The 135,861-nt window shown below is 36.6% G+C and overlaps 4 protein-coding genes across 5 annotated transcripts; 3 read left to right on the forward strand and 1 right to left on the reverse strand.

Moving 5' to 3' along the window:
- Positions 1-24,014: 24,014 nt before the first annotated feature.
- On the reverse strand, positions 24,015-49,627 carry LOC140144827 (uncharacterized). 2 transcript variants are annotated; one of them, XM_072166635.1, is made up of 3 exons: positions 49,467-49,627; positions 28,861-29,003; positions 24,015-25,292 (listed from the first exon to the last, which is right to left on the reverse strand). In XM_072166635.1, the coding sequence occupies exons 2-3, from the start codon at positions 28,977-28,979 to the stop codon at positions 24,257-24,259; spliced, it is 1,155 nt and encodes a 384-aa protein (XP_072022736.1). In that variant the 5' UTR covers positions 28,980-29,003; positions 49,467-49,627; the 3' UTR covers positions 24,015-24,256. The 2 variants fall into 2 exon arrangements, with proteins under 2 accessions (XP_072022736.1, XP_072022735.1); XM_072166634.1 differs by having other exon boundaries at positions 28,861-29,008.
- Positions 42,647-74,197, forward strand: LOC140144828 (carbohydrate sulfotransferase 13-like). Its single transcript, XM_072166636.1, is given in 4 exon segments — positions 42,647-43,049; positions 71,297-71,379; positions 72,283-72,902; positions 72,905-74,197. Coding segments are annotated over 4 exon segments (1,257 nt in total). The 5' UTR covers positions 42,647-42,871; the 3' UTR covers positions 73,281-74,197.
- Positions 74,198-75,056: 859 nt separating this feature from the next.
- On the forward strand, positions 75,057-79,637 carry LOC140144823 (carbohydrate sulfotransferase 13-like). The gene is made up of 3 exons (XM_072166630.1): positions 75,057-75,174; positions 77,406-77,503; positions 78,549-79,637. The coding sequence occupies exons 1-3, from the start codon at positions 75,057-75,059 to the stop codon at positions 79,482-79,484; spliced, it is 1,152 nt and encodes a 383-aa protein (XP_072022731.1). The 3' UTR covers positions 79,485-79,637.
- A 2,643-nt stretch (positions 79,638-82,280) lies between these two features.
- On the forward strand, positions 82,281-120,827 carry LOC140144824 (equilibrative nucleoside transporter 4-like). The gene is made up of 7 exons (XM_072166631.1): positions 82,281-82,914; positions 113,213-113,287; positions 115,018-115,244; positions 115,608-115,760; positions 116,230-116,418; positions 118,420-118,660; positions 120,663-120,827. The coding sequence occupies exons 1-7, from the start codon at positions 82,380-82,382 to the stop codon at positions 120,776-120,778; spliced, it is 1,536 nt and encodes a 511-aa protein (XP_072022732.1). The 5' UTR covers positions 82,281-82,379; the 3' UTR covers positions 120,779-120,827.
- Positions 120,828-135,861: the final 15,034 nt, after the last annotated feature.

A 135,861-nucleotide genomic window follows, 5' to 3' on the forward strand; every position in this document is an offset into this window, starting at 1 on the left:
AATTTCTCCCCCAAATCGTGCCATATCTAATTATATTTCGAATGTGATAGAAATCCTCACGTATCTCATCACAAAATAATTTAAAAAAATGAATGAAAAATTGGCGTCGTAATGAACAACTTTTTTCATCACAAAATAATAAGAAATATAACAAATGAAAACATTCCAAAGTGATAAAAAATCCTCACTTTTTCCTCACAAAATAATAAGAAACGTTAAACATAACAAATGAGAAGTTGGCGAAATGATGAAAATAATTCTCACTGTTGTCATCACAAAACATGATGATAACAAGTGAAAAATTTCCAAAGTAATAAAAAAATTCCTTACTTTTCCTCACAAAGTAATAAGAAACATAACAAACGAGAAATTTCTAAAGTGTTAAAATATCCTTACTTTTATCATCACAAAATAATAAGAAACATAAAAACTGCAAAGTGAGGATTCTTTCTCATTTTAACTTTCCTTATAGTACTACACCTGGTTAATTTAATGCCTTTTTGTTGCATTTTTCTCCAAATTATAGCGCATTGGTGACAAGTAAGATATGTATATTACAGGGGCAAGGACTACAACTACTGCACTGGAAATTTTATTTCAGCACAGACAACAGTTGTGGAGTTACAGTCAAAAATGAGGGAACCCCAATATTTGATCAATAAATCAATAACTACTTGGCTTGAGTTGCTGAATTTTCAGTGCAGTAGTTGTAATCCTTGCCCCTATAATATACATGTCTTACTTTTCACCAATACGCTATAATTTTTGAGAAAATGCAAAAATAGGCACAAAATTGGCCAGGGGTGTAGTACCCTTAAATCGGGCCTCAATTGTCTGAAATTGATAACATTTTATTTTTAAAGAGGGACTATGAATTTAATTCCAATATCATATTATTGAAATTCTCATCAATATTAACTGTATAGTTACTACTAGCTAAAACTACTGTTCTTTGAATGGTACAAAATGCAGATGTTCAATCGAAATACATATTATGCAATATAGGACTGTCCGCATTTTTTTAGGTGGGTAATGTGTATAAAACAAATGAATATCTATTCATTATCATTTGTTTCCCAATTTTAAAACAAGATGTTTTAGAAAAGGAAAACAAATCATACATACAAAAAAAAAATCACATTTTGACCAAAAACACCTTCCAACCCAAAAATCACATTAATTTTGACCAAAAGTCACATTTTTGATTTTTGACCAACAAAAAATCAAATTATTGATCAAAAGCACATTTTAGACCAAAACTAATTTTTGATCAAAAATCACATTTTAAACCAAAATATCACAATGTAAACCAAAATCACATTATAAACCAAACATCACATGAATTGAGTAAAATTACCCGGTGTTGAGTAAGGGGAAAGATTTTACTCTGCTGTTTAGTAAAATTTTGCACAATACCGTACCTGGGCAAATAATAGCATTTTTTGCAAATCATTTATTAGACGAGTGGATTCTATAGTCATTTTGGCTGCTGAAACCGAATCCGGAAAGCTTTTTTGCCGGTTTTTTTGCATAAAATGTATCTACATTGGTTCAGTGGACTTTTTCAAAATGGCCGGCAGTATATTGTGGTAGGGTTAGGGTTAGGGTTAACCGGCCAATATTAAAAGTACATGACCTAAAATTACAGCTATAGGTTAGATGTTCAGAAATTTGGTACTTTGGTAAAATAGTGAGTGAGGGCAAGGCATAGCTAGCCAACTCCCGTGTTAATTGAATGGAGATTTGACCGAAAATTTTGGTAAACGGACCGCTCACTTCTGAAGAATGCCACACGAAAACGGTACAAGCTACATTTAAAGTACTCTCTGTTCGATCATCATGATGAGTTTCTTATATAGTATGCCGAAATGGGGTACTGAAGGTGATTGACAAAGGGTCGTACTTCGCTGATGAGTAAGTGACAGTGAACATGAAAATCAGCGCCCATAACCCAAGTTAGTAGCTAGTTAGCGGAGACCGTCGCGGGATTGATTATTGAAGTGCCTTATTTTATAGATATACGCACGATTTAGGGCAAGAAAAAAAACCCGGGACACTTTTGGAGACATTATCATCATCATCATCATCATCATCATCATCATCATCATCATCATCATCACTTTCTACATTTTTTTTAAACAACATACTGTTTTAATAAGATTTTTTTCAGAAAATGCATGTAACTATAATTATTGTTTAGAGCGTGATGAAATAAAACATCACGATTTTCATCACAAAACAAATATAATGCATAAGAAATCGTTTGTTTTAGAGCGTGATGATGAAATAAAACATCACGGTTTTCATCACGAAACAAAGTAATACATAAGAAATCAATTTTTCGTGAGTGATGAAATAAAACATCACGATTTTCATCACGAAACAAAGTAATACATAAGAAATCGTTTGTTTTAGAGCGTGATGAAATGAAAATTGAAAGTGTTATACAACTCCCGGATACATCTTAAAAAACAAATTTCCATCTCATGATTGAATAGGAAGTTTGGTCAAACAGAGTATAAGGCATGATATTGATAATAAATTCATAGTCTTAGGAAGCAAAAACATTTAAAATTTCAACCATTTACTAGAAACATTTTACCTTCATTTGTAAATATTTATAAAAACGAAATATTTGGAGCAAACATATATGAATAGAAATTTACAGATCTGAAACATACTTATGAGACCTACCTAGAAACAAAAATTCAGCTTTGGTACTCAACTCCATCATAGTTAGATGGCTCTTGAAAATAGGGAGAAAAACCTGTAATTTCTTGTTTAAGGGTGTTGAATTCGGCAACCATGGCAACAAAATATGCAAAATTTTACTTAGTATATGTGCATATTTTTGGGTCGTACATTACAGACCACTCTAGATGTGTTTATTAGCCTCTAAAACACACCCAGAACAAATTTCATATGACACTTGTGAAAAAACTTGTTGTCATGGTTGCTGAATTCAACACCCTTAGACAAGAAATAGTAGGTTTTCCACCCTATTTTCAAGCTGCCATCTAACTATGATGGAGTTGAGTACCAAAGCTGATTTTTTGTTTCTAGGTAGGTCTCATAAGTATGTTTCAGGGCTGTAAATTTCAATTCATGTTTCAACTGTCAACATGGTCAACCATTGGTCTGAAAGAGGGGGGGTCTCCAGCAAATTTTCACCCGAAGACAACTTCGTATACCGCCCATTCCTCCATTAATGGTTTGATTTGCTCAAACTTGCTTGTGGGCTTAGATATGTACCTATAGACAATGTATGTATGACATTTGAGTCATATGACCACATACTTTTGACACCAGGGGACCCCCAAAATGACAAAATCACACTTGCGGTTGAATAAATGACCAACTTTGGGTGCTCATAACTTAAAAAGGAAAGCAGATATCTGAAATTTAGAGCCAGATTCTCAAAATATGACATAAGGTTAGCTAGAATCCAAGATTGCAGCTTTATATCTGTTCAGAACAAGAAGTTATGAGCCACCAAAGTTGGTAAAAATCACCAATGACACTCGCGAGTGCCAAAAAGGGGGGGGGGTCCGGACCAAAATTCAAAGGGCCATTTCTCAAAAACGACATGGCCTATGAAGCCAAATTTTTGTATGGGTTCATTGTGGCCACAAAAGAATATTCTGATGGAATTTCATCAAAATCTGAGAGGGTCACCTGGGAACTTTTCAGAAATTGGTTGATTTGATATGGACTGACCCTGTTTAAAATTTCAACCATTTACTAGAAACATTTTACCTTCATTTGTAAATATTTATAAAAACGAAATATTTGGAGCAAACATCGTTTTCAAAATATTTTTTCAACTCCAAAATAACATTATGTTTAGAATGATTTGTACAAAGTTTTCAAAATGTTTTTGGAATGTTATAAGAACGTAAAACATTTTAATAACATTTCAATGTCGCATTATATAAAGGTCGTGAAAACATTTTAAAAACGTGATTGTAAATACTTCGACAAACATTTTTTTTCAAAATATTTTTTCAACTCCAAAATAACATTCTGTTTAGAATGATTTGTACCAAGTTTTCAAAAATGTTTTTGGAATGTTATAAAACGTAAAACATTTTAATAACCTTTAAATGTCGCGTTATATAAAGGTCGTGAAAACATTTTAAAAACGTGATTGTAAATACTTGGACAAACATGTTTTTCAAAATATTTTTGCAACTCCAAAATAACATTCTGTTTAGAATGATTTGTACCAAGTTTTCAAAAATGTTTTAGGAATGTTACAAAAACGTTTTTACATTGTTGAGCAACGATAATGCTGTAGGATGTAAAACATATAGCCCTTAAGTTAGGCCAAATAAACAAAATTAACATGTTTCACGTCTTCTTTGTTTCCTTTGTTGAGGTTTCTTCAATTAAATTTGTATTTTGTGAAAGTCAGTTATTTTAACAAAACAAATATTCTTCCTATAGCCTTGCTAATAAACTAGAAACACTTTAGGAATGTTTTGAGATAAATAAGGGGGTCCTATATGTCAGTATAACATATAAAAAGATTTCTCCTCTTTGTGCAGACATAGTGTATGCTAGAATAACTATAATTATGGGTATTCACGATTCTGCTCTAAAAATAAAATGCCCTTTCCTCCACCTTGTTTTGAATAAGTCGGATGTAAAACATGTTGTTTATTATTGAACTTGGCCTTCACTATATAATACATTAAAACATATTAGAAACACTTTGACCAAGTTTCAGGGCAAATTTATGCAAAATAAAAGTACCCCGAACATTTATGCATGGATTTTTAGCAAAATATTGGCAAAAATTATATGTTAATGAGCTTCTCCAGTCATTTTAGCTTATTGACTTGATTGATTATTGATAAAGACAATACGATACAAAGAAAATATAAATTGATGTATTTTGAAAACCGTAGGCCTATGTCCGATTGATTCCAAAGAAAAGGCATATTGATCAGTGTACTTTGGTCTACTCAATTAATCTGTTTAGAGCACTTTTATAATGCCTGCATAACCACCTTAAACAGCTCAAGACACAAAATGTTAGGCAGTAGTCCAGTTTAAATATTATTTTCTTCATGTATTAATTTGTAAGTATTTAGTGGTGGAGGGTTTTATGTAATGTTATTCTTCTATTTTGTACAGAGCGCAGTAAACATACGAACACATTGTTCACCCAATTGTAATTAGGTAATGTAAAACAAAGCTTTAACATAGAACTTATTATGTGTTACAATCAACAATATCATTCGGAATCCGGCAATCGTACTTTCGTTTAATATAAGACATCAAGAATGTAGCAATGGAAACAGGCCTTCCTGTTGAATTGTCAAAATGACAATGGGCTGAGATTGAACGTACCAGCCCAGAGGATGATTTAAGGAAGCCCCATCATGCACTGTAAAAGTGTTATCACTAGAGTTTCAACCAGAGGATGATTTAAGGAAGCCCCATGATGCATTGTAAAAGTGTTATCACTAGAGTTTCAACTGCCACTTTACTTTTCAAATCCCATTGAACTCTGTGCAAAAGATGTTGTTTTAGAATTGCCCGTGTGTCATTATTACTTGGTCGATTTCAGATCTAAAGTGATGTATGCATGAAGGATAATTCACACCTTCTGTAGATAACATAAAATGTGAAATCGACCAACTTTTTGAAGGTGTTTTTATTGTAAATATATCTGTCCAAATTCAAATTTAACCATGCACATGTGTATGCAGTGGGCGGGCAGTGGTGTCATGTTCACTCACACAGCTGTGCTAACCGCAAGACTTGCTGGGAAGTGCTTTTAAAATCATCCTCTGAGTTTCAACTGCCACTATATTTTTCAAATCCCATTGAACTCTGTGCAAAAGATGTTGTTTAAGAATTGTCCGTGTGTCATTATTACTTGGTCGATTTCAGATGTAAAGTGATGTATGCACGAAGGATAAATCACACCTTCTGTAGATAAGATAACATAAAATGTGAAATCGGCCAACTTTTTGAAGGTGTTTTTATTGTAAATATATCTGTCCAAATTCAAATTTAACCATGCACGTGTACGTGTGTATGCAGTGGGCGGGCAGTGGTGTCATGTTCACCCCCACAGCTATGCTAACCGCAAGACTTGCTGGGAAGTGCTTAAATCATCCTCTGGTATACCAGCCGTGGGACGTGCAATATACAGCCTCCCCGTTTTGGGCCCGTGCTCCATAGCCAAAAAAAAAAAAAAAGTATCATTATCACCTTCAAAACATGCGGAATCTTCAATTACATGCTTATGAAGCTTGCATATTTTCAAAAGAATGACACATAGCCATGATTACCATTATCAACTCTATTGTACACCTTTCTGTATTTCTAAAGGGGTGGGGTATGAACGTTTGGACAGTATTTATTGTGGGACATTAGAGCACATAGGAATAGGAAGAATGTCCTTCTGATATCAAATAATTTTGATTTTTTGAAATTCGCAATGTAATACACATTTTATGGCAAATCATTAAAAATTGATATTTGTGATATTTAACAGTACTTGAAGTAAACTTTATAAATCTGATGATTTATACTTAAAGTGTATGTAGGTGGGATGAAAAGCCGACGATCAATCGAAAATTTTGACATTTCGTATTGAAGATATGGATTTTTTTTCCCAAAACACCAAAAAAAATAGGTCTTTTTGGGGAAAAATCCATATCTTCAATATGAAAGGTCAAAATTTTCAATTGACCGTCGGCTTTTCCTCCCTGCTACATACACTTTAAGAATATATCATTACATTTATAAAATTTATTTCGAGGACTGTTATATATCAAAAATTTGAAAAATATCAAATTTTAATAATTTGTCATAAAAATTGTATTATATCGTGAATTTCAAAAAATGAAAATTATTTGATATCAGAAAGACATGCTTCGTATTCAGAATGCAATTCGATATGTCTGAGGTGATCTCATGTCCCACAAAAAATACTATCGAAACGCCATAAACGCTCATTCTAGATCCCTTAATAAGGCAAACAAATTCGTGTACATTCTAATCTTGTTATAACTGTATGACTACAATCATCTCACTTATATTTGCATCCAATTTTGTAAGTATATTTTGTTATTACTATCAATAAACCATCAAGAATTAAACAATAATTGTGTATATGGTATATCTCTGTCTTTGAGTCACATTTGTATACCATATCCAACTTGAACCTCGGGGAGGGGGGGCACTCAATTTTGGAAGTGACGGGTATGTGCCTACCGGAGTCGCGAAGTAGGGGCATATCGGGTACAAAGCGTTATTTTTAAAACTACGGGGGTCATTGGGTACAAACAAAATAAAAAAGGGGGTCATCGAGTATAAGATTTAAAGAAAGGGTCATCGGGTAGAAAATTGTGACAAAATGTAGCAAAATTTTGAAACTTTCGGCATAATTGTGAAAAAATGAAGCAAAATTGGCCAGTTTCTGCATTGTTTAGTTGCATTTAGATGATGCTATTATAGAAAAAAGGGGGTTATGGGTAGCCGCAACCAAAGAAAGGGGTTCATTGGGTAGCCGCAACTAAAAAAAAAAAAAAAAAGGGGGGGGGGTCATCGGGTATGGATTGTAAAGTCCATTTTATCACGTTAAAATTGGGAAAATTCTCCCGCGAATTGATGGCTGAACTACATTCTAAAAATAATAGAATCCAAATTTTATGACTTTGGTCTTGTTGCGATGCATTGCACTTACTATTACATATTTTCTTATGATACCAACAAACAGCAAAATACATAAAAATTAATGAGACTGATTGAGACTCTTTTTATGGTTTTTACAACTCAAGTAAAAATTTGATACGATTGATTCTAAATATACTACAAAAAATAAGGTCTCTCGTCCCAACGCGCAGTCGGGCTTTCTTGTTAGAACGAGGCATTCCCTCATACATTATGTTTAGTCGTGCATTGTGTTTACGCAAGTGTGTCTATGTCCTGTTAAGAAGCATGCTGTTTTCAAAGCCCCATATCGAATTCAGAACTACGTCTACGCCGACTGCGCCAACATAAAACCAAGACCTATAAGCCCTCTATCGAATTGAAAACTACGTCTGCGCCGACTGCGCCAACATAAAACCAAGACCTACACGCAAGTGTGTCTATGTCCTGTTAAGAAGCATGCTGTGTTAGAACGAGGCATTCCCTCATACATTATGTTTAGTCGTGCATTGTGTTTACGCAAGTGTGTCTATGTCCTGTTAAGAAGCATGCTGTTTTCAAAGCCCCATATCGAATTCAGAACTACGTCTACGCCGACTGCGCCAACATAAAACCAAGACCTATAAGCCCTCTATCGAATTCAGAACTACGTCTGCGCCGACTGCGCCAACATAAAACCAAGAATTGCGTGCATATCCTATTTGGACATGGACGCACTTGGTTAATGGCTCATGGTGTGGAACCTTGGACGTACTCAAATAATGAGTTTTCAACTGAACCAACACGCCCTCTCTGTCTGAAATTATTTGTCCAAATACCAGAATCCAAAAAGCCATGTCGTGACTGTAGGGGGATTATTTGTCCAACTACTAGATAGATGGCGCTTCGTTGAAGACACTGCGTCTACGCCGACCAACACCGTCGGGCTGTTTTCAACCAACACACCCTCTCTGTCTGAAATTATTTGTCCAAATACCAAAATCCCAAAAGCCATGTCGTGACTGTAGGGGATTATTTGTCCAACTACTAGATAGATGGCGCTTCGTTGAAGACATTTGTCCAAGAACCAAAATGTAAAAGAAATTATGATGTGACTATAGGGGATTATTTGTCAAAATACAAGAAAATATCAAATTGAGGGGGTTATTCCCTTTGAAGCAGCTCAGGGCTGTGCCCATGGTGTGGTGGGTATTGTGTAGTTATGCCTGAAATCCTCCTGGCCCCCCTCCCCTATAAATAATGAACGGTCCCTAAATGTCGGGTCATATAAAGGGTATAAAAACGGTTTAATAACATTCCAAACATTTTTTTGAAAACTTGATATAAAACACTCTAAACAGAATGTTATTTTGAGGTTGAAAAAATATTTTGCGAAAAAATGTTTGCCCAAAACATTTCCAATAACGTTTTAAAAACGTTATCATAACCTTTATATAACCCGACATTTAAATGTTATTAAAAAAAAAAAAAAAAAACATTTTAAGAACATTTCTTGATTAATTATTTAACATATTCATTATTGTTTAGATTTATACATGGATCGGGTTAAACGGAATCAAGTCAGATGATTGATTTAGTGTCCGTAATTGATTGAAGAGTGAAGACTTGATTGAATGATTGATTGATTCGATTGATTGATAGATAGATTGATTGATAGATAGATTGACTGATTGATTGAATTGTTGTTATTTGGGATGGAAGTACAGTGACATTCAAACATGGTTCATGATGGTTGTATTCGGCGAAATACATCTGTAGACTTGGCAAATACGTCACCTGCTTAATTATCCATATAGGTACATTGAATGGCTGAAATACATGGACTACCTAATTTCAGCGCAAAATGGCAGTGATGCAAAGATGTTGCTGCTGTGGGGTGAGGCAAGGATCTATCGCAAGTGCTATATATAGCATGGTAAGTGGACAAATACAAATTATAAATAATGATTTATGTTATATTATCATAATTATGACACCCTAGATATAATAAAGTATATACGAGATAATAGAATATGCCGCGTGTGTAAATTAAAACAGATTAAGGGGTGGTGCAACTTTAGGACCTAATTATGTGTACCTCCGATGAATTATGGGAGGGGGGGCAAAGAATTTTGGCAGGCCAAAAGGGTGGGGAAAACATTTTTGGCAAGTCAAAAAAGGGGGGCAAGCGATTTTTGTGCACATATTTTGGCCACCGTTACTATATTAGGCCTACGCCTGTGCACCCCCACAGGACCAAACTAAACCAAATTTTTTAGGTTCCTAAGATGACCTAAAACATAATCAGGATGTTCCCAAAAATATAAACTGGCCCTAAGGGGGGTAAAAGGTCATCGAACTTTGCATAGGGTCAAAATTTCAAACTTGCTCAAATTGTTCATAGCAAAATAGGTCAAGGTCAATAGGCCTCAATGGTAGGGCCTACTTGACCTATTTTGCTGTGTTACCTAGGTAACTAGGTATAACGAAGCAAGATATTATAATCCTATCCTTATTTGATTTGTTTAACTAAAACGAACAATTTGACACCTCTTTTGGCAAAATCGGAGCACTTTGTTGTTTTCGACCCCCTATAGAGGCAAACATGTGACCTTTGACCTTTTTGGTTATAACTCAAGAACAATACGTCCTAGATAGGTCAAACTATACATTTTCTGAATCCTTGTGACTAGGGGAATACATTTTGACCCTATGCAAAGTTCGATGACCTTTTACCCCGGGGCCAGTTTATATTTTTGGGAACATCCTGATTATGTTTTGGGGTCATCTCAGGAACCTAAAAAAGTTGGTTTGGTTTGGTCCTGTAGGGGTGCACAGAAAGTGGTCCTAGCTCCCCGAGTATTAGGAACACGTTCATATTTATGCAAAATGTCCTGTTCGCTGCGCTTGCACTATAATGATAAGACAATTTAAGGTTTTAAATTCGGGTTCACCGAAATCTTGCATGTGTAAAGGGGCCGGGGGTGGGGGGGGCAAAGATTTTTGGCACGTCAAAGGGGGGGGGCAAAGGCCTTGGCATGTCGGGGGGGGGGGTGGGGGCAAGCGATTTTGGCAGACCATATTGAGAATTCACTACCCTGGGGTACATAGTTATTGCACAGCCCCTAATGTTATGTTATGTTATGTTATGTTATGTTATGTTATGTTATGTTATGTTATGTTATGTTATGTTATGTTATGTTATGTTATGTTATGTTATGTTATGTTATGTTATGTTATGTTATGTTATGTTATGTTATGTTATGTTATGTTATGTTAGGGGCCGGCTCTCATTGTCCCAGAGAACATTATATCCGTTTGTCTCCTCCATCTGGAATTATCTCCCTGAGGCTATAATTGTCAACGCTTCTTCCCTGCAGGCCTTCAAATTGACCATTCAGTCCCACCTCCTCTAACCAGTTCGCCGTATTTTATTTTTTGTTTTATTTTATTCTGTCTTGATTATATGTATTTTCTAGTAATGTTCTGATTTTAATGTAAGGGCAATCGTTCAATTTATTATTAATCAATATTGGATCTGCCTGACCTTGTGCCAAATTAAATAAATGAATAAATAAATAAATAAATAAATAAATAAATAAATAAATAAATAAATAAATAAATAAATAAATAAATAAATAAATAAATAAATAAATAAATAAATAAATAAATAAATAAATAAATAAATAAATAAATAAATAAATAAATATTACACGTATATCAATACAGTATAAATTGAACTCGCTACACTGTGTTTCACTTTGCTAACGATCATCAGGCGAATGACTACAAACTACGGAGGTTTTTTCTTCTTCCTGGCAGTGTTGCCATGTCGACATTTGCTTATGAATTCAGTCCGTTTGTTTAACGATCTGTTTGGATCGGCTTTTTTATTATTAAGGATTAAATAAATAAATAAATAAATAAATAAATTAAATAAATAAATAAATAAATAAATAAATAAATAAATAAATAAATAAATAAATAAATAAATAAATAAATAAATAAATAAATAAATAACGGCATAACAATTAAAATGGCAGGACAAATTGGTGGACAGATTCGATATGGTCTATACCCTAAGTTGAGAATGGACCGTCCCACTCGATTTGTGAAAAGGTCGCGAACCCTTTTAGTGGACCCAAGTAACTGCCTAAAATGAGGCAAAATTGAAAAGAAATGGGGATTTAAATTGAACTTTGGAATTTGAAAAGTATAAATCACATTGGGTCTAAGGCTGTGCTAACACTTTACTTTGATCATATCACAATTTTTATTTTTTCTTTTTTTTTTAAAATACAAGAATCTATAAAGCTAATTGAACAGACAGTAACCCTAACCCTAAGGATTTTGCGTCCTAGACTGGCCCCCAGTCTCGGTTCGGTTCCATCTCTGGATAATGTAACAATAAATAATTACATAATGCCCTATGAAAAAAAAAAAAGCCAAAGTCCTGTAACCCCCCCCCCCCTTATTTTCTTCAATGCCAAAACCCATTCCTCTTCATCCACAAATCGACGCCACTATTGTCTGTCCAATTAACTGAAAAAATATCCACTTTCAAAGAAAGTCATGAAAGAAAAGTGTTAACATTCGCTGAGACCTAACGGGATTTTTGTGTTTCCAAAGCATTGAGTGAGAGTGTACCAGAAATTCTATTGAAATTGGAAGGTTTTTCTCAACACCTTAAAAATAACCCGGTAGAAGTACGTTGGGTACCACTATTTTGGAAGGTCTCATTATACAGATTTGTAGGTATTGTGATTTTGGATAGTGAATGGATGAATAGTAAATTAATTATACTCCACAACAAAACATTTTATAAAAATGAAAAATATAATTCAGTTCATAAAATGCAGACACACACCGTCATCATCACTATATCTTCGTGTCAAAATTGCCGTGATAGTACGATGAATCCTCACGTTTTCAACAGCTACGCATGGTGATTTTATTCGAGATAGGCCGAGCGACTTAGGCTAAGCATACAATTTGAGATTTTGAGAGCCTGCCACACTGTTTCTATTCTATGTTTTTACGATTTTCGCATGATCAGTATATGGCTGGCCGTAACCGCCACAACGTACCCATGGTACTGATACTGTCATACTATCACGGTGATCATATTGTTGAATCATGATGCAGTCATGTCTACAGTAGAATTCATCTCGACCTTTGCAGGACTTAACCCCATTAAAAGCTATTAAACCAAGATAACACTCATTGAAACAGCTCAACTGATTAAATCGTATCTTCTCTGGCTGTGCACATGTGACTGTTTTCATGTGCGATATCGCAATAAAGTTTGTATTATAGCTTCAGTTGGGTAACCGATTATAAAGGAAACGAAAGGAAACAATGGTATGTGTACTTTTGTTCACGAAATGAGACAATGGCGTGCTTTTTGTAAACCAGCATTCTTGAAAATGAGCAACATAATGATTGTTGACTTAACACGGTTTGGAAATAATTTCTTCATATTTTTGGTGTTATCTGTCGTTTACATATCCTTCCTTAAACACAAAAGTACGACCCTCTCCAAACACCTAAATTAGCTAAAAATTTAGGACATGTTACAAAACTATATTGTCTAGAATTTTAGAAGAGTACTTTTAATATTGGCCGGTTATTTTTCACACAGCGACGTTAACTAGGCAATGTACTATTACCTATAACATTAACTAAAACACCAAAGTACGAATATTTCCAAACATCTAAATTAGCTAAAATTTAGGACATGTTAAAAACTATATTTTCTAGAACTCTAGAAGAGTACTTTTAATATTGGCCGGTTATTTTTCACACAGCGACGTTAACTAGTCATATCCCCATACTTTTAACGTAGGGCTATTTGTAGAGGTCACGCGTCAATGGGAAAGAGCACTGTGTATTGTGTATAGGAAAACGGACAGTAACTGCAGTATGTATGGCCACTACTAGTATATAAAGTAAATCCGAACTGGTTTGCAGTTTGCTGAAGGTCGAATTCCGCAAGGACACCGCGCAAGTTATACAAATTAGCTCCCGGCGATACACTGCAGATCGCAGAACTGTGTGCATAGTTTATCTAGCTATATAGTTATGTACAATACTGTATGAGTTTCTTATGAGTGCATGTCCATGTTGACTTTAAAATAATCATGATGCAGTCATGTCTACAGTAGAATTCACCACGACCTTTGGAGGACTTAAACCCCATTAAAAGCTATTAAACCAAGATAACACTCAATGAAAACAGCTCAACTATGTTACATCAGATCTTCTCTGGTTAAATACACACTGCATTTGTGTCTGTTTTACCTATGCAATGAGCAATGAGCTGGTATTAGAGTTTCAGTTGGGTGAACGATTATAAAGCGAACGCAAGGTAACAATACTGTGGGCTTTTGTTTACGAAATGAGACAATAGTCTGCTTATTGTTAACCAGCGTTCTTGAAAATGAGAAGCTTAATGACTTAACACGGTTTAGAAATAATTTCTTCATATTTGTTGGTGTTATCTGTCGTTTACATATCCTTCCTAAAACACTAAAGTACCAATATTTCCAAACACCTAAATTAGCTAAAAATTTAGGACATGTTACAAAACTATATTTTCTAGAATTTCAGAGAATACTTTAAATATTGGCCGGTTATTTTTACACAGTGACGTCAACTAGGCAATGGCCTATACTTCTAACATACACTATTTGTAGAGGTCACGCGTCAATGGTGATCGCACTGAGTATTGTGTATAGGAAAACGGACAGTAACTACAGTATGTATGGCCACTACTAGTATATAAAGTAAATCCGAACTGGTTTGCAGTTTGCTGAAGGTCGAATTCCGCAAGGACACCGCGCAAGTTATACAAATTAGCTCCCGGCGATACACTGCAGATCGCAGAACTGTGTGCATAGTTTATCTAGCTATATAGTTATGTACAATACTGTATGAGTTTCTTATGAGTGCATGTCCATCTTAATAATAAGTCAGTTCGTACTTTTCATAAACTACTTTTTGAATCATAACTTTCGTGACCGAGGATATCTTGCAACTACGTGACGCTCGTCTGGCAAATTCTTAATGAATAAATTCGCTTCACGTAATGAGTAAGTCGTACTTAATTGGTCAGTTTTACCTCCGAGTAATGAAAAACTCTAACATGATCATGATTGGTCAATTTGGCTCCACGGAGCAAAAAGTCAGCTACGCGTAGCAGCTCCACGTTGTGGCGGTTGCGGCCTACCATATCAGTATCCAATATGATATTTCTATTGCAAGAAAATTTTATTTGTTGTCAGGTTTTATCTTAAATACACTAACTGGAAATTAAATACACTAATTAGTGAGGACCGGTATTTTGCTGTGGATATATTTAACTGCAATTTGCGGGTAAAAAATTTGAAATCCTGGGTAAAAATTGTGATCATATTTAACTCTTTGAGAAAATAATAATATAATAAAGGAATGCATGTAAAATCCAGCTGCGATACAATGTACATTATTGACACACTATCACTCTCTTTATCTACGGCAATAATAGAATATCGATTTCAATCGAATTGAACACATTGCTCAGTTTTGAGTTTGTAGTTGACTACTAAGCGACCTAAGCGATCGATTGCTAGCCAATCAGATAGAACTCCTTTTCTTGCGTTCGGTGAAATACCACTCGCCCGTCGCTCACCAACGGAGTATTAAATTTATATTTATCGTATAGGACGTCTGTGAAGGCCGTAAACGCAAACTGGACGGGAACGCAAACTCTATACAAAATTCCCACTCCAAAGAGTATACTGCCCTCTTTCTTAGGCAGTTCGTTTTAAGTTCAATAGAAGGCATTGTTATGAGAATTCACTGCATGATCAGCAGGTCAATACACCATCTTGTGGTTTGTGCAGTATTGTGTGCTCGGATGGTGTGTTTTTTACGGTTAGGTGGTGCAATAATTATGTGTACCCTGAGGGGGCCAAAAACGCTTGCCCCCCCTTGGCCATGCCAAAAATCTTTGCCCCCCCTTTCGACGTGCCAAAAACCTTTTGCCCCCCCTTTTTGACGTGCCAAAAATCTTTGCCCCCCTAACACATGCAAGATTTTGGGGAACCCGAATTTAAAACCTTAAATTGTTTTATCATATAATGCGAGTGCAGCGAGCAGGAAATTTTGCATATTTGAATGTGTTCCTAACGTTTTCCTATGCCTTTTTAGGGCGTAATGTAGAAACGGTACCCAAAATATCTGTGCCAAAAATTGCTTGCCCCCCCTTTCGACCTGCCAAAATCGCTTGACCCCCTTTGACCTGCCAAAAATGCTTGTCCCCCTTCTGGCCTGCCAAAAATCTTTGCCCCCTATAATTCACCCCGGGGTACACATAATTATTGCACCACCCTTAGATCGTTACGAGACGAATATACCTCGTCTCAGGATCGTTACATCAAGACTTTCAGGTGTCGTATTCAGCACAGATCTTCTGAAAATAGGGAAGTCTCGCAAATTGGCCCCAGTATGGCTCATATACCCAGTGGCGGCGCCAAGGGGGAAGGGTCCTTTGTCGTCAGTCCCCCCCCCCCCGGCAAAAAACACAGAAAACACACTATTTTGCCCCTAAATTCGCCGAAGTTTAAGATAAGATTCCGATTTTGCCCTAAGAAATAATACCCCGCCCCATACACATCCACCAATTTCTGCTTAATTATATTAACCCGGAACTCGTATTGCAATAATACATAGTGATTTGGTGTACGGCGCCCTTCATAATACGACCTTAACTGAATAATATCCATCATGTCCATTAAATCAGTATGATTGCATCTTATATTCTCTTTACCCGATAAAGTTTGCGTTTCCGTCGTCAAAGACCGAACTCGCAAACTGGTTTGCGAGTTCGTGCTGTTTGCGAAGGCAGCCGTAACAGACGTCGACACTGTGAGACAGTGAATTGGCATATTTATTCTTAGGGTCTTTTTATCTTTTCAGTTTCCGTAACTCTATTGTTCAGATACGAAAACGCAAGGGATTCAGTAAGTTTACTGTGATCTGATTTCATTGTTAACTCTGAAGTACCAATCAGCTTATTTCAATAGAGATGATTGCCTGTGTCAATATTAAAAGGCTGGAGTGGAGATAAAAGAGTATGGAAAACCGATGTCTGACCGGTGTTTTAATGGTCTAGCGCCCTCTCGTGTTTCACACTGTTTATCAATTTAAAAATTGATTCACATTATTATCATGATTATGACACGTTGAAAATCACAAAAGATCCGCTTATAAGCATGTCGCACCCCAGTGCACCTGTGCAGGGCCGCAGTTTCGCCCTGCCCTCGTATCAATGTCTATCTCCCTATTTTGCTTCATCCCCCCGCTCTCCGAATGATCAGTCTCCCCACTCTCTACCCGTTTCCTTCTCTCTCCTCTCGAGTTCTTCTCTTTCTTGTCTTTCCGTCTATCCCTCTCCTTTCTTTCTTCCTCACCCCTCCTACTCTCACTTGTTCAGTCTCAAGTATCCCCTCCCTCCCCCCCCCTTCCTTGCGAAATTTATCAGTATGATCCATGACTGAAAATAAGCTCTGCAAAAATAAACATTTAAAATAAACCCGAGCCTTGCATATAGACCCAACCGATTAGCTTGCCATTGGTACGAATGAATAGAATACATTATCTTTGCTCCAATGCATATTTTTTGTATTGCATTTCAATATCAAACATGATTACCAAATCACCACTTGTACGCGCCTCATTGGGAGATATTTGAGTATTTTAGACGCTCGTTTCATCGCCAATTTGCTTATAACTTGGCAACATGGTCAGTATATATTTCACTGCAAAACTATTTTAAAGAGCCACTTACGTCTAGGCGTAAGTGCATATACACCAAACACAAGTCAATTGAAGACGTACAATTCCCGCGAATTTAGGACCGTAAAATTTAGACTCTTCTTTTGTCTAGATTAGCACCCAACCGCACATCTCAAGGATTTATGTAAAAAATCGATATAACTTACCAAAACGAAAACTGAAATTCACGAGCTTCAAATTTTCAGTAACTAACAAAAGGCTAGAATAAAAGACTGGTCACACCTGGGAGACTACCACTTCAGAATAACAATGACTTACAAAAACTATTACGGTTACGGAAACAGAAACTGAAAAGATAAAACGACGGAAACTACACATTTATGTATTCTCTCAGTCAGGGTTGTTCCATCTAGTTCACTTACCCATTTCTCACATCTGTCAAAGGGGACACCCTCACGACATCCCTATTGGATTGTGGGCCTTTGATTCCCAGTCAATTTTCTCCGCGTAGAACACATCAATTTGCATTAATTTTCCTTTTGTAATTTATTGGGAGCGTATTCCCTGATAAGAAATCAAACTTTCTAAATTGTTTCACAAAGAGGTATATTTATCATATGACATGTTTTGTGATAGCCCCTGTGTCTGAGGGCACAAGATGGAACAGCCGAATCTATCGCGAGAGACCGACAGAATGTAAAATACCTTATGTAATAACCATACCCATACATGTATGTAAGGAGGAGCACAAAGTTACCATTAGAGAATGAATTTGATAATTACAAACACTCGCTGAGCAGCAAGACCTTCCCTCTAAGCTTTTAATCCGATAAGCTGATTATCTATTTGTTTTCATGAATTGGAAGACATTCTTTGATGTATTTCTGAGCTCAATCATCTGAAATAACTGGAGCGTGAACCGCCCAGGCTGGTGGCTCAGCATAGTATTTTATTAAGGGCGTACTACACCCATGTATTGGTTTGATTGGTCTAAAAAAATATTTTTTCATTTATAGCTAGGCAATATATGCACGGATCATGTGAAATAAAGAAAAAAATAAAATAATAATAAAAAAAGGTGCCTTTAAACCATTGTATAGTAAGTCATTTTAGCCCTATATATTTTTTGTTTACATGTATCCTGGTAACTCAGATGCGTGTTTCATAACAAACCATAAATTGTCCATAATTTATTCTTTTCAACATGTTCAAGAGCTTTCAAGTAGGGGGCATGAATAGAATACATTAAATCCTTTGTTATACCATCTATAGAAATGTACTCACTGATTATAACACTGAATAAATTAAATGAGGCCTAATCTCTTCCACATAGACAATTTAATAGTACACCATGTATTTATCTTCTATAAATGTGGTGTTAGGAAAAGAGATTAAAAAGGCTATAAGGTCATCAAAGGTCAGGTTATAGGTCAATTGGTTCAGGTCAAATTCAGGCATCAACATGTGGTAGTCTGTGATATTATACATGTCATAATGAGGCATCAATTTTGATATTTTGTCTGTTACTGGATATATAATGGAAATATGTGAGGTGGATATACTAAAATACCTTGGGATGTAAATGGTGAGTACAATTTAGATTGCCTAGTTGAGATGAATTGGGCAAATAAATATAAAATAGTTACCAAAATCACAAAAATTAAGCTTACGGGAAATTACCTAATATGGTGGTATGGGTGACAAAAAATACATTTTTTTTTCAATATTGCTGTAGTGTGGTTGTGGTAACCTGTTACCTATGGCTTAATTAAGTTTCAGTGAAATAGTGTCGCAAGTTCAAAATACAAAATATAGCTCAACATTGAAAATAGAAGCATTTTCACCGGTTCGTTTTTTGATAGTTGTGGAGCACCAAGTTCATGAAGTCATAAAAGAGATCAGGGACCGCTTATTCCCATTTTACATATCAACATTATTTCCCTAATGTGTTAGCAACACATATCCAAAATTTTAACGAAATCCGTTGATAGTAAGCTTTCCAAAATGAAGTGAATTTAAAACATCAGTGATGTACCACCTTTTGGCTTATATCATTAGAAGCATGTACGCTTCATTGATACTGATGCCACCAATTGAACGAGAAGATTTGCCCCTTCATTTTGCATACCACTTTGTCCAATTTCTTTTTCTCATTTCTTCACAAAATGCAAAAAAATGCAAAAAAAAATGCATGGGTGTAGTACCCCCTTAACAGAAGGATTTCTCCAAATTCATTTCCTAATGCTATACACTATAGGATGAGCTGCAATGCATATTGCATACTGCATGGTCCAGTGTGCACTTTGTATCTTTTTCACTGAGTTTCATGAATTAGAAAGTTCCATGAAAGATGTTTTAGATATTTTTATACAGTATTTATTAAAATTATGCATAATTAATTATCAAGACCTAACCTGTTTATTTCATCAATGCTAACAATAATATGATTATGCTAATCATTTCACCTAAATAATAATTATGGTGGATATGTAGGATACATAACAGATGACTTATCTGACAGCCCAATTTTAGAAAGGCAAGAAAGTGACGTCAACCAATTTCAAATCAAATTTTAGATCTATTTTGACATTTTTAGGTATAATCAGTTCACATTTAACATGGATTTAATTACATGGACTCGGACCGGACTCGGCTTGGAGTCTGAGTCCTTTGTGTCCGAGTCCGAGCCGAGCCGCGTCTTTTTATGTCCGAGTCCGAGCCGAGTCAGAGTCCGATAAAACATGAAAAAGTGGACTCGAGTCCGAGTCCGGACTCGAACGATACATCACTGATACAAGTTATAAGTTGCCAGCATTAAATATCATCCACTTTTGTTGAAGAAAACTGCCGAAATCTACTTCTCTAAGCTAAGGAGTAGAAATTAAACAGGATTAGTTAGGGAACAAACCAAAAGATCGATGACGTCCTATAAACTAGTTTCGTTTCTCAACCGAACCCCTACCTCCCTGCCAGAAACGTAATAAAGAAATGTTGAAAATTTTGACATACTAATAATAATGACACATTCTTCAGACCGATGTTTTTGTACAAACGTAATCGAGTATTTTTACCCCCTCCCCCCTAAACGAAACTAGTTTCGTTTATAGGACGTCATCGATCTTTTGGTTTGTTCCCTTAATGTGTTTACATAGTATGTCATTGCATTTGCAATTTCTAGTATCTGTGAGCAACCTGCATTTTGTATTTTACACTAGGATATTTTTCAATAAAGCATCAATCCGGGGCATCAATATCTGCTGACAAGTTTGATTCGCACGAAAATGTCATCATCTTGAATCTACCGTCGACTTTCATTCGTTGCATCTGGGGAATATCTGGGGCTACTGTAACCCTGAGATAGTCAATTTCACTAAGTAGTTCTTTTTTCTTCCAAAATGATAAAATAGTTATTGCAATCATTATAAGCTATTATATTATATTTCTGCTCCTTTTTAGTTGAGCACTTTATCTGTAGTGATGGTTTCATCTAAGTTTACTCTTGTTGTATTGCAATAATTGTGAAAAGTTCCCAATACATTTGGACGCGAAAAACACTGGAAATTTGCAAAGAAATAACGTACATCATAAACTTCACTTCTATCACTCGAAATATCTCGCACTTTTGGATCAGGACAGGAGTTCGGCCTCAAGAGTTAGTCTCCTACGCAGTCAGGTTGGTTACGCTCCTTGTGCACAGGTAGTTTAGCGTGAGAATGAAAGAGCATCAAAAGGAATCGGATAAGTTAGCGACAAGAAAATTTACCCGAGAGGTAAGGAAGGACTCAGTTGATTGAGGAAATAGGCATAGTCAGCAATTACAGACCATGTTTCACAACAAAACCATGTCATTATTGGGGAAGGGCAAAAGTCGTGGATAAAGACTCATGTAAACAAACGCGATGGATCAGAGAGGCCATGTGCATCAGAAAGCGGGGGGGGGGGCAACGTCATCAATCGCGATGAAGGAACTTATTCTCTGAGTCATCTATACGATCAGCTACTGCAAACAACTACACCGTTAGAACACTGTTTAAAATTTTGCTGTTTAAAAGAATGTTGTTCAGAAAAGTAAACAGAGTTGTTCAAAATCAAAAAATTGGAGCTTGATTGTTTTAAACAACAACAAATGAAAAGGCAAAATAATCAATTTAAACAGAGTTGTTTAAAAAATGCTAATTTACCGCCACATCGGCATTTTAAACATCGAGTTGTTTAATATTATTTGCATAATCCAAGATGGCCGTTTTGACAAGCATGCATGTGTGGAGAGAAGCGAAGGAATTTTATTGAACTTTATACAGCAAGTGTACAAGTTTTAGGCCTGTATCGCTCTCTATTTATGTAAATGTTTGCTGTGCACAAACTGGAAGCAATTTTGTGATCCACATGTGGTTAAAAAATTGATACTATGCCTGTAAGCTTACTGTGTTGTAAGATACAGTATGCTTGTACAGGTAAGCTTATAGTTAACATCAGCAATATTATGCTCAGTTTTTTTTTTTTTTTTATCACAAAATCACATTCAGTTTTAGCAGCAGCATGTATACATAGAATAGCGAACGATTTCAATGTAAAACGTGTACACATACAAGTAAAATGTTTGATAAAACGTAAACAACATTCAGTGAATAAAAACATATTTTTAAACAACCTTCTTTAAACAACTGTTTACAATTTAAACACTGTTGTTTAATCTAGGCTTACACAACTAAGTTGTTTAATTATACCACTAAACAACAGTTGTTTAAATCTTGGTCAACATTTTAAACAACAAACTGTTTAATAATTAAACAATTTTGAGTTGTTTAATTTTTAAACAACTATTGAGCGATTCACCTGGTAACTTGTGGTTGTTTAAAATTTTAAACAACTTGTTTAATTTTATTTTAACAGTGTACACACCCTGAGGATGAGAGTAGGAGGACCAGGGGTGGTGCAGCGACTGTATCGGCGTATCACTGATGAAATCTTCCGCACGGAAGATGAAACGTCTAAAACGTGAGTTAATTTCTGGACTTGAATTGCGTAATCTGATATTTAATACATAAAGGCACAATAAATATAATAATTAATAAATAACATTAACAAAACATACAAAATATACATAAAGGCACAATTTCAAACAGATATTGATTGCATGAGGCAAAATTCCACACGCACACCCCTACTCATAGAGCACGCACCCCTACATATCCCCCCCACCTCACATGCACACCCCCACCAACACACCCCACACACCGCACAAAGGCACTCATAAATACATTTAATAAAACAGTAATTCATAAATAACATTAATAAAATAATGCGCATAAACATGATCAGCAAAATTATCAGGGACAAATTGGTTACATTGAAAGACGAAAAAAGGGCCAAATTTAATAATATATATACATATATTCATCGTGTTTTCCATTTTTAATTTATTCACCTGAAGATCGCTTTGGCGTGAAACACAGTGTTGTGAAATGTATTAATATCCGTGTCTATGTTTTTTATATACATATATATATATGTATAATATATATAGTTAATCAAAACAGCTGAAAATAGTGCTCGATACTATTAGATAGTAGAGCGTGTAATAAAATACATAAAACAGCGTAATTATGTTATAACAGCATGATTTATTACTCGGAGTTTCACACCTAAAACGGCGATCATCAGATAAATAGCTGAACACTAAACTGTTACAGTTCAGTGTTCAGCTATTTATCTGATGATCGCCGTTTTAGGTGTGAAACTCCGAGTAATAAATCATGCTGTTATAACATAATTACGCTGTTTTATGTATTTTATATATATATATTATTAAATTTGGCCCTTTTTTCGAGTCATGTATACGATCACGATATATATATATACTATACAATAATTATCGTATAGATGAGTTGACCTCAATGCTTATCAACAAAGGCAAGGGACTGGTATATCTTTATGCTTGAGTGAACTCCATGCAACCACTACACTGTTCAACAGTCTTTTTGTGAAGTGGCGGGACGTTTAAAAACACGAGCCCTGAAACAAAATATGATAAAAACAATGGTAATTGTGATGATGCGTGCGCATACTGTCAGTCATTGGAAGTCAGAAGTCAACTCATCTGTACGGTCTACTCAAAATGCGGTATATTCACTATAAACACGTTCTTAGTCACAATTCGCCGTAAAAGTGGTGTAATAATCCAATTAACTACCATAGCAATAGATGAATACAGTTTTTGAATAGATCGCCCTGCACTACAAGCAGGCTGCACTCTAACAGTAACAGGTGCGAGTGACCAGCATAATAAGCATATTCTATAGAATTACGATACAGGTTTTTATCCCTGTTCTTTGACCTCTTACTGAGTGAACGTTGTAGTGTGGGGCGATATATTCAGAATAATATTGTATTCATATATTGCTATGGTAGTTAATCCGATTATTACGTCACTCCTACTGCGTATTGGCACATACAAAAGAGTTTGACCATTTATGTTGTGTTTTCCTACATATAAGCTGTATGTGCTACATCTTCACTGTCAGTGAAGATTTTGGGTGTTACACATTTGGTATGTCTGATCTGGCTTTTGACCATATTTATTTTAAAAATAATTGTAGTGATAATTTACCCTGCTTTTTGTAACAATTTATATAAGTTGCTGGCTGATTGTACTTGATTTCATTTTTTAGATGCAGGCTTTTCATTTAATCACACATCAATTCTTCCGGTAGGTCATTCATTTCAATTCCAACCCATTCTGGTAGTTTGGGATATTTCTCTTCATCAATAATCCCAGATAATTTGTAACCTTCTATCTTTACATTCCTAACTTTTAACAGAGTCAAAACTACATCAAATATGGCGCTAAGCCAACTTTCTTTTTTATATGATTCCTGTGAATATAATCTTTATAAATCCACACTATCTCCAAAGCAGGATGACATTGTAAATATTGTAAACATTCGTCATCGTATGAACCATTTCCTAATTCAAGATATCTTAGTTTCTTTATACGCTTTCCAATCAGCTCCACAGCGGTGCTCGATATCGTTGCTCCCTCCAGTTCCAAGGATTCCAAATTCAGCAGTCCTGGCAGCATTAATTCGAACATCTCTTTCGAACATTGAATACCTTTTAATGCTAATGTTTTCAGATTTTCAAACTGACCAATGCAATGTGGAAAATGACATAACTGACTTACAAATCGCTTAGATGTAGAAGTGCAGTCAACTCGTAAGCATTTTAATGTTACTATGTTTCCAACAGAGGCTGTTAGAACTTCATCAAGATATTCTTTGGAACCAAAATGTTCCCCGGAAACTATCGGATTAATAATCTGGAATTCTCGCAAAGGCTTGTCTTTACTTGCCAAAGAAATCATGGCTGATTTTGACAGCCAAAACCTGTCCAGTTTTACATATTGTAGCTTTGCTTGCTGCGAAAGCAATCCTAAGATTTGCTCATCGCGATATTGTAGTCCTTCAATATATTCATCATCATCTGGGTCGACCATATGTCCAAATGTTGGAGGAGATTCTAATTCGCATCTTGTAATATTCGCTGGAAAATAAAAGACGTCCTTCTTATTTAAGAGTAACTGACCTCCACGAATTGTGCGTAAATTGGGGCACTTTTGACTAAGACAATCGACGATGGTTTTTGTGAGAAACCCAATACGGATCTCCTTCAGGCACCTGCCACCATAATGTCTTAAGAACATTAGTATGTCACTATCCTCAGATGGGAAACGCCACTGCACATTGTACCGTAGTTTTCTTCCCCCAGCCTGTACGACCTTTTCAACGATAGGTCCCTTTTCAGTGAAATCAACACGGAGCCAAGAAGATTTCTCTCTTAATATAGAATACCATGTTTTAGAGACTCTGTAAGATACGGATAAATAACAAAACGGTTAATTGATTTAAAAATAAACAGTTTGCGCAGTCTCATAAATAAAATCCTTTAGGTTCCTCAGGAGGATGAAGCCTTATCCTTTAATTTGCAACGTTCCGCTGTATGTATTGCCTTATGCTTGCTACCTCATGTTTATTTTCTTACATTGCCAAGTACTACACCCATCGAATGTGTGTCATCAGCCCTCAGATCGGCCCTCAGACACACACACACAGGCATAGAGTTGTGCAGTAGCATGTTTTGTTGACATTTTTTGTCAATGTTTACATCAATGACAGAAGTACTCCCATAATTGAAAACTCAAATACAAAGGACATATCAGTTGGCAATCTTAATGTTATGCAATCAAGTTTACAACACATTCTTACACTGGGCAGATAGTCACTGAGTCAAGCCATTCAAGTGCCAATATTGATTAATTCAAGTGGCCTAGTGGAGTGACCAGATATAACCCTGCAGTGATTTCCATGTTATTTTGCAATAACAAAACCATGTTTTCCTTGATTTTGGTATGAAATTGAGCAAATAGAATTCAATGTCATGTCAATTTGGAGTTATTAAGGGCAACTAAAACTGATGTGAGGTAAGTTTTATCTGTTTGGAATCTGTATTGACTATTCTGAAGGAATTACTGCAATGTAAACAAACGAACTCATGGCCCATAAGAACATTGTGTACTGGTTTTCAGTACCCTGTTTTCCATGGGTGACTGTAGGAACCCATGGATTCGATCCATGTAGCCAAGTACCGGTATTTACGTATTTACTTTGTTGTGGTGTCTCCTTTTTGTCTTTCCCATCGATGTCTGAGGTGAGTTCATGTACATGGTGTACATGACTCTTTTACGGAGTTATTTTGCATTTTCATGTTAGATATGTCAAGACTTAGAAAAAGTTTGGGTAAGAAATTCAGATCATGCAAATTTTCAAGATGGCGCCCAACATTGCCGCCTTTAAAACACATATAACTAAAGACGGAGATAAAAACAATTTATCGCGTCTGATGTCACTGTCAATTACGATCCTTGATTGGTTTACACAGGTTAAGTAGCGCGTAAAAGGAAGACCGATCTATCTGGTGCTGATCGGAGAAAAGGAATAGCAGCAAATGGCGAAAAATTACGTACTTTTAGTACAAGGCAAAAAGCAGCTTTTCTAGGCATTGTCGACATGGTGCCTTCACAAAAGAAAGTTTCCTGCTATAAAGACCTAACTTTTGAGATGGTTTGCATGTCGAAAGGTCAAAGGTGCAAAATTAACAATAAGGCGCCCGGTTACAAATCCGCGTTCAGCAAGTCATCATCACGACACTTGTAAACAAACCGTGGTCGAGTTTGATTGACAGGTGACGTCAGACGCGATAAATTGTCTTTATCTTTGTCTTTCATTATAGCAACATATAAATGATCTAATGATAATCAATTATCAATAGAATGAATGTTTCTAATTAACAGAAATAAATATGATACATGCCAATTTTGTCCTTAACATCTTTTTAACTGAAGATGGCGTCCATAATGATAATGGTCGCCAAAATATGCTATTTCCACTGAAACACATATCAATATAAAAGTGATATAATAATAATAAGTGATATTATCAATGGAATGTTTCTGACCAACAGGTCTACATGAAGAAAGCTGAAAAATCATTCATACAAAATTTTAGTGACAGTAAAAGTTTAATAAACCTATGTCTATGTTATTGAATGCAACATATCTTGGCATAATTATACTGGCTCACTTCAATACTGAACAACTCTGATTTTGGAACCTACCAGTTTATTAATCGCAAGAGCCCGAGTAAAAAATTCGACTATGTACTTTGCATTTTAGCAAGATTTTACCCCGGACTTTTTCCCTAATGCACTGTCAATCATACTTGCTTAACGATCCAATTTAACAGCAAGCACAAAGCATGGAAGTACAAGACGCGCTAGACGTTACGTCCATGCACCAAGTGAGAGTTTAACTTTCGCGCCAGCACAATGCGCCACAAATTCCACAGATTCTTGTGTACGATGCAGTTAATGGTAATGACACGTACCAGGAGGATTTAAACCGAGATCTGGGCGACCAATCACAAGCCAGATCCATTTAAAGATGTATTGCATCACGGCCAGTTTTAGTAGGCAAGAAATCCGACAATCACATTCATAGACAGGCGTGTTAAATGTGTAAACCGCAATCCAAAGTCAGTAGTCCACTTGGGAAGCTAACAAACAGAGGGAGTAGGTGACGGATATGAAAATCTATCAACTGTACACAAATTAATACAAATCAGATTTTTATGCTCAATGTAATAGCAAGAGTATGCACAAAGGGCAAGTGGACTACGGAGAAGTCTAATATGAACAACGTCCGGTTTCGAAATTGAGTGATTTTTGGAGGTTAAATTTACACTATAGCAATAAAAGAATAATATTCTTTCCTGTGTATTTCGATGGCTCTTTGGTGGTGCGATCCCTTATCATGCTTATCAGAGGCTTTGAATGCGTCTTGTTAGTATGCGCTTCTATATCTGTACCTAACAGATATAGAATAAGGGCGGAAGTTTTAATAAATAGTTTAATTCATTCGCAAATGTTTTAAATAATTTTTGCGATTAATTTTTTAGCACAACATTTTTTATTTATCCAAAAATTCTCTGGCGTCAAGAAAAGTATCAAAAATATCTTTCGTGCGCGCTTTTGCAATAGATATATACCAAATCTGAATAACGTATAAAAACATGATATTTTTGCTTAAATTTTCTAAATCTAGTTTTGAAGTGAGAGAGAGAAATGTAGGGGGGAGGGGTACACTGGCTTAAGTATGCATAATGTGTCTATATTTTAAGATTTTCAAAACATGAATAGACACATTTTGCACGTTTCAAAATTCAAATATTAAAATTAAAATGTATCTTTTTGCATAAAACATTAAATTTTCTGTCCATCCTCTGCAAAATCGGCATGTTTAAAATAAAATGCGGGTCTTTTGGTGATTCCGAGCTGATTTTCAGAGCATCATTTCTTCCGAACAGAAAGTCGCAGAGGGATGAAATCTTTTGAGATGACTATATTTGACCAAACTAGAGCTCTGACAGACCCTTGATTTTGATAATTTCAGCTTTAAGACACCAAATTTCTCATTCCTCATATTTCTTTTTTTTTTTTTTCAGGCAATTTTCTACCAGAAAGCCAAGAACATTGAAGAAAGCCCCTTGATTTTGACTGTTCGCAGCTCCAAAAGTCCCCCATTTTACTTGTTCGCAGCTCCGAAAGACCCCCTTTTACCGGTACGACGTCAGCTCCCAAAGACCCACCACCGCGAAAAACAAACTCACCAAAACTCTTTGGTGTGCCCCCCCTGGCATAAGATATGAGCGCTGATCAATTGATCAGAGTTGCAGTATCGTAGGGTTTCATCAGATTATATGGTTTCATAGCGTGGCCCATACTTTTGAATAACGTTTTATATCTAGGCCTATACCATTGAATTTGAAGATGAAGTAAATAAATTAATATTATTTTGGTATAGTAGTATAACTAACTTACCTCATAGCAATAAGTCTCTCATACAGAGTGAGTAAATGAAAGATGAACACTAGCTCGTCAACGCCTAACATATTTATTCCAGTACAATCCAATTCGTGGTTGCTTTGCTGTTCCAACATTATTATCGTCAACCTTGGAATCGTCTTCTCTGAAGAAAATATAAATATAATTATTATTAAAATGAATATGCTGCAGTAGCCTGAACAGTATTGGCTTCTATATGGCTTCTATTTTCAACGTTTTGCCATTATGTAAGCTTACGTTAACCTCGTCCTAGCCCTTAATGTAACGGTGTTCATCCGCCCTAGCCCTCAGACTCGCACCTGCTCTAATGATGTTCATCCGTTTACTTTTTTTGCCTGGTTTGGAGGGCGTCAAGCTCAAGTCCAAACTGCATATTGACATAAAATTGTCTATATTACAGCCTGGGAAACTGCATTATAACAAATGAATCACCGGGGTGCATGTGTAGGAGTATAACATGGTACCATGGTAACTGCTTGTGCATTCGACGCTCAGGCCCGGCCACTTTTACGAGGGTCATTCAATAAGTTCTACCTTTGCCCTTATAGCTGTGCTTCTGTAAATGGAAGCTTCTTTAAACTTAGCATGGTTTTATATTGTAATTACGAGAATCTATTATTTATTATTATCTTTTCTTTACTATAAAGTAATGTTTTTTGTTTGCAGTCAATCAGCTTTTCTCTATTATAAATGCAACAAATATGCAGAAGCTGAGATATGCATGAGGGTGGGGGTAGAACTTTTTGAATGACCCCCTAGTTTATTTTGGTTTGTTATCATGGTTATGATGGATGCACTTCTGTTTGTTTTCACAAATGAATAGCTTCACACTTTAAATGAGTCATACTGTTTGTTAACAAAAATCAGCACTAATAATGATATGTTAATAATTTTCCGTGCTGAAACATATAGGCCTACCAACGTTGTTTCAAAACCATCGTGCTATCTACTGATGATAGTTATGGGGGCACACCACTAAATCAATGCGCCATTTGTGCAACCCTACTAAGTTCCGGTAAAATACGGAAAATTTTTGAGGTATTTTGGGCTGGTCTTTAGACTAATTAATCAGAAAGAGTGGCGAATTATAGCTTAAATAAAAGTGTGAAGCCTATACATAAATTTGAGTCGCCAAAAAAGTCGCATTTTTATAATTATTGAGAAAATAGGTCCGCGAATTAAAAAATGGCAGAGTCGGGTTTGCAGTCTTGAGAGCATGTCAAAAACAGTGAGGGCGCTGTTCGCGGGAAAACGAGGTGGAAGAACCCCTATACATTGAAACATATGTTAAACTTTCATCGATTTGCAATCGACTGATCATCATAAAATATTTTAAAACGAGCCCAAAAGGCCTCAAAATGAGCAAAGAAAACCGGTGTTTTACACGTATTTCAATGGGAAGATTATTTAGTGGTGTGCGCCCTTATCGCGGTTCCCTGTCATGGTTATGCGATACATTTTCTAGACACAAACTGTGTGATGATGTGCAATAGGCTGTATTATTAAATTACATTATATCAGATATTTTTTGTAATCTATTCTGACTCATGTGTACCACTCATAATTGTGATCTCAAATGAACAGATGTTTTTCATAGACCTATCGAGTGAGCTCTGCCTATAGGCCTACTGAAGAAATCCTCTTTGTCATTTTTCCTCGCTTTGTATGCGCATTTCCTGGTTACTTCCTCGCTTAAGGCAAGACTGGACAGGTGTGTATAACTATGCTGCATATATTCTTGTGTTTTTAAAAATGTATTAATATGTATTATGCTTGTATTATGTATATCTGTGATCGCTAGAAATGGCGCTTAATAAATGCCTTTGTAATAATAATATAGCCAAATAACATCATTTTGAATTATTTGCAGCTTAAGATATTTTTTAGAAATAAAGCTATAATTTGTTTTTTTATTTGAGCTCAATCACCCATTTGGTTATCAAGCAACAGCAAATCAAAGCGAGATAGACGACGATAAAAAACATTTTACCTATGCAACGTGTTTCTTTTGTTTTTTATTGTTCTTAAAGGGCGATTTTAAACAAAATTCAAAGAAAAATGTTAATTTTAATTAAGTGAACAACTATTTTCAATAAGAATGTTGTCTAATTGTTGAAATTATTGGTTAATACTGATGTTAAGTGTTTTTTTTTTTTTTATAATTTTAAAATAAATCCACAATTTCCGCACATTTCTACCGTATTAGTAATACGCACATTACGTTTCTTTTTGTATTTTATTGTTTTTCAAGGGCAATTTTTAAACAAATTCAAAGATAAATGCCAATTTGACATTAATTTGGCATTAATTTGTAATGCAAATGTTGATTTTAATTGTTAAAATTATTATCATAGCTAACAGCATGTTTTTAGAATAGAAAATGTGCATAATTAGCAATCGTTTTGCATATTTAGTGTTTCTAGACTTAAAATGATGTTTTCTGCCAATTGCGATTTTACGAAGGTTGAGAGGTTTTACTCTGGTAAAAGTGATGATAATTCATAAATAATATGTTTTCATTGATTGTTTTTTAAATAGTCATTCATTAGGTCAAGTAAAATAAATAACATGTATATCATCAGGACTTTCTTAAACTTATTATTTGTTACAGAGTTATTCATTTCTGTGTAAAATTGCAATTGCAAAGTCTTTGTCAACACATCATAAAAACGGAGAGGCCCCAAATATTTTTGTTATTTTCCCAAAACCCCTAGCTTGAAGAAAGTGTTTGCACTGTCTTTGAAAATTATAACAAAGAACTTCTTAACAGATCTTTTCTTATAACAACAATGTTAGAAACAAAGTAAGGGAGCAAATGTGAAAAATAAGAAAAGTATTTGAACAACTCCAAAAATCAGCAAGTGTGGGAAGATATACATGTTATTTATAGTTGTTAGGTTTTTTGTTTACAACATGTTATTTACCAGGGCAACCGAATCATGGAATCAGCAGAAATGCCGGGCAAAAATGTTGTTCTGGGCATACATTACCATATACCGGCCCTGCTTCATGTTTGTATACAAATATAAAATATTTATGAGTACAATTATAAGAATAATTTCATGAGGTGAAATATGGACTGTTCCATTCAACGGTTTTTTGTAAAAAAAAATAAAAAAATGTTTGCCCAAAATATTTCACATTAACGTTTTAGAAACGTTTTCATGACCTTTATATACTCAGATATTTACTTTTGGTAAATATTATTAAAACGTTTTGAATAAAGATTTTAAAAACATTTTTGTGCTTGTTGGGAGGTGTAGGGCCTACGCCCCAGTGGCGGAAGTAAGCTGTCAGCAAGTCAGCAGTTTTTTTTTTGTTTTTTTGACATAGTATGTCAGGCAAAATGCCTTACTATAAATATTATAACAACAAAAATTATTGCACTGCACATAATCCATATATAGTAGATTTACGTACATGTATATAATAAGAAAATCAAACAAATAATTTAAGCAAAATGACAAAGCCAAGAACAGACACGGAAGTCATCCAAGTAACTGTTCATCTGCGATCAACTAGCTAAAGTCATCGCATACCAAACCTCTCATACGAAGTTCCTGCCAAGGAACAGCTTAAGACAAGGATGATCCCCGTATCTGAATTTGCCAATGCATATTTTGCCAACACATATAACATAATTGATATATTTTGAACGATCACTGGTAATGTCATTATGATAATTAAATAAAACATTTGCAACTGAAAGCCTAAAGTTCTTACCAAGCCTTTGTGTAATAACCCTGTTAGCAAATTCCCAAATAGGAGTGGTCTTATTACAATGAAAAAAGAAGTGCTCTGGATGATCAACAGCATTACAATAATTGCACAAATTTGTATCTTCTTTCCCCATTTTACATAATAAAACTTTTGTAGGATAAATGTTATGAATAATTTTCCAATTAAGTGAAATAAGCCTGGCCTGTACAACATGGTATTGAACCCCAAATCTTTTCCCAATCAAAATTGTAATTGGGGAATCTTCTACACCAATAGTTCATACAAATTGGTGGAACATAAGTCTTATTAACCATGGCATGTCTAAAAAACTTTGAAGAACATGCTTCTATAGGGACTGCATTAAAGACAATTGATTCAGTCCTAATTTGGTCAAGAATTGGTGCATTCTTCCAATCATTCGGCAGAGCATTGCAAAGAGCGAAGTACCGTGGGTACTGAAAAAGAATGTTGCCAGTGCGCTGAATGCGGTGCCTAAAATACTCAAGTGAGTAGATTGAACCATCATCATCAAAGAGATCTTTTATAAAAAATAAAGCCAGCATCAATCCAGTCTCTATAGAAAAGTGTTTTATTGTTAGCAGTTACAGCATCATTGTTCCAAATGATTTGATTGTAGTAATCAGATATGTCAGCTTTATTTGAAGTACATTTAGTATTGAACCAGACTTTAAACATGTTGTTATAAAAAAAACAGGAAAGGTGTCAATAACATTCTTGCATGCAGTGTTGATTTGGTTGAAACTATAATTACAATTCAACACATTCATACCCATACCAAACTTGTTGACATAGTAAAGTGGAATGTTTTTCCAGCAAGCAGGACTAGAATTGTTTAATTTTTTGATCCAAGACATCTTTAAAGCATTGAAAAACATCTCAACCTGAAATATGTTTATACCACCTCTTTCATAATCTGCAATAATGGTGTTCCGCTTCACCGCTTCCACTCTATTCCAAATAAATTTAAACTAGAGCGATAACCGCACCATAGCTGAACCATGTGGCTTCGGCAGTATATTGTGGTAGGCCTATAGTACCACTGTCACTCGGAGTCTGTAGTGGACATAATCTCGAAATGCTACGAAGGTATGACCGGCCGAGTGGTGTTAATGAAAGAGGAAAAGTAAAGAATATAAAATAAACTAGAGCAACTGTGCACTTTGCCCTTTGACTATGACGATCTGATCAAGCAGCAATACTGTGCTGGATAGTATCAATTTTAATAAGACTGTTTCATTAATTGCCGTTTTAATATACCTTGATCGTGGAAAGCTGGCATTTTGAAAACTTGACTTTTGACCTCTGTATGACGCCCTTAATGACCTTAAATGAATTTTAAAATATTTAAAACATGTTAAGAATGTCATAAGGATCATTGCATTTAAATTTCAGCTCAATTGAAGCATTTTAAAAAACTTGACCTTAAGGGTTGGGGTATGAGCGACCTTGAAGTACAGGTATCTGGAGAAGGGAAGCAACGATCGAGTTACCCCAAATCACAGCGACAGGTAGTGACTGGGCCGCCGAGTGCTAATATATATTTATTTTGGAAGGTTCGTGTTTGTTTTAAATTTTGGGGCGTTTTTCCAAAATTTCATATTTTTAGCGATATTTCAAAAAGCGACATGCCAAAGACAAATCTTTTTGCACATACTTTGTTATTGCTAATACAACTCTTTTCTGCATACCTACGTTACAATTCGTTGTGGTGATTTAGTAATTATTTAAAATTTTGTGATTGCATTTTGTCGTTTTCGATGCGATTTTAGGCTTACCGTGATTTAACGTTGATATCTGGTCTTGCTCCTTTTATAATTTTACTTTGACCGTCGGCTTTTGTAAATAACAGAATGTAGATTGGCTCTGAATAAGTATCGTAGTCCTCTTGGTGGGTTTTCATGATATAATTAGTTTGTATTTTCATGTAACAACCCAAAATCGACCTCTGAATTCGGGGTTGAAGGCTGTTTCCGGAATACCTGTGGACTCAAACAAGTGCACGAGTGGCGACCATGGTTTTATACTTCCCGCATTCATGATTGCGTCAACGCCTAATAATATACTTCTTTGTATGTGACCGTACCGCGCCGCCCGAAATTTTTTCTTGTAACTGTTGCTAACTAAAAAAACAGGTCCTACTCGTCAGACTATGTGTGCATGGTGCAGAGCTAAAATTTTGGTATTGAAAGCCATAGACCTACCGAATAACTTCATGTTAATAAAACAAATGTTTTCATCTCCTCCAATGTCTTTACTTTTGAAGATTCATCACTAGCTGTAGTGACGTAGCTAGGAGTTTTGGCGCCCAGAGGACAATACCAGTGGTGCGGGCGCGCAAAAATGTGCATACACATTTGGTATAGCCTAATCAAGTTGAATTTTGGTCTTATGACAATATTAATGTGCAATTTGTGTTGAAGGGGGCACCCAAAATGAAGAGTATAATTATTGTTTCCTATAACAAAGTATTATCGTGTCGAAAGGGTATCCGGTCTGCTGAAGGGGTGCCCCCTTAGCCCGGGTGCCCGGGGCGCGGCGCCCACAGAGCCCATAGGAGTTACGCCACTGCTCAAAAACCGGAACGTGTCGACGGTCTGTACTATTTGAGATAAAAGCCGGGGATGCACACCATGAAAACATTGTTTTTTAAAAATAAAACTCAATTTCAGATATTTAAACTTATATCAGAAATTGAGTTTTTAGTGTGTTTGGATGTGATAGCCATAATAATGGGCTATTCTATAGATACACATAGTGTTCGGATTTGCGCACTTTTTGCCCAGTGACTGTATTTGGAAATCAGTGTCCAAAGTTAAAAAAAAGCCGGCAGAAAAATAGTTCAAAATCAGAAATCCTCATTTTGAGAATTTATTTTGGACATTTCCGTGATTTTTGTTTCATTTAATTGGATTTCCAAGCTTTTTCCAGTAACATTGGCAGGTGGAATTCCAGTTGTTTTCAGGAAGCAAACCTGGAAATCCAGATATTTCTTTGATTGAAAATTTACTCCTCTGTAGAGGGTGTGCACTTCATTTCTTGAATAGCCCGAGAGCCCAATATACGTTCAAAATACGCAAGTATTTTAGGCCTAATATTGCCTGCAGAACCAAATACCACGCCCTGTTGATGTTTGGCAAAATTCATTATCATATTCTCATAATTAGAGCTGTTACAGCGTAGGCCTATTCAATAATGCCTGGAAAAAGGAGAAGACCTCATTTTATTTGTTGTTCTGAGAGGTAGCCCCCCCCTGGGGAGGCACTCCCTATCAAAATGGCAGGGATGTGCCTCGGCCATGTTAAAAGTAGGGGGCTTTCAGGTCAAATGTACAATTACAAAAATATGGGGTCCTTCAGTACACAACCTGAATAAAAATGGGGTCATTCGGTAATTAAACTTTAAATAAAGGGGCCATTGGGGTAACAAACTTTAAAAAATTGGGGTCATTGGGTAGGCTACACTCTAAATGACAGGGATTTAAATTCAAATCCAAAAGACTTACTTTCAAAACTTTCAGAGACTGTAGTTAGGGACCAATCAATATAGGATTAAAATAAGTATTTACAAAGTTTTATAAATTTCAGTCCCACAGGGATTTAAAAATGCAAGTCCATTGGACACAATGTTTGATTTAATATTCAATTCCTTTAAGATTTACTTTTAGCATATCTGGGATTTATTTCAAAATTATATAAATCTTTATGGGGATTTAAATATCAATATTAAATACAAGTCTGTGTGACTTCTTATCAAGCAATACGTCTATTCACGGCAGTAATACCAAGTCAGGACTACTTCTTTCATAAAGTTCAAGCAATAGTCTGCAGTGCCAGTGATAATTCCAGTGTCACTGCAGTGGCCGAGTGTGATCCTTCATGGAAATAAGCTTACCCATTTATAAATTACTAGTATATTATGTGTATAGGTAAGCTTATACAGCAGAAGCACAGACTACTACCTCGGTGATTGAAGATAATGTTCACATTGGCCCTTCGTGCACAACAATGTAAGCTTTTTCATGGAAGTTATAGTCACTGACATTGGCAATTACAGCATCTGGGATGCCATTCTGCAAAACAAATTCGAACATATCACTTCATTCATTCGCTCGCCACCACACAAAATCGCAAAAGAACGATGGCGGCTGAGCAGTCCAGGAAAACGTTTCGATTTGATCACGTGCACGCACCATCGCGTTGTGATTGGTTTAATGTTTAAGTCTTTCGATAGATTTTCTTTTTCCCGATCCCAAAGAAAATTTAAATCAAACCCCGCGTAACTTGAATAAATCTTAAAGAATTTTTAAAAAAATTTACAAGTCTCAACTAAGATTTACATTTTAAGTCTTTCTAATTTAGAGTGTACAAGATTGCCAAAATGGTGTCATTGAATACACATAAATATGTGCCAAAACTGCGAAAAAGAAACTTGGCCACCTTGGGAACTTGAATCAATTAACTGGATGATTGAATTTGAAAAAATCCCATTATTTCTCGAGGAGAACACAAATACCACCTAACTTTGGGAATAAAAAGGGGGTCATTGGGTAGCAGGAAATAGAAAAAGGGGGTCATTGAGTACCTGAATTTTTTTAAAGGGGGTCATTGGGTATTAGGTAGGACAGTAACACAAAAAAGGGGGTCATTGGGTACAAGCCGGTATGAAATAGGGGGTCTATCCCAAGGCACATGATGCATATCCGTTATGGAAGTGCCCCCGGCCCCCAGCCCCCCCTTATCACAAAACCTTCCAAAAGTGTTTCTTGTATATTAGCAAGGCTAGAAAGCATCTCTACTTCCTAGACATATTTTTTGAAAAGTTATAACCATGATAACTGAATTTTAAAAAAAAAAAAAATAGAAGAAACCTCAAAAAAGGAAGCGTGAGGGGACGTGAAACATGTTTATTTTTTTTATTTGGCCTAATTTATATACTGACAGTAGGCCTATATGAATTAGCTACATGTATAAAATTTGAATAGGGCTTCATCTTAATCAATACTGTCGTTTTCTTCGTTTTTTTACCAAATTTTGCATTTCAAAAATACCAAATGACATTATTTGAATGACTTACTTTTTAGTATCTTTCACTTTATAGCCCGGGCTTAAAGAGGAAGCCCAAAGAGGTGATCCAAACCTGCCTAGTTATCAAATTAATCAGTGACAAGCTCTGAATTTGACAGGTGCTAGTTGATATTTTAATGTTATTGCATCAATCAGCACCTGTAAAATTCAGAGATAATCTTGTCACTGATTAATTTGATAACCAGGTAGGTTTGGTTCACCCCAGAAGAACTGCTCTGGCGGGGCTTCCTCTTTAATGTACCCGGCTTTATAGCAATCTATAAATAATTTTATATATAGTTATACATATCAGATTACAAAATGATTGAAATTCACTGTCATGGGTCAAGAAAGAGTAGATTTATTTATTTTCATTACCAGTAGCGCTAGGCCATTAGCGGAACTTTGTCCTTTTTAGGGCATCCGCTATGGCGGGGCTCCTTATTTGGCATGACTTTGTAAAAACCTTCTATAAATTTCGGTCTTGCTAGATTTACTTCGTAACGGTTTTGCTTAAAAGTATGCCCAGCTTAGAAATAAAAAACACAACTTGCTTGGTTTTGATTTTATTATTGTTTACTAATATGCACGGGATGAAATTTTGTGCATTTTGAACTCATAAAACACAAAATACACCGAGACATTTGTATTGTTTAAACCAGTTTACCGCCTCTTAGAACACGATATACGGTGACATTATTTACTTAAATCAATAACGAGCAGTAAACTGCCTTTTAAACAAATATATGGTGCATGACCTTCGTTTGTTAATTAGGGGCTGCAAGCAATTTTTGGCGGGCCGAGAGGGGGGGGCAAGCAATTTTTGGCGAGCCGTTTGGAAATTTTACCCCCGGGGGGGCTCATAATTATTGCACAGCCCCTTACCATGATGATATAGTGGTTATGCAATATGGTGGCACAATTGGGCGACAAACTGTATGCAAACAACACTAACATACCGTATAGGCTACATGTTCTCCATTGTCGTATTTTACAATTTGCATACAATTTGAACTCTTTACACTTGACAAAATGTATACTTCGATTGCAAATAGGTTTAGAAAGTATTATGTAGTAGCCTATGTTGTTTGTATATTGGTGATGAAACTGTAATTATGTAATCCTTGTCATTCTTAATTTCGCACTAAATTTCACCTATTCACATTGATTACTACGCCACTACGCAAAACATTATATCATGTATATTACATTTAGCAACCTGGACAACCGATTCTTGTGTTATGCAAGGCTCACTCAGTCATTTAATGAGGCAATACAAACGATCGAATTTGGTGTTGAAATGAGCTAAATTTTGAGTTACACCTTTTCAATGTAAAATTAATTTTCTCGGCCAAATGAAAAGCAATCATTTTCATTTTTTCAGTAAATGTCAGGTCAAATTGCAGTGCTTAATACTGTATAATTTTTCAAATCCTAGTGTTAAACTTAGGCGTGAAATTCAGTCATTTCGTGTAAGATTTTCGATTTTGATAGGCTTAAACTCTGCCCGCGAGCCTTTTTTTGGATCAACCTTTTAGCTTTTCAAAGTAATATAGTTCGCTAATGAAGGATTTTTCCCAACTTTCTAACGCACATCACCGTGAGCGATATATCATAGTTTTGTCAGAATTTCCGTTTTGATTTCACCATTTTTTACTGCCGGCTGAAAATTTTTCAAAATCAACGCGTGAAATCTAAAGCTAATACTAGCATTGTGGATCGATATCCCTGGGTTTAATAGGAATACCGGCATGGCTACAGTGTTGCCAGAACTTCAATATAGCAACGAAATTCCCAGGCCTAATAGCGCTCCTACTGATCATGTTTATAGCACGATGAGGATCTTTCATCACGTGATCATCGGACCAATGTGTTGAAATTTGCTTCCCCTCAAAACAACTTTGCCCAACAATCTTACATGCAATTGGGCAATATTTTAAACAAAACTTTCTTTAACAAAACATAATATTACGCTGTATGTTTTATGATCAAGCAAACTGTTTGGAACACACTTCCAAATAACCTTCGTAACGCCCCCAGACTATCGTTATTTAAACACCAGCTTAAAACCAATCTTTATAAATTGATTGTTTTTATGTTTGTTTGTAAATTTCGTGCTTTACGCGCTTTGAGTTCCTCATCAGAGGTTGTGCCTTATAAGAACCATTCATTATCATTGTTAACTTAAACAGGTTTTTGTTTTTAAACGAAAACTAGACCTGTTCAAGCAATTATTTAAAATTGCTTGCCTAAAAACAGAATAACTTGGATGTTAATACTTGACGTAGTGTTTCAATTGTCATGAAGGTGACTGGGTATGATGCCTTTTGTTTGTGTTTGTGTTTGTTTGAAACTGCTTTTGGAAACCCACCGAAAGTCATAGGCCCTAATGAAGCAGCCAAAACAATACCAGGTTAAACATGGAAGTTTATAAAAACCTATTAAATAACCTTAAGGAAAAAAAACCATTTGTGGCAACAATAAGCCTTGCATTGAAAGTCATGGTTAAAGTGTGTTGAGTACCACCCCAAAGTTTCCCTACATACACCCCCACTACCCACCTCACACACCTCTGCACCCACCCCACCCCATAGGCCTACATGTACATGATATTACATAATAATATATAGCATAGCTATACATTTAGGTATAGCGCTTAATTATGACAAATATGGTTAGGCCTATAATAGGCCTACATGTCAAATTAAAAACAAACACGAACACAAGTCTGAAGGGTGTAATGAAAATGGCAACCCGCGATGGGGGGCGGGGGGGGGGTAGGTCATACAAAATTCACCTGGAGATAGGAGGGACAGAAGATTATAATCCCCTATAATAACACGCTAATTTTTCTAGGTTTGGACCGTGGATTTTCCCATGGACCTCAAGCGCGCGTCTCTTAATACGGACTAACCTAGGTAAACAAACAAATAGACAGACAAAATGGTTTTCATAATCATGGAATCCATATAAATTGAAATTGCAGGCTATCACGGGAGCAAATTTTTAAAATTCACCTCATTTACCAGAAAACCCAATTGGGGATTTGGGCTACCAAATCGCTGGTCGGGCAATCTTTGCTTTTCAATGGAAAATTGCCCTGGATGACAACAATGAAAATATCGACTATTTCTGCTGGTTGCTCACGAGATAAAAGTACTGAGTTTGACGTCATTTTCGGAGCATGAAGGGGAAAAGGGTAAAATAAAAACGGAAATTCTGACAAAACTATAATATATAGACCCACACGATTTGCCTTAGGCCTACAGAGGTGGGAAATATCTTTCTTTAGCAAACTATATTAGTTTGAGACGCTAAAAAATCAATTCCGTAAAAAGCTCGCGGGCGAACTCAAGGCCTATAAAAATCAAAAATATCACACTAAAAGACACAATTTGATGCTTAATTTTAACACCAGGATTTAAAAAAAATGTATATCCAAGCACCAAGTTTTTAACTGACATTACTGAAGAAAAAAAAATATTGCTTCATATTTGACCGAGAAAATTAATTTCATAGCAAAAAGGTGTATCTCTGAATTGTGCTGATTTTAACATATATCGATCGACTTTTAGCGCGACTAAGCATTTCTAAAGAATCGGTTGTCCAGGTTGCTGACTGATTATATAATAGACCTACATTTGTATATAAACAGTGAAACCTCCTAGCATAATAAAAACGTCATAAGTTCAACTCACATTTGATATATATAGGCCTACTTAACACTTCTTATAACATATATAAGATGTCTTGCCGTAAAATGAGTATGTTATGTTTATGTCTATATTTTTCAAGTGTTCAATAAAAAAATACATAACACGTCTACAAATTTCTTATTTCTGTCTTCATCCGATGCAATCGATCACAGCAATACACACCCCTCCATAATATTCGTCAATAATCAATGTCCTCAATACAAAATACAACCCCCCCCCCAGATTATACCACTTCCCAACTTAGGGGCTGTGCAATAATTATGAGCCCTGGGGGGAGGGTAAAATTGGGGGGCGGGGGGCAAGAAATTTTGGCGAGCCGAAAGGGTGGGGGGAAGCAATTTTGGCAAGCCGAGAGGGGAGGCAAGTGATTTTTGGCACACATTCATGGGGCGCCTTTTAAATAAAACGCGCTAAACAGGCTTAGGAAAACGCTACAGAAACGCTTAAATATGCAAATTTTCCTGCTCGCGCTTGCAACATGTATATAGACCATTTAAGATTTGGAAATTGGGATCCCAAAATTTGGCATGTGCAAGGGGGGGGGGGGCAAAGATTTTTTGGCGGGCTGAGAGGGGGGCAATCAATTTTTGGCTGGCGGAGAGGGGGGGGATTTTTGGTGAGCCATTTGGAAATTTTGCCCCTTCGGGGGCTCATAATTATTGCACAGCCCTTACACCTAAAATCAAAAACAATTTCATTTTCAAACCAAACTTGTTAAATCCCATGCGTCCTCTTACACATCGCCTACTCCAATACATATCCTTTAAATTTAATATTCTTCCCTTCGTGACTGATTAAATTCTTTGAACCAATCAAACCCCTTGCATTTCCTCACATCACATCAAGCTCACATTGGGCGCCCCATTCCTTTTTTAAAGGAATTTTTATTTACACTTTCGCTGGGATCACTGAATGTTAAATTTGACCCCTATCCTTGGAATGACCCGACTTTGCCACGCATGGCACTGTTGGTAGCCATCATTAAATTACTAAATAAATTGCTATTTATTTTCAGGTTACCGGTACTTTTACACAGTGTCTTTTGTCATAACATAAAGTTTTGGTGTACAGAACAGGTCTATTTAATTCTAAACCTACAAAAAAGGGAATGTATATTAATATTGATATTAAAATTAGTATATCGCAAAGAGTGAAAATTATAGGCCTACTAATTGCTCCTCCACCATGTACCATGTACAGGGCCTTGGCCACTATCCTACCATCCTACCAGGAAGTGCCACTGAGGTACGTACCTAGGCACTCGCGCTGACACATACCCGAATTACCGCTTTTACAATGACCAACAAGTATCGGCAACATTTAAGAATAAAAAGTTGTACGTTTTCATTTAAATGTGAGAGTTCTAAATTTCACCAAAGTTACTACGTTCTAATGATACATGAATAATGTCATGCTCTGGTACCATCAGATGTCGTTCTGCAAGTATTAATACAACCAAATCCAATCATGGGTAGACGGAAGCAAGCGATACTTCTTCTCATCGCCATAGTCACGATCATCTGTTGTGTGATTGTTGAATTCAGCATGGTTACACCATTCTTCCGTTCTCTTTTGCCACCTGAATTTATTGGTATCAACGATATGTTAATCTCACATGTTGTCGATGAACCACTTGTACAAAAAGGTGAGTTGGAGAGTCCGGGGGGGTCTTCGAAAAATTTTGTACGGGGGTGTGCCACGCAGACTTTCGGATGCTGACTTTCTCTATACCTACTTTTTGCTGTTTTTGCAACCCATCAGTATACCAATTTTCAAGAAAAAGCACCCACATTTGCCATAATTGGGCACTTTAAGGGCATATTTGCCCAAATGCGCCCAATTGTGCGCATTGGTCTCCACTGAAAACCCACCCATCGATATACCACAATCGCTGAAAAGGTACCCCAATACCGTGGCACATCCCCGGGGCACATCCCCGTACACCTTCAACCAGGAAGAACCCCTCCGGGTGGAGAGTAGAGAAAAAAAATTCATTATCCTGATCCTGGGGGAAGAGGATCTACTATTAGCCTTTCACATGACATCACGTACGCGTAGCATAGCCATGCAGACATGCTGTTTTAGGGACCATTCACAAACACTTGTAGGCCTAAGGTGGGGGGCTGATGCAAAATGGGGTCCCTTAAAAGTTTTGACCCTCCAAAAGGGGGCAGAAAAAATTGACCACAAATTTTCCCGGGATAATTTTTCACGGGAAAATTTGAGTTTATTATGCTGATATGAGGTTGGCCCTGAAATTTTTGAGATCTGAAAAGTGGGGTGGGGGTGGGGATTTTCGAGATGATTTTTTTGCATCAGTCCCCCCCCTAACAGGTGTTTGTGAACGGTGACTTAAGGTGGCTGTGTACTCTCAGATACGCATGTAGTAAAAGTGCCATAACTTTGTAATTATTCATGCAAGACATGTAAAAGTATACATTTTTATAAAGGCAAGACATCAATGAATCTCAATATAAGTACAGTTTTGGTGTAAAAACAACAATTATGAAGAAAATCACAAAAAAGTGAATTTTTGGCAATTTTTGTTCGGTACATCATAACAAAAAAACACTCTTTCCAAAAAATTTGTTTTACTTTTTTCTTAATCTTGAGGCACCATTCCAAAAACGGTTTTTTTAGTTTTTTGATATTGGCCTTATTTTTTGAGATATTGACCATATAAGGCATCAAAATGAACTTTTTAAAATTCATAACCGCCTATTTGCACACAATGATGCCTAAAATTGGAAATAGACCAAAATATAAAAAAAATGAGAAAACCGTTTCTTAAGTCAATCATGCTTTTTATGATGAGCATAATTGCTTACCTATAGATGCTGTATTTATTGAGTTATCGTGTACCTAAATCGTCATTTTATTGAGAAAATGAACATTGAAATAAAGGCCGTTGAAGTTTAAAGTGGTAACATTTTGCACTTTGATCGAAGCTTACCGGAGAATGCGGCAGTTCTCGTTTTTCTATCTTACATTACGTGAACATCGGGTAAATCCACAGCCCCTTGAGAAGTTTGGGCGAAATCTATTCATATCTTGATGTTTAAATCGGGGGAAAGAACTTGAAAAAATCACATTTTATCAGCTAAAACGGAGCCATTTGACCGCTAGGTTTTTGTGAAATCACTGCTTCCGTGGTGTTTCCATAAGATGCGCCACGCATGCAGATAAGCGTCGCGTATACGGAGCGTATCTGTGCGTTACCAAATTGCGCGATACGCAACGCGATGCGCTGTTGCGCGCGTGTACCCTGCTGGTACAACAAAGATTTTCTTTCCTTTTAAATTTCAAACACGAGTGGAATAGTGAAATAAAATCCTTCAAATATTGCAGTTGGAGTTTATTAATCTGGATTTTCATTCCTTGTATTTATAAAAACATAACAAAGTACAAACATATCAAAAAAACTCAATTTTGCGAAAGAAACAATGTCTAGAGTACACAGCCGCGTTAATAGTGTAATGGATTTTAGGTCTACAAATTGATAGGGCCTATAGAATACTATAGTAAGAATTCCAATTGAATGAACGCAGCTTTCAACAGCTGCACTTGATCCAACCGCGATCGTATATCGCGTATTTCAAACTACAACGCGAACGCACGACCTTGGATACAATGCTAACCAATCATGAGTGCGTTGGCATGGTTAGATTCACTTTCGCGTTACTCACGCACAGTCGCACACGCTGGCGTCACGCTATTAAAAGCTGCGTTCATTCAATTGGAATTCCCACTACAGTACCCTCCACACACAAACAGGTCACACCCGTTCCCTAATCCATGCTACCCGGCCTGGCTCTGAGATGCCCCTCAGCCGGTAGATCTCATGCTTACCTAATTAATTAATTAATTAATTAATTAAATAAATAATTAATACTATCCACATTAATGATTTGACCTAATTCTCAAATTGCAAAGACTAAAGGCCCATTGATTTGCTCTCATCCAGACGATCGTAAAAATCATCAAAATTCAGATTTTGGTACCTTTGTCATTGTCATAGATGTGCAAACATAGCCTGCGAGTCAGCCGAAAGACGGGTCAGTCCATATCAAAACAGATTGAGTGTACACCCACCCTCTTGGATTTTGCTCTCCTTTGGCTCAGGGGTACCTTTCATGGATCCCTAGGTGAGGTCACAAGAAAAAATTCAAATTCCATTTCGTTTGCGAATGGCGGGCAATCAAAGTTTGGCGACCTCGACCAAAATTGGGAATTTAAGGGTCCAAATGACAAAGTGCTCTCTTTGAGGGGCACTTTCTTCTTAATTGAATCAGTTGTGATCCTCTTTTTGAATGTGGTCACTCACTGGCTGTGTCTGAAATACCTAATGCCAAAAAAGATAGATTTCGGAATTTCGTTGGGATTTCAGAGCGGGTCAAAATCAGCACTTCGTACTGTTCAATCAAATTATCTTGATTTTGAAGGACCCATGATAATGTCACAGTGCACTTATAGGTCCTAATTATGTTCAGAATGAATTAACCATGTGCCAATGTCTATGAGCAATTCAAAAAAGAGAAATTTCTAGACCCCTACAGAATTTTAGGCCCCCTAAAGTGGTTCAGCCACAAATGGCGCTTAAAATCGGCAAATTTTGACACCTAATAACTTTAGGTCGCCAAACTTTGATTGCCCGCCATTCGCAAACGAAATGGAATTTGAATTTTTTTCTTGTGACCTCACCTAGGGATCCAAGAAAGGTACCCCTGAGCCAAAGGAGAGCAAAATCCAAGAGGGTGGGTGTACACTCAATCTGTTTTGATATGGACTGACCCAGACGTGTATTTAAGACAAAATAAGACATTTTACGAATCTGTAATTTAGATACTGACAGTATCTAAATTACCTACATGTATTTGAATGGGGCTTCAACTTCGTCAGTACTGTTGTTTTCTTTGTTTTTTTGCCAAATTTGTCATTTCAAAAATACCAAATGACAATTTGAATGACTTATCCTTCATTTTTAAGCAATTTATTAACAATTTTATTGTTTACACTGGTGCTGGGATCACAAAGGGGGCCCTGACATTTTTGAGATCTGAAAGGGGGAGTGAAAAATTTTGCGATGATTTTTTTTTACTTCAGGCCCCCCTAACAAGTGTTTGCGAACGGTCCCTTAGTGTAATGCATTTTAGGTCTATAAATTGATAGGGCCTATAGAATACCCTCCACACACAAACAGTTCACACCCGTTCCCTAATCCATGCAACCCGGCTCTGAGATGCCCCTCAGCCGGTACGGTAGATCTCATGTATGCCTAATTAATTAATTAATATCTAAATTAATGATTTGACCTAATTGACAAATTACAAAGACTTAAGAAAATAGCTGCTGCATGCATGCAGCATTGAAATTCAAACGCGCAAGAAAAAAAATAAAAGTTGTCGATCAGTAGTTGCAAAATTCTTTGAAAGGTTTTCCTTTATTTGTAACAAATTGCAGCTTTGGGTATTAACATTGACTCTGTCAAATGGTTGAAATCATTCTTAACCGATACACAACAGATTATAGAAATCTAAACCCATGAATATATCATGTGGCGTGCCACAGGGTAGCATATTAGGGCCACTGTACTTCTTGTGTTACGATGTCATCAATCGTTAACTGTAATCTTTAGTTTAATATGCTGACGACAGCACTTGTCTTGAAAAAAGCTTGAAGGAGCAAAGTTTAACAAACTATAACCCCGCTTCTGGGTATCGTTTGAAGTCAAATGATATACCATTTTAAAGCTTATGATGTATATTTGTTAAACATGAAATAAAACAAAATTGACCGGGGAGGAATTTACGGCTCATTCGCCGTGAACGGTCACATATAATGAAAAAAAAAATCTTTTTGGCTCTAAAATCAGACTGAACAGGATGGACAAATTTGAAGTTTCCTGTGATGGTAAAATTATTAATCCCACCAACTTATGTACCTTGGGAATACTCTTGATGAAGATCTAATGGTTGCTACAGACTCCGTCATATTTCCAGTAATGTTTAAAGCCATATTATGACATTTGCTGAGAAGAACGCCCTAAAAAAATTAAATTCAGGTTTTTACACGATTGTAATGTACTTTAGTAAACAAAGATTCTCTGCAAAAATCAAGACTTTAGGTGCAGTAGTTTTGTCAAAATCCGTGATTTTGAATAAACCGCCGGTAAAAATGTCTTTTGCCAATAGTATGTTTAAGGGATCTAAAATGAGCGTTTATTGCGTTTCGACAGTATTTTTTGTGGGACATGAGAGCACCCCAGACCTATCGAATTGCATTCTGAATACGAAGCATGTCTTTCTGATATCAAATAATTTTCATTTTTTGAAAATCACAATATAATACAAATTTTATGACAAATTATAAAAATTTGATATTTTTCAAATTTTGATATATAACAGTCCTCGAAGTAAATTATATAAATCTAATGATATATTTTAAAGTGTATGTAGCAGGAGGAAAAGCCGACGGTCAATTGAAAATTTTGACCTTTCATATTGAAGATATGGATTTTTCCCAAAAGACCTAATTTTTTTTGGTGTTTTGGGAAAAAAATCCATATCTTCAATACGAAAGGTCAACATTTTCAATTGATCGTCGGCTTTTCATCCCACCTACATACACTTTAAGTATAAATCATCAGATTTATAAAGTTTACTTCAAGTACTGTAAAATATCAAAAATATCAATTTTAATGATTTGCCATAAAATGTGTATTAAATTGCGAATTTCAAAAATCAAAATTATTTGATATCAGAATGACATTCTTCGTATTCAGAATGCAATTCGATATGTCTGATGTGCTCTAATGTCCCAAAATAAATACTGTCCAAACGTTCATACCCCAGCCCTTAAAGTTGTAATTTTGTGTTTTTGATCGCAAAGATGGGATATTTTCGTTCCCGATTCGAATTCTGAACCCTTCGCAAGGGTGCCGATTTCGGCAGAACTTTGACGATAATTTTGCCTTTTTCGACCCTAAAACGCTTTCGATACTTTATTTTGTTTCAACCGAGTCTTAAATTAGCAAGCACGATAAGGTTGGTACCACTTTTATATACATTGATAAAATTTTTAAGATTTTTTTTCAAGTTTCTAACCGGCGCAAATCGTTAAGTGTGTATTTCCCATTGACATCCAAAATGGCGTAAGCCAGTCCTTAATATACATATGTACGGCGTATATAGGACTGGCAAGCAAGTCTATAGCCGGAACCGTTTTATTATAACGATAGAAATATTAGTCGAACGCGTATGTGTTGTTCATAACACAGTACTACGTACACGGCGTGCGGGACACACACACGCGCCAGAGGATCGTACTGTAATACAACCGCCGGAGTAACATGTATTGGCGCTATTAAGTATTATAGTGGGAATTCCAATTGAATGAACGCAGCTTTTAATAGCGTGACGAGTTTTTGCGTACACTGCGTGATGTACGCCAGCGTGTGCGACTGTGCGTGAGTAACGCGAAAGTGAATCCAACCATGCCAACGCACTCATGATTGGTTAGCATTGTATCCAAGGTCGTGCGTTCGCGTTGTAGTTTGAAATACGCGATATACGATCGCGGTTGGATCGAGTGCAGCTGTTGAAAGCTGCGTTCATTCAATTGGAATCCTTACTATAGTAAATTCCAATTTTCTTTGCTTTACCTCACTTGTTCGGCTCAAAATTAAAAGGGGACATATCTGACAGTAAAAGCTAACATTTTATGGAAAATAAATACTAATCTATTTTTAAAGAAATGTTATAATATGGCTTTAAGTTCTAACGAATGTTTGACGATGTAAAAAAGATAATGTTACGATATATTGGGCGCGATATTTCCATTTCGACTGCTCAGTGCCTGAAGTGGGTTTAGTGCAGTAGCTACCCTGTGAACATTTGTAAATTTATACACAGTATCTACACATGGCAGCTACGCATGACAGCTATTGCACTTACCCACTTATGGCACTGAGCAGTTGATTTGAGGTTTTATCTATCGAAAATGTACATGTATGTTTTACTATAGCAACAAATAGGCCTAGTTATTGAAATGACGGCTATCTTACCTTGTAAAATTGTTGAATTTGTTATAATTATCTTGGGTGAGTAAGATATGAAACCGCCAGTAGTGTAATCCTGAAACACACATACGCAATGTCCTATGGATACAAGCCTTAGAAGGTGGAAGTTATCGTGTATCCCAGCTCATCTTACTGAAAGTGATTGACATTACTAGTCATCCAATCACAAGCCAATATCCAAAATTGATTTTACTTTAAATTCAGTATGACTTGACCATGTTCAAGATGTTAGCACGCTATTGTTATGCTGGATTGATCAATACACTTGATCCTGTGCTTAACAATGAGCATGGCTATAAACATGAATAGACAATATTGATTTAGTATAGGCCCTATACTTTTGTACAGAGGTGTGTACCCATAATAAGTTACCAGTGTGACATGCAAAATAATTTAATTTTTTACTTGATTTTAGCTATTTAATGCAATTTGAAAACTATTTAGAACAATTTTGGTTACATTTAGACAAGGTGAAGATAGTATAATAGTTCCATGTGTATGACAAAATTACTGAAACTAATTTCAGACTAAAACTAAGTACTTTTATGTCATTATCTAAGTCAAGCTCAAACTTGAGTCAGAACCTTTTCTGGGAGCCTGGTTATGTTACAAAAGTTATAAACCCATTTTTCATAAATTACCTACCAAAATGATCCTAAGATATTGGGCAAGTCCGATATGTAAAAATCCATATAGGGTTAGTATATGAATTTAAAAGTTATTAGGGTTTAAACTCATGTAATATGTGACCAACAACTTTGGATGACTTTCATTTCCTCACATGGCATTGTACACCTTCCAAAACTAGATATTGTACAAGTTCCATGCTTGTAGAGTACAGTTATATTATAAAACAAAATTTTCCATTGGTCAATTTTCTATACTACACAGGCTCAGATTGCATGTTTTGACCAATAAATGAGGCTGTTATAAGCAAGTTTAAGGTGGTTATGGAGGCATTATAAAAGTGCTCTAAACATGTTTTAAACAGATTAATTGAGTAGAGCAAAGTACACTGATCAATATACCTTTTGTTTGGAGTCAATCGGACATACGGTTTTCAAAATATATCAATTTATATTTTCTTTGTATCTTATTGTTTTTATCAATAATCAATCAAGTTAATGAGCTAAAATGACTGGAGAAGCTCATTTACATATAATTTTGCCAATATTTTGCTAAATCCATGCATAAATGTTCAGGTACTTTTATTTTGCATAATTTTGCCTGAAACTTGGTCAAAGTGTTTCTAATATGTTCTAATGTATTATATAGTGAAGCCGCCCCTAATTTGCATATTTGCATAATTAATTAGCATTTATGCAAATTAGCTCATTAATTATGCACATATGCAAATTAGGGGCGGCTTCACTATATAATACATTAGAACATATTAGAAACACTTTGACCAAGTTTCAGGGCAAAAGTATGCAAAATAAAAGTACCCTGAACATTTATGCATGGATTTTTAGCAAAATATTGGCAAAAATTACATATTAATGAGCCTTTCCAGTCCATTTAGCTCATTAACTATATTGATTATTGACAAAAACAATAGGATACAAAGAAAATATAAATTGATGTATTTTGGAAACCGTTTGTCCGATTTGCTCCAAACAAAAGGCATATTGATCTTTCAGCTACTTTTGGGGGCGGAGCTTGGTATCCAGTCAAGTGAGTTTGAACAATAGAATTTGTGGGTGGTTCTCACTTGCTTGTGCACTTGGCAGTTAGTATTTTTTTGCAATGGTAAATGAGCCTGAAAAATGTGGAGGATTTGTCCTGTTAAAGGCCGCTCCAACTATCTGGAAAACACATTAAGTTGGGAGCTGTGTAAAGTTTAGTGGTATAGAGGTGAACATTGACTTGATTATATTTTAAGCCTACTTAATTGGGTTGCCCTTGAAAGTTTGCCTGGTCAACTGGATGGGTCTTTAACTTCCACTGATCTGTGTTCTCTAAGGCTTGTGGGAATATGGAGGTTATGCATATGACGCGACGTATCATCCCGTAAATATGGTGTGTTGCTAATCTTCGAGTATCGAGTTTCGAGTTCGAGTATCGAGTTTCGAGTTGCAATTGTCGAGTATCGAGTTGAAATTTTCGAGTATCGAGTTGAAATTTACGAGTATCGAGTTGAAATTTTCGAGTATCGAGTTGAAATTTTCGAGTATCGAGTTGAAATTTTCGAGTATCGAGTTGCAATTTTCGAGTATCGAGTTGAAATCTTCGAGTATCGAGTTGAAATTTTCGAGTATCGAGTTGAAATTTTCGAGTATCGAGTTGAAATTTTCGAGTATCGAGTTGAAATTTTCGAGTATCGAGTTGAAATCTTCGAGTATCGAGTTGAAATTTTCGAGTATCGAGTTGAAATTTTCGAGTATCGAGTTGAAATTTTCGAGTATCGAGTTGAAATTTTCGAGTATCGAGTTGAAATTTTCGAGTATCGAGTTGCAATTTTTGAGTATCGAGTTGAAATCTTCGAGTATCGAGTTGAAATTTTCGAGTATCGAGTTGAAATTTTCGAGTATCGAGTTGAAATTTTCGAGTATCGAGTTGCAATTTTCGAGTATCGAGTTGAAATTTTCGAGTATCGAGTTGAAATTTTCGAGTATCGAGTTGAAATTTTCGAGTATCGAGTTGAAATTTTCGAGTATCGAGTTGAAATTTTCGAGTATCGAGTTGCAATTTTCGAGTATCGAGTTGAAATCTTCGAGTATCGAGTTCAATTTTCGAGTATCGAGTTGCAATTTTAATTTTCAATCTGCTTTTGAAGTAGGCTATAGGATGTCCCTCTCCGACATGAAGAGAAAGCACAAATGTTTAACCCTTCTCTATCCAATTTGTTATTACGTTCTCCACGGAATTCGTAAAAGCCCCGGTAAAAGCACACTAGTTGTTCATAAAAGGGGTAGGCCTACTAGTGGATAGGTATTAACCTCGGGGGTATTACCCTCCCGAGTAGGCCTACATTGATACCAGAATGACTAAAATTAGACTAGGGTTAACTTATATATATACCGGGATATATGCACGTTACCATTATATTAAGGGCTCGTGGATAACGAGAAAAAAGGAAAATCTGCATCAGAAAATTCAAACTAGAAAATCGTTCATTTTAGCATACTTCAAGTTTCAAACTCGAAAACCTGCAAAATGAGCCTACTTCGAGTTTCTATACTCGAAAATCTGTAAAATGTTTAATTTTAGAGTTTCATTTATACCTATTATAATGAAAAGCAAACTACTTCACATCATATTAGATTAACCCTACTCTAACGCAGGGGGTGCATGGTACCGTGGTATCCAACTCCCCTTACGGATGACTTTAACGTAACCCTAAAACGCTTTTATTTAGTTTTAGCACCCTCTACTTTTTATATAGCTCGAAAATCGTTCATTTTGGCATACGTCGAGTTTCAAACTCGAAAACCTTTAACATGAGCCTACTTCGAGTTTTAAATTCGAGAATCTGCAAAATTTTAAATGTTCGAGTTTCATTCATACCTCATAATGTAAGGTAAACTAAATTTACTTCAGATCATTAGATTAACCATATAGTCCAACGAAGGGGTTAGTAGAGTAAAGTTACCACATGACCCCAAAAAAATTGCAACAGAAGGTTTTTGATATTTTCTTGCAGTATAAGGTCTAATAAATAACATATCAAAAGTTTAGAAAAATTGAACTTGGGCAAGGGGTCCAACAGTGGCATAATCAAAATGGCCACCAAAAGCTGGAAAAATACCCATTAATCTACTAATTTTATCCATTTTTCACTCGTTATTATGGGTTCCATTGGTGACAACCGTGTTCAGAAGTACATTACTATTTGTAGTAATGAATCTTAATATTGTGGTATTCAGATGGATCAATTTGACAGCCATAATTAATTTCAAAATGGCCGCCATTTTGGTATTTTGGCTTATGAAGTCAAATCATGCACGTAATTGTAAGGCAAAACTTAAGGCATTGGATTTTCTAAAATAGCCAATATCTTTTGCACCCACATTCCCATTCAAATTTATATAGAGGTAGGCATACAAACCAAATTGGCAGCAAAAGTGAATTTCAAAATGGCCGCCATTTTGGTATGTCAGCTTATTGAGTTAAATTATGCACGTATTGTAACTTGAAACTTAAAGCGACAGAAATTATAAAATAACCTACATCCTTTGCATCCATAGCACCATTAATATTATACTTTCATGTAGGCATATGTACCAATTTGGCAGCCATATTTACATTTCAAAATGGCTGTCAGCCATAATCACCATTATATAAATCAATATGTTGCTTGTAGTATATTCTTGAAGTAACACAAAATTCTTCTTGCTATACCACGATGCGATTCCTTTGTTTGCAGTAGTATACATCGACTACGTTGTATTGTACATTATGTTGGAATTAGTTATCATCATCATCATCATCTGAGAATAGTTCTTGATCCATATTCTCACATATAGCCTATGTGTTCACATGCTTCATTATAATTGAGGCCATTCTTTCTGCAGCTACATTTCATTGTGATGCATCCTGTAGATTAATTGCATCGAATCATCTTCAGCAATGATTCTGGTGCTGGACTTCTTTTCGTCATGAGTGGAACAAATTTGCCACCTTAAACAATCCAGCCCCAGTCAGATGGATTCATACCATCACGTTTACGCATCAATTGCATGGCCAGTAGATACGTTCTCCTGGAGTAATGCTTTGCAGCAGAAGCTGTGGGTGGAAGTCTTTCAGGTTTAACAAAGTTCTCTGCTGGGCAAATTTTTTTGGAAAGAAACCTGTAGCATAAGGATTCCAAAGACTCTGATTGCTGACCATCAAACAAGGATATCATTGCTTTGCAGCCTTCACTTTCTACATATTTTTGATCCATACTGCGAGTGCAAAATACCTTGGAACAAGCTTGTAATACAGGATCACCATTGATAATGCTCTGCAATACAGTACAGACTTCATGCCTACCCCAAATATTCTTGAAGTAGTGTCGCAACCTGAAAACGCATGGGCAAACAACAAGTCCGAACAAATGTCATCACTGAGTATTATAAAGCCTTTCTGAACATCTGCATCTCCTTCAGTGTGTATCACATGGCATCCTTTCTGTTTAATGAGTGTCTGTTTGTTCAGATCATTTGAGAAAAAGGCTTCTTTCTTGCCAGCAAATTGCCAGCATCTATATGTCTACCTTATTTGCAACCTGACTTTTGCGGCACTGATTCGTGTTATCCTTTGTGTTTGGTCCACCAGTGTATCTATCAAAGACAACCGTTGCCTTGCCATAGTGAACAAATGTGAAAGAATTTGCATAATTATCAGCGAGGGAACTATAGGTGCTTCCTTCTGTCCACTTCAAGCGATGTAGAAGAGAACTTCCATCAAGAACAGAGTGATCAGTCCTTAGAACTGTCTCAGGGGCTTCAGCCTCTAATGAGGCTTCATGATCCTGTATGGCTTGTATTAGTGGTGCTTTATCTGGCTTCCTCAAACAAAGATGGTGGATATGGTGATAGTTCATGATAAAGCACCTTATCTTAGCACAGATCTCCAGATTGTGATACAACCAGGAATCTCTGAAACAACATCTGGATGAATGGTTTGGTCATCATGTGACTCTAGCCTTCTGTTTGTAGCTATATGAAAAGACAGCATGTCCTTCCATTTTGTTTGACTGTATTTTTACCTACTTTGAACCAGTTTGCACATTAACATCCTCATCAGCATTTATCCCCTGCCACTGCTTGGACTGTCAAGGACACTGATGACCAAACCATTGCACCACTATGTTCTTGATGGAGTTCTCTTCTGATAATTATGCATCTTTCACATTTGATCACTATGGCAAGGCCACGATTGTCTTTGATTGATACATTGGGGACCGTATGCAACAGAAAGGATGCCATGTGATCCATGCTGAAGGAGATGCAGATATTGATACAGTGAAAGCAGCAGTCGCAATGGCATCATTTAAGTCAACAACCCTATTTGGAGAGTCGAGAAGACACACCTGTTGGTATTACTTCTTCATTATGCAAAAAAGGACAGTAAGGATTTGTACTTTCGGTCTGACAATGATAAACCATATGTGTATGATATCAAGGTGCAGAAGCACTTACTCAGTTATGACATTTGTTCGGATTTGTTGTTTGCCCATGCGTTTTCAGGTTGTGACACTACTTCAAGAATATTTGTGGTAGGTACGTCTGTATTCAACAAAATCATCAATGGTGATCCTGTATTAGAAGTTTGTTCTAAGGCATTTTGCACTCAAGAATGAAGAATATGGGTCAAGAATATGTATAAAGTGAAGGCTGCAAAGCAATGGTGTCCCTGTTTAATGGTCAGCAATCAGAGTCTTTGGAATCCTTATGCTACAGGTTTCTTTCCAAACAAATGCACAGCAAAGAGCTTTGTTAAACCAGAAAGACTTCCACCCACAATCTCTGCTGCAAAGCTTCACTCCAGGAGAACATATCTACAGGTCATGCAGTGGATGTGTAAAAGTGATGGTATGCATCCAATTGACTGGGGATGGATTGTCCAAGGTGACATTAATTTGTTATTTGTTCCATTCATGATGAAAAGAAGTCCAGCGCCAGAATCATTGCTGAAGATGATTCAATGCAATTGTTCTGCAGGATGCATCATAATGAAATGTAGCTACAGAAAGAATGGACTCAATTGCACTGGAGCATGTGGACACAAAGGCTAATGTGAGAACATGGATCAGGAACTATTCTCAGATGATGATGATGACAACTAATTTTAACATAATGTACTCGTATAATACAAAGTGGTCGATGTATACTACTGTAAACAAAGGCATCGCATCGTGGAATAGCCAGATGAATTTTTGTTTATTTCAAGAATATACTGTAAGCAACATACATGTATTGATTTTCATAATAGTGATTATAGCTGATTTTGAAATGCTATATGGCTACCAAATTGGTACATATGCCTACTTAAAAGTATAATTTTAATGGTACTATTGGTGCATAGGATGTTGGTCATTTTATAATTTCTGTCATTTTAAGTTTCAATACGTGCATAATTTAAGTCAATAAGCCAACATACCAAATTGGCGGTCATTTTGAAATTCACTGTTGCTGCTAATTTGGTTCGTATGCCTACCTCTATATAAATTTTAATTTGAATATGGGTGCAAAGGATATTGGCTATTTTAGGAAATCCAACGCTTTTACTTTCGCCTTACAATTACGTGCATGATTTGATTTCATATGCCAAAATACCAAATTGGCGGCCATTTTGAAATCCATTATGGCTGTCAAATCGATCAATCTGAATACCACAATTTAAAGATTCATTACTACATCCAGTAATGTACTTCTGCACAAGGTTGTCACCAGTGAAACCCACAATAACGAGTGAAAAATGGATGAAATCAGTAGATTATGGGTATTTTTCCAGCTTTTGGCGGCCATTTTGATTACGTCACAGTTGGACCCCTGGCCAAAGTTCAATTTTTCTAAACTTTTGATATGTTATTTATGAGACCTTAAACTGCAAGAAAATACCAAAAAACCTTCTGTTGCAATTTTTTTGGGGTTATGGGTAGCTGTGTCGTATTTTGATCCTACTAGGTGGTATCGTGGTATCCAGCCCGGGATCCAACACCCCAACAGATAAGTTTACCGTAACCCAAAACGCTTTTATTTAAGCTTTAGCACACATTTCTTTTGTGCATGCGCATGTGCGAAAAATGTATCATTTGTAACAGGAAAGTTTAACTCGAACTTCGTTCATTTGAGCGCATTTCGAGTTACAAACTCGAAAACCTGCAAAAAGAGCGTAGTTCGAGTTAGAAACTCGAAAACCTACAAAATGATCAATATTCGAGTGAAATCCATATTTACTATATATGAAAGGCAAAATACTTCAGATCAATCTAGATTAACCTTTGGCCTAATAATATGTGTTTACCACTTTGATTAAGGGTCGCATGTGCGACTAATGTATCATTTGCAACAGGAAAGTTTAACTCGAACTTCGTTCATTTGAGCGCATTTCGAGTAACAAACTCGAAAACCTGCAAAAGAGCGTAGATCGAGTTAAAAACTCGAAAACCTACAAAATGATCAATATTCGAGTGAAATCTATATTTATTATATACAGTATATGAAAGGCAAAATACTTCAGATCAATCTAGATTAACCTTTGGCCTAATAATATGTGTTTACCACTTTGATTAAGGGCCGCGTGTGCGAAAAAAATGTATCATTTGCAACAGGAAAGTTAAACTCGAACTTCGTTCATTTGAACGCATTTCGAGTAACAAACTCGAAAACCTGCAAAATGAGCGTACATCGAGTTAAAAACTCGAAAACCTGCAAAATGATCAATATTCGAGTGAAATCCATATTTACTGTATACAGTATATGAAAGGCAAAATACTTCAGATCAATCTAGATTAACCTTTGGCCTAATAATATGTGTTTACCACTTTGATTAAGGACGGCATGTGCGAAAAATGTATCATTTGCAAAAGGAAAGTTACTCGAACTTCGTTCATTTGAGCGCATTTTGAGTTTCAAACTCGAAAACCTGCAAAATGAGCGTACTTCGAGTTTCAAACTCGAAAACCTGCAAAATGTTCAATGTTCGAGTATCATTATACCCATCATAATGTAAGGCAAACTACTTCAGATCATTTTAGATTAACCCTAGTCCAAAGCAGGGGTGGTATCGTGGTATCCAACCCCATGACGGATGATTTTACCGTAACCCAAAAACGCTTTTAGTAAGCTTTAGCACCCTTTACTTTTTATATAGCTGTGGGGTTTGAGGACATCCTTTGCGCTCATTTTGATACCAAACGTGTTGGCCTATACAAAACCTTCCTCTCGGTAAAGGGATGGATGCCACTCACGACGACCTCCATAGACATTTCAAATTTGAGGGTGGATGCCCCCCCCCATCGTGAGTGTTACAAATAATGGCTAAATTAGACTAGGGTTAACTTATATTATATATGTTACCATTAAAAAGGGCACGTCGATAACGAGAAAAGCGGAAAATCTACATCAGAAAACTCAAACTCGAAAATCGTTCATTTTAGCATACTTCGAGTTTCAAACTCGAAAACATGCAAAATGAGCCTACTTCGAGTTTTAAACTCGAAAACCTGCAGAATTTTCAATTTTCGAGTTTCATTTATACCTACTATACTTCACATCATTTTACATTAACACTATAACGCAGGGGGTGGTATCGTGGTATCCAACCCCCCTAACGGATGATTTCACCGTAACCCAAAACGCTTTTATTTAGCTTTAGCACCCATTACCTTTTTATTTGGGGCCTGGGGACATCCTTTGCGCTCATTTTTTTGCAAAAACAAAAACGGGGTAGGCCTAATCTCCCCCCTCGGGTAAATGGGGTGGATGCCACTCATGACGATTTCAATAGACATTCTGAGGGCGGGTGGCAAACACCCATCCCCTTAGTTATGTTCGTGAGAGTTACAACTAATGGATAAATTATACTAGGGCTAACTTATGTTACCATTATATTAAGGGCACGTCGATAACGAGAAAAGAAGCAAATCTGCATCAGAAAACTCCAACTCGAAAATCGTTCATTTTGGCATACTCGAGTTTCAAACTCGAAAACCTTTAAAATGAGATTACTTCGAGTTTTAAACTCGAACATCTGCAAATGTACAATTTTCGAGTTTCATTCATGCCTATCATAATGCAAGGCAAACTACTTCAGATCAGTTTTACATTAACCCTTGGCAAACGAATGGGAGGTATCATGGTATCCGACCCCCCTAACGGATGATTTTACCGTAACCCCAAAACGCTTTTATTAAGCTTTATCACCCTTAATCAAAGTGGTAAACACATTTTATTAGGCCAAAGGTTGATCTAGATTGATCTGAAGTATTTTGCCTTTCATATATAGTAAATATGGATTTCACTCGAATATTGATCATTTTGCAGGTTTTCGAGTTTTGAACTCGAAGTACGCTCATTTTGCAAGTTTTCGAGTTTGTTACTCGAAATGCGCTCAAATGAACGAAGTTCGAGTTAAACGTTTCTGTTGCAAATGATGCATTTGTCGCACATGCGGCCCTTAATCAAAGTGGTAAACACATATTATTAGGCCAAAGGTTAATCTAGATTGATCTGAAGTATTTTGCCTTTCATATATAGTAAATATGGACGAGACTCGAATATTAATCATTTTGCAGGTTTTCGAATTTTTAACTCGAAGAACGCTCATTTTGCAGGTTTTCGAGTTTGTAACTCGAAATGCGCTCAAATGAACGAAGTTCGAGTTAAACTTTCCTGTTACAAATGATACATTTTTCGCACATGCGCATGCACAAAAGAAATGTGTGCTAAAGCTTAAATAAAAGCGTTTTGGGTTACGGTAAACTTATCTGTTGGGGTGTTGGATCCCGGGCTGGATACCACGATACCACCCCTTCGTTGGACTATATGGTTAATCTAATGATCTGAAGTAAATTTAGTTTACCTTACATTATGAGGTATGAATGAAACTCGAACATTCAAAATTTTGCAGATTCTCGAATTTAAAACTCGAAGTAGGCTCATGTTAAAGGTTTTCGAGTTTGAAACTCGACGTATGCCAAAATGAACGATTTTCGAGTTATATAAAAAGTAGAGGGTGCTAAAACTAAATAAAAGCGTTTTAGGGTTACGTTAAAGTCATCCGTAAGGGGAGTTGGATACCACGGTACCATGCACCCCCTGCGTTAGAGTAGGGTTAATCTAATATGATGTGAAGTAGTTTGCTTTTCATTATAATAGGTATAAATGAAACTCTAAAATTAAACATTTTACAGATTTTCGAGTATAAAACTCGAAGTAGGCTCATTTTGCAGGTTTTCGAGTTTGAAACTTGAAGTATGCTAAAATGAACGATTTTCTAGTTTGAATTTTCTGATGCAGATTTTTCTTTTTTCTCGTTATCCACGAGCCCTTAATATAATGGTAACGTGTATATATCCCGGTATATATATAAGTTAACCCTAGTCTAATTTTAGTCATTCTGGTATCAATGTAGGCCTACTCGGGAGGGTAATACCCCGAGGTTAATACCTATCCACTAGTAGGCCTACCCTTTTTATGAACAACTAGTGTGCTTTTACCGGGGCTTTTACGAATTCCGTGGAGAACGTAATAACAAAGTGGATAGAGAAGGGTTAAACATTTGTGCTTTCTCTTCATGTCGGAGAGGGTACATCCTATAGCCTACTTCAAAAGCAGATTGAAAATTAAAATTGCAACTCGATACTCGAAAATTTCAACTCGATACTCGAAAATTTCAACTCGATACTCGAAAATTTCAACTCGATACTCGAAAATTTCAACTCGATACTCGAAAATTTCAACTCGATACTCGAAAATTTCAACTCGATACTCGAAAATTTCAACTCGATACTCGAAGATTTCAACTCGATACTCGAAAATTTCAACTCGATACTCGAAAATTTCAACTCGATACTCGAAAATTTCAACTCGATACTCGAAGATTTCAACTCGATACTCGAAAATTTCAACTCGATACTCGAAAATTTCAACTCGATACTCGAAAATTTCAACTCGATACTCGAAAATTTCAACTCGATACTCGAAAATTTCAACTCGATACTCGAAGATTTCAACTCGATACTCGAAAATTGCAACTCGATACTCGAAAATTTCAACTCGATACTCGAAAATTTCAACTCGATACTCGAAAATTGCAACTCGATACTCGAAAATTTCAACTCGATACTCGAAAATTTCAACTCGATACTCGTAAATTTCAACTCGATACTCGACAATTGCAACTCGATACTCGAAAATTGCAACTCGAAACTTAACTCGATACTCGAACTCGAAACTCGATACTCGAAGATTAGCAACACACGTAAATATGGCCATGATATGGCGGACTTCTCAAATGCATTCAACAAAAGCATGATTGAAATCTACCGCGACTAGTTCGTCTCACACACATAACAAAAGCATGACAACATTTGATTGAATCATGGAAGAAAGAGATGAGAAGGAACCACAACGACTTCGATCGGCCAAGTTTTAATCCGCTTATCTATTGACGCATGAAAAGAAAAGCTATCAATGGTACTTCCTTTCATGTATGATCCATTTACCGCGGTCGATGCTTGTCGAAATCATTACTGGAAAAAATTGATAACAAACCCATCCACGAACAAACAAACGCTACCCAGAAGTAAGATTATGGAATTTCACTGATGCTCTGAACATGTATAGTAGCTTTGTTTTGGGATCTACAGTCAAACTGTTTTCTTGATCGTGTTGTGTAGAAAATGTCCTATAAAACATCGAAAAGGTCATCAAAATTTTGCTGAGTTTCATCTTTAGCAAATAAGGTAAGATTTTGGTGACTTTTTCGATGGAAAATAGATGTAAAATGTTCTTAAATAATACACAATGTTCCGGTTGAGTCCGGTACATGAAACCTGTTTAATTTAATAGTTTATATGTGTATAATCGTAACTAGCTAACTCGTTTCAGTGCCAAAGACTCTGAGAAAAAAAGTCATCAAAGTTCGGGAAAATTGGGCAAAATGGAAGAAAAAGATGTAGGCTATAACAATGACCGATGATCACGTCACCAGAGAAAATCCTTGCACGGAAGGTCATTAGTTCAAATCATGCTTCAGACACGCTCTAGAAGACATGCAAATACATGGAATACAATACCAATCACCTATTTAACGCGGGGTATTGACAGGTATTGATCAAAGTAAATCCTCATGAATAACAATGTCAATTAAATGTCGGTAAAGGAGTGGACAAAGTGAATGCGTTCGTTGTGGTTCCTTCTTATCTCTTTCTTCCATGATTGAATGGACTGCACTGCGCCATGAATCCGGTGAAGGACACCGGTTCAAATCCTTTGTTCGCAGACAATCGATAAAAGCATCAGGGCCTCTATCGTAGGCGTGTTGATCATGCCATTTTTGACAACTTCTAATTTTCTGTAATGAATTAAATAAGCCCAAATGAATAAATACTTGTGTATAAAATCGCATATGATATATATTGGGCGTGATGACAACAATTATTTAGAACATAATTGGCCACTTCTGGAGTGTACCCGGTATGTCGATATTTTCGCCATGGAGCTATTAAAGATGGAAAAGCAATAGATTATGTAACGCATTGTTCACTTGTGCCGATTTGAAATCTGACAAGCTATTCATCGAAAGGTACCTTTTGTTTGGGACAAAGGGCTTCCGCCATTAAATCGGTAAGCTGACCCGACAGTGTATTAATAACGCTTTACCTAGCAGGCTACTGTCAATAAGTGATCAAACGAAAGTCGCGTGAAAGCGCCTATTGGAACGAAAAGTACCTATTGTTACCATAAAACCCAAGGGTGTGATTGAGTAGCCGTAAGCACAAAAGGCACACATTAGCCGCTGATGTACAGTTCGTTGTCACCCCACTGACTTTAGGAGCTTCATTTAAATAAATTGAATGCGCTTGCTGAATGATTACACATCAAGGCTGCCATGTCTGCATGTCTATAGTACTGTATAATGGTAATAGCTACGTATACATGTAACATATAATAAGTATACCGGTATAGGCCTATATAAAAGTTGTTTCACAAATTGACATTTTATTTTATTTTATTTTAAGAAGGATAATGTCATAAACAGTGGCGTACTGAAGGGGGCAGCTCTTCTGTGAGAGGTCTTGGCAGGGGATGAGGGAGGAAGAGGTGGAGGAGGGATATGAAGAATGAGAGGGGACTGGAGGAAGAGAGAAAGAGGAAGAAATGAAGAGAAATAAATAAATAGAAGTAAATAAATAGAAAGGTAAGGAAAATGATAGGAATGAGAGGGGACAAAAAGTAAGAGAAGGGAAGGGAGATAAGAAGAGGGAGTGTTACTTTAGCAAGGAAAGAATAAGTACAGAGAAAGGAAAAGAAAGGAATGACAAATAAATGTAGGCCTTATAATAATTATTATAGAAACTAAACACAGCCCCCCCCCCCCACATAGGCCTAACGCTAACAGCACTATAGGCAGCCATTCGATGATGTCAATGCCTTTATGCGTTACGTAATTAAAACGCCCAGTCAGATGTATTTTACACCTGCCAAGCACAAGTCACCCAATTTCAAAAATTGGACGTTGAATCAAGGGGGTGACACTAAATTCACGGTTGTTCTATTAGCAACGCAAAACCTATGAAAAATTCCGCTGGTTTACTAGCTAGAAAGTGAGGCCAGTTATCGATCCGTTATGAATAATTCATGTTCGACCCCTTGGATCATGTTAATTGATATTGGCAAATAACAACGTTGTTAGTTTTGCGAACTTTGCCTGTTCAATGAGAGTATATAGCGCCCCAATACATCTGGGCACAAACCAGGCGAAAACGATCCAGTTTAATGAAATGGCGGACGGGTATTCCCATCAGGCACCAGTGGTATGTTTTTTCAAAGAAAGTCTACTAATGTGATATGAAATGACATTTTGCAATAACTAAGTCAAAATTAGGACTTAAGGTCAATAATATGAAGGAAATACGTGACAGAGGCAAGGTGTGAAACACAAGTAGTATTTGAAGTTAAAATAACCTTTGATACAAACCCTGACCTTATATCTTTCCATCATGGCGCCTTATTCGTCTTTATGTATTTCTATTATGCTCTCAAGTAAAATAAAATACCAATCTGCACTAGCATACAGAATGTTACTTGGCTCCCAGCATGAATTATTGATTTTATACGGAGGTAAATAAATACACAGTTGCCTGCAAGCCGTGCACCATACACCAAATACTTACGGTAAATCTGAATAATGGTCACATGTTGACATATCATGTGTTCGGGAATTCACGTGGCAACATTTTAAGATTTCAGACTTGTTTACTAGTTAAATTGTCATTAGTATTATTGATTATTTATCTTTGTTAATTAATATATCTTTTAAATGCTGATAAATCGTGGTTGGCTGCCCATATTATATGTTAAATTCAATGTTTTATGAATATAATTCTACCACGCCGAGGGGGTCACACAGCATAATTTTACACTACACGATTTAACTAGATTTGGAGCTCTGCACTTCAAATTCACGTCAATTTCAAAGTTTATACACTTAATATATTTAATATAATACTTATTTTTTTTTTTATAACAAACTGGAACACGAAATATACTAGCTTATTACCTATACAGAAAGGGGATTTATACACATTCACTCAGCAATTTGACATGCCTGGCGCATCAAGACATTCTCTGTCTGGATAACATGACTGTCGCCCTCAATACGTCTGGGCACAAATTTCAATAACAATACGCTATTTACATATGAAAGCGGCCTCATGCTAATTTCTATTGACGCTTCCAGGTATTGTTCTATGGTTGAATGTACACTCTCATGAATATTGATTGGCAACATTTTCCAATAGAGGTTATCCACTTTACTCATGTGTGACTTCTAACAAAAGGTGCTGATTCCCGTAGTATTCCTCATTCAAACCAATTCAATGCACGACCTTGGACTGGCTCGGAGTTACCTGCATGACTCTTGGCGGGCTATTTTGAAACAGTCATGGTTGCACATGCAGGTACTTGTTTTGAAAGTCCTAAACAAGGTATAGCAGTCGTTGATAGGATATGCAGCTTATAGAACACGGATAACCTCTATACAGCGCTCAAATCGGACACAATAGAACAATAGACCATTCAGTGCGTTGATTTTCGCAATTACACTCAGTACGCCAGTGACCCTCCTCTATTGTTATGCATATAGTCGCGCTAAAAGTCGATCAATACATGTTGAAATCAGCATATTTCAGAAATACACCTTTTTGCTTTTAAATTAATTTTCTCGGTCAAATAAAAAACAATAATTTTATTTTTTTCAGTAATGTCGGATAAAAACATGGCACTTGGATATACCTTTAAAAAGATTTTGTTATTTGAATTAAGTTCGCTATTCAAACTAATATCTGAATATAGTTCGCCGACTCTATAGAGGCCCACACCACTCTTCGCCATACATACATTATCCCAGCCACATTTCCCTAACATAATATGAAATATAAAAACAATTAAGAAATTTATTTTGGCAGAGGCGCCGGCGGGGTTCGAACCTACGCTGCACTGAGCAGTACTATAATACACCAGCGCCTTAGACCGTTCGGCCGTTAGGGCTTGATTGCATCATGATGAAAAATTTAAACATATAATCCCAACTTTATTACTTCAACATACCACGTGACAAGCAAAGACAGAAAACGTACCATATTTCTGAATTTTATTTGTTTAAAAACATTAATGTTTATTAATAGCGCTCAATTGTTGACAACTGCGTGTTCTATATACAATAAATGAGCCTACGCACAATAGTTTTTTCATACATTATATCGATTTTGACTCGCACGTGCTCGCCGTATACCAAAAGTATGTCGGTGTGGCGTGGCCTACCATTTTTCTTGTAGCTTCTTGTATACACGTCGATGTTTTCATCATTTATACAATAAATCCACATTAGACCCCTAATTTTATTTCAATAGATTAGATTACCATAAAAACGAAACAGTAATCATTGGTAGGGTCTAATGTCATTTTTACATGGAATTTTCAAGGTTTTTTCCATCGCCATTCTCGCTCAATTAAAAAAATATTTTGGCGTATATAAAATTGAAATAAAATTCTCTGCCTCATAAACGACATCAAATGTGCCACAATCGGGTATCACGAATCGTTATATATGATGTGCAGTTAATATTCATATTTTCTTTTATACAGAGGATGCTTCATTTTGACAGGAAAATATTTTCTTGAAAACCCTCTCGGTTATTTCAAAACAGTAACCACGCTTCCCTAGAATGTGCAATAAATTGGCATTAAAAATTTTCTTATTCTAACAGCAAGCGTTTCTAAAATGCAGTATGGCGAAATGTGGTGTAATAGAGGCCCTGCATGAAATTATCGATTGGCTCCAAACAAAGGATTTGAGCCGGTGTCCTTCACCGTAGTTATGGCGGAGTGCAGTCCATTCAATCATATGTCGTCATCAACTTATTGTAGTGTTATGTGTGTGAGACGAACTGTCACGGTAGATTGCAATCATGCTTTTGTTGAATGCATTTGAGTAGTCCGCCATATTTACGGGATGATAGTCACATGCAAGGCCTCTATAAGGCACAGCGTGTGGGTCCACACCACTCTTCGCCATACATACATTCTCCCAGCCACATTTCCCTAACATAATATGAAATTTAAAAAAAAATGAAATTTATTTTGGCAGAGGTGCCGGCGGGGTTCGAAACCACGCTGCACTGAGCCGCTATAATGTATTCCTATACAGTATTGACATAACACCAGCGCCTTAGACCGCTCGACCATAAAGGCTTGATGATGTCATGATGAAAATTTAAAAATATAATCGCAACTTCATTACTTCAACATTTGCTTGCTTCTTCTTCTTTCGTGTCCTTACATCAAACTGTTCTTATCCACTGAGAAACACACTTTTGTGCCCGTTGAGAAAATTGCGCCAGATCGTCTGTCGTCACAGGATCTTCCAAAAGCGGGCATTCCAGCAGATGCTGCATCGTCTGTGGCTCTTGTCCACAATCACACATGGTCGGGCCACTGATGTATCCCCATTTGTGAAGGGTATCCTTGCAACGCCCAACACCGGTTCGGAGGCGGTTAAGGCATCTCAAGTTTGCCCAGACTTCGTTTGCTCCTGGAGGTAGTGATTCTGTGGGTTAAATCCCCATCTCAGTGGTGACTGCTTCAGATGAAAGCCTTTCTTTCCACATCTGGGTGCGAGCCTCTGATGATGTTGTTTGCAGAGGGAGGGGGCTTGTGATGAAGCTTTTCCTTGACTTCAACCGTCTGGTTGGTGGTGTGTGGTTGGGGAGGGGGTGTCTTACGTCCGTGGTCTGTTTACGGCGTTCCTCTTTGCTTGCCACAGCTCTCCGGATGTCAGGTGGTGCGATACCTGCCAAGAGGTAGACCTTGTCCATGTTGGTAGGCCTTAGACATCCTGTGATGGAGCGGCAGCTTGCGTTGAGTGCAGAGTCTGGCTTCCTAGCATGTGATGATCTCTCCCAAGCAGGGCATGCTTGCTTACTTGCTATTGTCGACTCTTGTAGTCGGACTCCCATAATGGCTCTCCAAACTGCTCTGTCTAGCATACAATTTTTGATGTCTGGGCCTGTTAATCCCGTATCATCTGCCAACATCTTGATATAATCCTTCTTGGGTGGACCTCTTGTTCGCTTTCCATGTTTGGGCTGCCACATAAGAACAATTGAAGCTGCTTCCTCTTCGCTTCTTGCACAGTGCCCTGCAAACTTTAACCTTCTAATCCTGAGCCTCTCAGAGATTGGTCACATATTCCCATATAGTTCTTTGTTGGTGGTGTGAGTTTGCCATGAGATATCTAGTGCCTTCCGCAAGAGACGGGTATAGCAGCCATCCATAGCTTTTCTCATTTTGGTTGTTATTGTCCATGTTTCAGCGCCATATGTTAGTACCGATTCTACAGTGGTGTTAATAACTTGATCTTTAGAGCTCTTGGCAGATTACTTTTCCAGATCTTGTCCATGCTGTTGCATGCTTTCCAAGCAAGTGCCTTTCTGATGTTGAAGTCCTTCTCACTACTGGCAGTCCATGCACCTAGATATTTGAAGTCATGCACTATCTCCAATTCGCTTCCGTCCAGTGTTTTTATTGAAGATGGAGTTTCCTTGTACAGCATTGCCTTGGTCTTCTTGGCATTCATTCCTAGTCCTACTTTCTGTGCAGCAGCTTCAACAAGATGTAACAGTTCTTGTGCGTCCTTGAGGTTGTCAGCTATAAGAGCAATATCGTCTGCAAAATCCAGGTCTGTGATTGTGCGCGGGCTTATTCGCCTACTTTTCCTGGGCTCCAGAGTAAAGCCAAGTCGCTCTTCATTGCCTTCCATAGCCTTCCTTAAAATATAATCAAGGACTACGATACAGAGGAATGGTGCCAGAGTGTCTCCCTGCAGGACTCCTGCTTGGATCTCAAAATCCTTAGTGACCCCATCAGGTGATGTGACATGAGCTATAGTATGATGGTACATGCATCCTATGGCAGCCACTAGCCTCTCTGGGACTCCATATGCTCTCATTATGTCAAGCATTTTCCCACGGTGGATGGTATCAAATGTAGGTATCACAGGAAACCTCCTGCTTGGATCTCAAAATCCTTAGTGACCCCATCAGGTGATGTGACATGAGCTATAGTATGATGGTACATGCATCCTATGGCAGCCACTAGCCTCTCTGGGACTCCATATGCTCTCATTATGTCAAGCATTTTCCCACGGTGGATGGTATCAAATGTAGGTATCACAGGGAAACCTCAGTTAACACATTTGTTAGTCAGTCAAAATGGCCTAAACCGGCAATACAAATTTACATTGAAATTTAAAAGAAGCTTTTTAAGAAGGAAACCTTCATAAATATGTTGTCTATACTTCACTTGACCCAAATATATGATTTTTTTTGGTGATGAGAGACTCGCACATGGAATTTCAGAGAGATTTTGATAGCAGTTCCATTAAAAAAGGTGCTATCGTCATGAGACTAAGATCTAGAAACACCCCGTAATGCTGTTTTGGGGAATTTTGCTAGCAGAATCTTTTTGATGAAAGTCAATCTTTGACAAGATGTAACTTTGCTACGGAAAGTGCTATGACAAAAGGTTTTCAGTGTTGGCTTTCTTTACTCAAGGGCTTTAATTTGATATATAAAATGATGCAGTTTGATGGCAAATTTGAATTCACCTGGCATACCTATCAAATGCTTTCTTGAAATCGATGAATATTACTGCTGCATTCAGATTGTTGTTCTTGACTTCCTCAATTATCCTCCTTAGAGCAAGAATTTGTGACACCGTAGATCTCCCAGGTCGAAAACCATTCTGGTTGAATCTCAGGACCGGGTCAAGGTAAGGGCGAATCCTATTGAGTAGCAGCCTATTTTGGAATTTTATTTGTTTAAAAACATTAATGTGTATTAATAGCGCTCAATTGTTGATAACTGCGTGTTCTATATACAATAAATGAGCCTACCCACAATGGTTTTTTCATACATTATATCGATTTTGACTCGCACGTGCTCACCGTATACTACAAGTATGTCAGTGTGGCGTGGCCTACCATTTTTCTTGTAGCTTCTTGTATACACGTCGATGTTTTCATCATTTATACAATAAATCCACATTAGACCCCTAATTTTATTTCAGGAAATAAAAGATTAGATTTCCATAAAAACGAAACAGTAATCATTGGCGGTGTCTAATGTCATTTTTACATGGAATTTTCAACGTTTTTTCTATCGCCATTCTCGCTCAAATATTTTGGCGTATATAAAATTGAAATAAAATTCTCTGCCTCATAAACGACATCAAATGTGCCACAATTGGGTATCACGAATCGTTATATATGATGTCCAGAGGATGCTTCAGTTTTGACAGGAAAAATATTTTCTTGAAAACCCTCTCACTCGGTTATTTCAAAACGGTAACCACGCTTCCCTAGAATGTGCAATAAATTAGCATTAAAAATTTCTTATTTTAACAGCATTCTAGAAACTCTTGCAGTATGGCGAAATGTGGTGTAGTGTGGGTCTATATAGTTTTGTCAGAATATCTGTTTTGAATTCATCTTTTTTCTCTTGCTGACAAAATGTCCAACTCAGTACTTCATTTCTAATATCCAGCAGAACCAATCTTTATTTTATTGTGGCTGGCAAAATCATCCATCCATGGGTACATTTGCGAGTTGATTTTGACAAAATTGGTAGTCGGAATCAGTGTCCGAATTAAGAAAATATTAAAGGGGTTGTCCCACGGACAACCAGGTTGTAATGTCTAGTTGTCCACCAAAGTTTTTGGTTGTCAGTAACTACATGTGACCAATAAAGTGGAGTGAGTGTGGTCAATTTATGAGCAATTACTCTTAAATATTTAACAAGTTATCAGTTGTGTCAGGTTTGAGCAAACTAACATGCTGAAAAAGTTACTTTTGGCTGTAGATCTTTGGTTGTCCGCCGGACAACTAGAGCATTATTTTCGGTTGTCCGGTGTATGTTTTGGTTGTCCCGGGCGAACGGACAACCAACATTTCGAACACTGGTCGGAATTGAAAAATGGTGCAATCAAAACCGCAATTTATATGATATATACTATATAGCCATATATGATGTGCTTTAGAAAGTTTGGAAATATCTTTCATTAGCTAATTATGTTACTTTGAAAGCAAAAATGTTGACCCCGAAAAATGCTCATGAGGCAAGTTGAAGCCCGAAAATCTTACACTACGTGCTCGTAGAAGCCTAAATTTCAGACATAAGTTTAACATGTGGGTTTGAAAAAAAATATACAGTACCAAACATTATAGATTTTTCCTGACATTTACTGAAAAATTTGGCCGAGAAAATTCAGTTTATAGTGTAAAGGTGTAACTCAAAATGTTGCTCATTTCCATAGGGGGATATCCGGGGGATCCCCTCCTCAATATTCATTTTTCTAATGATGTTTTCTATGAATACAATGGTTTTAATAATTTATTCTTTTGAATTTCCATGCAGATATGTTTATGTATATTTTTGTTGTTGAAATTGGTAATATTACCTTTTTTATATAAGGCTTTTTCAGTGCCTTGACCTGACCGATAGCCAGTTGGATGGAGAGGGCAAATTTTACTGCAAATTCTGTCACATTTGAATTCAGTGCATTCATGATCATTTGATCTACTGATTTATTTATTTATTACAGATATGTCTTCAACATCTGCTGCAAGTGTTATTTCCGACTCGCCAAGGTCACTGTCCATGGCTCCTGCATCTTCCAACGATCAGGTAAAAATTTTATATATTATTAATCGCAGGCTGTGCCCCATCCCCATTCACACAGAATCGGAAATATATAAAATAGAAAAAAAAGATATTGCTGTTTTAACTTAGTAAATAAGCTTTAAAATGGCATCAAGTTTGTTTTGTATCATGATAATCTTTGTGGAAGACTCTGGGGTGAGCGGCCGACAGTGAGAGCGAAGCCCAAATTTGCACCGTAATGCTAGCACCTCAAGGGGCATTTCTTAGTACATGAAAGGGACATAAAAAAAAAAATATATAATTAATAATACTATACGGGATACATCACTCATACAGAATACACAATTACACACTGAAATGGGATTGATAACACGAACAGGATCTAGGAAATTGGTGATTGCCTTGATGAAAAACTTCAGCACTTTTACTCTTTGATTTTCTTCAACACTTTTTTTGCTCTTTGGTTAAGTAGCCTACTACTGGTATTACGACCTAAAAGAGTTAGGTCCGTATGCACAAAAGAGTTAGACCGGGTCTAAAGTTAGACCTGGTCTAAGTGGAATTTAGTCCCAGGAAAAGGGACGTTTTCCTTTACATTTGCTTACGATATTTTGCATTATTTTTGAACTCTGCATTTAAATCTTTAGAATTTGCTAGCTACTTTTAGGAAGGAAATAGGAGTAAAGGACCATTCCTGATGGAACTAAAATCCACTTAGACCAGGTCTAACTTTAGACCCGGTCTAACTCTTTTGTGCATACGGACCATAAGGTCTATCCGTTTTCATAGCAGATTTGAAGGGAAAAATTCACTAATAATGATACATAGCCTAGTGCTCATTTGAAATATGGTAGAAAGTTTGCAGAGCTAGTAGAGAAATTACATTATAATTCCTTTGCTAATAATACCGATTTTGTATCTCGACAGAAAAGACCTGCTGTCGCATTTCTCAATGACGAGGACTTTATGGAAAAGCAAAAAATGATCCAGGAACATAGACGAACGCACTTACAACAAATGTGCCAGACCTATCAAAGAGAAACACGTGACATCAAAGAAATGCTTTCTGACTACGAAAAATATCACGGGACCCTGCTAGTGGATGATAAGCATAAAATATTACACTGTAACACCCCGAAAGTAGCCGGAACCAGTTGGAAGAGGGTTCTTAATGTTTTAACTGGGCAGACGAATTCAACGTCGCAGGGAACTGGATATGAAAATGTCAACATTGCCAGAAATATAAGACGACTGGCGAGTTACACGCCTTCAGAAATCGACCATATTCTAAAAACTTACACCAAATTTATGTTTGCGCGTCATCCTTTTAGCAGACTACTCTCAGCGTTTAATAATAAATTGGCGCCAAATTCAACGGACACACGAAATAGACAAATATTCAGGGATGCCGTTGGTGAAGTCATTCAAATGGCCTTCCATCCGTGCACAAATCAACGCGCACGTAGACGAAAAATTACTTGTGAATATAACATTACATTTCACGATTTTGTACGGTTTCTAATTGATCCTCGTATGGAACCATTTCAGGAAATGTCCACTGGAAGTCTAACTATGAATTATGCAAGCCTTGTGATATCAAGTATGACATCATTGGCAAATATGAAAGTTTAGTAGAAGATGCCAATTATGTGTTAAAAGTGACCAACGTAGACCATCTAGTGAGCTTCCCATCAGGAGAAGGCAACGCAGACACAAGCACTCATAGTTCAAATCAGCAAAAACTAGTGGCTGCCTACAAGCAAATGTCGTTGCATGATATTGAATCACTTGTTCGGTTTTTCAAAATGGATTTTCTATTGTTTGATTATCCTGTGGCTACCTCAGAAGAATTTTACAGGATATTGAATGTGAAAAAGCACTCGGATAGTGACCTGAACGCATTGAAAGGCATCAAGATATTTTGATGTCTCAGATTGGCGCGAGCGCTCTGTTGATGAAGGACATACGCGGAGCTTTGTGTTCACTTCAATGGCGCCTATCTGTTGCTATGACAGACGATTGATTCAGCTAAATCAGAACCCAACTTCCGTGTTTACGCTCTGCACACTCACGAAATGTAAACAAGTGCCGTTCTTCTCTGACAAAAACTTTAAATAGTGGATGCCACTAAAGGCCGGCCACTGGTGTATACTGTTATAACTCAAATGCAGAATATTGCATGGAAACCCGGTACTTAAAAGACAATGACAAGACAAAATGTCTGCAATGGGTGCGTCGTCAAATTGACAAGGCTTTCGAGATTTTGTCTGTACGTAGGCCTACGTGTGACTCCGCGGACCTATGGACGGTTAAGCAACATTTAGCTGTTAAAGATATGGTCGTCAGTGCCGTAGCCAGGTTTTCTGATATCAAATGATTTAGATTTTTTGAAATTCGCGATTTCTTTGAGACGAAATTGCAGATCTGCTGGTTTCATACTTTCTGCTGCTTGCCGCTCAGCGGCGTGACGCTTTATCATGCCGCTTGCATTTTTTTGCAAGCGGAGCGGCAGCGGTATGACCATGATGACTATGAAAGACAATATTGCTGCTCAGCACCGCCAAAAATCGTTTCATTAAGCGGCACCGCTCCCGAGTTGAATTGAATTCAACTACTAGCGATCTGCTGCTTGGGCAAAGAGCTGCAAAGCGGTGGAGTGATCAATATACAATTACCGTTGGTCGCCGCTAGTGTTTCTGGTGCGACTGCGCAGTGCAGTAGAATCGTCGTCAAAGCGGCAAGCGGTAGAAAGTTTGAATTTAACCAGCTTAAGGGGTGGGGTATGAACGTTTGGACAGTATTTATTGTGGGACATTAGAGCACATCAGATATATCGAATCGCATTCTGAATACGAAGAATGTCCTTCTGATTAAATAATTTAGATTTTTTGAAATTCGCAATTTAATACACATTTTATGGCAAATCATTAAAAATGGATATTTTTGATATTTAACAGTACTCAAAGTAAACTTTATAAATCTGATGATTTATACTTAAAGTGTATGTAGGTGGGATGAAAAGCCGACGATCAATTGAAAATTTTGACCTTTCGTATTGAAGATATGGTGTTTTTCCCAAAACACAAAAAAATTAGGTCTTTTAGGGAAAAATCCATATCTTCGATATGAAAGGTCAAAATTTTCAATTGATCGTCGGATTTTCCTCTCAGCTACATGCACTTTTAAGAATATGTCATTAGATTTATAAAATTTACTTCGAGGACTGTTATATATCAAAAATGTGAAAAATATCAATTTTTTATAATTTGTCATAAAATTTGTAGGCCTACTATATCGTGAATTTCAAAAAAATTTAAACTATTTGATATCAGAAAGACATTCTTCGTATTCAGAATGCAATTCGATATGTCTGATGTGCTCTCATGTCCCACAAATAATACTGTCGAAACGCTCAAAACGCTTATTCCAGATCCCTTAACCAAGTCAATCTGGTGAAATTAATTTATGTTAATTTCAAATAAAATTAAATGGACATCATTTATCTTTTGTTCGAGTTAATAATTATGCCATGCAAGCTGTGAACTGCAGTGAATAGATGTGCTAAAAGGCTACGGTATATGTTGTAAAATTGTATTCATGACTAATTTCAAACTTTCTTTGGGATTGTACTGTGGTAAATGCCGCTCAAAATATTATTTCTTCGTGCCTCGCTGTTTTTTGTCATCTGAACTTGTAACACTATGCCAAAGATTAAGGTGATATTTTTCGTATGTGCTGTGTTTGCGTCGATTGAGATATTCAGAGTTACGCTGAAGAGTATGACACATTGCTATAAAAATCATAATGGCGAGACATTTGGTAAGTTCTCTTGGCGTATAACATTGTATAATGAGCTTCAATATAATTATGAACATGATGAACGTACGTTAAAATTTCAAAAAGTGGATTGTGTTCTTGTAATTTAAAAATCGCGATTTAAATCAGACAACCCTGATCGGCTAAATGGGCTATTCCAGAAAATAGATGCACACCCCTATAGAGGAGTTCGGATATCCGGACTTTTTGTCCAGTCGTGACTGTTGGAAATACAGACTTTTAAAGTGCCCAAAGGCAAAAAAATCCGGCAGAAAAATAGTTCAAAATCAGAAATCCTCAATTTGAGAGCTAATTTTCAACATTTCCGTGATTTTTCCTTCATTTGATTGGATTTCCAAGCTTTTTCTAGTAACATTGGCAACTGGAATTCCAGTCGTTTTCAGAAAGCAGACTTGGAAATCCGGACATTTCTTTGATTGAAAATGTACTCCTCTATAGGGGGTGTGCACCTATTTTTTGGAATAGCCCAATATAATTCACGTTATGGGAAAGCTTAAATATCATACTGGACAATACACTTCAAACTTACGTGCTCCAGATACTCAAAGTTGATAAAAAATAATAAATAAGTTCTTATCAAAAATGAATAGGTTTTCATTATTAAAAATTACCCACAAAATGAAAATTGAATAGTTTGTCTTCTCCGAGGGGGATATAACAGAACCTTTTGAAATTGAAATGGATAATCTTGTCAAATAATGAGTTGGAAATCTTTTCAAATTAAGCATTTGTTAAATAGTTACTTGTTAAAATTAAATGGGAACTATTCATTTTGATCAGATTCATACCTAATCAAAATGTACAATATATCTCTTCAAACAGTTACAGGATCAAAAATTAGTAGGGATTCTATTCAGAAAAATGAATAGTGTGAAATTAGAATGCACTGCATAGTGCATATATCACGTAAGTTGCACATTTATTTCAAGACCTCAAGTATGCGATATAAGGTTAGCAACTATTTTAAATTGTTGCAATTTGGTAGTTCACAGCATCTTGCGAATGGTAGTGAGCTTTGGCAAAAATTACATTGATCATTATTTTCATTTCGAGCGTGTACACGAAATCAAATATCACAGACATACTTTCGTAGGTCCCGTGGTTCTCGAGTTATGTTGTAAACATGGTAAAGAGGGCTGAAACAACAACACTTTCGTACAACGTACATAACTCATTAACTCATTAATAAATCAAGCAAGTTTTCAAAGTATATGATTTGTAGAATGAACTTTTGCAAAACATCAAAGTGTTATTTTTCAAAAATATATTGATTTAAATAATGAAAATCCATTTGTTTGGCTGCTTCAACCAATAATACCTAGTCTACCCTTAACCTACCCTGTTGTGTAAAATCTATTCGATATCAAGGTTAGGATATGAAAATGCATCAAACAGCGTGTTTATAGTGTCAGCAGATGTGCGGTATCTTTACACATGGTACATGGGCGTATAATTTCTATCCGGTCAGAAATTATCCGGAAACTTGCTTACTTTAAACACTAGCCGTACATCGATATCCTTCTCAACCGAAGGATATTGGCGCGAGATATTTGCACTATAAACACACGAGGATAAATTGTGTGCTATAGTACCGGAAGAAGCAGCTTCTTCATGATGCGTTGGATGCGAGCAGGACTCGGAACGCTTCTCATCTCACCCCAAAGAGTTATCAAAACAGAAGTTTTACACATTCACCGCCATAATCACACTGTTGAACGGGCTGTTTATAGCTCGCGCCACAATATTTACACATTCCCCGTGTGACCTCGGGGTCATTGCAAATGTACAGTAACGCTAATACGCGGATTTAGGGTTTCTCTACCGTAAGTCAATTTGTGCCGATATTCCTTCCCACAATGCTATAAGCGTTTTGCTTAACAATATATACAGTTCGGAGGTTAATCAATATTCTTTGTTATGCAATACGCATATTGCATTGTGGGGAGGAATTTCGGCACAAATTGACTTCCGGTAGAGAAACCCTAAATCCGCGTATTGGTACATAATTTGTGCGGTAATCGTGTCTCACTATTACCATGATCACTATAAACAGCAAGAGTTTCGGTATACATACAAGGACTATTGTACACGATGTACTCAAAACTCAGTATATACTATTCACTACAATCACGCTGTGAGAATTTAGGGAAATCATTTAGAGGTATACCGGTAATATTAGTAAAACATATTTTGTTGATGTTGGATGGTTTCAGTTTTCAGAGATGGCAGTCTGTATGACATGAACACAACGGATGTTGATGAACATCAAGTACCAAACTTGACACCGTCACGGACGCTAGATGTAAGCAAAGTAAGTACCTATTTTTTATATCAAACAACGTGTTTATAGTGACTATATACCGAGTTTTGAGTATATACATCGTATACGACAGTCCCCGTTTATAGGCCCTACCGAAACTCATGCTGTTTATAGTGAGTCATAGTTACCGCCCAAATCATGTACCGGTACCATCCAACATTACCGTACATCTGCAATGACCCCGAGGTCAAACTTGCAAAGCACAGGGAATGTGTAAATGGGGTGAGCTATAAACAGGTAGCTTCTGGTTTGATGACTCTTGGGGTTGAAAAGAGTTTTGCATGTCCTGTGCACATCCAAGGCATCATGAATAGGCTGCTACTTCCTGTAATACAGTACACACTCCTCGTGTGTTTATAAGCTTTTATAATGCAAATATCTCCCGCCAATATCCTTCGATTGAGAAGATATCATAATACGGTACATACCCAATACGGCTAGTGTTTAAAGTGGGCAAGTTTCCGAACAATTTCCGACCGGATAGAATTTATACGTCAATATACCGTGCATCTGCTCCCACTATAAACACGCTGATTGAAAACATGCGACTGACAATAACAAGTGCAGGACCGAGAGAAGACAGGGAGCGAGAGAGACTTTAAAGAGGGGATTATTAAAGTTAAACATGATTACTAATTTGTGTAGGTGTATCTTCTTAGACAGATCATTGGCAAAATTTGTGCCTATTTTTGCATTTTTCTCAAAAATAATTATTATAGCGTATTGGTGACAAGTAAGATATGTATAGGGGCAAGGACTACAACTACTACACTAGAAATTTTATTTCAGCACAGAAAACAATTGTGGAGTTACAGTCAAAAATGAGGAAAAACCAATATTTCATCAATATATCAATAACTACTTGCCTTGAGTTGCTGAATTTCCAGTGCAGTAGTTGTAGTCCTTGCTCCTATAATATACATATCTTACTTGTCACCAACGCGCTATAATTTTTGAGAAAATGCAAAAATAGGCCACACATTTGCCAGGGGTGTAGTACCACCTTAAGTCGTTTAAATATTTTTGTGTTTTCCAGGATCTTTTGGAACTATCCGATGAAGAATTCATGATAGCACAAGAAATTGTCCAAACTAAGAGAAAACAACATTTGCAGAAGATATGTAAACAATATCATCATGAAACACCCAATCCTCTGGTTGTTTTGAACTCATCCACAGATATGATGATAGATCACAGACACAGATTGGTTATGTGCTGCACTGCTAAGATAGCGGGTACAAGCTGGAAACGAGTCTTCAATGTTTTAACCGGTTTAATGAAATCCACAATGAGTAAACAGGGATTTGGAAGTAACCGATTAGCGCGTAAGATAAGCCGGATACAGTATTATAAGCCTAAAATTGCAAGCTACATCTTACAAAATTACACAACATTTATGTTTGCGAGAAACCCACTAACAAGAATGCTGTCAGCTTTTAACAATAAATTGGCGCCAAATGCAACTGATAAACTGAACAAAATGAATTGGAGAAACTATGGCTACAATATGATAATGAGGTACCGTCCGTGGTCGTCTGCGCTCGACAGACTCGAAGGTGAAAGTACACGTGATCCAGACAAATATGACTTAACTTTTCATGATTTTATCAAATTTCTTGCTGATGATGATAATTGGCAATCTCATTGGAACAATCATTGGATAGAAAACCACCGCTTTTGTCATCCTTGTGACATACAGTATGATGTAATAGGAAAATACGAAACTCTATTACAAGATGCTAAATACATTCTAAAGCTTACGAAAGTGGATAATATCGTAAGCTTCCCCGAATCAGAAGGCAACGCAAACACCAGCACGCATAGCTCTGATCAAGAAAAAGTTATAGCTGCTTTTAAAGATGTCCCTATCGTAGATATTGAGAGGGTGTTGCAACGATATAAATTGGATTTTTTCCTCTTTAACTATACCTTTCCCACAGAAATTGATTATATATCAAAATGGTTTAATTAATGATTTGCTGCCTTCTTGGAGACAATATGTTATGTCTGTGCTGTAACTGCTGTTGGACGCACAATATTATAGCACCGATTCTCGCGAACAGAATCGTTTTCTTACAGTATAATCGTGAGCTTTCCAGAATCGCAAAACCAGTACGCAGCTCAGATCAGGGAAATTCATAGCCTAAATCCCAATTGCAGATTTTAAGAAGGTGCTGCAAATGATGATATTGGATTTTTACCCTGGTTTTATTTATTATACCTTTCCTGCGGGAGTTCATGATATATTAAAATTGTTCAGGCATTTACACCGAGCATAAAAACCTAGGTATTTTTTGAACCTCCAAATAATGAAATTTTAAAATAAGCTTTTTACATTAGAGAATGAATTTGGAGAAAACCTGATAATTACAAACACTCGTTGAGCAGCAAGACCTTCCCTCTAAGCTTTTAATCCGATAAGCTGATTATCTATTTGTTTTCATTAATTGGAAGACATTCTTTGATGTATTACTGACCTCAATCATCTGAAATTACTGGAGTGTGAGCCACCCAGGCTGGTGGCTCAGCATATTATTTTATTAACAGAAGGTTTTCTCCAAATTCGTTTCCTAATCGAATGATGATGTAAATTATTATGCCACCTTTTGATTAGCTTTTTCTTATTCTCTACTGTATCTATAATCGGAGCCACATATAAAAAATACTAGTTCGGGTCTGACGGTCAACTCGCCAAACACCGTGATTGGTTTAGTAGTATAAAAGGTTGTGCTTTCATCGGAGAAAGGAATCACAGAAAATGGCTAAAAATGACGGTATTTACAAGGCAAAAAGCATCTTTTCTAGGTATTGGTGACACGGTACATTTAGAAAAGAAACTTTCCTATTTATACTTATAGACCTAACATTCACGGTTTGTATGTTTGAAGGTGCAAAATTAACCACAGGGCACTGCCACCGTGTTCAGAAATGTCAATCATCCCGACCAATCGTAAATAAATCGTTTCTGAATTTGATTGACAGATTGTTTCTGAATTTGATTGACAGATGACGTCAGACACAAGTTAATCTTTAATTCAGGCTAGAATTATACAGAAACGATTTTCGAGAGCTCCCCTGCCTCTCGATAATATAAAAGAGTGAAGAAACCATCCACTGTTTCAATGGATGAGGACCTTTATGAACGCGTTTAGATTTTTTCAAACCTTTTGAAAATATTTAAAAAAAACATTTTAAAAATGTTGTCACAATGTTATTGATCAAATATTTTGAGCAGACAATATTTTGTCAACACTTAATAACATAATGATTTGCGTCAAACATGTTGTCAAAGTTTTAAAAATCTTTTCTGAATGCTATTAAAACTTTTTAACCCGACAGTTAACGTTTTCTGTAAAACATTTTGTGTTTGCTGGGTATTGTGGTATTTTGTGGTATTCCACTCTTTTGATAGTGGGCAATTCAGCTGGCACATGCCTCATAGAGTGAAATTGTCCCACTCCAAAACGAGTTGTCCACTGATTTTCATTTAATTTTAAAATCAAAGGGCATATATATTGCTCGGACAACATCATAATTATATTGGTAAGCTAATATTATTTATGATGGCAATGAACGAGACATATTGACCTAGAGACTACAGTGACGTCATGATATGAACATGGCCATCTTTGAGAGAATGGACTGCCAACACTGTCATTGCATACTGTTGTTTCTATCAGAAAAAAATCAGGTATTACAAATTTAATGTTTTTATACATATGGATCAAATCAGGCCGCTTTCTTTATTATATATTAGTAAAATGTTATATTAAAATTCAGATGTATATCAACTTGATACTTGCACTGGTGTGTAATTTATGTATTTTACATTTCCATTAAGTTTACTTGCTTTCATTTTGTGTGATTGCCGTGTGTTTTGCATCTTACGTGAAATATGCATCCTATGGTATTATGCTATTATCTATTTCTCTTTCTTTTTCTTTTCTTTTTCTTTTTCTTTTTCTTTTCTATTCTTTTCTTCTTTTTTTTCCCCAACAAGGTAATATCCGTACACGGCCCCCTCTCCTTTCACACCAACCCCGCGAATTATAAAACAGTAATATAGTACGTCACAACCACATTTTATCGCTCATTAAAACATCACATCATTGTGTTTGATCAGTCTTTTTCCCGATCGCGGCAGATGTTTTCAGATGATGATTACCCATGTCAATTCATTAAAGCATTTGTTCCCAAAATGTGATTATACGAGAATTTGTTTTTTTTAAGAAAGGAAAGAGTCGTACGTTTTCATGTATTTTTCCAAATTAAAGAAACACTACAATTTTATTATAGTCCTGTCTTTGGGTATGAAGAAATTGCATATTTTTATAACCCTTGCATCCGTGCATGTCTTAGCGCCCACTCGCATCCAAAATACAGCTGACACTATTCAACGTAAGAAGATGCGAGCGCAGGCCAGGTCATGATTATCTCTATGCCATAGAAAGGCAAATTCTTACATAGCAAGAGAACTATACTGCCATCCTCACATATTGCCAGCATTATTCTGTGCATCTTAATGCATCGGTACCACCATCAGCACGCACGCTCACATTAGTTCCTCATTGATTTTGGTTGTCAATCTCACAGCAGCTCACATCGATAATGTACAGTGTTTTTTGTGAAAAACACGGTGTGCATTTTTACACTTAAGATGACATCTCTATAATTACCACGATTGCGTAGGGTTACCAGCTGTCAAGATGTATACACCATCTATTCTTTATCACGCACTTGATATTTTAAAATACATTTAAAATGTCTTTAATCTGCAAGCGTTTAACACACAATTCTAACCACTTGTCTGTTGGAGACGTTACATCGTTATAAACACACAGGGATTGTTACAATTGGTCTGCATGCAATGGAGGAAGTCTGCTTAAATTCACCAACACAGGAAAATATACCGTATGCTTCATTAAAGAATGGCACGGACCTGGATTTGAACCCGCAACCTACTGCAAGATCGAGGGGACCAACACCACGAGATGATTCCCCATCTAGTTCATCGCCACATTCTCGCATACTGGTAGAACAACCAAAAGATCAGTATAACATCATCTATATTTGTCTGCTTCTTGCAGGCATAGGGTTTCTTCTTCCATACAATAGCTTCATCACTGCCGTGGACTATTTTTTAGCAAAATATGGCCAAGGTAGCACTATTGTTTTTGATATGTCACTAACCTATATAGTGGTTGGTTTTGTAGCAGTAATATTAAATAATGCCTTAGTGGAAAGCTTCAGTCTACATGTTCGTATTACCTTTGGGTATGTCGTGTCATTCGTCTCCCTGTTGTTGGTTGCAATCTTTGAGGTCGGACTGGAATCCTTCTCCGAACATACAAGCTACGTAGTTATTCTCCTTGCAGTTGCAACGGTTTCATTAGGATGTACAGGTAATTAACATTATTGCTAATGTATCAATTTAAAAGGGCATTTCGTGATCCACAGCATCACCACCCCCCCCCCCCCTCCACTTTTTCTGAGAGCTGAGAGGTTTTTTTTACAACTGCAAAGCTGTGGCGACATAATGTTTATGTACAAAAAATTTCTTGCAGATTAATTCGTTCAGCAAAAATATCGTGAAATTTGAATTACTTTCTGACGAAATTACAACACATTGTCTATTGATAAATGTAATACACATAATCATGCATAACTCCCAAACGCTAAATCGGAATCAACTGAAATTTTGGGAATAAGCTATCTAACTGACAATTATCATAAAAAAAAAGGATGCTAGGATCACGAAATACTCCTTTAATTAGAGTTTCGTGGTTTGCAAGTTTTGAATACATTTTTAACACACGTGGGTCATTAACGCCACACAAATCGAATATGTGGTAAATGGATTGCCTCGCGGCTTGGCCACGAGCTTCAAATAGCATGACCTGTATCATATCATATCATTTAAGAATATTGAGTACCAGAGATATGAAATGATTATATTTACCACAAAATTATTTTTATAATTAAAATAAACAAGCTTTGGACATCGTCAACATAGAGTGCAAGCAGTGCCGTACTATTACGCTGACTTTCGTATTCGGCGAGGAGGACGATTTCGACCTCCTGGTTTGTTTACAAACAGAGAGGTAGACAAAAACCGTTCCGCTTGTCCAAACACTCAAGTATCAGAAGGATGGTCCACAATAGCGTGATTCACGTAACCTGAATAGGGATTAAAAAGCTGTCACGTAGAACCATGTGCTTTTATTGTCCAATTTGCCATCAAGATTTCATATGGAAACAGTTCAGACCCAGTACACGATCATGTCAGAAATTAATATTTTGTTCTGGGTCTGATTATTCGGACTAGAGTGCAAGTTGGTCTAGAGCTTCTTTATAATGAAGATGATCCAATACACCTTTTGTGCACATTTATGCTCGTTCTCATTTGTTTGTTCGTTAACAAAACAGCTGCTTACTCTCTTTTTGTTGATCTATAAAGATATGTTTGGTTTTTTTCTCTTGGATAATTTATATTTAACTTGTAATTCTTGAATTTATGTTAATCCAGGACCACAATATAATTGTATTGCACGAGAAGGTTCCCACGTCCGTAATACATTATACTAGTAGTAGTAGGTATAGGCATAGATGTGATTGAATTTGCTTCAAAGAATAATACGTTTCTGTAACGGAAGTGATTTATTTTTCGACTGCTTTTAATGGTAGAGTGCAATCAGTTTACAAAATTGATATGTTCCTATTACCTAGGGACCTGAACCCTCTTTTTAGGGGGTACCTCAATTCGCGAGTTATAAAAGGTTGTTGGGTATGGGGGTGACCAATTGGGTCCCCTCAACACCCTCCAGGTGCACAACCAAAAATATATAGGTAACTTTTTATTTTACGGGGGGTCATAGAAGGGAGGCCTTAATGTTTGCTAATTTTTGTTCAAACTATATCGACATTGGACTCAAATTAAAGGAAATTTTGTGTAGATCATTTCATATGCCATTTATTTTGTCATACAACCTTCCTGAAAGAAGATAATTTGACAAATGTAAACCAGTGTGCGTTTGTAGTTGAAAATGTGTGTTAAAGTGAAGGAGTGAGTAGGGGTATCGAAACAGACAAGTTCATCACAGTTACTGAATGACTTACTATCAAAATGGTATCAAGCTTTATATCTTATTTATCTGTGGTATAAATTAGTTTATACCTTATCTGTAATGCCCTCAAGTTGTTAATGTTAATGTCCCTAAATATTGTTAACACTTAATAATTAATAACATTTGAACTTGCAAGAGCAATCAGAGACAAGAATCAAGATCATATGTTTGATAAGGTTATTCTACTTATTGGAGGATTCCACCTGGCATGTAACTTCTTTAAAGCAATTTGCAAAGTTATGAGAGACAGCGGTGCTGAAGACATCCTGACAACTAGTGGGCTGTGTCAAGAAGGAACAGCCAGAAAGATAATAAAGCTGACTATTACCAAACGCTTCATGCTGTGCAGATTTTGAATGAAGCGATGTGGCGCTTCTTCTACAGGAGCATTACTAATGGACAGATTGCCAACAAGTATGTAAAATCTGATCTGACCATCACCGTGAACGATATAGGTGTAAAAGCCCTGCAAGAAACAATACAAAGTAACAAGACTAAGAAGACTGTTGTAAAACTGAACACATTCCATACCTAGAACTACAAAGGCAAGAAGCCTAAGAGCCAAGTTCCTGGTAAGAGTATGAAAGTTGAAGCTCTCATGAGAATAAACACAGATTATGGTAAGTGGTGGTGAGGTAGATCTAACTACATTCATTGGCGAACATGAATGTGCTAACAAGCCACCATCCCTGTTTGACAAAAACGGTGAAATGAGAGCACTCAGGACAAAGGCCGACCTTGTCAGGGTTCTGAAAGAAGGCACACAGGTGACACCAGAACAGAACTCCCACCGACCAACTTCAAAACATGTCTCATTATTGATGACATGCATGCCATTAGGACCATGACCATGTTTCTCCACACCCCTGTGTGGTATAGGTCATCTCATAAGGAGTGAAAGAATGGTCTTTCAGAAAGAAGAGCCATTTCCGACTGTTTCCACCAGGTAGAAATTTGATGCTTGACGATGTCCCTTCCGGCACTGGAGAAGTTGACAGAGGGTAGCTCACGCGACATTCCAGATTTGGAGTCCTCGCAGGTACACGAATAATGTTACATGCCATGTATGCCACCACAGAGAATGCAGTCGAACGAGTGGTTGTATATATGCAAATGACACTGACGTTGTTGTTCTCATCAGTATCTACTACAATGAAGCATACCTAAGAGATCTCGGCCTTGAAGAGCTATGGATAAGAACGTAGCATTACTGTTACTTGCCGATCCACAAGCTTGTCGATTGCCTTGGTGATGAGAGATGCTACCTTCCACTTATTCACAGCCTTAGTGGTAGAGATGTAACAAGCCACCCCTACTTCAAAGGAAAGAAATTGCGGCTCAACAAGAGCAAGCCGGTGGAGTTAGATGAAATCGCTAATTACGCAGAGAGTGACTTCACAGTATCTACAAGCCTGATAGATCAAGTTAGGACACTGTTGATGGCTCTGTATAGTTCTACTGCAGACCAGTCACCCTTCTCTAGTCTGGCAGAAATGCGAGCTTACAAGTTCCTCAACAACGCGTCTGCTGCATTCCACCTGCTTCTACCTACAGAGGATGGATTTTGTCTGCTTATGAAACGTGCCTGTTTAGGGACCGTTCACAAACACTTGTTAGGGGGGCTGATGCAAAAAAGTGGGGCTGAAAATTTTTGACCCTCCTAATTAGGGGGCCCTGAAAAAATGACCTCAAATTTTCCGGGGAAAATTGTGTTTATATGCTTTTCTATGGGGTTGACCCATAATTTTCATGTTGAAAAGGGGGGCCCCTGAAATTTTGGAGATCTGTAAAGGGGGGGGGGCGAAACATTTTCATGATTAATTTTTTTTTGCATCAGGCCCCCCTAACAAGTGTTTGTGAACGGTCCCTTAGCAACCATAATAGATAAGACAGCACATATCCCGAAGCCTGACATACCATCACCAGAAGACTATGGATGGAAGTTGGAAGGAGACCACTATGTCTGATGTCCCAATACCCATCACAGCTAGTGCTTGGCCAGATGGTGCCGCCAGCAAACTTTGGTTGTACTAAGCAGTGCACCTTTGTGTGTTTTTATAGTTTGACACAAGAGACAGCCATTATTGTATTATATCATACTATGGTGTATAATTTATTAGAGACTTAAAAAGCTATAGATTGATACATATGATATATCATTGATTGATGATTCAGGGAAGAACATACCTGTTTCGATACCCCTAACCCTTAATTTTTTCCAGATTTCCAACTTCAAACGCACATTGGTTTACATTTTTCAAATTATCTTCTTTCAGGAAGGATGGATGACAAAATAATTGTCATATGATATGATCTACACAAAATTTCCTTTAATTTGAGTCCAATGTAAATCCAAATAAAAAGTTACCTATATTTTTTTGGTTGTGCACCTGGAGGGTGTTAAGGGGTCCTCACTAGTCACCCCCATACCCACCAACCTTTTATAACTCGCGAATTGAGGTCATGTGTCCCAGGTCCCTAGGTATATATGATATTTGACGAATTTTGATTTGTGTATAAATGTTTTAAGGGGTGGGGTATGAACGTTTGGACAGTATTTATTGTGGGACATTAGAGCACATCAGACATATCGAATTGCGTTCTGAAAACGAAGAATGTCCTTCTGATATCAAATAATTTTGATTTTTTGAAATTCGCAATTTAATACACATTTTATGGCAAATCATTAAAAATTGATATTTTTGATATTTAACAGTACTTGATAAATCTTATGATTTATACTTAAAGTGTATGTATGTGGGATGAAAAGCCGACGATCAATTGAAAATTTTGACCTTTCGTATTGAAGATATGGATTTTTTTTCCCAAAACACCAAAAAAAATTAGGTCTTTTGGGGAAAAAAATCCATATCTTCAATATGAAAGGTCAAAAATTTCAATTGACCGTCGGCTTTTCCTCCTGCTACATACACTTTAAGAATATATCATTAGATTTATATAATTTACTTCGAGGACTGTTATATATCAAAATTTGAAAAATATCAAATTTTTATAATTTGTCATAAAATTTGTATTATATTGTGATTTTCAAAAATGAAAATTATTTGATATCAGAAAGACATGCTTCGTATTCCGAATAGGTCTGAGGTGCTCTCATGTCCCACAAAAAATACTGTCGAAACGCAATAAACGCTCATTTTAGATCCCTTAACAAACCAGCTGCTTACTCTCTTTTTGTTGATCTATTAAGATATGTTTGGTTTTTTTCTCTTGGATAATTTATATTTAACTTGTAATTCTTGAATTTATGTTAATCCAGGACCACAATATAATTATATTGCACGAGAAGGTTCCCACGTCCGTAATACATTATACTAGTAGTAGTAGGTATAGGCATTATAGATGTGATTGAATTTGCTTCAAAGAATAATACGTTTCTGTAACGGAAGTGATTTATTTTTCGACTGCTTTTAATGGTAGAGTGCAATCAGTTTACAAAATTAATATGTTCCTATATGATTTTTGACGAATTTTGATTTGTGTATAAATGTTTTAAGGGGTGGGGTATGAACGTTTGGACAGTATTTATTGTGGGACATTAGAGCACATCAGACATATCGAATTGCATTCTGAAAACGAAGAATGTCCTTCTGATATCAAATAATTTTGATATTTTGAAATTCGCAATGTAATACACATTTTATGGCAAATGATTTAAAATTGATATTTTTGATATTTAACAGTACTTGAAGTAAACTTTATAAATCTTATGATTTATACTTAAAGTGTATGTAGGTGGGATGAAAAGCCGACGATCAATTGAAAATTTTGACCTTTCGTATTGAAAATATGGATTTTTTCCCAAAACACACACAAAAAAAGGTCTTTTTGGGAAAAAATCCATATCTTCAATATGAAAGGTCAAAATTTTCAATTGATCGTCGGCTTTTCCTCCCAGCTACATACACTTTAAGAATATATCATTGATAAAATTTACTTCGAGGACTGTTATATATCAAAAATGTGAAAAATATCAACTTTTAATAATTTGTCATAAAATTTGTATTATATCGTGAATTTCAAAAATGAAATTATTTGATATCAGAAAGACATTCTTCGTATTCAGAATGCAATTCGATATGTCTGATGTGCTCTCATGTCCCAAAAAATACTGTTGAAACGCTCAAAACGCTAATTCCAGACCCCTTAATATACTTTTAGTAAATGAAAGGGAAAGTGTGGGAGCTCACATGTATGTATATAATTCCAGCTATCGCTGTTGAAGGAGTGAGACGTTTAAAAATTCGGATTTAGACACATGACTTAGACATTTTAAATAACATAATTTATTGCCAATGATAACAATTTCAAAGAAAAAACAGAGGCACATACAAAAATCAAAATTTCCGCCTTTAAAATCTTTAAAATTTAAGGAGACTTTTATATATTTTTCAAGTGAATTTTAAACTTGGTGAACATACTGACGTTTTAAAGGTTGACAATTTAACATATACAATATCATGAGATTTTTAGAATTTAATGATATTCTTCGTGAATCTCTAATGTTTGCGCTCTTTCTCGACCAATATTATTAAATTAAATATGACAAATTAATTTGTCCTTGTAAATACATTGCATTTGAAACAGATGGACATTAAGGGCGTACTACACCCATATATTGGTTTGATTGGTCTAAATAAATATTTTTTCATTTATAGCTAGGCGATATATGCACGGATCATGTGAAATAAAAAAAATATGAAAAAAGAAGAAAAAAGTGCTTTTAAACAATTGTAGTAAGTCATTTTAGCCCTATATATATTTTGTTTACTGTATCCTAGTTACTCAGATGCGTGTTTCATAACAAACCATGATTTATTCTATTCAGCATGTTCAAGTAGGGTACATGAATAGAATACATTAAATCCTTTGTTATACTCTCTATAGAAAATCTAGTGGTGCATGCAAAATATATAAACACTTACACACTGGATGTATAGTCATTAGTCAATAATATTATAATGTGTTGTTAGGAGAAGAAAAGGCTATTAGGTCACCGTATGTCAGGTTATAGGTCAATTGGGGACCGATCGTTATTTACCGCAGGGGGGGGGGAATGGGTGTTTTGGCAAAAATATCGACAAAAAATTTCGCATTCCCCCTCGCGTCCGCTCAATATTTTCGCGTTCCCCCTTGTTTTCCCAATGTTCTCCATTTAAAATTTAACAATCCCCCCTCTTGGTTCAACTAAAAATTTCAGGTTCCCCCCTCAAGACCACAAAAAATAACGATCGCTCCCTTGGTTCAGGTCAAATTTAAGCATCAATTTTGAATACACATGTGAGAGTTTGTGATATCATAATGAGGAATAATTTTGATATTCTGTCTTTAACTGGATATATATCGAGAAGTGCAAGGTGGATATACTAATATACCTTGGGATGTAAATGGTGAGTACAATTTAGAATGCCTAGTTGCAATGGATTTCACAAATAAATATAAAATAGTTACCAAAATCACAAACGTTAAGCTTACGGAAAACTACCCAATATGGTAGTATAGGTGACAAGAAATACAATTTTTTTCAACATTGCTGTAGTATGGTTGTGGTAACCTGTTACCTGTGGTTTAATTAAGTTTCAGTGAAATAATGTCGCAAGTTAAAAATACAAAATATAGCTCAACATTGAAAATAGTAGCATTTTAACCAGTTCCTTTTTTGATAGTTGTGGAGCACCAAGTTCATGAAGTCATAAAAGAAATCAGGAACCACTTATTCCCATTCCCTAACGTGTTAGCAACACATATCCAAAATTTTAACGAAATCCGTTGATAGTAAGCTTTCCAAAATGAAGTGAATTTAAATCATCAGTGATGTACCACCTTTTGGCTTCTACTTTTAAAAGCATGTAAGCTACGTTGATACCGATGCCACCAATAAAACGAGAAGATTTGCCCCTTCATTTTGCATACCACTTTGTCCATTTTTTTTTTGTAATTTCTTCACAAAATTCAAAAAAATGCAAAAAAAAATCAATGGGTGTAGTACCCCTTAAGAAGTCATCTTTAATAATTTTCACATGACGTCCATTGTCCAAATTGTACCTTAAATGCATCTATCATAGCATATTATTTGCTGATAACCATGTACATAATACATTGTGTTGTGGTCAGTGTAGGTATTATGCTTATCGGAAAAAAACACTTCTCCGTAATTTTAGCATTTATGATTATATTATTCAGCACATTTATTAATATCATGATATAACACATTGTTATTGAATATATATACAATTTAAAAAATAGCAATTAAGAAAATCACGACATCAGCTACTGGCTAGGTTTGGTAAATTTGATTAATAACGTTTAATTGCCAAGCACAATTTTCTGAAGAAGAAAACAACATTTATTATAATATTATTAAATGACGTGTGCATGTGTATAAAAAGTGCTATTTCGAATGGTTAAATCAATTTAGGTTTATAGGATCATCTCTTAAAGTCTCTTTATGCTGTATTATTATTATTAACAAATTAAACAACTATGCGTAAATCATTGTAGGAGTTTTCGTCTAAAATGACATGCAAAATATTCGAATTGTTACAGCAATATAAATATTTGACTTGTCTCATGCGAGTAGCTGTTTGCTCACAGAGTTAATAGCTATGCAACATGTGCAATGTGCAGGCTTTATGACAAATGTTGATTTCAAACCAATATTATGATGTTGAAAATAATTATTTAAAATATTCATATATTTAAAAGAAAATTGCGAAGATACAATGTTTAATTTATTATATTAAGCATTGATTGTATCAAGGGGGGCGGGTTTCATATCACGGCCTCACATGTAACAGTTTGTTTTTCAAATAATTCCACAAAAGGTACGAATCGGTGCATATTAAATATCGGTGCTCTTTACAGCTGATTTCCTGTATTATTTATGCTAAGCTTATTATACGCAAACCCAATTATAAGGGCATAGGATTGGAAAGAGCATTTTCAGTGCGTTTGTAGCCTACAGCTTGGGGCTGTCTACTTCCGCGTATTGGTGAATATCAATGGCATTCGTCAGCTGATAAACACGAAGGTTGCATGGATGAAAATAAGATGGAGGAGTAAAGTCTGTAATAATGAAGAGGTATTTGAAACGCACCAACACAAGCAAAATATTTTCGAGTGCTCCGCGCGAGTGCAATAGTCAATTTTCCATTGCACTTATGCAATGTGAGTGTTGTTTCTAAAGCTTCGATATTTTTTTTCTGGTGATTTATAACATTAATTGGAAGAAAAAGTTTAAATGTGATATAAAAAAATATTGAATGTTTTCATTCGTTTAATGGCAAGAATATTTCCCGGAATATTTCATTTGGTGAAATATGAACTGTTCCATTCAACTCTGAAAAGCCTCGTTGAATAGAACAGTTCATATTTTACCGCGTGAAAATATTCTTACCATTATACTTATGATCATTTAATATTTTATATTTGTATAGCAAGTGGCCAGTCAAATAACAAGCATCTTTGTGAGTCATAATAAGTTTACTTTAGTATATTTATGATGGTTTCCCTTTCGGTGAGGGAAAATGCCTTTAAAATCTTTAAAATTTAGGCACACTTTTATATTTATATTCTTCATGTGAATTTTAAACTTGGTGAATACACTGAGTCTGAGGTTTAAATGTTGGCAATTTAACATACATGTACAACTTTGTAATTTTCAGAATCGAATGATATTCTTCAAGTGTCTCTTATGTAATGTTTTAAATTGACCAATATTATCAAATTAAATATGACAAATTAATTTGTCTTTGTTGAATACATTGCATTTGAAACAGATGGACAACAAGAAGTCATCTTTGATAATATTCACATGAAGTCCATTGGTAACAACATATATAATTCTTGCTCAATAATTTATCATTAAACAGTTTTTTAATACAAATCGTATTTCATTAGTACCTTAAATGCATCTATCATAGCATATTATTTGCTGATAGCCATGTACATAATACACTGTGTTGTGTTCAGTGTAGGCATTATGCTTATCGGAAAAACACACTTCTCCGTAATTTTAGCATTTATGATTATATTATTTAGCACATTTATTAATATCATGATATAACACATTGTTATTGAATATATATACAATTTAAAAAATAGCAATTAAGAAAATCACGACATCAGCTACTGGCTAGGTTTGGTAAATTTGATTAGTTAGCCAATCAAACATTAACTTAGTTAATAACATTCAATTGCCAAGCAATTAAATGTTATCTGTAGTCGTGGTATATAGTATACGCAACAATTTTCTAAAGAAGAAAACAACATTTATTATAATATTATTAAATGACGTAAAAAGTGCTTCTTCGAATGGTTTAATCAATTTAGGGTCATCTCTTAAAGTCTCTTCATGCATTAAACAAATATAATACGTAAATCATTATAGGAGTTCTCGTCTAAACTGACATGCAAAATATTCGAATTGTTACAGCAATATAAATATTTGACTTGTCTCATGCGAGTAGCTGTTTGCTCACAGAGTTATAGCTACCGAGTTATGCAATGTACACGTTAATAATATGTTGATTTCAAAAACCAATATTATGATGTTGAAAATAATTATTCATAATATTCATATAGCTAAATGAAAACTGCGAAGATACAATGTTTAATTTATTGTATTAAGCATTGATTGTATCAAAGGGGGGATTTCATATCACGACCTCACAAGGAACATTTTGTTTTCAAATAATTCCACAAAAGACACGAATAGGTGAATGTTAATGTCGGTGCTCTTTACAGCTGACGGATTTCCAGTATATGCTAAGCTGATAACGCAAACCCAATTATAAGGGAATGCATGTGATTGGAAAAAGCATCTTGTTGTATTCAGCGCGTTTGTATAAATCGTGATGTCTACTTCCGTGTATTTGTGAATATCAATGTGATCTCGTCAGCTGATGACACGAAGGTTGCATGGATGAAAATATGATGGAGGAGTAAGTCTGTAATAATGAAGAGGTATTTGAAACGCACCAACACAAGCAATTTTTTTTCGAGTGCTCCGCGCGAGTGCAACAGTCAATTTTACATTGCACTCACGCAGTGTGAGTGTTGCTTCTAAAGCTTCGACATATTTTTTAAAATTGTTTTAGATTATATTATGTGTTATATAATGTTTTCATTCGTTTAATGGGAAGAATATTTCATTCGGAGAGATATGGACTGTTCCGTTCAACTCTGAAAAGCCTCGTTGAATAGAACAGTTCATATTTTAAATCTTAATTTTTCTTAAATTGTACTCATGATCATTTGATATTTTATATTTGCAAATTGGTATTAAAGCGACCAGGCAAATAACAATTTACTTTGCGAGTCATAATGCTCGACTATAATTATGATTATTTTGATGAGGGAAAATGCAGTGGGGGTAAGCCCGGAAGTTATATAGCCTATAGGTTTAAGTAAAAATCATGTTGCATAAGGCCAAGATTATGTCAAAGATATAATAAAGCTGATGCTATAGGGCCCATTCCATGTCAACTCCAGGGATGTGCACCGCAGCACCTCTTCAATTTTTTTTCTTTTTCTGCGTGGTGGTAGATATTGATGAGAAAGTAAAATCCTGAAAATTTGAGCTTCATACTTCATTTCGTTTTCCCGTGGCATCAATTTGAAATTTAGGGGGGTCAGCGTAAAAAATGTGTCGCAACGCGAAAGACGAATTTGGAGGTCCATAAATGTATAAAGGGAACCCTTTAAAACTTTGAAAAGTATGTATCCTGAGGTACTTTTTGGTGTAGAATTCAAATCTGCTATCAGAAAACTTGTAACTCCTTTACTTTAAAAGATATAGGGCCCTCAAACATGCAAAATCTTCGTCCAACCAGGACCAACTTGGCAAACTCTAAAAATAATTTGTTGTCCATTTTTTGCCAGTCAGCCCTTTGGTAGACATTACTCTTATAGCATATTATACATTTAGCTGAGATATTACCCAAGAAAACACTTTTTTCAACCCCCCTGAAAACCAATGTCAGACAATTTGCCCCACCATCAACTTCAGGTATGTTGAAGATATGTTCTTGGACAACATTTCTGAGAGATATTGGCTTGGGGGGGGTCAAAATGTAAAAAAAGTGGTTTTCCATGGGTAATATCTCAGCTAAATGTATTCTAATATGCTTGCTCAATATTGATAAGAGTAATGTCCTACCAAAGGGCTCTGACTGGCAAAAAAATTGACGCTAAAATTATTTTTACTTTTGGAGTTCTGACCCCCCAAAGTTGGTCCTGGTTGGACGAAGTTGCATTTTGAGGGCCCTATATCTTTTAAAGTAAAGGAGTTACAAGTTTTCTGATAGCAGATTTGAATTCTACACCAAAAAGTACCCCAGGATACATACTTTTCAAAGTTTTAAAGGGTTCCCTTTATACATTTATGGACCTCCAAACGTCGTCTTTCGCGTTGCGACACATTTTTTACGCTGACCCCCCTAAATTTCAAATTGATGCCACGGAAAAACGAAATGGAGTATGAAGCTCAAATTTTCAGGATTTTACTTTCATCAATATCTACCACCACGCAGAAAATTGAAGAGGTGCTGCGGTGCACATCCCTGGAGTTGACATGGAATGGGCCATAGGATATATTCGTATTCTGAATATTTCAATTATTGTAATAATCTAGTTAAATAATTATGATCAATTCATTTGTCCTTGTGATCATACTTGCAATTGAATCAGATACACCATGTGAAGTCATTTCAATTAGCCCAATCGCCATTGTAACTTCCGGTTATTTTGGGACACTTTGACCTCTGACATATCGGGTAAGTTGCTGTAATTATTATTAATTTATTTATTATTGTCATAATGCTATCATTAAAAATATTTAAATAATTAATTTATTCAATAATAATGTTTTGGGGGGTTTGTTTTCATTCTTGTAAAACATTTTAGATTATATTTTGTACGCACAAAAACCTCTTTTTCTTCTGAATTTTCCCAATAGGTCAGAGGGCAAAGTGTCCCAAAATTGCAAAACTGTCCCACAATGCATTGCAAACTTCCAATGCCGATTGGGCTTATGTGATCATACAACATCCATTTTCTCATTAATTATCATGATTTTACTCTTTCATTTAATAGTATTGTTAAATGCATGTCACTTTTGTAGTTTTAATTATTATGTATAGTATATATATATGGTGATCATTAACATAATTATTCATATCTAAATCGTAATAATATTTGTGGCGGCTCATGATCATGAGCCAGCAAGCCTATATCGGCAACGAACGAGAAATTTCTCCTTAATTCGACAAAGCTTTTCGCATAATGTTATTTTCCACAATTATTCACATGATATTATATAAGCCTAAGCCACGTAGTTACTAAATAATTGTTCATGATAGAATATTGAAAAATAAAAATCACGATATCAGCCACTGGCTACGTTTGATATATTTAATTAATTAGCCAATTAAACATTAACTAACGAAATAACCTTCTACTGCCAAGCAATTAAAGACTCTATAACATATGTCTATATGAAACAACATTTCAATCACGCGTGCACGTGCTTTTATATAAGAAGGATTTAACATTTCTGGAATATCATGCTATAAAGTATGATAAGTTTCTTCATTTCATATACTGTTTGAAATTTACACATTAAATAAATATCAAAAATATTATAAACTAGGAAATATCATTTGAAATATGACACGCAATGTCTGCAACTTATTACATGCCCTGCATGCACTGAGCAATTGACTTTTCACATGCGCGCTAGTATAATATAGCTGTTTCCTACCAGAGTTTTACCATAGATATATATACATACATTTATGACGTCCAAGTTCAATTTTTTATGTTGATTTAAAGCCAATTAATGAATTATGATGTAGAAAATAATATTCATTTATTTGAATGAAAATTGTGAAGATGCAATGTTTAATCATGGAAGTACTAATCTAAATTAAGCATCGAACGTATCTAGGGAGGATTTCCTATCACGACCTCACATGTAACAGTCCGTTTTTCAAAATAATTCCACAAAAGACACGAATAGGTGAATATTAAATGTCGGTGCTCTATAGAGCTGATTTCCAGTATTTTTTATGCTAAGCTTATAATGCAAACCCAATTATAAGGGCATATTGGAAAGAGCATATTTTCAGACACGGGACCTTGTTGTATTCAGTGCGTTTGTATAGCTTGGGGCTGTCTACTTCCGCGTATTGGTGAATATCAATGTGATCTCGTCAGCTGATGACACGACGGTTGCATGGATGAAAATAAGATGGAGGAGTAAAGTCTATAATAATGAAGAGGTATTTGAAACGCAATAAAATACAAGCAAAATATTTTCAACTGAATGGAATTTTAGAATAATACTTTAATGCAACACTAGTATATTTAAGGGGATTGTGGTGTTTCAATTTCGGTGAGAGGAAAATGCAATAGTAACCCGGGAATAGTTAGCATGTGGTAGCCCGGTGGTAATCTTAGGATGGAGGTTTAACCCCCTGACCACTATCTGCCGATCTAATATTGCCTCTGATTGGTCAATTACATGATATCTTCACATTAATCACCAATCAGAATAGAGCTTTGCAAATAATCCACCCTAATTTTTTGTGTGTTGAAATTATTCTAACAATGTTGCTGATTGGTCCAGTTGATAATGAAAACTTCTTTTTGGCCAATCGGCAGGTAGTTCTCATGGGGTTAAGTAAATATCAGGTTGTGGTTAGGGTCAAGATTAGGTTAAGGATATAATTAATGATGATGCTATAGGGCATATTAATTTTATTCTGTATATTATTAAATAGGGCCTATTGTAATTAATTTGTTTTGTGTAAATCAAAGTAAATATCAGTTTTTTTAAATATAATTTGAATGAATAACCTTTCCACTGCTTTTATATGCTCCATTATAATAAATTAATGATTTGTATCGTATTGCCTTTAAGCTGACCTCAATGATAACATCATTCCGCGCCAGCATTAGAAACATATAATTGTGTTTCAATTGAATTTGCACGCTTGATTTATTTTCAAATCTAAAAACAAATTTAGTACTTCAAAATTATATTAAAAAGCATACAATTACTGTACTGTCACCATTAACGCTTTGCAAATTTGGACAATCCTCAACGACACGCTAAAACAGTAATATAGCTCTCGGGCGGTCACGCCGACTTTGCGAGTGATCTACACAAACATACCCCTTATTCCAATATAAACAACTCTTAAAATAAAACGGGCTATTTTTGAATAGAATTCATGATCATCGTGTTTTCCATGGAAGAAAGGATATTAATGCACATATGCAATGGCTACTTTAGTTTTAATTAAACCATGCATGGTAAAATATGGCAGTGCTATGATCAATCAGTTGCATTAATACAATAGTATTCGGTCCGCTGCTTTATTTTATAAATCGGAAATAGCATTAACGAGTCTTCAGGCGAAATTATCTCAATTTAGAAATATTCAATCTTTTCAGCGACTTCCGTGTGTTACTTTTAGAAACAAAACAAATTAAATACATTTAATATTGTACATTCGAATTTATATTTAGATTATAACCTATATTTTAATTTGGATATCGATTTAAATTGGACATTATTGTTCCCTGCAGTAATCCAAATATTTTTATTTTCATGCATGCATTCATGTACATCGGGGTAATAAATTATGACATCCGCTTTGCATCCGTAGCATCTACAAATCTCACACCAAGTATCATCATCAGTATGTATCGTGATCGTGTGCATCATAAATTTAGTCAATATCTTAAGGGCTGGGGTATGAACGTTTGGACAGTATTTATTTTGGGACATTAGAGCACATCAGACATATCGAATTGCATTCTGAATACGGAGAATGTCTTTCTGATATCAAATAATTTTGATTTTTTTGAAATTCGCAATTTAATACACATTTTATGGCAAATCATTAAAAATTGATATTTTTTGATATTTAACAGTACTCGAAGTAAACTTACTAAATCTGATGATTTATACTTAAAGAGTATGTAGGTGGGATGAAAAGCCGACGATCAATTGAAAATTTTGACCTTTCGTATTGAAGATATGGATTTTTTTCCAAAAAAAACCAAAAAAATTAGGTCTTTTTGGGAAAAAAATCCATATCTTCAATATGAAATGTCAAAATTTTCAATTGACCGTCGGCTTTTCCTCCCAGCCACATACACTTTAAGAATATATTATTAGATTTATATAATTTACTTCGAGGACTGTTATATATCAAAAATTTGAAAAATATCAAATTTTTATAATTTGTCATAAAATTTGTATTATATTGTGATTTTCAAAAAATGAAAATTATTTGATATCAGAAAGACATGCTTCGTATTCATAATGCAATTCGATAGGTCTGAGGTGCTCTCATGTCCCACAAAAAATACTGTCGAAACGCAATAAACGCTCATTCCAGATCCCTTAATTGGAGGAGGAGCAACAATATTCTCGCGGTTATATTATTTTTATCGCGATAATTCGTTCTTCATTCGTACCATATCATATCAAAGACAATCCCATGAATTAAGGGAAATTAAGATGGTACTACACTCCCTGATAAATTTTGTGACTAATTTTGCATTTTTCTCAAAAAATAACTACACACTGGTAACACAAGTTATGTATATTATAGGGCCGGGGCAAGGAATCCAATTACTTCACTGAAATTTCAGTGATTCAAGACAAGTGGTACATTATATGTTAAGAAATGAGGTACATTCTGTTCATAAATAAAAATTGCTTTAAAAAAGGAATGTGGCGCCCAATGTGAACTTGGACGTGATATGGTGAATTCCATGGTGTGTAGATTTGGTATTATAATGATTATTCTAGGGAAGAGTAGAAGATGATAAAATGCAAGAGAAATGTGTTTGATTGGGGAAGGTGTTCTGACAATCCAAATATAAACTTAGTCCACCTCAAATGACCTGTAACAATTTGTGATTGACATTACTTAATTCACCTCGGATGACTTTGATCTGACATTCAACATTTTCGCGCTTACACCAATCATATCCATAACAATTTAACTCTTACAACTTCCTGTCAACTCTCTAATTTAAAACTCTAAATTTCTGTCTGTTTGCCTTTTCTGTCTTGTACACTACAGTTTGTTACTATTAAGATAAGCAAACATTGCTGGGTAGATAACAGGATTTAGTTATTTACTTAATCCAATCATGGAGGTAGTAGCTAGTATACCTCCATGATCCAATCATGGCATTAACGTCAATTTTGCTCTTCAGTGTTTTAAAATACAACAATGTAGAACATGTATAATTAATATGCCGTGTTGTTTGCATACAGTTTGCCGCCCAATTGTGCCACCATATTGCAACTTTGGCAATAACCGCTATATAGATTCTATGGTAATTAGCAAACAAAAGCCATCAGTTTAACAGGCCTCGTTAATTGATCTTATCACTATGGACCGCAAGCACACCAAGAGTCTCATCCCAATGGCATAGTCCAATAACCTCAATTACATAATCATAGTGCAAAATTTGACCTCAAATTGCAGAGTATGAGTTTGTGTACCCACATTTTCAAAGGATGAATGTACAAATGTATTAGGGTTTTTAAACCCTAACTGTTCCCATGATAGATGAGCATGTTGTGGATCCTAGTGTATGGTCAAATGTCACCGTCTATCGGGTTCTAAGGCACACGGTAAACTGGTTGAACGCATACAAAGGTCAGGATTTATTTGGTGTTTTATAAATCCTAATTTTGTATTTTAAACAAAGAATATACGCTCACCATTTTATCCCGTGCATATCAGAAAACAATAATAAAATAAAATCCAAGCAAATTGTGGTTTTATTTCTGAGCTGGGCATAATTTTAGCAAAACAATTGCGAAGTCAATCTAGCAAGAGTGAAATTAGAAGCTTTTCACAAAGTCATGCATATATATTGTGGCGCCTCCGTAGAGGGCGCCACAATAACGTACCATTTGTCTTGAGTCACTGAAATTACAGTGTAGTATGGTAGTAATTGGATTCCTTGCCCCTATAATAATACATAACCTTTGTTACCAGTGTGTTATTATTTTTTGAGAAAAATACAAAAATAGTCATAAATTTATCAAGGGTTGTACTACCACCTTAAAGAACAAAAAAAACCATGTCATTTTTAATGGGGATGGGTTTTTTTGGATGTTTCTTCCCGCTTTTTCCCTCAATAACAGATCTTCTTTACCCGACTTCTTCATCGTTAAAGTGCATGTCAGTAACACTTGTTGGTTGCCAATATATCAAATCATATGAATCCAGCCGTGATGTCACTAAATCGTGATATAAATGACAAAAAGGTCATTAATATGCCCATACTACTATTTCCATGCCATGACTATGCAGGTTAATCTCTCAGTCAGGCATTTATTATCATGATTAAAGGAAGGTTTATTAACCAATGTTAACTGTAGATTCCAAATCATTTGAGTAGTTTGTTATGAATTGGTCGAATCAGGCCGTATACAGACTCCGAGTATTCGACGTAGGATATTGAATGTAACATAATCTACGTTATTTAATCTAAGCCCATTCTGTTTTCAGTAATGTTTAAAAGGGCATTTCGTGATCCACATCCTCATCCCCCACTTTTCTCAAAAAAATTGGGATTTTTATATCTGGCTACATAATTTTTATGTACAAAAATTTCTTGCAGATTAATTCGTTTAGCAAAGATATCGTGAAATTTGAATTTCGTTCTGGTATACCAGAACGAAATTACAACACATTGTCTATGAAGCAATACACATAATCATCGGAATCAACTGAAATGTTGGGAATAAACTTTTTTTCGTGGATATCTACTGAAAAATGTCATAAGAAGAGGATGCTAGGATCGCGAAATACTCCTTTAAGTTCTATCGAATGTTCGATGACATAAAATCGATAATATGTTACATAGAATATTTGGTAAAAATATATCGATTTTACGTCATCAAACATTCGTTAGACTTTAAACATTACCGGGAATATTCTACATTGAATAAAAAATATGTAGAGTCACTCGTGGTATTATCCGATAGGCGTAATGACCTCTGGCGAAAATTGGTGTGGTTATTTTGAAGCGGGCTTGGGGATCAATTCAAATATCATACTCGTAGACAGTTACACTTTTGTAGGTTTTATGGTTCTTATGTATAAGAGTGTCGAAACGAAATATCTTCATACAACGACACATATCTCAAGAACTAGAACACAGTAACCAATTTTTGAAAGTGCATGTTTTGCATTCCGTACCCATTCAAATCTTTAATGAGTCAGACAATGAAAATTGATTGAGTTGAAAGACCGTGACTTTTTCAACACCCCATACAAGACACCTTTTAATTATGATTATTAATATTAGGGAACGGTAAGAGAAAGCCCCGTCAGAGTAGTTCTTCTGGGATTCTTTCTGAATTTGACAGGTGCGTATTGATGTAATAACATTAAAACATCAATTGGCACCTGTCAAATGCAGAAATAGCCTTGTCACTGATTAATTTGATAACCATGCAGGTTTGGTTCACCTTAGAAATCTGCTCAAGGGCTTCCTTTTTAAGGGCTGTGCCATAAGCTTTGTATATCTATTTACCGTATTATTTTCTATCTCCTTTGGTTTTCTCAATTTCGACAAAGCAATTCTGTAATAAACGAAACGTTTAAATTTTTACAAAATTCAAAATTGTGTTCGAATACGGTATGACGCAAGGAAAAAATATTATAAGACCTTAAAGATGTTGTACGCATAGATCTACTTATTTTTAAGATACTTAACAGTCACCAAGAGAAATGTTTCATAATGATCAAAATGTTGTTGGAATAACGAGTATATCGGGCGATGCTCAAATCAGATATAGGTCGGCGGTCAGGGTTTAGAAGAAAACTCTGTTTGAATACGTCTAAAATAAAGAGAGATTGACTTACTAAGAAAACGTACAAGGCATGTTGTTACTCGACCTATATATTGAAAATGTTATGCTTAAGGTGGTACTACACCCCTTGATAAATTTGTGACTATTTTTGAATTTTTCTCACACTTGTAACAAAAGTGATGTATATTATAGGGGCAAGGAATCCAGTTACTACACTGGAATTTCAATGACTCGAGGCAAGCGGTATGATTTATTTATGATAAGAAAAGAGGTATATAGCTCAGTATAGATCTAGCTATGACCCCTCAGTTAATTCTTTTTGGATCTAAATATGATTTAATTCTAACATTGATTTTGACTATTGCAAAATTACATTTGTATAGAGTAAAGATGACAGAGAAACGACCAAACTTAGATGTTTTAAAAAGGGAACTTAAATGTTATTATAATGTTTTGAAATACCAAGCAGTATGTAGCCTAAAGTTACAAAAGTTTAATAATGAGTGGCAATCCTGGCAACTATTAATGTTATGATATAATTTTTCATTCCTGTGTATTTTTAATCCATAGTAAAGAAAGTAAAATATGCTCAACATGCTCAATGTGTGGTGGAGAGGGTCGGCGGGTGGGTCGGGTGGAGCTCATTGTTGATTGTTTGTTTTTTGTTTTCTACTCAATTTGAGTACAAAATAATCAGCAGTTAGTTCTATTCGCTCATTCTGTTGCTCTTTTCCCTTATTTTTGTTGCTTGTTTTTCAATCCTCTTATAACTCTCTTGAAATGACTATGTCACTAATATTAATAAATAAAATGCACGTTAATGTATTTAAGGTCACTGATTAAGTGACAGTACTATGTATTAAGAAACTTTTAATAAAGACAGCTGTCTACAAAAAAGAAAAAAAAAAAAAAAAAAAAAAAAAGAAAAGAGGTATACGTACATGTACCGCTAGAATAACTTTTCTTACCAATGTTTAGTTATTTTATGAGAAAAATGCAAAATTACTCACAAAATTTATCAGGGGGTGTAGTACCTTAAGATCAGTATATTTTTAGAAACATGTTGTTTTTCTGAATGCAATCTAACATAGACTGATCCTCCTGAATAAACATCGCGAGTAACATCTTGCAAGTGTGATGGGTGTTGTGTGTTTATTTAACGCATTTGATGAAGAAGTCACAAATACTACCGATGTCTAGTATAAGCAATAGAGGATGCCCGAAACACCCACATTTCACATGTCCTATAAAAAATGATGGTAAAGTGAGCTACTGCTTAGCACAGGTCGTGTATACTTACTTCATGGACCAAACAAATTTACATGGGACTGAAAGAATTACACACACTAAATGTAATTTTCCCTCCATTATATTCTTGCTTGTTTTATTTCATAAACTGAACACATAAAACATAACCATAGTGCAGTTACGTCCACGGCAAATTCATCGTGACCTTTCGAGCCATAAACCCGCTTATTGAAGATTAAACCGATATATGCAGTACTAAACCATTATATAGTAATCTATTGTCCAATGCAAATTTATTACCACCTGATAATATTAATCCAATGAGCGACCGAATTGTCCGCTACGGACGACTAATCCAATCGATAATGACGCTATTGACATGTACGAGCGGAGCTCCACTGACCGAGTTTTGGGGTATTTTTCACTGAAAGGCAGCTGTTTGCTGTCATTTATTCATCAAGGCGGACCACCGTTATTATAAGGACTATGCCAATTATTTAAAGATTGACATGTAGAGAATAAGCCATACTTGATTGACAGAAAGTACTAAATTTGTACCTATGACGGTTTTATGACACCAATCTTCCAAATATGACCAAGCCAGTGCTGCCCGGTGAAGCAAAATGTGCATTGGAATAACACGGCGAGTTTGGATAGATGGTAGGATTTCTTTTAATAAAATGTATGTTCCCCGTTGTTAAAGCTTGTACCGGGTTGAAGATTCAGATATTTGGAAAAGAATAAGTAATTGAAACATAGAGCAAGTACTAAAATCATAGCTTTTATACTTTTTGATATATGATGCTAACTAGTTCATCCCCTATAGCTACAATACAGCGCTACCAGTAGGGTTCAATTGCCTATATTGTGAGTGCCCCTGTGTTGTGTGCATACATGTTGTTAACAATAACTGCATGATGCATGGTATATACCAAATCATTGACTTCAGAAAAGGAAAAATATAATATGCCCACATCTGATTATGGTTTTGGTTTATTCAACATAGTACATACACGATCAAACTTTGAGCGAAGAATACTATTAATTTAAAAAATAAAAAATATTGCTCGATCGACGAAGGGCTAAATTGTATGATCGAGCCTTAAATGGCTATGAATTTTCAAAACGTTCTCGATAATTAATTCCACGAGCCATTGTCGCATCGTATCGGCCTAAACGACGGTGTCCAAACCGATATAACATGATATAGATCATGGTGATATCCACTAGTGGAAATTCATAGTGAGAATTCTTTGAAGCGATATGAGAATTGGACAAAAACAATGAGAATTGAAAATATTCTCATTTTTATGAAACTGTAAAGTTTAAACCCTTTGGAACTGATAGGGGTCCCACAGAGTATAAAGTTTCATAGAACATTTAGAAATGAGAAATTTTCGATTCTCATACTTGAACAATTCTCACCGCTTCGGGGCGAAATCTCATTTTAAATTTCCACTATTTTTGTGTGCATGGGTGAAGGTGCGGGGTATACAGGTAATAAGTTCCATGGCCTTTTGATGAAGACGATGTGTGCCACCTATATCCCAACATGTTGTTTGGGTCCCAGGTAACATATTTTTACTATAGATTTCAGCAATGTTCTTCAGCGGTCTACTGATTTGGCCAGAGGATGATTTAAGGAAGCCCCATCATGCACTGCAAACGTGTTATCACTAGAGTTTCAACTGCCACTTTACTTTTCAAATCCCATTGAATTCTGTGCAAAAGATGTTGTTTAAGAATTGTGCGTGTGTCATTATTACTTGGTCGATTTCAGAACAAAAGTGATGTATGCATAAAGGATAATTCACACCTTCTGTAGGTAACATAAAATGTGAAATCGACTAGCATTTTGAATGCGTTTTTATTGTAAATATATCATTCCAAATTCAAATTTAACCATGCCCGTCAATACAATGTGCGAGCAGTGGTGTCATGTTCACTCACACAGCTGTGCTAACCGCAAGTCAACACAGTGGCGTGGTGGGAAGTGCTTAAATCATCCTCTGCGATTTGGCGTATTTTATGGCGTAAACACGGAAGTGGGGTTTCTGATTGGCTAAAATTGAAACACGTCATCATCACATTGGCACCTCATTCGCTGGTCAAGTTGCGTAGCATCGCATGACCTATATAGTTCTTTTTACGCGACAGAGCAGACGGACACCCGCTGAAGGAATTCGCTGAATAGTATAGTCTCTTGCGCAGTGTGCGATTTGTTTCCAATTTTTTTTTCACCATCGGACCAGACCAGTCCTCTAGCTTCATCATCAGGCTATTTTTCTCATCAACAGACGTATGTATATAATCAGAGCGTCAAACGATATTGACCAATGAGATCAAGCGTTACTTCATGAGTCCTCAACTACAAACCACTTGTGATTCAACTATAAAATTGGCTAAAAACGTTGTTTACGGCTTTTCATTATTATCAATTTCATTATGGCTAGGCAAGACAGGAAAAAACAACACCGCAAATGACGTGGTAAGCGTTAATGAAGGTAATACCAAAGCAAATAAGGACAGACAGGTTAAGCGTAGGAATGACATTCACTGTAACTAAAGCAGTTTTAGAGGTATCAAGTTTTATCATTGTAAAAATGTTTCAACTTTTTCGCCAATTATAGAGCCGGATAAACTTTAGCAGAGGAAATGGCTATCAATTTGAGGAAATGATGCCATATGGGAGAAAAGGGCGGGAAAGGGGGATAGGAAAAAAATCGAAAAACATTGCTCCTGAGGAAGAAATTACTTTCTATATACATCCCTGAAATGGAATGTACCATCATCACGGGTGTAAATTCTTTCCAGTCCTATATCTCATGTTTTTGGTTCGCTTTTTTGTAAAAGTACATGACCTTCGCTAAGTGATAGTTCACTTTAATACCATGTGGGTGTTTCGGTCATCCTTTGCTTATTAGCATGATTACAGACATTGGTAGTATTTGTGACTTCTTCGACAAATGCGTGAAATAAACATACAACACGTGTGATATATTAAACACCCATCTCACTTGCAAGATGTTACTCGCGATGTTTATTCAGGAGGATCCGTCCATGTTAGATTGCATTCAGAAAAACAACATGTTTCTAAAAATAAACTGATCTAAAATAAAGCATTATATGGGTCGAGTAAAACACATGCCTTGGACGTTTTCTCAGTAAGTCAATCTCTTTTATTTTTAGACTTATTCAAACAGATTTGTCTTCTAAACCTGACCGCCAACCTAGATCTGCCTTGAGCATGCATCGTCCGTCCGCGTTAGCCATTTCAACACAATTTTGAAAATAAAAACGTTTCTCTTGGTGTTTTATTAACAAGTTTTTAAAATCCTGCTATTTTTAAACTTTAAAAACTTTAAAATTGCAGGATTTTAGGATCTTCTTCTTTAGGATTTTTTGGTTATTATTTTCTTTATATTTAATGGAAAGTCGTTGCCACACCAGCTACTTAGCCAGCATTGATGTTACAAACACGCACGTACGGTATGTTCCGCATTATCTTTGTATACTAGTTGAAAGTGTACATTCAGCTTACACTCTCCCCTTCCCCGCTTGCATCTTTCAACGTTGGGAGACTATAGAAATGATGACGATGTTGATTGCAACAGGGGGAGCGGGGAAGGATGTTGGCCAATTAATGCTTTGGTGTGGCAACCTTTTCCGCCAGTAAACCGTTTATATGGTTATGTGCAGGGACAGGCGATTTGCGCGGAAAAAAATAGCAAATTGCGCGGAATTGCGCGGAACTTTGTTTTTCAGTGCAAATCATGTATCCCTAAATTGCGCGGAATTGCGCGGAAAGAAAGTTCCGCGCAAATCGCTTGTCCCTGGTTATGTGTATTTGGGACATTTCAGGCCAGGTTTCTACCACGACACGTGCAATATGCTCATTGCATAATTTCATACATTCGAAATCGATAGATGTGAATACACTTCTTCGTAGCTCAGCGGCAAAGGCGCTGACTTATAACCTAGAGGCTATTGGAGTCATGGGTTCGAATCATTTAGTTGGCTTTGTTATGATCATTATTTTCCTCTCTTGATACTTCGTATTATTGTAGCCCCAATAGTTAAACTTCACGTTATTTTGTCACCATTCAAATAATGTTGTACAAAATGTACTATCTTTACTCTTACTCCGTCGACTCTTGCTGTCGGGCATCAATGATGGCTCGCCATAACCGCCTGTCCTGCACGCTGGTCTCAATTTCTGCCACTATCTTTAGTAGACAGCATGTAATAGCGATTGAAAACTCTTTTTACGTATTTTGCATTATTTTGGCCTTTTAATTAACAGTGCACGTAGACCGATCCGTGTGAAAATAATATGAAAACAATTTATAATCAGTAGCCTATAGAGTATGAACATACGAACTCGTGAATATTAACCATATTATACGGAAGAGTAGGCTATATTATGGAATTATACATGTTTAAAAGTGCTAGACCAATTTTGTGTTTAAATTCTAAACACGTTTTAACATGGTAAATTTACAGCATTGGCAGACATGATAATTTGTCTATTATGTGCGCATAATGACGCATGGGGATATTACATAAAGCGTTAATATACTGAGTTATGAGCACATTGCTTACGACAGTTCTGATATATCTATAGGTCTATATAGGTCTATATCACAACTGTTGCTGTTTATAGTGAATCAAATTTACCGCACACAATATTCCCTCAAGTTTTGAACCATAGTACAGTGTTATATATACCACTTGCGGTAATACCATACCAAATGTATTGCGCCATTATCCGGACAATTTCTGACCGGACAAATTATAGTTACGCCAAAGTACCGTACATACATCTACTCCCACCATACACAACAAGCTTACATGACACATTCCAAGGTTTTGAAGAAAATGTTATGGTACTGAGTATACCAATAATTATACTATAAAGACGTCTTGTTAAACTAAGAGAATGATTGGTAATTAACAGTTAATGAGCCTTCCTATAATCATGATAATCTATGCCTGACTGAGTGAGAGATTACTATGCATAATGAGCACCGGGGGATGACTTTATTTGCTATATACCGTATATCGACATCAGATTCATAATTGACCTAAAAAAAAAAAAAAAAATAGTTGGCACACTTGCACTAAACAATGGAAATGCGTGCCCTATCAAAATTGGAGTGACGAGTGAAACATGCATTCAATATAAGTACAGACTCCCCCCTATATCTCGACCTTCCCCACTCCCCCATCTTGCAATGTTGGAGGGTCTCGGGGACCTGTTGAAAACATGGTTTGGTCCAACGATGGGGGAGCGGGGGAAGAGATATACCAAAAGACAGGCAAAGTGTGCCAACCTTTTTTTTTATTTAGGGTAATAATCATGATAATGAAAGTAAGAAAATGGACATGTCACCCACAGCACACCCTCTCTAACTGATTTTCGTATTTATTGTATTGTTTTAAGAGTAATATATTCTGTTCTATTATGATGAAATTTGATTTTTATACTGATAGACGTTGCAAGCTTTTGGTACTTGGAGAACACAATTTGCAGCTTAGCAACTGTCGATTACTGTAATGAGCATTTTGAAAATTTGACTCATGACTGACATTGATATTGTTTCCTTTCACTTATTTTGACATATTAGGCATCCTGGAAATAACCTTTGACCGTATTTTTCCGTGAGACCAGAAGAACAAAATGTGTGATATTGTATAACTTGAAAGCATTTTAAATTTAATCCCGTGTGTTACCTTTTACATCATTACCCGGGATCATAACTCAATAGCTCAAGCAGATTCTGAATCTTCATCCCGGAGCTACACAACCTTCTTCTTCAATACTTAAAGAGGAAGCCCCGCCAGAGTTGTTCTTCTGGGGTGAACCGAACCTGTGTGGTTATGATATTAATCAGTGACAACTCAAGGTTATCTCTGAATTTGACAGGTGCTAATTGATGTTTTAATATTATTGCATCAATATTACCACCTGTCAAATCCAGAGATAACCTTGTCACTGATTAATTTGATAACCAGGCAGGTTTGGTTCACCCCAGAAGAACTGCTCTGGCGGGACTTCCTCTTTAAAGATGAAGTCCCACCAGATCAGTTCTTCTGGGGTGAACCAAACCTGCCTGGTTATCAAATTAATCAGTGACGGAGTTATCTCTGACAGGTGCTGTTTGGTGTTTTAATGATAGCACCTGTCAAATTCAGAGATATCCTTCTGATTAATTTGATAACCAGGCAGGTTTGGTTCACCCCAGAAGAACTACTCTGGCGGGGCAAAACAAATGCAATAGTACACAAATTCACAATAATACCCGGCTCTCAATTATATCTATCTTCAACTGCTAGGCAACTAAAATAAGTGTTTAATTAAGTTGACATTTTCTTGCTGTTTGGATGTGTATGACGTATTAAATCAACTCATTTATTGTAGCTGTACAAATGTTTTATCCTTGGTGAGACAACGGAAGATAGGGAGAGAGGGGGCATATTTAAATCTGATATATTTGACAAAGTGGAGTAGTAAACTACATGATTTAATTCTGCAAAACATTAACGAAGCTGTGTGCTCTTTGTTTTGATACCTGTTTTTGTAATGCTAGACATTGGCATAATTATAAGTAAGTTATGAAAACGTTATATGCTCCTTATATACCCTTTATATAACCCGACATTTAAACGTTTTCTGGCAACCTTTTCTATCCTTTTACGAATGATGTCGAAAATGTTTTGTGTTTGCTGGGAGTACATTATAAGAGGTCAAAGAGGAGGTTAATTAATATAGAGTTTTCCAAGATGGCATAAAAATGGTAAATCAATCGTCAATTTCGTCATGTTAGCGTGATACACGGAACCCATGCTTGGTGTCTCTGAAAGACCTGTACCGTCGGAAATTGTATTCAGTGGTATTTTAATTTATGAACCAAACAGGATTGAATAATATTATGCAATTCTTTAAGACATTTTTCATGCACTTTTTAAATTTTGAAAATTGACCGATTCGTTCAAGAAATTATAAGACTTTTACTATGTTTACGATGACAGTTCATTCTGAATCCTGTCCACGAATTCCATACAGCGGTCAATGAGCTGAATTATTTTTTTTTTCATATGAAAAGGTTTGACTACAAAACCAATTCTCTTATAAATGCCTCTACGCACAGTTTCCACCTCGATACACCCGAGTACACACACCTTTCCAGCAGAGCGAGTCTAGTCTCCACGCAGCCTGTGTTATATTACACGGTTGAGTGCATAGCATCATAAGAGCTGTGTGAGATCCTTTTTTTTTTTTTATGGTACTAAATCTAACACTTCCCCTTAAAACTCTTTTTCCCATTAGGTCAACAGATAACGCAATTCAATGTTATAGCAACGCGAATGTGGTAAATCTGTTGAAAACTACCTATCCAAGCATAAGTTTTTGTCCAAAATGTAGGTTTTAAAAGTCAAGCCCTCAAATTTTACGTCATTAAATGAAAGAGCACACTTATATTGGCCATATACTAGCTACATTAGAATGAGCAATGGCCAATTCTCTTTTAATTGCAAATTGTGTGCAAAAGGTTACTGATTTCGCTTGTTTTGTCATACGGTTGTCAATTCAATGAAATATGACTTTATTAAAAAAGAGCGCTTATAAATGATGTTAATCGACCTCTCCGTTCTGTAATTATAACAATTTGAAAATCACCCCTCCGTTTTAATCCAGTCCATACCAGTCTTAAATAATGTGCATTGAACCATTGGTGCCTAATACCACTGACTACCCAGTGCTTGATACTTTGTACAGCCTGAACTGAGGCGGCACTTTTACAACTTGTACCAAGTACCATACACTGGATATCTGGTGGTATTAGGCATAAGTGGTTCAATACACACTATTTAAGTTTCATGCGAACTGGATTAAAACTGAGGTGTGATTTTCAAATTGTTATAATTCAAGAATGGAGATGTCGATTTAAAAAAAAATATAAAAAAATATGTAGTAGCGGCTTGGTCAACCAATAACACCATGTACACTATTCCGTACTCAAAAAGTAAATAATCCGACGGTATAGTTCTTTCAGAGACACCATGTAAAAAAAAGAGAAAAAAGAAAGAAAAGCGTCAACAGGGTACTGGTTAACCGGTATCATCCGGTATGCATATATGAAAATATCCGGTTGAATACCGAGATCTGATAAATATTGATAAAATAGTACATAGAAAGGACCCTGTTCGTTTTTACACGGTCTTTTAAAATATTACAATATTTGTGAAATCCAGGCTCAAAACAGGCTCGGGATATCCTTTTATACAAACATGCCTTTGCATACCGATCTATTTAATGTGTCTTGAATTTGATTACGATATATTTTGCCGTGAAATTGAATTATATAATACCATCAACGAGACCATGAAGTCAAGCCCATGTATTAATAGGGGGTAAACATGATACGTGGAAAAAGAATCAGATAGTGCTGTCTTCCAAGATACAGCAGGTGACTACCGTCACTGATTAACATGCGCGACGTATTTACCATTGCTAAAAATAGCAGTCGTCTAGAACCCTGGTCTAGAACGATATTTACATCATCCTTGCCTTGATAAGAAATAATTTATGTAATTTGCACCATTGCACAGAAACGATTCGCCATTATATATTACAGAATTGACGTATTAAATGTATATTGTTTCATCATAATTATTTAAAATGAATATTTTAAAATTACATAAACAGAAATTTTCAGTTGAGTCACACATTGGATTTGCGAGTTTAATACGGATAATTGCATGCATGGATATATGGATTGCGGTGCTCCCATCAAAAGATGAAAAGTTGCCCTTTAATAGCAACAACTATTTTACAATTGATTGATTTGAAGAAAAACCGCGATTTTATACAAAAAAGTATTTATTACGCAGAGGAAGCCAGGAGGGGTCTGTGTCCTTAACTTTTTCCATGGAGGACATACCCCAAAAATCCTTATAGAAGAAAAAGTATAACAATATAAATTGCCCTGTGTATTTTCCTTTAGCCCGAAAAATACCACGTTTGGGCCAAAATCAACATGATCAATGACCAAATTTCACCTAAATGTTGGGCTAAAATAGTCTGTAATTGGAAATATTTCGCGTGCTTCGCGCAAATGTCCCAGTAACATCGGAAGAAATCTGTGAACAAATTATGGTAGCTCGTCCCCACCTAGTATAATACTTCCGCTGCCACTGGATGTTTTATCATAGATTATTTGGCAAAGACTAACCAAATCAACACTTGATACATATTGTGTATATAGTTGGGCTATAAATATTCTTTATTTACTCACATCCTCTGTATTTTATGTTTTAAATGTATGCTTTTTGTTCCTGTAAAAGAAAGTATCAAATGTATCCAAGATTTGTCTTCTTAAATCAAATACATGTCTAGTGAAATGATTGAATCTTATAACTTTATTTTGTGTTATTTTTTCGCAGTACAGCAGTCTAGTTTTTATGGTTATGCTGGTATGCTTCCTCGACGGTTTACACAAGCAGTCATGACCGGAGAAAGTAAGTACCAAGCAATAGGTCTTAGGTTCAAACCTGCGTATCAAATACTTTTTTTTTGTGTGTGTGTGACGTCTAGCCCTTTTTCTATTCACAGATTATCATGCATTGTAATCTTTTGTCCAAAGTTCGATGCTCCAAACATTATCTAGAGTAATGTAGGGGCGAGCACATACATTATCAAAACAATAGGTAACAAAAACAGGTCTTTAAAAAAGACCACGCCACGGATGTTTCATAATAATTTTGCATTAATAATTTCCTGGAATACTGGTGATAATGTTATATGTTAAGTGTGTGGAAAAATTAAGCGGGTGGGAAATACTACCGTTACGTAGTTACTGCCATGTACATATAATTCATAATTGTAACAAAAAACGACAATCCAACAATCTATATTCAGTTGACCTTAAAATGATCTACAAAGGACAATCTAGAATGTAGAATTACGGAAACAAAAGGTTAATGCATTTACCAGTTCAATTTATATGTTAATTGTAAATGGCTCAGGAAAACCAGCTATAAAACTACAGAGAGCTACAATCCGCATAACAGTATCAATTGATTTTCATAACACCACGAGTACTCGATAAACTGATAAACATATTTAAATTTATGCAAATATTTTGCTTTTTATTTCAAGAAATTAAAGTTTGGCATCAAAATATATTTTGAACTTTTATATTTACATTATGTTGCTGCAAACAATTTAATTGTGCTCACCATGGATGTAAGATATAAACGGTTCAAAACAGACCATTACCGGGTGCCAACCTCAAACCAACTAGCATCTCACCAGATCTGAGTACTTCTGGAAATGTTCTGTTTCTCTCCCTATATCTAACACATACATGCATATTTTTTTAATAACGTCCCCTCTGCAGAACGGAGTCACTGTATTCTTATGGTATGCTTCATACTGAATTTTAAATTAAATCATGGGAAACCAAATCGGTCTGAATTTAACCTACAGACGTTGCCAATTGTGATGCGATCAAGCAAAATCAGTCGGAACTCGGAAATATTAAATTTTGTGTTTCTTATAGGATAAAAGAGCATTTACAAAGCTGCATTTTGCAGAAAATCCCATTGTAATTAAACAACCCGTTCCAAAGATATGAGCGATTAAAGAGTTTCCAAAACAAAAGGAAACAAAAAGGAAATATTTACTTTGTTTGGCTATATCTCAAAATCAATATTTCCGAGTTCCGACTGATTTTGCTTGATCGCATCACAATTGGCAACGTCTGTAGGTTAAATTCAGACCCATTTGGTTTCCCATGATTTAATTTAGAATTCAGTATGAAGCATACCATAAGAATACAGTAACTCCGTTCTGCGGAGGGGACGTTATTAAAGCTGTCGGTCCCGTTTTTCAGAGAGTCCAAACTGTATTATAACTATCGCACAGCCAGTTTCGAAAGGAGCAGGCCTAGGTGTTAACACCGACTATTCCAATCTGTATCGGTGATTGTAGTCATGGATCTCAAAGGAAATAAACAGTCCTTTTGAAGGCTTTCTTAGGTTAGAAATAATCAACCAGTATTTTTATTATTTTCTAACTGGCCGTTCTGCAATATTTGACAGGTTTCTCTGACAACTCTCATTTCTTTTTGTAAATTACAAATTTCCATTATTTTGTCTCCGAATTGTCACTGCTGTGATCATCCTTTGCAACAATTTGACCTGTAATTTATTCTATATTATTTTCTTTCGTTATTTTCTATTTTAAGGTGCTGCAGGATTGATAACATCGATTAATCGAATTGTCACGAAGCTAGTATTGCACAACGAGAAGGCCAACACTCTAATATTCTTCGTACTATCAGCTGTCATCGTTCTCTTATGTTTACTAACCCACCATCTTGCAAGGCGCTCCGATTTTATTAGGTATTACACTGCAGCATGCAATGCCGCCGCTGCCGGGGATGATCAACAACACTTAACACTCAATGATCAGGTGAGGGCGTCAGCAGACAAGTTTTAAACGATGATGTTAAAAATGAAACACAATAATTATGAGACTGCGTAGCTTGTTATCGAGACTTTAAAGTCTAGTTCAGATAATACCAATTTGCGCGAAATGACATTTAACACTCGCTAGGTTGCTATGGCACCTATTACGAGGAACAATAAATAATAATTTAAGCACCGAATAGAACGAACTTGTTTAAAATGTCACTTTATTTAACAGAGTCTATTGGCTCTGGCCAAAAACATAAATAAGCGTTATTTCAAACTTTAGGGCCAACAATCGACCCATGAGGAACACTAAGCGAACATATTAATAATTTAAATACATTTCGCAATTTCTTCTTCACAGTTTTCTCAATACGATGGAATTCACCATGATAAACCAGAAGATGATGATCAAATGGAAAAACAAGCTCAACCCTCTCCAACAATCAAATTTGAAATCGAGTATCCTGTACAAAAGACATATATCAGATGGATGACGAGGGTTCGTTCAATAAAAAGTAAGGAATGTTCACAGAAAACAACAGATATACAATTGAGATATGATATAGATTCGTGGCTTTAATTTAGTCATGTTAGCTCAATCGGTAATTCAACTTTTCGGTAAATCCATAAGCCTTTGCGAGTACACATGAGATGTCGTCATTTGACGTCACGCCGATCTGCGCCGATGCACACATCGTTTATCAAACTTCGTTACTGCGCATTACAAGTCGGCGTCAAAATAGAATTCTTTTTTAATTTATTGGTAGAAGATTATCAACAAATTATTCAAATTTCTGCAGCCATTGCACAAATATTTCAGTTTTTAGGAAGGTTCGTGTGATCTTTCATTACATAGTTGCAACTTTCATATTAATATATATGATATTAGCTATCGTAGCCTTATTATACTGTCACGTAGAAAAGATTTATTAATATATATGATTGCTCGACCGGGTATCTAAATATCTTTTTTTGTTTTCTTCAGGGGTTTGGCAGCCAGGCGTGATGTTGCCAAGTTAATCTGGCCATACATGTTGTCTATAGGAATAGCATACTTCGTCACACTCTGTCTTTTCCCTGGTATCGAATCAGATGTGTTAAGCTGCGCTCTGGGAGGATGGATGCCTGTTATCCTGATGGCTATATTCAACGCCACAGATTTCTGTGGCAAGGTAATTAACAGCAGTACCTATGAAAACAAATGTAGCACTCAATTAGAAATTATTTGAGAGATGGCGATATGTTTAGGGTGTAGCCAGAGGGAACCGGGCAGGGTGGGGTTAGGCTATAGGCATTATTTGTCCTCCCCCTCCTTTGCACACACCAAATATTTTGGTTCCCAATTTGCAAACTTTAAATGGCCTAGATGCGAGAGTAACGAGCAGAAAAATTTGCATATTTGAACGTTTCTGTAGTGTTATCCTAAGCCAACAATTGCTTGAACTCGGCCTGCTTAAAATTGGTGGAGCCCACCCCTCTCGGCCTGTCAAAATTCTTTGCCCCCCCTTTAGTGTCCTTCAAAGACTAAATATGGGACAAAAATCGACAAATGGGGGCAAAAATTTGGCTTTGCTCCCTCACACTAAAATCCTGGCTACGCTACTGGATACGTACGCCAACACGAACGTCAGTTATGTCAATTGACCACTCGATCTACAGTGATGCACAGGAAATGACATCATGACGAAATTATAACCTTTGAATAAACGTTTGTAGAACTTCACAATCTTGTCTAAGGCACCACATCTTATTTTATACCCTGGTATATATCAATGGTAATAAGCATAATAATTAACATTTGTATAGTGTTACCATTTTTCTTAATAAAAAACAAAAGCACTATGCAAATTTTCAGGGTGCTATGGGATCAAATTAGATGTTGTGCCTAATTAGGGACCGTTCACAAACACTTGTAAGGGGGGCCTGATGCAAAAATATTTTATCGCGAAAATTTTTCGGGGCCTCCTTTTCAAAATTTCAGGGTCCCACCCCCCCCCCCCCCTTTTTGACATGAAAATTATGGGTCAACCCCATAGAAAAGCATATAAACTCAATTTTTCCAGTAAAAAGTCATTTTTTCAGACCCCCCCCCTTAGGATGGTCAAAATTTTAAGGCCGCCCCCCCATTTTGCATCAGCCCCCCCCAACAAGTATTTGTGAACGGTCCCTTATGTCCCTAAACCTCGTACACATCCTTCTTTTGCACATGGGGTCTCTTCTTTAGCAAGCAGAACTGTACGGTCATATATCCAGAAGAACCCAGATCTAGAACGATAACGTTTAGTGCAAGAAGTTATGGTCATGCCTCTTTGATATATGGGCGTGGTTTGAGCGTTACGAATTGATCGGTCATGAAGATCTGCTCAGTCATTTGCGTCAGTGAAGGTAAAGTGAGACTCACACGACGCACTGGCTAAATAATTAAAATGTATAAGGTATTGCATGCTTCATTCCATTAAAAACGAATGTACCGCGATGTCTTTTTTAGAGACTTTCTCTTGTGTAGCGATGGAAAAAAGGTAGTTTAGGCCTATAATGAATTAGGCATCCGATATGATTTAAACATGTAAACAGCGTAAACAGTTACCAACCATTTCCCGAATAGGTATTAACCGTTTTGGGAGAATGACGTCGACATCTATGCAGTACATTGCATGTTATCCAAGGTCATGGCTGTATTTTACCGAGTTGTGTGTTTCTAGTTTCAAAACAACAAAATCTTACAAAAATATTTGACAGGAGTCCGTAAGCAAGCAAAAGTGGGTGGAATATGTTGAAATTTATTATTAAGTTAAAATAACTATACATGTTTGTTCAAAATTTTGCTGTTTTAACGGTTAAAATTTGAATTTGAAGTTCTAAGTTTCAAGCTTCATTAAGAAAAAAGCGCCGTTCAGTGGATGGAAATGTGAATATTAACCACTTTTCAAAAATATCAACTCAAATTTATGTTCTAGCAAGTTCGTTTTGTACTCGGACTCTTGAAGTTTTACATTTAAGTATAAGTACATGGACAGTTAGTGCTGTGTGAGAAATATGGCATGGCATGATCCATTTGCATTGATGTATGACCGATGACGTCATCTCCCAAAACGGTTAATACCTATTCGGGAGATGCACGGTAACTGATAAATACAATGCGATCTTTTTGTTTTTATACTTACTTCATACAGATTCTAGGTGCTGTGCCTTTCGATTGGCCCCCTAGGTCTCTCGTCATCGCTCAATGTTCACGTGTTATTCTCATCCCATTGCTTCTCTTATGCGTCGTACCCCGATCAGATCCGATATTCAACCACGATGTCTGGCCTATGGTGATCTCAGCTGGTCTGGGTCTTAGTAATGGCTATTTTGGAAGTGTACCCATGATTCTTGCGCCGGGGAAGATACCAGAAGAGAAGAGAGAACTTGCAGGTACGGTGCGGGGCTCTTTTATTATAATATTTGGGACTATCTACTGCATGGTCTAGATATGTAGCGATAGTAAAAAGTGCTGTCTTTCGCTCACAAATCCTGCAATTTTCTGTGAATTCCTTAAAAACATGTCTCAACCCAAATCTGAAATCTGAAGGTTTATGATTAAATATAAAGGTATTTTGACCCTTGTTTTGCCACGGTTTCTGTGCCTAATTGAACAGTTTGTGTACAAAGCTCATTAGCAAGCATCTCGTGCATTTCTAGAAAACATATCTTAACCTAACTGAAATTTGGAGGTTTGTAATTAAATAAAAAGGTTTTTTATCCTTATTTTCGTCACGGTTTCTATGCCGAATTGAACATGTTTGCATACAAAACGCATAGCATGCATCTCGCTCGTTGCGTGGCCCATTGAGATGGATGAATTTACTGGGCTGAGATTTTCAATAGCGATATTAGAACGTACTTCTGTTTCGTGCGCAACAATATCTAGTCCTGCAATTTTTTCTGAATTTCTAGAAACCTTGCCTCAACCTAAATCTGAAATCTGGAAGGGTCAAGAAAAAGGGATTTTCTAGGTCTGTTTTCGTCACTGTTTCTGTGCCGAATCGATCAGGTTTGTGTACAAAACGTATTCGCATACATATCGGTCGTTGTGTGGCCAATTGCGATGATTTAGTATCAAAATCTCAAGGAATTTTTATCATGATTTGATTGCTTTTAACTTAATTTAGTCACAGGAGCATGTCAGTTACGAAATCTAATCAAAATGTGGGATTAAAGCCTTTGCAACCAACAGTCTGTTTGTGTGCTGGCGCAACACTCAATCACACCCATGGGTTGTATGAGAACAAAAAGTACCTCTCGCTCAAGTGCGCGCTTTCACCACATGTCTTTCTTTTGATCACTTATTGCCTCCCTGGTAAAGCGGAACCTTTTTGTTCTGAACAAAACAAACATCTCGATGAATAGCTTGTTGGTAAATCAAATCAGCGCAAAGGAACAATGCATTACGTAATCTATTGCTTCTCTATTTTATATACGGCTTCTTGGTCAACCCAATCTATAGTGTGTAACCAGAACATTACAGTCTGGTGACCATCTATAGTATGATCAGTACGAAATGTCCAGAGCGATTTTTAATGTATTTTCGAAAATTAAAGAACTACTTTTTAGCGGGAATTTTTATAATTTACACAGCTGATGTTGTGAAAGGATTGAAAGAAAGACTACAAAAGACTTAAATACATATCATCAGATTTATAAAGTTTACTTCGAGGACCATCAATTTTTAATCATTTGCCATAAAATGTGTATTACATTGCGAATTTCAAAAAATCCAAATTATTTGATATCAAAAGGACATTCTTCGTATTCAAAATGCAATTCGATATGTCTGATTGGCTGTCATGTCTCACAAAAAATACTGTCCAAACGCTCATATCCCATCATTTAATGGAACCGTGTGATATGTCAGACAAGCATATTTGAGCAGGTCTTCATCGCATCACTTATAAAATTGCTCTCATGACTTTCAAGAGTCTCCATGGAATGTCTCCTGGTTACTTACATCAATGAACTCATTTCTCGCCATAACCCTTCTCGCACACTTCGCCCATCATCTGCACATTTCCTTAAGCGCCCGGACATTCACAAAAACGTCACATATGGCAACAGATCTTTCAGTGTAGCTGCACCTACCATCTGGAATGCTCTGCCGGCAGACATTCGCAGCATCTCTTCTCTGTTTAAAGACTCATCTTTTCAAATTGTCGTTTAATTATTGTACTTAATTTATGATATTGTAACCTTGTTTTTATGATATTTTCTGTACAGCTGGTGTGTACTTTTAAGTAATTTGTGTGTTTTTGCTTTCATGTATTTTGCTCTTTAAAGCGCTTAGTGAATTTGCTTTTGTTGTCAGGCGCTCAAAAATATATTTTATTATTATTATTATTATTATTATTAATATCATTTTCCCGCCTTATTTTCCTTCCAGGTAACATCATGACACTGTCGTACAATGTAGGATTAACAACTGGATCAGCCGTGGCGTATCTATTAAATTACTTGATTGGTAAACCTAGTATTACCTGCCTTAAAACGGACGGATAGAAATGATCACTTGTCAAATTCATAGGCGTCGTTTTATCTAGTGGGTGGACATGTGTTTCGACTATATTTATAAATACGTATTTATAAATACGCACAAGACCCATTAGCTCGACATACCAAGACCAGCAAGCTTAAGGCTACATGCTCCTTTTGTGCATCTGGTAGCTTAGATCATAACTTTAATTATACTTAGTTGCAATTATCCCAGAAAATTCTTGATTTGTTTTTACAGAGTCTTGAATTGTCGATGTTTTTGATCAAAAACATCACTCGGTGTATTTTGAAACTCGAGGCATTAACTCTTCTCAAATTAGCCCCAAATCATAATTTATTATACGCACGTGTAGCAAACACCAATGGGAATAATTGGACGTTGTTTGCGGAGCCTAAATTTGGTTTGATTTTATTTCACAATAATTCTAAGGTGAGAATTGTGACCTGACATTTCCTTTTTGGATTTCCAATTTAAATTCATTGATATGTGATATTTTGAATAAATAAAGAGTACGCTTACCTTTCTGCAACACTTCCCGGTATCATTAAGCATCTGCTGATCACCAACATTTTAGCTGAAAACAGTCCCTTCCTATCATTTTTGAACAAAATATGGTTCAAAAGTACGTACACTACGCGTATATAATGGCACAGCGAGGTAATGAAGAGAGCTATTTATGGTGGGGTATCTATTGTAAGCTATTAGGGTAGGCCTTTAGTATATCTTCCCGCAAGTGACAAGATGTGTCAAGCAGGTGCATACATAAGGGCGGTATATTCAAACGGTATTGTCTGAATCATTGAGTATCGATTGCGCACATACAGTAACACGGATGTGTGTGGTCCTCCCAGGTTTTGACATGAATTACAAATGACGTCGTGAGTGACCCAGCGTTTTCATTTTATTATTACAAATTTAATCGTCGTTTATCACGAGTCCTAAGAGTCGTACCAGTTCAAGTCATCAAAATTAATTTGTATTAAATGAAAAACAAACAGACAAGTAGAGTCATATGTCTTTCTATGACTGTATTCCTACCAAAATCTGATTTTCAATACACTAGAAACGTGTTGATATGTGTATCTTTGAAAATCGCCGAATGTTAACCACAGTCACCGTGGCACAGTAGGCATCTTTAGCATTCATAGTGCAATTGGCAGTGGTTCGAACCCTGGTGAAAATTTTAGTATTTTTTATTCTTTTTACTAATGCGCTGTGCCGTTTTTCAAACACGCCCCTGAATGAAATTGATGGGCAAGTACCCTTAACCAAACCCTCATGCCAGCGCCATTGACCACTATACAGAAAAGGATGGGAACTCTTTAGATAAATATCGTCAAATTTAAGTATTAATTGAATTACAAAATTATTACACGTGGGGGATTCCGAATTTATGTTATCAAAAACAACATTTTGAAAGTATTTGCCGATGGAGACAATATTCATTGATGGAAACGTTTATTTGCAATATAATCACAAAGTTGAACAAAATAGACAATTTAGCTGCACAGTAGTCTCGTGTTGCTTACCGCCTTGCCATGCTTGCATTCAAATGTACAGGAAGACCACCCGCTGTGTAGAAGGTCACTTCGAGGCTTATGGCAGCGCGGAAGTGGTCAGGTGCGTATTTATTAATACGTATTTATAAAAGCATAGTGTTGAATACTTTTATCATAAGTTTTCCTGTGAGTAGATTTTTAGTAGTACAATCAATGAAAAATGGCTTGATACTTTAGGGAATGTGCAATAATGAGTACCCCCTCCCTCCCCACACCAACAGCGTGCCAAAAATCGCTTGCCCTGCCCCATCTCGGTTGCCAAAATATCTTTTCCCCAATTGCACATGCCAAATTGTTGGGATCTAAATTTACAAACCTCAAAATGGTCTAGTTATATAGCGTAAGCGCAGCTTGTGGGACAATTTGCATTAAGCATTTCCGTACTGTTTTCATAGCCTTTTACAATGTTTCATTTAAAGGTGCCCCGTCAATGTGTTCCAAAAATCCCCCCCTCTTCGCTTGCCAAAATTGCTTCCCCAACCCCCAACCCCAATTTTACCTCTCCCCAAGGCTCATATTTATTGCACAGCAAGAAATGATACACTCCGGCACTCGCTGTTTAATAAACACCTGAAAAGAAATAAGTCCCCTCTGAACATGTCGTCATAACATCGTAAGGTTTCGTTTTGTACCAACAAAACTAACTTTGAAATAATTATATGACTGTTTACTAAGTGCTGAGTGAAAATGAGAGATTTCCATAATTACGTCAGGGCTGAATGAGCCTAAATTGAAGACAAAAAGTGCCCTTTCCAAAAGTCACAAAATTATTTTATCCGTCATCATCCAGCTGGTCATCATCAGTGTCACAAATTGCCGATACGATCGATAATCGATATACGTAATTTGTTTTTGCCTGATTTTATCTACATGCAACTTTGTTTGCGAGCAGAATCGTGTGAAGTAAATAAATGATTGGCGCATTAAACTATATTCCAGTTTAAATATTATTCTATATTTTAAAATATTGGATGAGGTGTACCATGTGTACGATGGAGGACATAACCATAATCTCCCACACAGGGAGTGTGAGTGTGAATTTTAAATGGGGTTAACTGAATTGGTGACGCCATTAAAAATCTCCACCACCTGTGTGGGAGACTAAGGCCGTGTCTTACATCGAAGGTGTATGGATTTCGATTGGAATTATAGCCAATTGCACTTCTGAACAAGAGAAATTAATTAATGTAATGGCACGATCGGTGTTACTCATTAAGGACATCCAATATAGGTAGCATTATTAGTAAAATAATTATGATGCTAATTGTTGTTTTGTTTTCTGGAGTACTGCATCACATCGTCTTGATTGCGTAGAGAATAATTATGAATATTTATTGGTATTCAGAAAACGTGTTATACAATCATGTCATAAACAAGTCATGTAGAACTACTATTATCTAATCGTAAAGGAGACAGTATTTTAATTTATTTATCAAACAGTCGCAATATGTTTAGCTTGTCTTCAATTGTGTGATGTTACATGTGTCTTCCCGTCGTTTAAAATTAAAAGATGTATTTGTATAAAACATGAGCAAGGAAGCCTATTTATCTTATTATTTATTAAGTTCGATGTATACTTCACTTCGCGAGAAGCTGTGATGAAAAAATTAATTAAACAAAAAAAGGTTGAACCAAATCCAACTCTCCGCGAAGCGAAAAAACCTGCTCCGCGAAGGAATTCGCGAATAAAATGTCAGCTCAAATTTCTTCGCGACCTGTGAAATCGCAGTCGCGAAGTGCAGTATACATCGGACTGTATAGGTGTAATGTCTCTTATTAACAACACGTGACCTCCGTTTCTGGATATCGTATATGAAGTCAAATGATATAGGCGAATCCAACGAGCCACGTCATGGTCACGATTTAGTCGGCCATTACAGGGTCCCCGCAGCACCAAACTGGTATTGTGACTGCCCAATTGGGTGGATTAAAGCCACTTAAAATTCGATGTTAGATTTTTGGTGTTGTAAACTGTCATCATTCTTTTGTCTACGTGTAACACGGGTGATAGAATGCAATTTAAAATACCCTCCAAGGCCGCATCATTTCGCATTTTAGGTGAAATGGAGCCGGCGGGGACCCAGCTATGGCTGCCATTGAGGTGTAGGAATGCGTGAAAATGGGTTCGTCTATAGCATTTTAAAGCTTGTGAAAATATACAGAGAACAAAGGAATTAGGGAACAGTTACTCTATCCGTGTATATCCTAAACAAAGATATGTCATAATAAGACCCAGCAGCCAATAGCTGCCTCTTTCAGTTCGGATTTAAGACCCCATTCGTTGTATCAAATCACACAAGAAATAAAGACACGGTTATGCAAAATCCAAAGAATGATGCAAAGTCAAAAGTTGCAGATTGCTCCATTAGATGCCCTATTGATTTGTACACAAAGGGTTCTTGAACAAGAGAACGAGCTCTGTGATTTCCATTGCTTAGCACATAAAAGTGCAACTTTTGATTTCGTTCCTTCATTGGGTTTTCGATTTCTTTAATTCTCAACCGATTTCAACAAATGAGGTCTTAAATCATAGCTTAAGTTACAGTTTATGGTTGCTGGTTTGACATAATTTTGAATTTTGACATAATTTGTCTTTGTTACGGATATTTATGGCTAAACATAGCTGGTACCTTACTTTCCTTTGCTGTCTGCATATACTTTATGACAATAAATCTACTGTACCGTCTTCACCAATCCGTTACCATATATTGTCGGGAAAATTTCACAATTATAATTATTATAATATTGATACGTATTTTGTAAAGCGCATTAAAACAAAGCTTGGGAAATTATACAAAGATAACAAAATGTTATAATAAATTCAGATTAAGGAGTTACAATATACATTATAATTTCGATACGAAATGTTCGAACCGTGCCGATATTCCATGATTAAGCACGAAAACCTCGCCCTCAAGCACGTGTCCAAACATTCGCGCACAATAATAATCATCATTCAAGAATACGTAACCTCTGAGACCCACAGACTTACATAGACACAACACATAAGCAAACCACACACCTCACACAACAATCTCAGGATCTCAAATACGCTCCAGTGTATCAGCCATTATATTCAATTCCCACCGCTTGGCAGCTGACTTCCCATAGCTTCTTACACATAACATCGTCCTCAGCTACCCAAGACCGTACTGGGTGTGGTTGACAATTCTCAAAGTAGGATCCTGAGAGATCGGTAATGGTTTCATCAACTGCGCAATGGATGCTGCATTGGGCACCTGTCCGCTCGCTGAGAAGAAATAACCTGTTTAAAAAGAGGTAAAAGTGTGCTCAATAGATACATTCACTTTAGGTTAATAAATACGTTCAAAATAATGCAAGCGTACTGAGATGTTGATGCCTCTAATGCACGAGCCCCGATAACTTTTACAAAACTATTTCAAGATCAAGTTTGGATAAATGTTTGGAACTGTTACCTCAGTAAACAGGTATATGATTGTATGTATTAAGCAATAGTCAAAAACATGAAAGGGGCGCGGCTCTAATAGCAACTTAGAAACCATAGAGGAGTGCATATTACCTGAAAGGTCCATATTCCCTCATTTTACCTTATAGATAATCGAACTAAGTGATGGTATGGACATAATTCATTCGGGCATTACCGGGTCCATTCGCACCAAACTGGTGTTGTGATTCCCCATTGGGCGGATAAAAGATCTTATAATGAATTGCGTTGTCATTTTAACTTAAATCATTCTTTTCTCTATGTATAGTACCGCTGATTGACTGCAGCAACTTAAAATTGCCACCAAGCCTGTATTATTTCACATTTCAGGTGGGATGGACCCGTCAATGTTTGACATTCTTAAACACGTTAGAAAGCTCCTGAAATCTTATTGGTTCTTACCCGTGTGGTATGACACGATATCACACACTTTAGCGCGTGTGCATCGACGCGATAAATGTCTCGGTCACATCCGGTTTGTCTTCCTCCGTCACTAAACAAACCGTCTGGCGACAACCCGGAAATGACATCGCTGATTGTTTAATAAATTTCCAAATAAAAATGTTTCCAATTGGCTTTGGAACCCATATGGCTGATAAATTAGGGCGTGACTTGTGTAATTGACACAAACATCGTATTTTATAGATACCGCAAACGCATAATGTACGCTAGCTTGCAGCCACTGAGGCGCCAATCGTCTGCTGATATCGCCTTTCATGTCAGCGACTCGCAGCGCGTACACATACATTGTGTTGATTTATATCAACGCATGGCTGTCCATCAACTTGCCTAATTTGGCAACGCCATATTTTACTGAGTTAATGCAGCCAATCAGGAACGACGTATTATGAGGTTGTTGCCAGACGGTTTGTTTTATAGTGACGAATTAGGAGTACAAATCGGCTGGGACCGAGACTATACATGTAATCGCTATTTGAACCAATCGGAGGCGCATAGCAACAACGGGACCGATCGATTTCGACTGATCGATTTTGGCGTAAAACAACTCGACTTATAATGATGTCGCTCGTGTTGTATGAGACGATAGATGCACTCCAGGGGCTAAAAACAATACCTTTATTATCTAATTAAGGTATAGAAATGCATGAATTTGGATTCATCTATACGTTTAAATAAGGTCACTCTGTCATTTGCAACCGATGTGCGTATGGTCCACGGGATGGTCCATTGCCACCCTATAAACGATGCTTATAGCTATTATATTTGAAGACGGTAAATACAAGACAGTATATACAAATATTTTCATAACAATAAATATTGCGGGCGGGGACCACTCACCAAAACCAAGGTCGGAGGAAAAAGTGTAGTGGGTGACCTTCTTTGGCCATAATATTAGTGTACACCCAACCCGGATGCACACTATAGACGGTAACCCTGTACTTTTCAAACGACGGGCTAATTCACTTGCAAACAAAATCGTTGCCGCCTTGCTGATTGGATAACCACATAGTCCTGGGTACCTCAGTCCATCTAGTGATTTTTGTGTAAAGTCCATAGCAGATTTAACGAATGCATGAGAATCAGAAGATACGACTACGACTCGAGATGGTGAACATTTCTCAAGACGTTCAAGAAGGAGAAGAGTGAGTAAGAAGTGACCAAAGTGGTTTATTCCGAAATTTAACTCGAATCCGTCGTATGTTTGCTGAGGAGGCTTATTTAAAACAAAACCAATGGCACTACCTATTCGAATATAAAATACAAAAAACGATCTTACTTATTCCTGTTATGTAAAACCAGATTACCTGTAGCAAACACGTTAGAAAATCCCCACTGCTTCTTCAAAGCGAAACTTAACTACTTGTCCATCATGCTAAATCTAACCACAGCGTAAACACTTACTAACCTTTACAGAGTAAACAGAGCCCTCATTGAGCCCTAATTTTCCCTGTTTGTGAAAAGTTGGTCAAATATATTTTGTAAAGAAGACTTTTTAAAGGCTTATCAAAGCTAACGATTAAAATCGTTAGCTTTGATAAACCAAAACAATTTTTCATTCGGCTCACAAGTTTAAAGACATGCCATTTGTTCACTCTGTTCACAGGATGGGTCATGCTATGGAGTGACTTGTGAGTTCACCAGACCTCTAGACTTCTCCGTAGTCCACTTGCCATTGTGCATATTCAGAATTACCTTTGCATTTAAAACTCCGATTGTGTGCACAATTGATAGATTTTCCTGATCTATTCAGTCACCGTACGCCCTCTGTTAGCTTGATACCCAAGTGTTTTTCGTGAGTAACGTGAGCAATTCTCCAAAATCATGAAAATAAAACAGACTGCTAGAAAATCACTGGTAGGCATGAAGGGAGCCCTCTTTCAAAAAATATTAAAAAACAAAAGTAAGGCAGGACACAAATGATCACTTAGAATGCCTACATCTAGGGCAACTAGATTTGCTTATAGACTATTTATTACATTATATTATCGAGATTGATAACATAGGCCTATTTCTAAATTTCTCAAAATTCGACTATGGCATAGTCTACCAGACCTCAGGCCTCACACCACTTGATTTCTTCCTTTGGTGCTAAATCCAAAACGACATCTATGGGCGAGGACCAGTGGCGTATATTTCTTTTTGACATGGGGGAGGTTCTTGAAGTATCGTTAATCAAGCACCTTTTGGCGTCAGAATAAGTTTACGGTACAAATGCGAAGCGCTCAAAATATTTAGCCATTTGTGACCCGGCAGCACAAACGAGCCGTAAATTCCCTAAATTGTATTCTGAGTTATGGTGTAAAATGTGTACGAAAGTCGTATTCATAGGTCACTTAAGCTGGCGCGACATCTGTCTTATTTTGATAGTCACAACACCAATCAATAATCCTATTATTGAAGTGGATAATAAGCTTCTACCTTAGATGGCTATAGAACTTTTAATAGCCCTGGTCTTTGTTTGCTTTTGCTAAATCCTTTTCAAGTGGTGGGTTATTTGTATAGGTATGCATAACCAACAATTAACAATGAGAGAACCTTCTTAAACCTCGTTGACTTGGGGATGATTTGAAATGACCGCCAATTATGACTGTTTGATATTTATTGCCAGCAATGTGGAAAAAGAGACACACATAGAAACGAAAAAAGCTATAATTTTGTTGAAGGAGCAAAGTTTAACTAACCATAACTCCGCTTCTGGATATCGTTTGAAGTCAAATGATATACCATTTTTAACTTTATGATGTTTACTTTTTAAACACGAAATAAAACAAAATTGACCGGGGAGGAATTTACGGCTCATTCGCCGTGGACGGTCACATTTTGAAGCTAAACTGTTGAAATGTGATTTAAAAAAAGTTGAAAAAATTCGCGTGAAGCGCGCAAAAATTTGCACTTCTGAGGCTAAAATGGCCAAATATGAGGTCATGACAATCCTGTGAACAAACTAAAATCCTTTCCCTATTTTATGTGCACAAGGTCGTTCCTATATAGGTAATGCACATGAAAAGAGTGCATCGCACGACTATAACGTGCGATGTTAATATTGCAATAGTTGAGGCAAAAATTGTAATATTAATTTGGTCAGAAACCAACATACAGCCGTCAACATTGTGTGGGACATCCCCCTGGCAAAATATTGGGGGATTTACCCTGGAAGATATTTAATAAATATTTGCTCCACAATTTATCAATACATGTATGATAAAATATTAAAACATCGTATAAGAACTATTCTATAGTAAATCAGTTATACCAAGTAACTGGTGAGGCATTAAATATGCAGGATATTAATCATCTTCCTAATAGGCAGACTATGGTACATGTCATAGACGGTACTTTTTACTTCCGTTGGTCGGACCTCATCTCTTCTCAAATTGGGACCTACCCGACATTTAACCCTATATGCAGTCTCACCCCCTGGTACAGTTTACCCTGACTGCTCATATCCATAAGTACATGCTGCAGTTCATGTGCAAAATAACCGGCCAATATTGTTTGTACTCTCTGAAATTCTAGAAAATATAGTTTTGTAACATGTCCTAAATCAGGCTTCCTCAAATAGATTTGTTGAAACGCCACATGAAATAAAAGAAACTGCAAAGCGCCACTCAATGGCTGCGAAGCCGAGGGGGGAGTCTAGAGGGGTGTGTCCCCCCCCCTCTGAAGCTATCGAATTTTTTGAAATTTGAGGTGCAAATGACGCCATTTGGTGCAACATTTTGTACTATTTTAGCCTGTCTTTACAAGGATAACATGGGAATCGCATTGTTTAATGTTGAAATATAGAATATTGGAGATATTCCTGCAAAGTTTGATCAAAGGGTTTTATTTTTTTTATTTATTTAAAAAAAAATCTAAACGGCGCCGCGCGCCACTCGGGAAGCCACGGCGCGCCACATGTGGCGCGCGCGCCATATGTGCGGACCCCTGTCCTAAATTTTTAGCCAATTTAGATGTTTGGAGTTTGGTGTTTTAGTAAGGAAGGGCACGCATGGCCTTCAAAATTCCCTGTGTAAATCGAATGCAAGTTTTAGAGACTATCACTCACTTGTGGACCGCTCTCTTCCGAAGGACATAAAAGCTAAACCACTTGACGGATATTTTTTTACTTGCTGTCAATCAGGAATAATGTATATATTACATGTAGGGTAAAACTGAGTAGGTGTGGCATCCAGGGGCGTAGCAAGAGCATCAAGGGCCCATGGACAAGGAGCAGTACAGGCCCTTTTAACATTAACTAGGGCGGGATTTAACCTACCTTATGGGGCCCTGGGCTAGGCCTAAATTTGAAGGCCCCGAACTCACGTGCCGAGGAAGGCATGTGCACTCAAGTCAGTGGTCATGTTTTGGTTTAACTAAACGGGGACTAAGGGGGGACTAACATATTTTGTTCAATTCAATTTCAGACTATTTTGGCCCCAGATCAACATAAATTTTGCTATTTGAATGCGCGCGAAGTGCGGAAAATTTTACAATTTTGCCCTATTTTGACCAAAAACATGCTGTTATTGGGGTTAAAAGAAAGATGCATGGGGCAATTGTGGGCCCCCAAAATTTGGGGCCTAAAATTGCCCTGGACCCGGGCCCATCTGGCCCAATGGTATAAAAATCCGGTCCTGCTCTCCATTATTAGCCCTTATTTAATTTTCGCTTTTGTGCTCGGGGCCCCTGAACCGTCGGGGCCCATGGACTTCGTCCACCCTGTACCCCCGCTTGCTACGCGCCTGGTGGGATCTGCAAGGTTGCTACGTCGGCACGCATAGTAGGTGATAAAAGTGGTTTCAATCAGTCCCAGAACAATGCTAACTATGGACTGGAAGACCTTTGACCTTGGATGTACAATAGCATGTTATGATCTAATAGGAAACTGTGCATATCAATAAACACCATTTATATCAAAAGGCAAAAGAATATCGACCGTTGCGTTTTGAAATAAAACAAACCAGAAATTTATCACCCATTGTAAAATATATGGCACATGTACCGAATACATGCACATACATTGGCTGACCTTGTAGCTTTCCTGGTCCAGCCACGCTAACCACATGAGGAGATTATGAGATTAACCCAGTGCAGCTATTGTCATAGCAGGGTATTATTATGTAATACTCATGATCCATGTTTGGCACTCTCTTGGACTGATAATGGTCTGCCTCTCACCCTTTATCTACTACATAACTTTGGTCAGTGGAGCGAGCCAGGGATTTCAAGTGGGTGATTATTGATTGGCAAGTGCTATATTTGGGCATAAGTGCAGTCCACCATTCAATGTGGAGGATGGGCGCGGGCTGGGCTAAACTTTATCGATTGATTTTGCATGAGTAATTTCCTGTTAACCAGGTTTAAGTACTGAAAAGGTCGAATCATGTTTGCTGTGCAGTATAACTGCACTATGACCAGATTTGAGTCCTGTTTATCAAGGACAGACTGTGTAGCTCAGTAGTTACAGCGCTCGCCCGACAAGTGAGAGAGAGGTCTGGGGTTCAAGTCCCCACACAGGCAGGTACTATGTCCGGAGTTTTTACTCTGGTATATTTCCCAATGTATGCCATGTTTCCATCTGTAAATTCAGGTTTAATTTTGCTAGTGTGCGATGCGTAATTCTTCTTTCCCCTGTATATTGATATAATAATAACGATTAAGCATCATTAATTTGATCTCGTGACTCGTGTTCCAGTGTACGATGCATAAGCCTCTTTCCTACTGAGGAATATTTGATATTCATGCATGGTACGTGTACTCCTTTTCAATATTTAACGTAGCCAAACCTTCTACGTGGACATAGTGAAAAACGGGTACATTTCTTTAACAGAGTTTACCTTCAAAAGTTGTGAGCCGATTGGAATATCGGTTTATAACGAAAGGTTTCTTTACATACCAAAAATATATTTGATCAACTATTCAAAAATAGGAGAAAAAGAGGCCGCATTGAGGGTTCGGTTTACTGTGTAAAGGTGGATGACCGACCCCTTAAATCGCCGCAAATACCATCTCTCTCTCTGTGTCAGGTGGCGCTGTGTAGCGCTGCTGTGGTCTTCACAAGAGTACGCCATCTCACTCGATCCGATGCCAAGTGTGTTGCACCTTGCATTCCCTGGTTAGAAACCAGCTTCACGTCATTAGTCCAAGATGTTGGTGGACGTCCTCTTCCTCGTTTGCCTTCCATGGCCCCTTGCAAAATCTGTTTTCTACACCTCCATGTTTCCTGACAATATGGCCAAAGTACTTCAGCTTTCTCTCCATTATGCCGCTTCTGATGGTTAGACTTGTACCAATCTTGTCAAGGATCCAGGAATTTGTTCTCCTGTCTTTCCATGTCACTCGTAGAAGCCTCCTGTAACACCACATCTCAAAAGCATCTACTCTTTTCCTATCATTCTTGGTCATAGCCCAAGACTCGCATCCATAAGTGGCAATGGAAAACACAGTTGCACGAAGTAGGCGTACCTTGAGGTCAATGGATAGGCCTCTGCTTTTCCATATGCTTGACATGCCCTGCACAGTTGTCCTTGCAATAGCCAGTCTTCTCTTAATTTCAGTTGTGCTGTCACCACTGTTGTTAATCATTGAACCCAGATATTCAAATTGCTTCACCTCCTCAATCTGTTGTCCATCTATCACAAACTCATCACTTTTTCTCTCTCTGTCTACAACCATTATTTTTGTCTTCTTTGTGTTCAGGAGAAGGTGTTTTTCTTCACTGGCCTCTTTGATGCGCTTCAAAAGATCAATCAGCTCTACTCTGCTGCTACAAATAAGAGTGGTATCATCAGCGTACCTCAGGTTAGTAATTCTTGTACCGCCAAACTTCACTCCACCTTCAAACCCCTCCAAAGCTGTTCTCATTATGTCTTCAGAGTAGATGTTAAATAGGTTTGGTGATAGCACACAACCCTGTCGTAAGCCTCTTCCAATCTTGAACCAATCTGTGTCTCCACTACTTGTTCTGACTGCCGATTCTTGGTCTTCATACAAGCAGCTGATCAGATCCACAAGATGACTTGGAAAACCCATCTTTTTCATAGTTTCCCACATCTGAGGGTGGCTAACACAGTCAAAAGCTTTACTGTAATCTATGAAGCACATATAAAGAGGAAGTCTATGCTCTCTGCATTTCTCAATCACATTCCTGATATTGACAATTTGGTCCCTAGTACCCCTTCCTTCACGAAATCCTGCCTGCTCATCAGATATTTCCTGCTCCATTTTGTTCTTCATTCTCTTGATGATGATCTTCAGAAGCACTTTACTTGCATGACAAATCAGGCTGATGGTCCGGTGATTGGCACACTCTTTCAAATTTCCCTTCTTTGGCAGTGGAATAAATACTGCCCTGCACCAGTCTCTCGGCCATTTCTTCTTTTTCCAGATGATACCACATAGACGCCACATTAGGTCTATCCCTTCTTTCCCAGTTGCCTTCCACAACTCAGAAGCTACATTATCAATGCCAGGTGACTTAGCATTTTTCATTTGTCCATGGCAAGCTCAACTTCAGATCTCAATGGTGGAGGTTCTTCCTCACTCGTTTCACACTGTACATACACCTTGTCATCTTGTGCCTCAAACAGCTGGGAACTATACTGAACCCATCGCCTTTTGATGTCTACACTTTCGGTAAGAGTGTTACCTTTCTCATCATTTATAACATCCATCCTGGGGGTCCACTTCTTGGTAAGTTCTTTGGCAATACCAAAAGCTGTTTTTGAGTCACCCTTACATCTTTCCATTTCCACACACTTCCTTTCGATGTAGTTTCTTTTGTCCTCCTTAACACTTTTGGAGACCTCTTTGTTTAAGCGTGCCCATTCTTCCTTTCCTCCATCTGCCTTTGCTCTCTTCCTGTCATCAGCTAGGTTTAAGGTCTGCTGAGAGATCCACAGCTGTTTCCGTTTCATCTTTCTAGGGATGTACTTCTTTGCTGTGCTCTGGACTGTTTCTTTCATGTCTTCCCACAATTCATTTGGGGTCTGCTCCTCTTCATTAACTTTCAGTAACTCATCAAACCTGTTCTTCACATCTACTGAATATTGAGTGGGAATGTTGTCAACATCATACCTGGTAGGTGGTGCATTGTCTCTCTTAGCTCTCAGTTTTAGTTTTACTTTGGCTACAAGTAGCTGATGGTCAGTACCACAGTCAGCGCCTGGTCGTGTCCTGACATTTTGGAGTGATGTTCTCCACCTCTTCCTGACCATGATGTAATCGATCTGGTTTCTTGTTCTATCTCCTGGGCTCATCCAAGTCCACAGTCTCCGTGGATGATGCTGAAATAACGTGTTCCCAATGACTAGGTTATTAGCTTCACAAAATTCCTCCAGTCTGTCTCCACGTTCATTTCTGATCCCAAGTCCATATTGGCCTATACACCCAGTTTTCTCCTTCATTTTGCCAATCTTAGCATTCCAATCCCCAGTACGATGAGTAAGTCTCTTCTAGGTATACTATCCATAACTCCTTGTACCATCTCATAGAAGTCTGTCATCTCACTCTCTTATGCATCTGATGTTGGTGCATACACTTGTATGATATTTTTTTTTTGATGATACGTCCACCCCCAAGATCTACACTCTTTCATTTATTGGATTATATCCCAAAACACACTTGGCTGTGGTTCTTTCTATTATGAAACCCACACCCTCCACGTTTCCGTCCAGTATCTTTTCAGAATAGATAAACATACTTCCATCATCTGTAGTGAACCTCCCTTGTCCAAGCCACCACAACTCTGTTACTCCTAGGATCTTAATATTGTTTGCAACCATCTCCTTCTCCACAACTTCAATCTTTCCTCCTGACATACTGCGTACATTCCATGTAGCATTATTTATTGGCTTCATTAAAGGGGTGCTGTTCCTTTCCTTCCTGGGACCGTCAAGAACAGGACTTCCTGTAGCAGGCTTTAATCCTGATCTGTCATCACCAACAGGTGTACTCTGAGCAACATCTCTCTCTTCCCCAGTAGCCATTGACGTATCTTCCGGCCTGCGGGTCGCACCTTCCGATACCATCGTTTTCTTTTGACTTTGTACTCTCATGCTTACATTCAAGGCCAAATAGTACGGTGGGTGGCCAGATCCTTCCGTACCAACAGTAGAGGGCCATTCCTGAGTTCTTACAGTACTAGCCTCCTCTTGACACAAACCATCTCCCTGGATGCCAGATGTGAGCTTTGTGTAATTGTGTTTTGTCGTTGACCATACGGTTGGTTCCTCCGGCGCAACACATACATCAATGCTGTTGACCATTGACGACTATTTAAACCATAGCTAGTATTCGCTATTTACCCATAGCTGGGTTAAAGAAGGTTCACCCTACGAAAGTGTCCCTTCCTTCTGCCTACTCATACCACACTGGCGAGATAACATGGTAGAGGCTGGATGAGCTCCGAGTTGGAAGAGGAGTTCTTGAAGTCAGCTCTTGCTGTTATACTGACAGGGGTCTCAACGCCCCTGAGAATCCACATCCTACACAAAGCACTATGATTGGGACAGCAAGAAAGACACATGCAGAGAAGAAGTAAAAGTAAAACTCACAACACCAGCTGGCACCCACACTAGCTTTTACCCGACAAAGGAAATGGATGATGTTGTCCGTCTGT

This window comes from Amphiura filiformis, unplaced genomic scaffold (genome assembly GCF_039555335.1).
Source record: "Amphiura filiformis unplaced genomic scaffold, Afil_fr2py scaffold_84, whole genome shotgun sequence".
NCBI classification, from domain to species: domain Eukaryota; kingdom Metazoa; phylum Echinodermata; class Ophiuroidea; order Amphilepidida; family Amphiuridae; genus Amphiura; species Amphiura filiformis.

Coding starts and splice junctions, on each gene's coding strand:
- LOC140144827 (XM_072166635.1), bottom strand. CDS start 28,979: ATGTTGGAACAGCAAAGCAACCACGAATTGGATTGTACTGGAATAAAT. Junction 25,293..28,860: donor GAGAGACTTATTGCTATGAG/GTAAGTTAGTTA, acceptor CGTATCTTACAG/AGTCTCTAAAACATGGTATT.
- LOC140144823 (XM_072166630.1), top strand. CDS start 75,057: ATGCCAAAGATTAAGGTGATATTTTTCGTATGTGCTGTGTTTGCGTCG. Junction 75,175..77,405: donor TCATAATGGCGAGACATTTG/GTAAGTTCTCTT, acceptor GGATGGTTTCAG/TTTTCAGAGATGGCAGTCTG. Junction 77,504..78,548: donor GGACGCTAGATGTAAGCAAA/GTAAGTACCTAT, acceptor TGTGTTTTCCAG/GATCTTTTGGAACTATCCGA.
- LOC140144824 (XM_072166631.1), top strand. CDS start 82,380: ATGGAGGAAGTCTGCTTAAATTCACCAACACAGGAAAATATACCGTAT. Junction 82,915..113,212: donor GGTTTCATTAGGATGTACAG/GTAATTAACATT, acceptor ATTTTTTCGCAG/TACAGCAGTCTAGTTTTTAT. Junction 116,419..118,419: donor CCACAGATTTCTGTGGCAAG/GTAATTAACAGC, acceptor TACTTCATACAG/ATTCTAGGTGCTGTGCCTTT.